General features: G+C 39.6%; 1 protein-coding gene across 1 annotated transcript; it reads left to right on the plus strand.

Moving 5' to 3' along the window:
- The first annotated feature begins 14,853 nt into the window (after positions 1-14,853).
- Positions 14,854-104,494, plus strand: MUSK (muscle associated receptor tyrosine kinase). The gene is made up of 15 exons (XM_077910926.1): positions 14,854-15,188; positions 24,363-24,489; positions 28,966-29,117; positions 34,357-34,484; positions 35,991-36,132; positions 62,122-62,246; positions 72,286-72,445; positions 82,414-82,420; positions 88,297-88,560; positions 93,578-93,753; positions 94,416-94,439; positions 100,179-100,380; positions 100,898-101,089; positions 102,263-102,411; positions 103,713-104,494. Exons 1-15 carry the CDS (start codon positions 15,110-15,112, stop codon positions 104,492-104,494), a joined length of 2,709 nt encoding a protein of 902 aa, XP_077767052.1. The 5' UTR covers positions 14,854-15,109.
- Positions 104,495-139,359: the final 34,865 nt, after the last annotated feature.

Consider the following 139,359-nt stretch of genomic DNA (forward strand, 5'->3'; position numbering starts at 1 on the left):
ATGCATCAGAAGAACTGATATTGCTAAAATGTCCATAGTACCCAAAGTGATCTATAGATTCAGTGTAATCTCCATCAAATTCCAAGGGCATTTTTCACATAAACAGAAGAAACAGTTCTAAAATTTGTCTGGAACCACAGAAGACATCAAAAAGCTAAAAACCTTGAAACAGGGGATCCCTGGGTGGCTCAGTGGTTCGGTGCCTGCCTTTGGCCCAGGGCGTGATCCTGGAGTCCCGGGATCGAGTCCTGCATCGGGCTCCCGGCATGGAGCCTGCTTCTCCCTCTGCCTGTGTCTCTGCCTCTCTCTCTCTATCTGTGTCTATCATAAATAAATAAATCTTTAAAAAAAAAAACCTTGAAACAAACTAAATTAACAGGAGAAAATTTAGCAGTGTATATAATACTTAAAGTTCTTAATGTATAAATATCTTATAAATTAAATAAGAAACAGACAAATATCCTAGGGGGAAAACAAACCAGGAACAAACTCATAAAATTTACAAGAGAAGAAGTATTAATGGTAAATACACATATTTCATGAGGTTACTTTCACAATAAAATAACATGAAATACCTTTTTTACCCATCAAATTACCATGAAGAGTTCAGAAATGAGAATGTTGTGACAGAGGGCACATAGGCAAAAATATCCGGAAGGAAATTTGAAAATACATACCAAGGGCCTCATAAATATTCACATGCTTTGACTCAGCAATTCCATTTCTATAATGATCCATAATTAAAGCATCATATGAAATAGAATGATGAGGTGCTGACATTTTATTCCTAATAGAAATTGGAAACTAAAACAGGTGAATGGTTACACAGATAATGTGTCTGTACATTAAAATCAAGGTTGTAATTATCAGTGTTGATAGAAAGAACATGAAACCATATGCTGTGTGCTTCAGATTTTATTTAACATGCATTTTCTATATATTTAACACGAAACAAGTTGGGATATAAATGTACAAACATGGTGATACTGTTGGTTTTCTAAGTCTGAGCTTGACTATGAAATGACTGGCTGTTGTTTTTATTCTCAGTATTTTATGACTGTGTTCTTCTAGTGAATGGCTAAAATCAGAAAAAGACTTTTCAGAAGAAAATGTCAGAGAACAAAGACTGCCTAAAAATCACATCAGTTTATTGCAGCTCTCAAATACTTCCTAATCAACCACTGTCTTATTAGACTATTGCCAAAGAGACATCTCAGAAACTTTACTTTGCTCATGTGGATAGACTATGTCTCCTTGAGTATGTATTTGAAATAATGCAGAAAGGCCTGTACTCACAACTCAAAATCTCTAGGACTTCCCTGGTCAGCACAGTTCAGTCCAGCCTTGGCCCTGGGCTAACCTAAAGCAACCCTAAACTCTGGTCCACAGGCCACACACACCCAGGCTTTGAGAAAGAGCCAGAGGCACTGTTGGTTTGCCTACCCTAATCCTATGATTACCAGAACATTACAAAAATAAGACTTATCTGTGGGTTTATATTTTTTATTAAATTAAGTCTCCTGAGAGCATCATGGTTATGCATAAACCGCATTTATTAATCCTGGCATAGCTCAAAGAGATTACTGCAAAAATAGACTATGAATAAATTGACAACGTCATCCTTATGCAGTGTGCAGTGTAATTTTCCTAGTGTTATTTTGTGCTGCTGAGCCGCTGAGCTGCTGAGGGCCTAAATGAAGGATTCTCTTTCCCGGAGGTAGTATAGTTTTCAAAACTGGAAAATTCCTTTCCACACAGTGTTGACATGAATACACACTTCCTGAGCCCTTATTCGTCTAGCATGGTCACTTTAAGTGTGCTGCACTATTTATAGAAGATGCGAGAAGACGCATCTAGCATCTAGAATTCAGTCAAGATGGCTGAATTCAGGAATATAAAGAAGCATGTTCATAATCTATGTGTGCAACTAGCAATTATTAGCTAGGGAAGATGAAGGGCAGCTTGACTGCATTCATTTTCTGATCTTTCAAACGCATGGCCAAAAAGAGGGCTAGTTTGGGAAGCAATTTGCAAAGCTACTTTAAATAGGGTTTTAGCAGCTCAAATACATTACGCTTCAGATTTCTGAAATGAGGATTCCACAAATCAAATTAAGTCAAACTGAAATTTAATAGGTGCATCGATCTCCTAAGGATGAGTCACGGGAAATATGGTCTGCAGTCTTGGGTTTTTGTCCCCACGTTAGCCATTAACTTGGTAAATTTGAAATATTCCTCCTGTCAAGGTCACCAGCAACCACCATGCGGCCAGATCGGATGGCCACTTCCCATTCCTAAACTCTCTCGTCCTCTCGGCAACCTTTGACCAGGTTGACCACTCCCATCTTCTTAACGAACTTCCTCTCTTTCCCCCAAGAATGCACAGGCCTGGATCTCTTCCAGCTTCTCGGGCAGTTGTTTCTCACTCTCTTCTGCCCTATTAACTTGCTCTTCTTCAAAACAGCCTCTTAGAGCCGACATTACTAAGAGCTCAAGGCCCTGGGCCTCACTTTTACTCCATCTGTATGCACCCCTGACAATCTGTGCCTTCTCATGATTACACACCTATGTGCTGAAAACTCCCCAGTTTATACTCAAGCCCAAACTTCTGAGCTGCAGACCTGTATCAGTCCTAATACTTAGCAGACATTTTTATTTGGATGTCACATGAATGTCTCTGACTTCACAGCATCTAAATCAAAAATCATGATTAAGAACATTTTCCTCCCTAAACCAGTTTTTAATTTGGTCTTCAGCATCTTAATACATGACACCATGTCCATCTGGGAATTCTCTCCCCAAACCTCAACATCATTTCTGTTCCTCCTTCTGCTTCACCAAGTCCTGTTGTTCTGAAACCCCTGATAGGAGCGGCAATCTTTTTAGAATCTAATCTCAGAAGTGACATACCATTGCTTCTGCTGTGTTCTGGTCATTAGAAGTGAGTCCTTTAATCCAGTCCACACTCAAAGAAAGAGGATTCCACCATTGGGGGCCATCTTGGGGGCTGCCTCTACCACTCCAGCACTGTCAGGGCAGCCTTGGCGAGGCTTGCTCTGACCCTTCTGCAGTGCTCTGAACCCTGCCAAGAGCTTCTCTCCTTACACCACCACATGGCCTACTGGAAGCAGTTGTCGATGTTTCCTTTGGACTCCAGTGTCTGGCCCGGTGCCTAGCCATGACCTGCTGAACTGAACTGAATTGTGCATCTCCCAGTCAGGGTCAGAATATATAAACAGTACTGGGACTCAACCGAGAAATGAAGCTCCTAAGACGGGATGTTTCCTTTGGAGGTGATCTCACAAGGTCCTAAAAACAAATCTAACATATTTGAGGAATATGTGGTAGGAATCTGGAACACTCCAGTTATAATGAAGAAGTGGAAAGGAGACAAGCAGTGAGAAAGGAGGATGAATCTGTCATCCTGGCAGGAGCTTACATAATGGTTTTCAGTCTTCTGGGTCTCTTCGTAATATCGTGGGAAACTCTGAATGAGGTTTGTGATAGAAGGAAGCAGAAAAGATGAGGCTACAGAAGGGAAGTTTGCTGGGTACTCAGGTACCAGCTTTATCATAAGAAGAACCAAGGAAGGAAGGACATTTGCTTACCACCACCCTCAGGTTCCCAAATGGCAAAGGCCAAAGAAGGCCCAAATCAAATCTGCTCTTTTCCTGTACACAGAATGTGCCTGGCATTTCTGCTCACCCTTTCCCCCCGCTAATTTAGCTGGGTAAGTAACACAGACGACCCTTCTTCTCTACCAAAGCACAGACTTCAAGTGTGCAGCGCTCCACAGCTCTAGCTCTGCTTTCCCTCCAACATTTGGTGGGCCTCCAAACCATCACTTCCCCAAGCTAAAAAAATGCAGTTCTGCATGATATAACACTCCACATGCTACTATGAAGGGGGGGGGGGGCGGTAACTAAGAGACTAAACCAAGGAAATCTCTCTAATGCTTCACCCCTGCTGTCAAGAGCAACCACTAGCAAGGCCTTAAATTCTTAGGGAGAAAGGAGGATATGGTTCCATTTATTCCCATTATAACCCGGTTATAATGCATCAGGAATTCTGCTAGGTATAGGAATCACAGGCATAATGGACCCAAAATTCACCCGTCAACAGGCTCACCTTCTTGTGGAGAGACAGAGCCAAGAGCGGGTTAAGAATTCCCCCCATCCAGGGTCCTATGGGTTAAAAGAGAGGGGGGCACAGAGTCTGGGCTCTCAGTGAGCACAGAGGACGTCCAACCTGGACAGGGGTACCAAATGGAACTTCTCAGGGAAGGAAGAACCAAGTGGAATCTTGAAGGACAAGCCATGATTGGCTGAAAATAAACGGGAGCAACATTCCAGCAGAAGGGAAACAATGCGGAGAGGCATGGAGATCAGAAAGAGCATGTCAGTGATTTCAGGGCACTAGAAGTTACTCCTCAGACAAGGAGTGTGAGGAAGGCAAGAGGAGGAAGGAGAGAGGAAAGGGTGACCAAGGATTGCCACACCAGGGAGTGTGGCGGTTACCCCAAAAGCAGCAGGAAGTCATAAAACATCCCAAGCTGGGGAATGACGTGGCCACATTTATATATAGAAGGAGCTCTCTCTCACACATTAGTGTAGAGACCTTATTGGCAGGGGGACCCATTCCCTGCTGCTGTCATAAATAGACAGTAAATTAATGAGAGCTACAAAGTGAGGTGTGGGGGCAGTTGAGGAAGGACAATTCAGAAAGAATGTAAACTTGCTAAGCCTCAGATAAATACAGGGTTAAGGAAAAAGAAGGGGGTCAGGGATGATTTGCAGCTTAATGGTTTAAGAAGCTGAGTAGAAGATGGTGGTATTCACTGAAACAAGAGATAAAGGAACTCCCAGATTTTAGGAAGATGATGAGTTTAGCATTGAGCATACTGATGTTATAGGTACTTAGGACCAATTTCCCCAGGTACTAGGATCTTGGGTTCATTTAAATTAAGACAGACTCTTTGGCCAGTAGAAATTTAGACTCTAGGTCTTGAGAGTTTTGGAAAAAAAAGTTTGAATTTCATCAGCTCTGAAACTGTAATACCTTCCCTAAGCTGTCTCCCAGTACTCCCCACAATAACATCCCTCTTTTATATAGGGCTGGGGTGGTCAGGAAACAAACAACGGAGACCACCATAGCTGAGGATACAGCTAGCTATGTTGGGTTAGCTCTTCTCTCATACTATCTGACCCCCGGGGGCACTTGAATGTTCAGAGTCACTTGTTACAGGTCAACTTAGAGCCGTGTCAACTTGAAAAAGTTCTGAATTTATATACAAGTTGTATATAGTCAGTAATAGCCTGTGATAGCCAGTCACAACTCTGAAGTACTTGTTTTCATAGAACTCACCAATTAAGAAAAAGCTCATATTCTCCAACTTTCACACGGCTACCTTCATTTACAGGCGCTTGGAGCCAGGTCCAAGGATCTGGAGGTATGTTGGTTTCCAGATACATTTTAGCTCAATGAGAGCACTGGCCTTTAAAAATGCAGTGATGGGGAGAGAAAGCAAAGTTTGAAGGTTTTCTGTCCTCTCTGATCTCATGGTTAATTGTAGTTGAACGTTAGATATTTTTAAGATTAATAAGATCAACATTAAATGTCTTTAAGATTCTATCTCAACTGTTGAGTTTCAGTTGCTTGTGAGATAGCCATACAGGTGACTAGAGATACACGTATTTCCAAAAGAGACTTAATTCAGAGCTACAGGTGCAGGAGTTATACATACTTAGATGCTGTCTAATGCTGTAAAATGTTTGAAACCACTCTTCAAGTATTGTATAGCCAAAAGAGGTGTGCCAAGGACTTAACTTGGGAAAAATCAACATTTTAAATTCTGCATGGGGGAGCAAAGTGGGGGAGGGGTAGTGAAAGAGACAATAACAACAAAATAACAAGAAAACCAGGAGAGAACTCTATCAAGAAAAGCCAAGTGAAAAAGAACTTTAAGTAAAAAGAATAGCTAATACTGCGACACATTGAGGAAAATTCAAGTAAGGTACATCCTGAGTTATCTATCAGCTTAGGAAGTTGGGTTATCTTTTATTTCATTTTGATATTTAAGTTTTGGCAATATGTTTTCCCAGGCAGATTTTAAAACTTTACGTAGTCAAATGGAGTCATCCTTATATGACTTCCAGGTTTTGTATCATATCAAAGGCTTTTTCCATGATACATGTATGTATGTATGTATGTATGTATGTATGTATATATTATGAATTTATTCACTTACTTATATTTTAGAAGTATATACATATTTCCTACAAGTAAGTGTGTGTGTACATGTGTGTGCACGTATCACATAACTTGAGAGAAAAGCCTAACTTGGGGAAAAAGAAGTGTTTTTGGAAGGATACTCAGTAGTTTATGGAATACTTGGGAATACCGGAGAGCCAGGCAGGAACCAAGGCAGTCAGGTGGCAAGTACCAAGGCCAAGATCTCAGCACAGGAACAGCCTGGTCAGGGTGACACAGCTCCGCTGCTGAATGCTGGGCACAGTCACTGGCACTGCCATCGCCGGACACTGGATACTGCTGAGGCACTGCCATGACTGCATGCTGCTCTTGGCACCACCACCACCGAACACTTCATGCCACCATCCCTGGAACGAATTCTAACCACCTCCTTCTTTGTGTCACTCACTCCAAATTCAAAGTCCCAGCAAAGGCGTCCCATTGTCTGAGCTTAGGTCACTTCTTATCCATATCTAGCCATCGGGGCTCACGAGAGTAAGTGTTCACTTCTCTTGGCTTATACAGAGAGAGCTGGGGCCTGCCTCCTCCCCAGACTCACACACACACATCAGAAGAGGTTCAAATACTGAGATTTTTTTTTATAATAAATTTATTTTTTATTGGTGTTCAATTTACTAACATACAGAATAACACCCAGTGCTCATGCCGTCAAGTGCCCCCCTCAGTGCCCATCACCCATTCACCCCCACCCCCTGCCCTCCTCCCCTTCCACCACCCCTAGTTCATTTCCCAGAGTTAGGAGTCTTTATGTCAAATACTGAGATTAAAGAACAAAACCAAAGATTAAAAAACCTCTTCGCTGTAGAGGATAAGGCCTTCCTTATAAAGATGCTTTATGTGGTCAAAAAATGACACCTACAGTTGCCATAATTTTTTATATGTAAAAACTTCAGTCAAAACACGAATGGAATAATATCATTGTCCACTTGAGTCTTTACGTACGTTCTTTTCTTTTTTAGTTAGCAATAATCATGCCTCGTGGACTGACGGGCTACAATTCTGCTAGTGCGCTACGTACGCTACAAATTCTTTTTTTAAGCCTTTATTTTTTAGGATAGTTTCAAGTTCACAACAATATTGAGAAGGAGGTACAGAGGTTTCCCATAGTCTCCCTGTCCCGACATGTGCTCACCTGCCCCATCCATTATCAACATCTCTCACCAGGGTAGTAAGTTTTTTGGCAAAGATGAACTTGTATTGCCCCATCACAACCACCCAAAGGTCCATAGCTTCCCTTAGGAACTATGGGAATACTCTTGGTGTTGTATTCTCCGTGTGTTTGAACAAATGTGTAAAGACACATATCCATCATTATTATACATCAAGAATATTTTTACTGCCCTAAAAATCATCTGTACTCTGCCCATTCAGCTCTTTCCCTCCCCTCCTACTGTCCCCAGAAAGCGTCGATCTTTTTATTGTCTCCATAGTTTTGCCTTTTCTAGAATGCCAGATAGTTGGAATCATAGGGTATGCAGCCTTTTCAGATTGGCTTCTTTCACTCAGTGATATGCATTGAAGATTTCTCCACGTCTTTTCATGGCGTGACAGCTCATTTCTTTTTAGTGCTGAATAACAGCCCGTTGTCTGGATGGGCCACAGTTTATTTATCCACTCACCTACTGAAGAACAGCTTGGTTGCTTCTAAGTTATGGCGATTATAAATAAAGCTGCTATAAACGGCTGTGTACAGGTTTTTGTGTGAACATGTTTTCAACTCCTTTGGGTAAATACCAAGAAGCACGATTGCTGGATCATATGGTAGGAGGACGTTTAGCTTTGTAGGAGATGCCAGGCTATCTTCCAAAACAGCTGAATCCTTGGCATTGCCACCAGCAATGGGGGAGAGTTCCTACTGCTTCGCATCCTCACCAGCGTCATAGATTCTGGCCATCCTAATAGGGGTGTGGTGGGGGAATTTTTAAAAGTAAAAAAAGTCCCCCTGGCAGCAGCATTAAGGTTCTGATCAGCCCATGGCTGCAGATGGAGGCAAGGTGGGCGAAGCCTGCAAGCTTTCTCTAGTACACGGCTGATGAACCCAGCATCCCCGGGAGGCAGGTGGAGGGCTTCTTCCCTCTGTGCTATTTAAGCCACATGTGTGAACTTCGGGGTCCTTGAGCTGTAGCCACATCTGAGTTTTCCATTGGGGTTTTCAGACTAAGGGTGGGCCTGGATGAACCAGGAAGAGATGCCGAGATCATAATGGTGATCACCAGGTTAGAGGTCTCAGAGAATAGTTTTGCCCCGTAGTACAGAAAATCCCGACAGACAGACCCATACTTGAAAAGCCCCCGACACACACACGCACACAGTACCAAAGATGAACTTCAGAGGGGCCCGGGGTGATATGACAGAGAAGCAGCATGGTCAGTCTCTGGGAGCAAGAAGAGAGGTGGGTTAAGGTGGGATATGCTGACTGAAAAGGTAATTGTTGCAGACAAATGGGAGTCCTGGCCTGCTCCCCTTCTGTGTCTGACTTGTGCTCTGGGAAAAGTCAGAACCCTCTAAAGAGACCAGTTGGGGTAGCCTTCCATTCGTCCTCCAGATCTACTTGTCCCCTGCTCTGTGCCTTTGGAAACCGACTTCTATGAACTCTACCAATGGCTGGCCCTCTGGTTTCCTACTGGTGAGAATCTGCCAGAAATCAAAAGCACTCCATGAGCTGGCCAGATCCCTAAACCAAAGGTCTCGGTTCCAAATAGGAAGCTCTCCTTCAACACATTCACCACTGTCTCTAGATTCCTGTAAGTGGCTTTTGCCGCCCTTTGACCCTCAGGCCTAGAGATGGCAAAGAGCACTTGTTAGTGCTTGACCATCTCCACGCTAATTCTGGTGGTTTCCCAACACCGTACACCGTACACAGAACTCCCTCTATTCTATTTGAGTAGGCCATCTATTTCACTTGGAGACCCAGAAAACAGCCCAAGACATAAATTAATAAATTTTAAAGGGTATACATTGACCATTTTAGTAGACAATTTTTCCTTTTGGAAGTTCCTGCTAGCATATAATTAAATATCCCACCGCCTACATTCATTCACAATTTTTCTTCCACCCATCCCCATCTCCTCGCTTGCCCACCCCCAATGGGTTCTCCAGGTCTCCACACTCCAGCAGCCCGACTCCACTCAATTTTTCAAGTTGAATATCTGGTATTCATTTTCACTTTATTCTTTCCATATTTGATCTGCCCTTTTCTCTGTATCCACCTACCTTATTGTCCCTCATGTGTAGTAATAGTAGCCTCAGAGCTGCTCTCCACTCTGAGAACTGAACTTAACTGCACATAAGCAAAATGGGTCCAGGTCATGGGCTGTGTTCCCAAGATGAAGCCCTGAATTGGCTTAAAGCTACTCACATCACTCAATTTCTCCCTTTCCAGTTATTGCTTCTTCCCTTGTCCACACTCCTACCTTCTCTGTGCTGTCGGTGTCATCACCTGTTTATTGACTGTGTCTATTCTCAATACATCCACTTGCTCCCTAGCATCACATTTCCTTCTCTCTTCTGGAATGCTGCTCCCCTGGACTGACATATCACTAATAAATACCCTTTCCTCCCCCCAGCCCCCAAAATAAATCTAACCATTCAACATCTGCCATCTGCGAAGCTGAGAAGTGCTGGAGAAAAAAAAATCACACCAGGACATATGATATCAGCATAACTTTATAGTGAAAACCTCAACTGTGTGCTCTCTTATTTTCCAGAATAACTGTTTTAAATCTTCTTCAACCTCACCTGCCACATCACAGAGATAGTAGAAGTCAATCAGATGAGGGCTCAGTAAACTCTGCCATTCTCACCTACAAAAGTGTCTACTTATCCTTTCATCACCATCTTCTATTACAAGATCCGAAGCTCAGGACTCCAGAGCCTTCCACCTTCTTGGAGACCTTGAACTATCTATTATCTCTCCTTTTTCTGTGTCTTTAATCTCTTTCTCTCTACAGGATCGTTCACAGGATATCTTCAAAATAAATAAAGAATAATTTCCAGGAGCATCTGGCTGGTTGAGTCAGTAGAGCATGTGACTCTTGATCTAAGGGTTGAAAGTTCAGGCCCCATGTTGGGCGCAGAGTCAACCAAAAAAGAAAAAAAAAAATAGAATAAATTCTGTCTCTGTCCAACCTCTCCCTCCAGCTGCTGCTTAGCTTTCTCCTCCCTTCATGGTCACCCTTCTTGAGAGAATCCTACTCACACCTGGGACTGTCCTTCCCCAAGAGCATAAACCACTTCTATGTTGCTAAGTTCAGTGGAAACCTTTCAGTTCCTTCTTATTGAACCTCTCAGCAGCACTCAACATAGTCCATGCTCTCCTTCTGCAAACGCTCTCTTCCCTCTCCTTCTCTTCTGTGACACTCTACTTTATTAGTATATATCTTTCTACCTACCGAGCTGTTTTATGTTAATCTCCATTTCTCACTCTTTATCTTGCATTTACTTTGAAAGGTTGGAATGTCCCATGGCTCAGCTCTAGGGCTTCCTCTCCTTCCACACACCTCCCCACCCCGGCAAATCTGCTTCATTTCTGTAGCTTTCCCTGCAATCCACATTCCCACAGCATTGTACCACTCTTGGGATGAAGCTCTTAAGGAGACATGCAAGACCCTGAGTGATGTCTCCTATCTGCCTCTGAAGCTTTTGCCCTCACTTCCTGCACTCCCAACAAACTGACTTTTTTCATTTCCATCACAGTACCGTGACCTTCGTACCCCTGGCCATTTGCACATTCTTCTCCCACAGCTTGTTACAGTCATCCCCATACCTCTCGAGTTTGGCTGTCTGACTTTTAGTCATTCTGCAGGGCCGAGCCTCAGTGGCACTTTCTCAGGGAAGCATTTCTTGCTTGTCCAATTAAGACAGGCTCATTTTCTTTTCAGGTTCAGTTCTGGTTTTTCTTTTAAGATTTTATGTATTCATGAGTGACACACAGAACGAGGCAGAGACAGAGGCAGAGGGACAAGCAGGCTCCCTGCATGGAGCCCGATGTGGGACTCAATCCAGGACCCTGGGATCATGACCTGAGCCAAAGGCAGACACTCAACCACTGAGCCACCCAGATGCCCCATCAGGCTCAGTTTTTATATAATTTTACAGTATAGTGTATCTCTCCAGATTATAATTTATTTATTTCTAATTGTTTACTATTCATTCCCTCACCAGACATTAAGTTCCATTGCCTGTTGCTGAACATCCCACATATAGTAGGTATTCAATATAATTCATTAATTCACTGAGCAAATATCTTCTTTCAAGAGTCCTTTCCAATTTTATAAGGTGTAGCCCTCCTGATGCATCTCTAATCGCTATCTTGACAGTTAATGGGAGATCCCATTCATTTTTAAAAGTACAACCCCACTCTATCTCTTTGACTCCCCAGGAGTTTTCTGGAAAGGGTAATCCGTGTGGCATTCATGATCCACTGCCTGCTGACCAGTGAGGCAGGGAATTCGGTCATTGCCCTTGGTGATCATTAGAAGGGGCTCTTTGCAAGCTTCACCAGATGTATGAGAGCCTGGTGCAGACCAGAAGTGCTAAGGTGGTGATGTGCTGACTCCGGCAGGAATGGGGCTAGTTTCATCAGCTGCTGTGCACCTGAATGCTGATGTCTAGATGAGGCTCAGAACGATGCTACTTGCTCTTTGAGCCTCCTTTCCAGGAGTTTGGGCCAGCTTTTGAGATGAAGAAGCAGACAGCAGAGGTGGTGAGGCAAGCTTCATCGGTGATAGACTGTCTTTTGTAAATAGGAAGACTGGCCATCAGCCCCACGTACTCTCCTCATGCCCTGAGGAAGCCTGAAAGAGTGGTACCCAGTCTCACTTTCTGTGGCTGAACAAGCCTACTATTGTAAGGAATAGATCTGCTGGCATTGTAGGATGGAAGGCCATTTTGTATCAGGGTTATAAGAAACTGCTGCAAGGAGTATAATTGGCTGGCAGCCCCTGGCTGCCACACTTTGGAAACGGCTGCAATGGGCTTCACTCAGCCAATAGCTGGTTCATTTTATGCCAGCACTCTCCCTCAAGTCCTAGCTTGAATTTTCCCTCGAGTTTTGTCTCCCCTTAGCACTGCATGTACTGGGGTTGCCTTCAGACACAGGTCGTGGTGGAATTTGATGTAGGAGGTAATTTCCTAGGGTGACTGGTCTAGAGGGTGCAGTTCTATATTTTAGGGGAAAGAGGATGAAGAGTGCTCCCTCAAAAGTCCTCTTTCTGGGTATCTGAAGAACAAAGGCCCATGAGGGAGGCTCACCTTGGACTTCCCTTCATTGATGGCTGGTAGTGATTTAGCTCACAAATCAAAGCCAACCAAATTTCTAGAATCCTGTGCTTTTCTTGGTGTTATTTATGGAAATGACAGGTAGCCACACTGTTCATCCTGCTGATTCCTAAATTTCATATGAAATATGCACTCATCCTACTAACATTCAAGTTTCCCATGAAATACACAGCACTCACAGGATATTCTCAACAGAAACCTAATCGAATCTATATCTCTTCGGGGTGTTTGGGTGGCTCAGTAGGTTGAGCATCTGCCTTTGGCTCAGGTCACGCTTCCAGAGTCCCAATATCGAGCCCCACATCGGTCTCCTTGCTCAGCAGGGAGCCTGCTTCTCCCTCTCCTTCTGCCTGCCACTCTGCCTGCTTGTGCTCTCTCTCAGTCAAATAAATAAATAAAATCCTTTTTAAAAATCTATATCTCTTGGGATCCCTGGGTGGCGCAGTGGTTTAGCGCCTGCCTTTGGCCCAGGGTGCGATCTTGGAGAACCGGGATCGATTCCCACGTCGGGCTCCCGGTGCATGGAGCCTGCTTCTCCCTCTGCCTATGTCTCTGCCTCTCTCTCTCTCTCTCTCTGTGTGACTATCATAAATAAATAAAAATAAAAAAAAATAAAAATCTATATCTCTTCTATTACTTTAGGATTATTTTGCTTGCAGTTTGACTCAAACTCATATTTGCCAAGCCCCCCCAAAAAAGATGAATTTATTCATTTAAATAACAAAGAAGTCCAGTAGATAGATGTAGCTTTGCACATTATTTCTTATTAATGGAGCATAAAAGCTTCCAACAGCCCCAGCTTACCTGGTCTTCACAGGTGCTGATCTTAAGAAGGAAGAACTTATTTTACACTAGGACTGGTAAACTACAAGACCTTGGACTGGCCAGTATAAGCTATAAGCCCATTTCTGAATCAATCACTATGGTTAGGTAGTAGAGGCGTTTCACTTGCAATACATATAACCGACAAATGACATAATTTTTTTATATTGAGCATACATTAAAAACTCCTATTAATAAGAAAAAAGACAAATGACCTAGGAGGAATATAGACAAAAGCCACAGAAGAGGAAAACAAGGAACAATAAAAATATGAAAAATTCTCACCACCAATAGTATTTGGTGAAATAAATGTAAATTAAAATGATGAAATACCAGTTTACTCTCTTCAAATGTAGGAAATCAGAGGCAAATGATGATGAGAGTGTGGGGAAATGGGGCCCCTCCTACACTGCTGGGGAGTAAATATACCATCATATATCCATAATTCATGCCTATGTTGTCAATAGATATAATGGAGAGTGTAGTACGTGTTAGCATGGTAAAGCCTCTAAGACATTGTTCAGTGGGAAAAGGCAATTCGCACAGTGGAATGTTTTGGAAGCTGTGGAGGTACACCTTCAGGAGACCTTGCTGCGAATGTGACGGGCTGACAGCCCACAGCTGTCAACTCCATGGACTCATAAGCCCAATGAATGAGGAGACATTAACACAAGGCAAAAAATCTTAAAACAGTGAAGGAAGAACAATGATAGAGATGTGTATGATACACACACATACACGCACACACACACGTATTATGTACATGTGTGTGCCCAGAGGAGGCAAATCCAATGCCACTTGGGATACAGGAAGAAGATAGGGGACTTTTAGTCTGGGATGGCTCCCAGGAGGAGCTAATGATCAAGCTGAGATAGATGTTAACTGTGCAGAGAGGAGGAAAGCATTGCAAGCAGCAGAACAGCTTGAGCAATTCATGGAGAGAAGAGAGCTGCACCTCGGGAACTTACGACAGGTTTCTAATAGAGGCTTGGACTGTAAGAGGTGAGGCGAAGGAGATGGGCAGCATCGGGCGAGGCCTCCTTGGTCGAATTAGAAAAGTCTGAGTAGGTTTATGTGGTGAGGAGCCACGGGAAGCTCTTGAGCAGGAGGGTTCATCTGAGAAGAGGTTAGAGGATAGCAAGCCCTAGGCGAGGACAGACAGGATGCTATCGCCATCGTGCCGAGAAGGTGAATGTCTGGAAAGGAGCCTGGGATCGCCTTAGATGAGTCGGCATCAATGGAGGGGAAGAAATCCAGGAATACGGAGTTGGTACCATGTGTAGGAATGGGGAGCGGGCTGGAAGTAGGCGGTGGGGTGAGACATGGGGAGGAGCCCAATTAGATAGACCCAGGTTCTGGCAGAAGGGCGGAGAGGTGGGGAACTGAATCAGATCAGGAAGCCTACACCTCAGGGAACACGGTGATGGTTGCAAAGGCATCTGGTATTGTCCTTCTGCCACTGTCTTAAAAGGGATTCTAAAGGGATTTTCTTTCCCTTGTTCCTCCAGCACTACACTTGCATTACTGGCCTAAGTGGATACTCACCAGCTGGCCGTGTCCATCACTACAGCCAAGTCGGAGAATTCCTGATTATACTTAGAGCCTGTGGAGCTGCTGACACAAACAGTCATTAGCAGACAACCCTTTTGTATCAAAGTATGCTTTAAAATGTAAACTGTGGGCGCATTTTCCTTGCATTGTCCAGAAGGAACTTTCTCCTGCCTGAGCCTGGATTAATCATGAGAGAGCTGGTCAACATTCCACTGGTACATATCCTTACTTTGGTTGCCTTCAGTGGGACTGAGAAACTTCCAAAAGGTTTGTTTCAGGAATCTTGTCTTCATGTTGCCTTGTCACAGTTCTAAGTGCATGTGTGTGTGTGCGTGTGTGTGCTCTGATCACGACTGCTTTGTGTTCTGGGGGCCTGAGTTCTACTTGGTGAAGTAGGGGTGCAATGTACGGAGAGGGAGAAAACTGTATAAATAAGCATCTGATTGATGGTCTCATTTCTACCGGTATCCCTCCCCCGCTTAAGTTCCGCAATACAAAGTTGAGCTGCACAGTGTGCATGAGGAGCTCTGGCTTGGAGGGAAACGTCAGCAGGTAGACTGCAAGTTATCAAGGTCCGTGCTGTTTATGTGTGTGTCAAACTTCAGGGTGGTCTAAACGGATGATGAAAACCTTTTCACGTTGGGGTTGCCGGGAATATAATCAACCCTACTCCCAGATGTCCACAGTGTTTGCTTCTGAACCAAAATCATTTCTATTTTCAGTTTCAGTTTTGCAAAATTTTTAGTATTTTAGGTCCTAAAAACCAGAATTACAGAGGGACTCGCACGATTTGCCTATATAATCAAAGGCTGAAGACAATGAGCTCTCAATAACGTTGAGGTTGGAGGCATGATTGGGCTTGGCAAGAGACTGTGAAAGTTTTTTTTCAGAGCCTTTGGAATGTACCGGAAATAACACCACCTCAGGGAAAGAAAGGAACTTAAGAAACTGACAGACACCTGTTGCCGCAGCAAGAATGTCCACAGTGATATGGTTTCTGGCCAGTGTATTATGAAACTGAGGCTGGTGTATTTCAAATCAGGAAGAAAGACAGGAAAATATGTGAATTGTAAAGTGACTGAGGGCTTCTTTGAAATGTTTTTAAAGATCCAAGTAAGATGGAATGATATCAATTAAAGAGTCTTCAGATTAAATGTAGTAGAGTAAAAAAGAGTTCTGTGTTTCATGACACTTGGAATTAATTATTTTCCCTTTACGTTACCTTCCCAAAGAACCAAACATGTTTGTGTTGTGTAGATAAGTGAAGGTAGTGTCTGTATGTAGGTGGGCAATGTAGCTGGAGATATTGTGGTTCACTAGAATTTCGGGAGTCACACGGGCAAGGCTGCTAATAAGATACAGCTTTCCTCACAAACAATCTGATTTCACAGTTTTATGTTGTTTTGTTTTCCTTTTCTATCTTACATTGGGCAGAGTGATATCTTCAGATGTACTTAAACGTTTAATTGCCAATTAATACTTTAGGGTATCTCCAGATAAAGAAGAATCTAGATCTTTTCAAACAGCTAATAATAGACAGAAAGACTTAACATTGGCTTCAGATTATTTTAATACTTCCTGGTCATACAACGGATGTCCGGGAAGATGGCACCTGAATGTTCACACTTATGGATTATGAGAAGTCTTATTTGCGCTATTCTAAACTACTAAGTTACATAAAAACAACATGGTTAAATGCTAAAATTTACTAAAATTCAATTTACTAAATTGCATAAAGAGCAAAACAATTGATTTTGATGGTTAACATCAGGATTCGGTGCATTAGAAAAAAACCCCAAAACCCACCCCTCTATATAAACAACTTCTAATTTATATTCTAGAAAGAAATGATTTATAGTTCCCAAACTTTATAGGTAAGGCCCTTAATTCAAATGCACACTATCTCTCTTTTGAAAAATTCAAAATATGGTGACATAAGGATAATAAAGCCAAACATCTTGGCTTTTAAATAAAATGATCAGATTGTCAATCCAACTTTGTTTGTTTACTGCTATAATTTCTTATAAAATGAAAATTTTAAAAGAATATTTTTGCCCAGTCCACTCTATTTATGGTAAAATATAAGCTAGTATGAACTTAACACCAACCTTAGCCAAGAACGCCAGGCCTAGTAGAATAAACATCCATTAAACTACACACACCAGCTCTGAGAATAGACATTTTCATAAAAACACAGTCCCTTAGAGTTCATGGAATATATCAGCACAAAACCCCCCAAAATATGCTATTATTTTAATACTACTAAAAGTAATAAAGATGTTCTACACAAACTATCTCATAGTTATTTTCTCTGTTCTTGACAGAGAATAAAAAGAATTTTTTAGATGAATACCTTTGTCCTAAGTCCTTTATCATGAACGGATCAAGGAATCTCCACAATACTGTGTTATGAAATAGACTGACAGATTTTAAATAGTGCAAGAATATTTAGTGGATTCTTTTCTAACTGTCCACATATCATTTCCTCAATAAAATTAATTGTAGCTATTAATTGTAGCATTAATAGTTTGTTGTTTTCATTTTAGTTTGAGATTCCTAATGTTCAAAGACAAGGGGAAAAGACACTCGTTCTGACTCATTATGACTAGTGATACTTTCAGCGATGAGCTCAATATCATAACCCATAAGTAGGAGAGATTTACAAACCTTCATATATGAAAGTAACCAACGTTTCATTGAATACGCATCCAAACCACACACTTCCATAGTATTTAGTGCTTTATCAAGGAGTATGAAGTCTGCAGTGGGAGTTAAAATCTGTAGCAGTATAGGAGTTCAGGTAAGCAGCACTAAGTTTGTTTAATACGTACAAAGAACTCCTGTCCAAACTCCACTTTCTAAATTATTCCATTTACCCCCATCCCTAGAAGTTTCTGAGTCTAAGTGATTTCTCTTCAGATATATTTGAGTAACTTCCTCTTCTAAATCGTACGTATACAAAGATAGGATTCACAGATTCAACATATGACTAAGTCAGAGCAGGCACAGCTGTCATTGAAATCCGGGACACCGAGTCCTGGATGAATATTGACGTGCATTGAAAGAGCAACTCATTGCGTGTTTGGGGAAACACAGTTGCTTTAAATATTATTGACCTTAAAGAACAGAAAAAAGGAGCAGAAGTGTCAAGATTTCTGTCACATTTCCAGAGCAGGAGGCAACGTCTCAGTGAAATAGGACTTAAGGTGTGGGGGAAAGGGACAAGAGAGGGGTGAGGACCGGCCCCAAAGGATGTGGCCCTATTCAGGAAAGTCAGCAAAGGAGCAGACCAGAGAATGCAGAAGAACAACATGGGTTGTGCTGAGGACCCAGCTGGGGTTTGGGAGTGAGACTTTGTCGTGGCCTTGATTTACACCACCATTTCACTGCATCTAACAATACCATTAGCACATAGGGGCAGCAAGGACAGCTGGCTGGATTAGTTCAAGGTTGGTGCTTCCCAGGGTCAGTGCAGCTAAAGGACTAGAGGGTATGGGAGCTGAGATTATATGGCAGCATGCCGGGCAGTCAAGGCTGAATAGCGAAGGCAGTGAAGTGAGGACATTTAAAGCCTGGAAGAGAATGTTAAGATCGAGTTCCTTTTCCTAGTCTCTAATGTCTTTCCGTGTGTCTTTAGGGACAGCACATGGTCTCCGTTAGCCTCTGTTTCCTTGTAAAACGAAGAAGTGCACACTCGTGCTCAACGTATAATGCTATGTACTGTGCTAAGGACTGTCAATGATTGGGGAAATACATGTTCACTCTTGGGTAACATGCCCATTTTAGATGGGTCTCTATGAGACCATGTCTTAACCCAAATGAATTCCCTCAGGAGAGGCAATTTCAGAGATTCTAACAGGCTACCAGCCTATGCCCCACACCAGTCTCGAAGGCAAAGACCAAAAGTGTGTTCTGTAACAAAGAATGAATGATACAGCATTAATAAGTGATTGAGATTATCGATGAAGTTTACAAACTCCAAAGGCATCATAATCAAAGAACTTACATTTTATTATATCAACAGGAGAGTGAATGTGTCAGTTTCTAAGCTAAGCCAAATGATGAGCAATACTGAATATCCTCTTTCTTTGGGGAATCTGAAAAAATTTCTAGCACCAGAGTGTTTTTTCATACTGAAAAAACAATACTGTATTTATGATATTAGGAAAAAAACATGAATACATCCCAAGTCTGAGCTCTAATTTTATTAAAACAGAAAGAAGCAAATACACTTGGCTTCTTGGTTTTTTCAGTCATTTGGTCGTGTTAATCAACAACTATTCAATCAGAAGCTAGCACGTCAATGGCCATGCGGTAGAGCCCATAAAAGGGTAATGTCATGTCCTTCAAGTTAAGCTACTCTTTGGGTACAGGAAGTGTTGCGCTCATTTTCATGTATTTGTTATTCATGTGGTCCTTGGATTGAGGGAAGAAATAGTGCCCTAGTTTAAACAAACTCCAGCTGAGATGAAAGCTGGATAAGAGAATGAAAGTAAACATGAGACAATCTGCTGAGTCAACAGATATCATTAAATACAACAATGTGATTTTGTCACGATTTGAAAGTGGATTTGTTTGGATAATTTTCAAAATTTGAAAGATAGGCAAAGTGAACTTAACCAACTATATCCTGCCTATATAAGTTAATATTAATGTAAACCTTATTCTTCCCCTCTGTCTGTAACTAGTATTATGTTGAAGACATGGAATAGCTTAGAGTTAAAAGAGAAACTTTAAACCAAACTTCACTTTGACATTCAGTTCTAACACTTCATACTTTCATTATGTTTAGACAAGTTATTTAACCATTCTTAGCCTCCATTCCTTATCTGCGAGTGAGAATATAGTATCTGCCTTTATGTTTGTTGTGGTAAATGAGATAATGAATAAAAAGTATAATGCATGGCCCATGGCAGGTTCTTAATTTTGGATGCTAAAATTATTTTTTTTAATATTTTATTTATTTATTCATGAGAAACACAGAGAGAGAAAGGCAGATACACAGGCAGAGGGAAAAGCAGGTTCCCCACAGGAAGCCTGATGTGGGACTCGATCCCAAGACTCCGGGATCATGCCCTGACCCGTAGGTATATGCTCAACCACTAAGCCACCCAGGCCTCCCTAAAATTATTTTTAAAAAGAGTCAAACATGACACAAGACTGCCGTGCCACTGTACATGATGGGAAGGTGTTAATCTAATAAATTTCTTCATAACACCTCATGTATGTCTCCGTAAGCATCAGGACATTGTAACATTACTTCCTTCATCCTAACTGGTCTCTCAACAGTTTGTAAAAATATTAATAGTATGTCTGTTACCTCTGTCACTTTGAAAGTATCAAGTGAGAAGCTGATGAATCAAGTTTATTTTCTTGTAATAGATGGCCATGAAGAATGATTTTGAAAATACAAAATATAGAAAAGCTTAAAATAGAAAAAGTCATCCTGACTTCCAAGACTTTTAACATGTTGGTATATTTTTTTCCATTTTTTCCTAGGTATCATAAAAAACTGTTTATAAAATTCTGCTACCTGCCATTTCTACTCAACATGAATGCATGAGCATATTCTATATTATCTATACTCTTTAACATACCACTTACAGTGACTGTGTAAATAATGTCCTGTTTAGATAAGAGTTGCTGATACATGTTTAATATCCACCTCTCTGATACAAAAAAAAAGGCCCTCATTTGTTGTATTTGTTGTATTTGTTGATTTCTGTACTGTAAATACTCCAACCACACCCAATTTCAAGCTAACGATGAATACTGAATTGAGAAGAGATGGGCAGTAGCATGCCTTTATATACTATTTCTACTGCACAGATACATTGACTGTAAATTACTCCAAGAGTGTAGATAACAGTAAAATATAGTAAAATAATTAGGAAGTAATAAATTTTGAGGATTAATACTCTTTGACATGATTTATTTAATTATTATTATTTTATTTTAATTTGTTAACTTGGGTCTTGTTAACACACAATGTTAGTGTTAGGTTCTGGTGTACAACACAGTGATTCAACTTTTCTATACGTTATGCTACAAGTGGAGCCACCAACTGTCACCTAAATTTATATAATTTAATTTTTACTAGTGGCTCTATTTAACAACTGTCTCACAAAATTCTTGAAAAATTAACACTTGGCTCTATCTAGCAAGCCAATACTAGCCAGCACTAGCAGAGCACAGTCAGAAAGCAGAACCGTATGCTGGAACTTCGTTCCACTGCAGCACAATTAGTACAATTTAGTACAATTAATCTGTTTTGCACAGTGAAAGTCATCTATGTGCCTTTCCACCTTGAGATTATTTCCTTGGGATAGATTCCCAGAAGTAAATATTAATAATAAGTTTGCAAGTCATCCAGAAACCAGCAGAACAACTGAGCTGTTCAGGCTCCCTTTTCTAAATTACCAAGTCAAATAACACACAGTGTTCCATATGGGCAAAGGTCAATTTTAAATGCTTCGCCTATATTCGTTTAATGAGTCCTCCTGACAAGCCTCTGTCGTGGTTTTATTATCATCTCCATCTACAGCTGACAATGCCGAGACACTAGCTGGGTGAGTTGGTGGATTGGGAAGTGATGGAACAAAGATTTAAACTCAAGCCCTGTGCTAGCACCTTCCACTGTCCGGCTGCTTAATGGTCCTTCCTTTCAAACAATGGAAGCATTCAGTATTATTAATTCAGCTTTGGGCCCATCATCATCCGCATCCCACAAGCTTAATACAATATCACTGTTTTTATTTCTTAACATCTCTATTCCTATAGAACTCGTAGCTTATTTTATCCATGGGAGCCTTAACACCTATGTAGAAAAGCTGTTATTTCACCTACAAATTCTGCTTTTTTATTTCAGCTATTCTCTTTCAACCTTTTAAAAAGTATATGCCTTTCATAAAGGCCTCAGAAACACAGTTCATTTAAACATCACATCAGTCAATGTGCCCATGTTAGGGATAGAAGAAGGTGTAAGACATGGTCCCTGGCTCCAAGTTCAAGGTTTTTTATAATTGAGTAATGGGAAAAAGACATAAACCAATCATCCTAACAGCGTCTGTGTGACAAGTGCTGTAAGAATGACATTTACAGCATGAGCTAAGGTTAAGGAAAAGGGCATTTGGCTCTGTCTAGCAAGTCTGGAAAATTGAGAGGAGATGCTGCTTTAACTGGATCTTAAGAAAAGAACAACATTAAAGAGGAAGATGTGGGCTAAGTGGGATGCTCCCAAAGGTACCATGTTCCCTTATTCTCAGCCCACAAATGTGTCTCTAAGTTTACTGAAAAAATAAGGTTCATTTAGACAGCGGATGCATGTTTCATGGCCAATGTGCCAGTTTGTTCCAGGTGTTTCATGAGGCTATCACCCTCTACCCTGCATCTAAAATATGGTTCACACTACTTACTTGGCCGTCCTGTGTGCCTTGCATTTTAACAAAAGCAAACATATAAATTTATTATCCAAGTCAGGTACTTGCAGAGTACAGAAAGCACTAGTAATAATTATGTCAGGATAGCAGGCACAACTATTATAGCTGATCATTTTATGTATCTACCCATCCTCATTATCTAGATTGTAGCAGAGATGGGTTTTACACATCTTGTTCCTTCTAGTCAACCTGGTGCTTGCTACATGGAAAACAGTAAATAGATCTCTGATAAATAATAACAATATAGTAATGATGATAATTATTATATTTTTAAAGATTTTATTTATTTATTCATGAGAGACACAGAGAGAGAGAGAGAGAGAGAGAGAGAGAGGCAGAGGGAGGAATAGGCTCCATGCAGGGAGCCTGACGTGGGACTCGATCCCAGGTCTCCAGGATCACACCCTGGGTTGAAGGCGGTGCTAAACCGCTGAGCCACCCGGGCTGCCTGATAATTATTTTAAATAAGATTATGCAACGCGGTAGATTTCTGGACTCACCCAAATACAAGTGTGGGCACTGGCCCACACCATCCAGCCCGTGAGATGCCCAGGACCCCACCTTGTTTGCTTCGGTGTATTCATAGGTTTCCTTAAGCATTAAAGAAGGGTGTATCCTACTACCAATAACTTCTCATCCTTCTTAAATTCTTTATCCTTCAAACTTTTATAATCCAAGTGACCCTCATTTCATGGGGGGGGGGGGGAGGAGGAAAAAAGTCACCGTGTCACAGCTTGTCCTCTTGTTGTCTTTCTTTTTGTAGAATAAACAAATACACACGCATGCGCACATAGAGGTACATACACACACAAACAAAACAATAACAAAACACAAAAACAAAAAACAAAACCAGCTTTGGGATATAACTCCCATACCACGCACTTCACCCATTTAAAGTATACAATTCACAGAGCTGTGCATTTATCATCAAAATCAAGCTTAGGAAATGTTCATTACACCTAAAAGAAATCCTGTGTCCTTTAGCCATTGATCACCCCCGATCCCTCCACCCTCTGTCCCAGTCCTAGGCAGTAACTAATGCATTTTCTGACTACAGATTGGCCCATGTGGGCATTTCACATAAATGGGATCATACAATATATTGTGCTTGTGATTGGCTTCTTTCACTTAGCTTATTATTTCCAAGGTCTATCCATGTTGTGGTATGTATTGGTACTTCATTCCTTTTTATTGTCAAATAATATTCCATTGTGTAGATATATCAATTTTGTTGACCCTTTAATCTTTTTTTGACACTTGGGTTGCTTCGACCATTTAGCTATTATGAATAACACTGCTATGAACGCAGTTGTGTAAGTATCTGAGGCCCTCCTATAATAGTTTGGGGTACATACCCAGCAGTAGAACTGTTGGATCATATGGTAATCCTAGGCTTAATTTTTTTGAGGTACTACCATACTGTTTTCAACGGCGGCTGCACCATTTCACATTCCCACTAGCAATGCACAAGGGTTCTAATTTTTCCACATCCTCGCCAAGATTTGTTGTGAATGTGGAGTGGATCTAATTGTGGTTTTGGTTTGCATTTCCTTAATGGCTAATGATATTGAGCATCTTTTCACATGCTTGTGTCTCCAACACAAATGAAATTCATATAAAATTTTTGAAGAAATGTCTGCTTGGATCCTTGCCCATTTGTTATTTGGGTTTTTTTTTTCTTTTTTATGTATTGAGTCTTTTTCTCATCTACTCACATGCAGATCTGATTCCTTTGTAAATCTGGGTAAGCTTAAACTGTAAAGTCTTTCGTTTGCAGGAGCCCCCTTTTCAAAGCACTCAGTGGGCTCTAGCACTGTGTCCATATGGACGTATATTATTATGAAATTTGGAAAAAATTGTTTTTAAACAATTGTTAAGACCTCTTTCCTTTCTGATTCCCTGAAGTCACACTTCCCTTCACATTGATTTGTGTTGGGTGGCCACAGAGGATTAGTGAACAGTATTCTAGAAGGTTCTCATCTGATTTCTCTTTTTCTTGTAGCTCCTGTCATCACTACTCCTCTAGAAACAGTGGATGCCTTAGTTGAAGAAGTGGCTACGTTCATGTGTGCAGTGGAATCCTATCCCCAGCCTGAAATTTCCTGGACCAGAAATAAAATTCTCATTAAGTAAGTGTTCTGCCTTTTTTCTGGTAAGAATGCCCACTGCTGCCTTGCAATTTAACTGTGTCACAAATGTAATCACAGCTCTTTGGAGTATAAAAGCTCAGCTTCTAGAATATGAAAAATGCCAAATCCCTCATTTTATAAATGTAAGATCTGAATATCAGTGAGGTTAAGAGAATTTCCCAAGGCAAAACAGAGATTTAATTGACTTGGAGACATCAGGGTTATTTCATGGACCCTGGGTTAGGACCCAGAGGAAATTTCAAGTAATTAGGAAACATCATGACATCCTAGGTCTGGGGGCATACGGCACATGTCTCAGGACATGCTGGGGAATTAATAGGGACCAGATTTATCTCCTCTATTTCTACTATCCCAATAAAGTCTGTTGTCTAGAAACCTGACCTCTAGGTCACCATAATTTTGTCTTTTGAGCGTCAGAAGGGCCTCCTGATGTATAATGAGGCAGCCTCTCAAACAGATAAAATTCCCATTTGACATGAAAAGGTCATGCTATCTTTTCCTCATTTACAGTAGTTATCTGATCAAAAATACTCTTTAAAACATCTGTAATGAAGGCAACCACTGGCTTCCCAGCAGGCAATATAGCTTGCATTAGGGCTGGAGTCCTTAAACTGGGATCCAAAGACAGAGGTCTGTGAACTTGCATGCAGAAAAATTATGCCATTATTTGCACCAAACGTTAATGAAATTTAGTGTTTCCTTCTATTATACATGTTGTAATGTGGGAAATCACCCTGTGCCATGGTCACCTTCAGGTTGTCTACCAGGCAAGTTATTCCAAAACTAGAATAGGAAGGCTCAAAATAAGGTGCTTGAAATAGTTTATCAAATCCATTTAAAATATATAGATAGAAATAAGGGGAGAGAAACGGGATAAGTTAATGTACTTAGGAACCTTGGTTCACCTCATGTTTATATGTCCAGTCTCTCTTGTGCCTCAGACATCCCCGCTGCAGTGTTCTTACAAGGACCCGCGTGGTGGCTGAGCCCACAGACAGAAGGTACCTGAAGCTAATAACATATACTTTCTCTATTGGACAGATGCAAGCACACCTGGCCATGACTCTAGCTTGCCAAATAGCCAGTTGAACAGCCATGGATTTTAAGGGTTTTTCTTGGGTAGAGTGATGGGGTCATCCATAAAGGGACAATTTTTTTTTTTTGAGAGAGAGAGAGAAAGCGAGCAAGCAGGGAGGGGAAGAGGGAGAGAGAGAGAATCTCAAGCAGGTCCCATGCCCAGATGCAGAGCCTGACGTGGGGCTCACTCCCACAACCCCAAGATCATGACCTGAGCTGAAATCAAGAATCAGATGCCCAACTGACTGAGCCACCCAGGCACCCCAAGGGACATTTTATGTCACCAATGGGTGGTTGATTTAGGGACGACAGAGCTGTCAGTCTAGAGGCGGCATGATTATAGACTTGCCTTTCCATCCCTTTCCACTTGAAGCGATACTATTCTCTGTTCCAACATATTTTTGATTTATTACATCAATCTTTGGCAGGCTGCTATTTTATTTACTGCCTATATTCAACACACCTTATCAGCTCTTCCTGTGTTTCACAACTCACTCTCCAGTCTCCATTCAACACGAGTCATTGTGCCAATATCTCCTAAGCTATTGGCTTTATAATTTATATGCTTGATATTCATGAGTTTTCTCTTTTATATGTCTTTGTCTTCTATAACAAGATAAATAAAATAATCTCTTTAAATAATACAGAAAAACTTCATTGTAAATATGGACCATGAATAACAGTGGTCATTAAAGAACCTGTGAAGTTATCACAGAAGTTAGATAGCTCTGTATTACATTACAGTTGTTGCATATATCTTGACATATTTATACTCTTCCCTACTTTGAAATTATAATAGTTGTTAGATACTCAACATTCAGTATTCAAAGGTCAATGTTCAAAGACTACTCTCCCCATCACAGCCCTCCAACTAGTCTGGGAAGGAAGTTTGATGCCTGTATTGTAAATTGCTTTGAAAAATATGGCCCTATGTCCTCTCATGGTTTATCTCTCAATATTATAAGGAGATGAAGAAATGAACAGTGAGAGAGTTTTTAATTACACAAAGAAAAATCATTATAAGTCTACCTCAGAAAACCATAAATATAAGCTCAGCTAACTTGGCTTGTAACACTATGAATAAAATCACTTAATACATTTGAATCTTCCCTTTGTTATAAGGTAAAAATATTACAAATAAATAAGCAAGTGGAGCTATAGGTTTGATTAGTTAGTTGTTAGTCAAAGGATCTGTGAAATAGGAAAAAATGACATTTAGACAACATATTTGAGTGCTCTCTGAGGAATAATGAATAACTGGACACAGGAGAAACCTGACAAGCACTAGCTCAGCCTGGTGATAAAGGTCAATATCAACAGTGAGAAATGACATCGATAGCGTATCCTTTTTATGATGTGATGTGACACTCTGTTTTTGTGATCTTCTTCCCCAAAGCCACAAACCCACTTTTATTGTAATAAAAACATAAGGCAAATTCCAATAGAGGGACCTCCTACAAAATACTTAACAAGGACTCCTCAAAACTGTCAAGGTTATCAAACACAAGGAAAGTCCTAGAAATTATCACAGCCAAAAAGAGCCTAAGAAGATATGACAAATAAACGTAGTGTCCTGGATGAGACTATGGAACAGACAAAGACATCAGATAAAAACTAAACAAATCTGAATAAACAAAGAGTTATATAAACTAGTTAATACTATATCAATATTGGCTCATTAATTTAACAAACGTACTGCACTAATCCAAGATGTTCACAACAGGGGAGACTGGATGAGGGAGGTATAGAGAAAGTACTATCTTTTCAATTTTTCTACAAATCTAAAACTGTTCTAAAAAAAAATTCTGGTTTAAAAATTACTAATATTTGAGTGTTCCTCACAACCCATAAGCAATTTAGCAACAATGATGCAACAGCTTCTAAGTCTTGAAAATTTTCTATTTCACAGGGTGGTTGGACTCTTAGTCCACAAGTCCATCTGCAAAATATTCCAATGTTCATATTTTTCCATGAACACTTAAACCTGGTAAAACAAAACAAAATACAACAGAATTACGTGAGAGTGAGTATCGTGGCTTGCCACAGTTATTTATTGTGATTTAGTAAACTACCCAGTGACTCCATTATTCTTAGTTACATTTGACCAAAATTTTTCCTCTTCAGGATCGGTGTATGATGGTAGTCACCTGTTGAGATTAGAACATCAAGAATCCACTTCCTTTTCCATTTTTCTTTTCACATGAGTTCCTTGTTTCTACTGTAACATATTACCAAAAACTTAGTGGCCTAAAACAATACAGATTCATTATCTTACAGATTGGGGGGGTCAGAAGTCTGAAATAGGTCTCCCTGGGCTAAAATCAAGGTATTGACAGGGCTGTATTCTTTCTGGTGGCACCAAAGAAATTCTTGCCTTTCCCAACTTAGAGAGGGCTACCTGCCTTCCTTGCTCCTTCCTCCACTTTCTATCACTTTGCCCTCTGCCACCACTGTGTCATCTCCTCTCATTTTTCAGCTTCCTTCTACCATCTTTTAATGGCTGTCATGATTACATTGGACCAATCTGGATAAGCTGTGATACTCTATTTTAAGATCCTTGGTATCTGTAAAATCCCTTTTGCCACATAAGATAACATATTCACAGGTTCTGGAGATTAATACGTGGATTTTGGGGGGGGGGACATGTTTCGGCCTAATGCACATTTTGCATAAAGAATCTAAAAAAAAACAAAAACAAAAAAAAGAATCTTAATTTGGTCCTAAAACCCACTTTTATGTTGATGCTTCCCCTCAAATCTGTTTCCCTAATTCCCTTTTCAACTGATGGCATGTAATTTAATGAGATAATGTATATAAAACATCTGCTTCTACAGTTTGAAGCTGTTCTGCTTCCTTATATATTACAAAAAAAAAAAAAACAGAACTATGCTTGACACTGGTTAGGCACTCAACAAATATTTGTTTAATAAATGAATACTCAGATAATTGTTAGTTGCTTCCAAAAATATTTAATTCTCCCTGCTGGTCACACATTTACGTGTGTGTGTTCATTCCCTGGCTGTTACTTTGCAATAATTATGGGGAGAAGACTCATATATCTTGTTAATCATAGACTTTCCTGAGTAAACTTCATGTTTGGTCTAATCGACAGACATCACCTTTTGAAAGCATTTTGGAGAGACTCAGTGATGCTTTGATTATTGGAGCATAGGGAAGATTAGAATGCATTGTTAGCATTATATTGCCAACTAAGGTTACTCTAGAATTCTGAACTCATTCAACTTTCCTTTTGCTTTTGATCAGCTTCCTCCATTGACAAGTCATCTTTTTTGATCAGTTTACCACAGCTGGAAAAAAAAAAAAAAAAAAAGATCACACTGGGGTTCCTAACCTGCCATTGCTGTCTGTGACCTGCAGGCTCTTTGATACCCGGTACAGCATTCGAGAGAACGGACAGCTCCTCACCATCCTGAGTGTGGAAGACAGTGACGATGGCATCTACTGCTGCACCGCCAACAACGGCGTGGGGGGCGCCGCGGAGAGCTGCGGGGCTCTGCAAGTGAAGATGAGTGAGTGGGAGAGGGCCTCTGCTCGTGATGTTAAAAGGCTGGCTTGGTGCACCCTGGAGCAGGCAGTAAATAGGGCCTCCCGCACACCTGGAGGCTTAGCAGCCGGCTGAGTTCAAGTTCAAAACACAACCTTGCCGCAGTGAATTCTACACCTTGTATTCCTGTCCTCAACCACAGGCAAGCCCCTTAGTTCTCTAGCTTCTCCTGTTTTCTGGCCTGTCCACAGCTCCTTGTCTGCTGCCCCCTTGCCCTCTTGTCACCAGGGAATTTTCCTCTAAAATCTTCTCCCTGTACCTTTAAAACAGTTCCCTTACGACCAGGTGTGCTTTTTATCTCCAACCTCTTTGCAGACACTTCTGCTCTTTTGCCTTATTTGAAACTTGATGTTCTTGGATGACTTTTCAAACTTGAGTGGTTTATCTTCTTTATTGGAGGCTGCTTATTTTCCCCCCACTTTTCCTGTCTACAAGGCTAGCAAGGACTCCTCACCCCCCTTTCGGTCATTATTGCTGTGCAAAGCCTTTCCTCTCATGAGGGCATGTGCCATTCTACCATTCTCTTTCTATTCAAGTCACCTCCCCATTTTTAAGTCCCTCCCCCCTCATGCACACACACATATACAATATCTGCCAAAGACTTTGATTCCAGACTCATTATCTTTCTATCCAACCTAAGTCCAGGCACCATCCTAATGGATTATAACAACCATGAAATAGCCTCTACGCATTTCAACCTTTCAACTCCTGACCTCCACAAGTTCAGTGATATTTGCCTTTTTATCAGCCAACCCCATCAACGACCTTGTCACCCCTAGGAAATGGTCTGTGTTTAAAATCTTAAGCTCCGGGATCCCTGGGTGGTGCAGCAGTTTAGCACCTGCCTTTGGCCCAGGGCGCGATCCTGGAGACCCGGGATCGAATCCCACATCGGGCTCCCGGTGCGTGGAGCCTGCTTCTCCCTCTGCCTGTGTCTCTGCCTCTCTCTCTCTCTCTCTCTGTGACTATCATAAATAAATAAAAATTAAAAAAAAAATAAAATAAAATCTTAAGCTCCAGGATGTCATACTCTGAACATGGGCACTTCTATTTCTAGCTCTGTCCCATGAAGAAAACACTTTCCCACACTCATGATGTGCCTCCAGAGAGAAGGCTCTTAACTCCATCTGTCTCTTTCTCAGCTAAGAACAGAGTCCAGCTCTCTTGCTCCCCTACTCCCACCACACGGCCATCACCAGCATGCTCACGTTCTCCTGCCCTGACTCCCCTGCTCTCCCTTCCACTGACCCCCCAAGTCAAGACTTACTCAGTTCTTGGTCCACTTGGTTTTCTCTCCTACCTGGTGTTCTATCATCAAGCACTCTTACCAGTACCCTGAAATCTCATGACCTCCTGTGCTTAGAAGCACTATCTGCTTCCAAACTGTCCACCTGGTAATAATGCAATCTTTATTTTCTTCTGACACCAGGCTGCTGATGGCAAAAATCACATCAAAATCCATGTGGGTGCCATACCAATCAGCAGGGGCCAGTTCTACCTGGGAATTTTATTGCAAGCTTTGTGGTTATTCCTGATTGTCCTCACTGTTTATCTTTTATCTTTCTACTTTGTTGTCATTGTTTTACTGAAGGGAGTCATTTGCTGCTTCTTTTCAAAGCGTGAGCATGTGATCACATAAAATCTGAGGATGTATCTTCTGAATCATTGCATCGCTGGAAGTCTTTACTTTGCCTTTACTCCTAGATAACAATTTGTCTAGGTACAGATGAGAGTTTAAAAAGGCTCTTCCCTTAGCTTGTATTAAATAACTATTCATCTCACATGGCATTCCATGATTCAGCTGAGAAATCTTTTTCTTATTCCTGTAGGTAAGCCTAGTGTTTTTCTTAAAAATTATAGTACTTTCTCTTCATTTCTGGAATTCATAAATTTCTCAAACTCCCAAGAATATGTTAGGTGGGTTTTCTTTTATTATTCCTACTTAGTTTTAGGTGGGCCTTTTGAATTTAAAACCAACCTTTTTTTTTTTTTAATGAGATATACTCTTTTCTATTTCTCTTCTCTTCATTTTATCTCGTTCTTAAACTTTTAACAAATATTAGATCTCTTTCTTTTTCCATTTTTCATGACCTCAATATTTTCTCCTCATATTTTCTAGCTATCTATCCTGATATTCTTCCTTCTTGGAGATTTTTAAAATTTTTCCTTCCCTATCGCGAACTCACTCTTCAATATGACCATTCTATTTTTCTGCCCTTATACTGAGTACTTTGATCTTAAAAACCCATATTTTTAATTCCTGGGAATTACTTCTCTGCTCCTTTTTTTCCCCAGAGCAAACTCTGTGTGTTATATGATGCAGTATTTGCTCAAGTCCCTGTAAGGATATCACTATTGCATTTTTAAAATATAGTCTTCCTTTCCTTGCTTTATTTCTGTTTTCTCCATGATTAAGTTTTGGATTTCTTTTGTTTTGTCTTTTTTCATGTTCGTGTTTTTTTTTTCTCAATCATCTACTAATCTTTTATTTTTGATCACACTTATAAATGAAGTTGTAGATTCATTAGAATAGGAATGTTGAGGGGCTAATGGGGCATTGTGGGGAAGTTGATCTGGAGGTTTTGTGAGAAGGGGGTAGGGACATACCGACAAGAAAGCTTTCTTTTAGCATGTGGGGCAGTGAGGAAATCAAGTAAGGAAACTGGGATGCGCTCCTTGGCTAAATAATAAAGGCTTGATTCTGAAGGCAGAGCACATTTAAGTATTTCACTATTTTGTGGTTCTATCTTTCCTTTGAACATTTCTCATATTCTCTGTGGTACTAAATTTTCTTTATTATGGATTTATCCTAAATATTCTTCTCTTCTTTTCTCCACCTTCTCCTTAGGAAAGCTCACACAGTCATGTGGGTATATACTGGTATGGCCATCCCAGTTGCTAACATTTTAGAATGCTCCCACACCGCTTGGTAGAGACCTTCTTCCTGAGATCCCTAAGACCCTGGCCTCCATCACTACTCCAGTTACCCTAGGATCTCTCCCAGGAGCTCCCTCCTCCAAGTTCCTTTTGGTCCATCAACTAAGGGTTTCATGCTGGCATAGCACGATGCTTCTAGCATCCTGCTATAACATGATAAACAGCTCACATTAGCCAATGCTTGTGGCTCCACCTGAAGAGTGTTCCATTACAGTGGGGAATCCATGACTCAACATCAATGCTTAACTCATTCCCAGCTCACTTTATATTCAAGTTCCCATAAGAATTCTCTTCCCTCTCATCCAAAAGATGACCAAGGCTTCTATTTCACTGAAAAAGATGGGAGTTATTTGCTTTGAACAAAGGTTATCTTGGCAGAGGGATGAGTTCAAGGAACCCAAGGGAAGGAATAGGTAATGCTCTTTGACTAGGTCATAGGAATATCAATTCTTAAGCTAAGCTTTTGCCAGCAGTCATATGATAACCCAACCCACAATTGAGGTGCCTGGCCATCATCTAAATGTAGGTGTTCACTGATGTTGATTAGGAAAGTTATGAGCTTTAAGAAGGCAGGCCAAGTAACTAAGTTGATATTTTCCTATAACATGTTTAAAGCCTGTCATGGGGCAGCCTGGGTGGCTCAGTGGTTTAGCGTCACTTTTGGCCCAGGGCATGATCCTGGAGACCTGGGATCAAGTCCCGCATCCGGCTCCCTGCATGGAGCCTGCTTCTCCCTCTGCCTGTGTCTCTGCCTCTCCCTCTCTTTGTGTCTCTCATGAATAAATAAATAAAATCTTTTTAAAAAGCCTGTCTTGTAATTTTGCCATAATCCAAGATCATACCAACTCTAAATGGCAATAAATGCCTAGATTAAACATCAAAAGACCATGCAGTCTTTGCAAATACCATTTCCAACCACCACTAACTCCTAGAAACACAATTAAAACAGGAGGGAAAAGTGCTTATGAAATAAGCTTTTTTTTTTTCATGCTTTTCTCCATCAAAGTAACACACTGATTATATAGCATATGACCTGAGGGAAATAAAATGTATCCATTTCTCAGTAGTCTCTCCTGAAAAGACAGTCCTCTGTTTTATATCTGTAACATGAGATCACTAAGGAAATGAATGTAGTTTTCATTATTATGAATGTTTCTAGTAAAATAATAGGCATCCTGAACTTGTCAATTCTTCTACACATTAGATTTAATAACTTGTTCTGAAAGTTTACTATCAGAGAATAAACAGTAGGTGGCATAAATTATTTCTTCTGATAGAATTAATTTAAGAGAGTTTCACAGAACAGTAAATTTAAAAGTTTGCCTCACAGAGTACAGTTACTCTAAATTGTATGACCAAATTTCTCCAATTACTAATATAATAATGTCGAGTTTGGGGGATCCCTGGGTGGCTCAGTGGTTCAGCACCTGCCTTCAGCCCAGGGCATGATCCTGGAGTCCCAGGATCGAGTCCCACGTCAGGCTCCCAACATGGAGCCTGCTTCTCCCTCTGCCTGTGTCTCTGCCTCTCTCTCTGTGTCTATCATGAATAAATTTTAAAAAAATCTTAAAAAAATAATGTCGAGTTTACTTTCTACAAATATACCTAATTCTTAATCACTAAAATTAAGAGTCAAAGTTAGATGAAACTAAAGGGAGAGGGAAAGCAAAATTCAGAATTATATTAAAAGTAGATAAAAAAACTAATAAAAAATAAAAATAGATTAGAAATGTCCCTTCAAATGTTTTCGTGTTTGTTGGTATGAATTGAATACTGTTGAGTTGTTAAGGTAACAGTTTATTTTAATCAACTTTTTATTAACTATCTTTTTTTTTTATTTTTTATTTATTCATGATAGTCACACAGAGAGAGACAGAGAGGCAGAGACACAGGCAGAGGGAGAAGCAGGCTCCATGCACCGGGAGCCCGATATGGGATTCGATCCCGGGTCTCCAGGATCACGCCCCGGGGCCAAAGGTAGGCGCCAAACCGCTGCGCCACCCAGGGATCCCTATTAACTATCTTTTAAAGTGAAGAATACTAGGACTTCAAACTCCTAATATGTTTCATGAATTTGTGGTTTTCAAATAAGATATGAATAAAACAGATAACCAAAACTTTGAAAAATGGTTTTTGTTTGATATCCCCTCAAAACCTGTCTTAGCATTTGGCATATCTTATAATGTAACAAACTATTCTTAGAGTGGATATTTAGACTTAATGCAGCCATATTGCCTTTTTAATTTTGAATTTTTGTTTCCCTTTAGAGCCGAAAATAACTCGTCCTCCCATAAACGTAAAAATAATAGAAGGATTAAAGGCAGTTCTCCCGTGTACTACAATGGGCAATCCTAAACCATCAGTGTCGTGGATTAAGGGGGACAGTGCTCTCAGGGTAAGTGATTATTATGAAAACATGTCTATACAACTAGTTTTCAAATACAACAAATCTTTGCAAAGTGAGTTACATGAACAAATTTCTAACATGAAAAATTTTCCCAAATATAACATTTTAACCAACCTTAAATATTCCTGTTCCCATACACACAAACCGTAGGGCATTCCAGTTGGGACTGGTTAGAGAGAGAGAAAAAAAAAAAGAGAGATGGGAACCAGTAGTTCTTTTTAGGGATGAAAAAGGAAGCAAAACAAAAGCAAAGCTAGAATGTTTCTTTGTTGATCAGTTGGTTAGTGGAATTATTTTATTTTTTTAACATTGAAACTTTGAGACACAGGAGATGAAAAAGATGAAACTAAAATCCAGGTTTTAGACCCTACAAACAGTTTCTGGGAGGAGAGTTGACAAAAGAGGTTTGCTTTTCTTTCTTTCTTTCTTTTTTTTTTTTTAACATTTTATTTATTTATTTGAGAGAGAGAAAGAGCAAGTGCAAGCAGAGAGAGGGGTGGAGGGAGAGGGAGAAACAGGCCCCCTGCTGAGCAGGGAGCCTGGCATAGGCCTCCATCCCAGGATCCTGGGATCATGACCTGAGCCAAAGGCAGGTGCTTAACCCACTAAGTCACCCAGGTGCCCAGAGAAAGGAGGTTTGGAAGAAAAGTAATGAGAACCTCTGGAGTGAAGTTACAGCACAGACATCAAGACTGGTGAAACTCTCCCTAGCAGAGTTTATCTCAGTCACAGAGCAGCCAAATTAAAAATCTATTATGTACATGCTTTTAATGCTTTTGTATCTCATACCTACATTTACTGGTAAATGATTACACTACATCATTGTTGTCACCTACTAAGTGTAAACTCAGGGAGGTTTTTCATTTTACTATGCTGAGAATATTCCACAGAGAAAATGTAGGTGTTGATACACGTCAATTAACTGAAATGAAGTATAATATCAATTAGCTTTATTTAAAATAAAACAAAAATGTTAAATTGTTTATGGTAATTATATAATTTCTGACTTTCCTTTTGTTATAAATATTGGTGGATTTCCTAAAATTAAAAATGCAGGAATTTTTGTATAATACTGAATTTAGAGTACTCAAAGGGAAAGCAATTGTGATGTTTTAACTTCCAACACCAAATTTATGTATTATTGGTAGAAATTTCTAATTTTTCAAAAGACATATATCCCCCTAAGGATACCATATAGAATGTTTTAACTCAAACAGACATGGATGTGACTTTTAGGAAATCAAATAAACGTTTGGTGTCCTCATGTGATGAAAGAAAATGAAAATAAACTCTTACAGAATCATTATTAAAATTAATTTAGGTAATCTTATACTGTCTCATTTAATATTGTGTATTATACCATCTAAATGCCAAATAAGTGTTCCAATGATATTTTTGATGATAGCAGCAATGATGATGACCTGATAAAGTAAGGCAAGTGATTTCTTGATAAAGCCATGGACATTTTAAAATTCCTGTCCCTATCCCTGGCAGGAAAATTCCCGCATCGCAGTTCTTGAATCTGGGAGTTTAAGGATTCATAATGTGCAAAAGGAAGATGCAGGACATTATCGATGCGTGGCAAAAAACAGCCTCGGGACGGCATATTCCAAATTGGTGAAGCTGGAAGTTGAGGGTAAGGAGTTGCATTCCTTCCCATTATGGTGCTATTGGAAGGGCCTCACATTCTACTGTGAAGGCTGGATATTAATTTGCAAAGGCAGAGATGTGGGTAGACCAGTTCCCTCAACTGTTCCCAGATACTAAACCATAAGGTCAAAACTCTGAAAAGAAAAACTGAAAAGAGAAAGAGGCGTTTGCTACTATAATAGCTTATATTCCATCTATTGCCCACAATCACTGGCAATTTTGACAAACCCAGACTAAATTCAGACTAAAATACTAAAACAAGAGGATATCAGTTCAGAACTTATGTCTGGTTTGCACAATTCTCTCTTGCTTATAAATTTGAAAACCCTCATTTTACCTTTTTCAGCATATGGACATGACTTTTAAAAAGAGCAAAAGAAAAAAAAAGTAACTTTTCAGATTGTATTCCACCACACAGGGTTGAAAAAAATAAAATACTCAAAATGTATAACTAAAAATGCTCCTACTTCTCTGACTTACATTGCCAAAGTATTTTTTCATTCTTTAAAATGTTCTTTTAAAGCCAACCAATTCGGCAATTAGTTGTAAAGGTCTTCACTGAGAAATCAGAATCCAGATAGGACTAGGTGTTGTACCCATTTGATTGTCAGATCCTTCTTGACCTAAAATTACATCACATTTTGCTTAAAAATAGAAACTACCAGCATGCCTGTGCTCAGTGAGCAAACTGGGTACAAAACTCTTCCCAGCTCTTCCTGTAATATGCTGTAGAATTAATCTCTGGCTCCCAGTTTTCTCATCTGAAAAGTGGGGTTTTTTATGAGTATTCAGTGAGGTAAGGTGTTGATATTATCTAGCTGAGTGGCTGGCCCTTTGTAAACACTCAATAAATGTTGACTATAAGAATCATCACCTGTTTTTCTGATTTTCTCTTTTCTGGTTGATAAAATATTTGGGCTTTCTTACACTGGCCCATATTATAGTTCAATTGAGATTTCAGGAGTTCCCCATAGCTTACTTTGATTCCATCCTACTCGCTTAAGCCCATATCTCTTCCTTCTCAGTCATACAGTGTTTTATTAGCTTCTTTTAGATTATTTTTATTTCCTAGCTAGGCCTTCCTCTCACAGTATTAATAATCTCATATCCCACATCTGCTTCTAATTGAGGTAACATCTTTATTACATCATTACATTGTTCATAAATCTCTACTAACTCCTCATGGAAAAGAATGAGGCTGATGGGAATAATGGCTGTCAGATGTAAAATATATATATATTTTCAGCATAGTTGCTATAATTTAGTATCTTCTACATTAGCAATGGCATTTAAAACTCAGTATGCAATAACCAGTTGATGTGACATATTCAGGGAAAAATAAACATAAAAACACAATCACACATTTAGACACTGACTAGCTGCCTGGATTCAGTGTTTCCTTGAGCTATACATGGAATAATACATAATGAATGTTATCCATTTGTATATAATATCATAAAGATTTTCCTCTTCAAGATTTAAATATAAGACCTATGTATTATAATATAGAATGCAGATTGATTAGGTCCCTATCCACATAGATGCTGAAATTATTTGCTTTAACACTGTCCCAGAGAAAATGAACACAAATCACAATTAGTTGGAGTCCAGTTACAGTTTTGTTTAGGCTTGTCATTTAATTCTGTGTCCCACCTATCACACCTATATCACACCTATCTATATCACACATGAATACAGTCTTCTTTCCTCTTAACACTAAACTGGTCATGCTCATTGCTTTAACAGTTAACGTAGAGAGAGGTTTTATTAAACTTGCTAGTATCAAGAGCTCATAATATTTAAAGTTACTCTAACAATAGGTAGGATGGCCATTATAGCACACATCTATTTCTACTCCATTTTAGTCCCTATTAAAGCAGCCAATATTTGTGAAAATTTGTGACACGCTTAGCATGGTGGCTGGTACATAATAAACATTTAATAAATGGCATCAAGTATAATTATTGCTATTATAGCATAAAAATTGTAGCAAATCTGTGTGGCTTGTCTTGAAGTTCTGAAAGATTGGCTTCCACTTAAAGAAATAGTTAAGGCATTTTCACAAGATATAATGCAGACATGATCTATTTAAAGGAAGGACCAAGTTAACCGACAATTCAGAACAGGTGAAAAACCAACTGAAAAGCAACTGGCACAATTCCGAATGTGTCTGTAAATATCTACTAACTGGGCAATAATGAGGGCTGAAGATAAAGCTGTGCCATAGTCACTGAGGCAGATGAGTATTTGTTATATATTGTGTCCGTCACTCTGAAAATTAGCTTGAGCAAATTAGAATGAGAACTCCATAATGTCATTCAGTGCTGGGCTACACATCCTGCACATGATCGTCATGGAACAGTTGTATAAAATCTTTAAAAACTAAAATAAAATCTTTAAAAGTGGGGAGGCGCCTAACTGTGTCAGTTAGTTAAGTGGCTGACTTCAGCTCAGGTCCTGATCTCGGGGTCCCGAGATCGAGTCCTACGTCTGGCTCCATGTTCAGCAGGGAGTCTGCTTCTCCCCTTCCTTCACCTTCTCCCGCTGCCTCTCCCCACTTCTCATGCCTGTGCTTTCTCCCCCCTCCTCTCAAATAGATAACTGAAATATTAAAAAAAGAAAAAGTAAAGTTGTTTGCCATTTCTAGCTTCTAAAAAAGGAGAGGCATACTAATTGTAGATCTGGTAGCGTGTTTTCGCTAAATCTTAGCTGCCGTAACAAACATGGAACAGTCTTCAACACAAAAGTTAAGCTCCCTCTAGAGACTGCCATCCTCAGGCTGCTGGATCTTTGGAGTGGCAACAGGAAGATATTCTGCTTTTCTGTCTTAACTTAAATGGTTCAAACAGTGACATATAAAATTACTAATGAAACCTTCTAACTCAAGCATAGCCAAACATGGATGTCCTTCCAAAAGGATGAGCAATGGCTAACATTTTTAAATGCTGTTTACATGGATCATTTTATTGAAACCTCACTAACAGTCAGTGAGGAACATCCTATCATGGCACCATAATAAGAAACTAAGGAACAGAGAGGACAACTAACTTAGGTGTCTAAGAGATTGAATAATGCTAAATACTGTGTGTTCTATTAAAGAACAGATGATCACATGTGACATTGCCAAGAGTAGTGACGGGAGGGGAAGCCAAGATTCTATAAATGACAGAGAATGGGAGCTGACAAAAAGAGACAGTGGGTGTCAGCAAATTTTTAGATAAATTTGGTAGAGAAAAGGGAAAAGTCAAGAAAGTGAGCAGTAGCTGGAGGTATATGGTATAGAGGTAAGGTTGCTTTGCAAGATTTCTCTTGTAACAAGATTAAAATGTTAAACAATAGTGAAAATGTTAAAATATGAATGAGAAGAGGCTCAGAGAAAAGGATATTTGAACATAAAAGAGAAGTAGGATGTTCAAGGGAATGTCATGCTTGAGAAAGCCAAAACAGTGTATTCAGGGGACAAGTAGAGTGATATATCCTATACAGAGGGTGACCATTTGTCCCAGTTTGCCCAGGATAGTTCTGGTTTACACCTGTTGTCCTGGAATAATTATTAATAGAGTCCTCCTTGTACCTTCGAAAGTATCCAGGCTTCCATGATAAATTATATGATCACTGTACTTAGGAAGAAGGAACTTCCTTCCTTGTAATAGGAAGGAGAAAGGGGAGGTATATTCTAGTATAAACGAGTTAATGAGCTTGGTAGATGGAATTTGAGAAAGCTCTGTTGGTTTCTATTTCCTTTGGGAAGTAGAAAGTAAGTTTATCTTCTGAAAATACTTCTGTAAAGGGAGGTAGAGGGCTGTGGAAGAGTGGAAAGGTTTTAAAATAGCTGTGGGGAATGGGAGAGATGACTCACAAGGGGAACTAGGATTGCTAGGTAACATTAAAGCTTTCATAGAGAATGGGACTGTGAATATGAATAACATCAATGTGCTTCATCGCAGAAAAAGTAGAAGTTCAGAAAAAGTAGAATGCCAAGTCCAAAGGCAAGATACATGCATTGTAGTTTGCCAGGAAGGAAAACAGGGAAGAGGATTTGAGAATAATTGCAAAAGAATGGTTGAAACAATTAATCAATATTTGTACCAAATATACAAATGTAGGATTAAACACTTATAGCTCCCACAAAATGACAGACAAGATAACATGAACATCTTCCTACTACAAACACCCAGAATTGCTGCGTTAGTCATACAACCCACAGAATAAAATTATATTTCCAGAGGCCATGAATAAATAGGAATTGAAAAAACAGCAGTAAGCTCATGAACTGGTTCTGTATTGTCCTGGAGGTAACGGCACAAGTGTCCATCCATCTCTGTAACTTAGAATACCAGTATTAAGACTCTTAAGCAGATGGGAGACAATGTCTTGAGCCCCTGTTAAGGAACGTTAGCATTGAGAACTTTCTATAAAGCTGAGAATCATAGAAGTGAAAAGATGGACCAGAAAAATTCCATCTGATGGTACAGAAAGACAATGCAGAGGCTTGTCTCTTCATGAATTCTAGGTGTGAGAAAGAAGAAAACAAGTTTTCCTAGGAATGAATCTATATTCAATGCTCAGGATGATATCTCATGTAGGTTTGATATTAAATTCACACTGCCAGTACAGTCTGGGGCTCTCAAGCTAGAGAAATTAACATAAAAGTTGACCGCCAACAATTTAACAACAAAAAAGCTTTTAAAAATACCTTACCTTACCTTACCTTACAGGATTTTCATGATAAAGTCTCAACCTCAGAGGATTCAACCTCAACACTGAGGATGAATTCACAATGCAAAATTATAACACCCATAGGAAACAAACTGCCATTAGTGAGAGTTAGCTGATATATTTATACAAAGGGATCAAAACCCAGGAAATTCAACTAACACAATATAATAGAGACTTGAAAATAAATATGTTTAAACTAATTAAAGACATAAAAGGAGAAAAAAAAGAAAAATACATTAGAAGAAGAAAGGCAGTTCTGATAAATAATCGAATAATTTTGACAAATGAAAGACATGACTATAATTAAAATTCAATGGATGAATAAGGATATGTTAGAGATACTAGAAGTCATCTCCTCAGAATTCAGTGCAGAGAGATGGGAAAGATAAAATTGAATTAAAGAAATAATTAAGGATGTGCATTACAAAAAGAAAGAATAGAGAAAATATGAGAGACTATACTCAGAAGCTTAATGACTGAGAACTTGCCAAAATTAATGAAAGACTTCAATCTTCAAGAACTAGATACACGAGTCTCAATCAGTAAAAACGAAGGGGAAGGACATAAATAGTTTTACACCCAGATTCACCATAATAAACACCACAGAGGTGATCTTAAATCATTGAAGAGAAAAGAGATTACTTATAAAGGACAACAACTAGGGTGATAGCAACAAAGAAAATCAAGACTTTCAACAATTCCTATTATTTGGTATAGTCTAGTGGAGGTGTTTTCCTTTGTTCTTTGCATAAAACAAAATAAAATAAATTTGCACCAAAAGAACACTGATAAAAGTATGTGAAAAAAATCCCATGCAGCTATTAAGAATGAGATCAATCTATATCCTTTAACTTTTACAATTACACACCATATATGTGATTTGGGTCTGTTTTCCATCAATGAGCCTCAGTTTCATCATCTCTAAGAAAGAGGTTAAAAAAAACTAGCACCTACCTCTTAGGTTGTTGCAATGATTACATGAATTAATACAGGTACAGAGCAAACACTATATAATTATTTGCTGTATTATTATTCATTTAATAAGTACCTATGAAGTACTGACTTTGTACAAGGTTCTGTTCTATCTTGCTAGAAATATTAATTCATTAGAAATATCAGTGTGTTCACAAGTGAAAAAGAATGAAAGAATTTTTTTTAAGAATTAAAGAATTATTTAAAGAATTAAGTAATTAAAGAATAGTATGTTTTATATATTCAATATTAGAATGTATAAATTAAATGCTAATAGTCATCATCTCTCCATGTAGAATTACATAGGAGGTTAACACCTATCATACATTTTACATAGCTCTATACTTTATGAATTTTTATAGAGACTTTCATAATTAGAAAGAATACATGTATTTATGTTTTAGAAAAAACATCATTTCTTCCAAACATTATACTACTTTGATAAAGTGACATCAATCTTTCTGTTCATTGGTTTGACATACTATTTTTGCAGTTCTTCTGCTCTAGAACAAACTAAGGGATGAGAAGGTTTTGTCAAAGGCAACTGGTTCCGATGTTGATTAGATATTCACAACATTTAGCCATTGGCTGAAGAACTGAGGTTGAGGGTGAGGTCCTGAAGAACAGAACATGAAACATGCCAGTTCCTTAGGGAAGGAATCAATCCATAAAGACAGAAAGTTCGAGGCCTACAGGAGGAAGGGAGCCCCTAGGATGGAATGGGAAGTAAAAGAGTTAAGAGGGCAGCATCTGCTAGTGGATTCTCCCTCTATTTGACTCTTCTTTCTTACTTATGGACAGACCTGGAATCTATGATTCCTTAGTGGCTCAGAGGATCCAACACTAAAATTCAATTTGGGTTCTGATTTCTCAGTGAGCATTTTCTACATGGGGTTGGGTGCTATTGACTCAAGGTAAACACAGGTAAGTTCCCATGGGAAAGTGAAGCCCTACTCCTAGGTGGGGACTATACAGGTATACTAATTTAACATTGGTGGGAAAGTATCTATGGCTTCCCAAATTCCACGGTCACTTGAAATGCAGAAAAGAGTTGTCCATCTCATAACTGTGGAGGCTCTTCCTTGGGAAAGTTCAGCCCCTATCTCATGTACCTCTGTGACAATGGCCTTTAGGATAGGTTTCATGGCAGGATGTGATGAGGGCAAGAGAAATCTCCATATCATATTCCATAGATTCTATAATGTTCATTTTTAAATATTTTACCATTTCTGAGGTGAATCCCAGAGACATTCTTTTCTTACAATCACCATTGGCTCACTTTTTTTCTTTGCTGTGTATTTTAGTATCTCTGAAATTGAGATTTGTCTTACTGATCTTAAAGGCAATCACACTTGGTTTGTGGTTTCTACCCTCAAGCTGAGACCATTCCTTAGTTCCTTAGCCGTCTCCAAATACAAGAATGAATATATAATGATAAAACAAAAATAAAGCAATCATATGGGCTCATAAAGATTTCCTAATATTTAACTAGAAATATTCCTTCCTCTTGAGATGATTTTTTTAAATCAGTTCCTCACAGAGATGAAAGCATAATTTTCAGTGGCATGATTCCATGTAGTACCCCCAACCTCACCACCACCAATTATATTTGCTGCTTATTTGTTTTGTTAGGTTGAAAACACAGACTTAGAGACTCTTCAGTGCCCTCTAGAAGGTATTTTAAGTCAAGAGATAATCTTGTCTGTTTCTCCAATCTGCCTCATGTTCTACTTTAGTTATGGAGTGTATCCAAAGAATGATCCATACGGTCTCTCTTATGTATCTTTACTGAAATGGTTTTCTCCAACTACTCTAAAGGCCAGGAAGTCAGACACTCAGGGGCACAGGGATGTGGCAAAGGAATGGGATGATGTGGATAGCAGGGCTGGAGTTTTTAAGGAGGGGCTGCATCATAGAGGCTTTAGATAACCTCTGAAGTACAAGATTCTGATTTTTTACTTTCCTGTTTCTGATCAGAGGAATATTCTCCCTTTAAAAAATCATGTTGAGGAATCCCTGGGTGGCTCAGCGGTTTAACGCCTGCCTTCAGCCCAGGGAATGATCCTGGAGACCCAGGATCGAGTCCCACATCAGGCTCCCTGCATGGAGCCTGCTTCTCCTTCTGCCTGTGTCTCTACCTCTCTCTCTCTCTCTCTGTGTGTCTCTCATGAATAAATAAATAAATCTTTAAAAAAACATGTTGAAAAACACTACACCACAGAAACTGAAGACTTTTTTTTAATTTTTAATTTTTTATTTTTTATTTATTTATGATAGTCACAGAGAGAGAGAGAGAGAGTCAGAGACACAGGCAGAGGGAGAAGCAGGCTCCATGCACCGGGAGCCCGACGTGGGATTCGATCCCGGGTCTCCAGGATCGCGCCCTGGGCCAAAGGCAGGCGCTAAACCACTGCGCCACCCAGGGATCCCCAAGACTTTTAATATGATATATATAATGTAATTCTTTTTTTTATAGCTGGAGCGGAGAGGTCATTGTTGAGTTTTTAAATCATTGGAAAAGATCTACTTAAAAAATTAGAAATATCTCATTTTCTTACATCCTTACATATTTCCCTTACACTCTTTGACTTAACTATTATGAAATGATATATTTGGAACTGAGTGTCAATTTTATTACATTCTGTGAATTTCACATTCAGACAAATTCTGCTTTGTATATAGAAACTGGTTGAGTGTAGAATACTTGAAACTCCATTCAAAATAGATGCACATTGGAATGTACTGGGTGCCCTGTCCAGTGCATTTTCTGTTATTACCTTCTTTACCCTTGGAAGTTTAAACCATGGAGGAGAAGATTAGACAGAAGAAGAGCTGGAACCAGGGGAGGGTTCTCTGTCAGCAATCACTAGTGGGAAGACGTGGCTTAGCACCAGGGCAAAGCTGTAGATGAGAGCCCTTGAAGCAGAACAAGACCAAGAACAGAACCCTTTGAGGTATAAGGTTATTGTAGGCTTCCCAAATATTTAAACAATACCTCATTTGCAGGAGGCCTCAAAAAAGCAGAACCCTGTCTCGGGCCTTTTGAGAGAGGCATTTTGGGGAGTGAGGAGGGAAGGTGAGCCACCTGGTGAATGTAAGTGGCCTCAGTGCATGAGCTTCTATGACTTGTCAAGGCCCTTGAGTGTTGTCAGTCTGTTTTTCTGCAGTCTGAAAGGCTTTTCCATGTATCCTTAGGGCTGACTTGGTTGATCAAAACCTTTTTCTGGAAGATTTTTTATAGATATATGCAGTATATCAGACAACAATTGAATCCCCAAAGATAAAAACAAATCATTATATATACACACATATATATACACACACATTTTATATATATACATTATATATGTATATATACACATAAACATATTTACATACATAAACACACACACACACACAATGTCCCAGAGGCAAATATCAGTAGATCTAACTATAAGAGATCAGCCCTGTTTTCAAAACTGTTAGACTTCTGGCTGCCCTCTTCCCTAGAGATCAGATTTCCTTATTGCATCTAGAAAAGTGGAAGCGATCATATAATGTTTACACAACATTTGATTTGCTTTTTCCTTTGTTTATGCCACAGCTCTTAATATGACAAATGCCACAGAGAGAGGTATTTAAAACCCAACGTGTGCTGTGCTCTCAGTGATTGCAGTTTTAATAAAATTTGCGGTGGTCCTGTTCCCGGCATCAATTCTACTTGCTTGATGCCACTAACAGGTTTGATTTGCTGTTATGAGTACATTGTGTATCTAAAAACCAAACCAAAGAAAAAGGCATAAGCCTTCGGTATCCCTGGGGGCTATGTGGGGGGGGGGGAATTAAACCTGCATGATTAATAAGGTGCATGCTCTAAAAGAAGAGTACTATCCACTGATTTCAACTTTAAGGGCTGTTATGTTGCATTCCCATCTAAAAAGTTCCATAGCGCCTTCAAGAAACAATGGTACAGTGGTCCTTTAGTTGAAGAGTTGTCACTAAAGTTGTCTAAGGAAAGAAAAAGATATATAATGATTATTGCCCCCAAAATATAACTACCTCAAGTTAAAAAACAGGTATGCCCTCTTCAATTGCAGGTTTAAAGAAAAAAAGCTATGCCTCAAAGATTTGTCTTAAATTGTTTAATAATGTGGACATTATATTATTTGAAGTGAAAAGTTACTGTGACCCAAAATATGCATACTCTAATTAGAGTAAGCTTTGATTTTCATTTTTTAGGTATTAAAATGAGATGCACCAGTTCAAGCATACATACACAAAAAAGGAAACATTCTTTCTCTTTAATGCATTGATTCACAGAGACTCCTCTTACACTGTGCAGGATGGAACACCATGCCTTCCTTCGTTGGCCTTGATTTCAAAATATAACAACTTTGAATCATGTAAGGATATAATCGAAAGCTATTAGACTGCTGTGGCAATATGGAATTCAAATGCTATTACTTAAATTATTCCTTTCAGGAATCAAAAATATGACTTTCAAATTGTAATTAGTATGTTCACTGCCATGAATGATAAACTAGGCAAGACATGATTTTTAGAGGGAACTTAACGTACTGGCTAATAACATGGGCTCCTGAGTCTAGAGTAAACTCCTGAGTTCAGATCCTGGCTCTACCACTTGCGTAATGTCAGGTAGGTCACTTAGTCTCTTTGTGCCTCAGTTTCCCCACCTGTACAATGAGATTAATAATGCTCTGCGTCTCATCTCTTATAAAAAGGATAAACTGGGGCAGCCTGGGTAGCTCAGCGGTTTAGCACCGCCTTCAGCCCAGGTTGTGATCCTGGAGTCCCCGGGATTGAATCCCACGTCGGGTTCCCTGCAATGGAGCCTGCTTCTCCCTCTGCCCATGTCTCTGCCTCTCTCGCACGCGCTCTGTGTTTCTCATGAATAAATAAATAAAATCTTTAGAAAAAAAAAAAAAGGATAAACTGGGACGCCTGCATGGCTCAGTGGTTGAGCATCTGCCTTGGGCTCAGGGAGTGATCCTGGAGTCCTGGGATCGAGTCCCACATCAGGCTCCCTGCATGGAGCCTGCTTCTCCCTCTGCCTAGGTCTCTGCCTCTCTCTCTCTCTCTCTCTCTCTGTGTGTCTTTCATGAGTAAATAAATAAAATCTTTAAAAAGACTTTTTAAAAAAATTAAAAGGATAAACGAAGATAACATATTTAAAGCTCTTACAGGACTGTACAGTCATTCAGATAACAGTTACCAGTATTAGTTCTAGGACTAATGTAATGTCTGTGCAGCAGAAGCAATGATTTAAAAACACTTGCAGAGAGAGAATCACAGCTCTTTATTCCGTGTGTCATCTTTATCTTTGAGGTAGAAGCAATCGAGTTCAATGACAAAAAAAAAGTATATGTTTCTTTAAAAGAGAGTTGATTTTTATTAACTTTGGTTCCATCAGAAGAGTAATCATAGGTTTTCAATCTGAAATTGCAATTCTATCCCTCATTCTACAGAACAGGAAATTTGAGACTAGAAAAGACGGCGCTTTGTCCAAGTTAGCAAGGAGCTCAGAATTCTCAGTTCCCAGGCCAGGACATCTTCCATTACCCCGTTCTTGAGTTTTCCCTTTCTCTGTGTTTATGTTTCATAGGCCAGCACGCTGCAGAGCTCACATGCTTTAGCATCAGATAGATCTGGGTGCTAATCCTGACCCTGCCACTTGCTAGTTATGTAAGGTCGGATATTTTAACTCAACCTTTGCAAGTTATTTCCTCATTTGTGAAATGGGGGTGGTATTACTTAGAGCGTAGATTTTTTGAAATGGACTAAGCCTGCATATATACCGTGTCTACATGGAGGCTCCTTGATAAAGACTGGTTGTTGTTGCCTGTTGTTTACATTATTTACATTCTACCCAAGAGAATAGCGTTGGTTAAGGCTCTCAGATTTCATAAATAGAATGTCAACATTACCAACTGCTCCTCTTGTTTCCAAAGAACATAAATCTATCCTCAATCAACAATGCTTTATACCTGCATGCTTGGTACTTGTTAGAGATTATAACTTTGGTTTGGCCCCACTGGCACAAGTCAGTGGGGGAGAAAGCTGATCTAAGAAGCTGTATGAAGATGTGCCTTTACTGGCAAACTGGAAGGGGGCTATTTAGAGTCAACCTGTACAAAAAATATGGCATACACAATAGGAAATCAAACGAACCTTAGTGCACATCCTGAACTTACTACATATTTTACTCACTACAGAAATAGCCCTTTGCCTAAAAATCTTGTTGAAAATGTCAATCATTCCATCACTCACTGCATTAAGGTAAATCATAAGTGAGAAATTGCTTTAAAAATCTAGCGCCTATGGGTGGTGGGAAGGTGATCTCTCCTGAAAAAGTGGCCTTTTGTTTCCCTTCTTATAGCAAGAATGGTGTGCTTTATTTTTACTTTGTTTTTTTGCCCTACCTGGCATGTATTTCAGAATCCAAGTCATAGTATCTATTACACTAAACCAACCAGAAGTCTCCTTTTCCCTGATACTAATGGGTTTGTTATTTCATTTAATTTGCTGTCACATCATTGATTATATTCACTTCAAAACTTCTTTGGAAAGAGATGGAAATAACAAAGTTGATGGATTAATATAATTCTTCCTCCAAGGCGGTGATTCTCAAACTTCAATGCACATTAAAAGCCTCTGCAAATCTTATTAAAAGTTATAGCTCTAGGATGCATTCCTCATAGATTCAGATCTGATAGGTCTGTGTTAGGGCCTTTTAACAACTTCCCAAATGACTTTTACCTGAGTAGACTACGAACCCACACATTTAGAAACATTGACTTGAGGATTTCTACTTGGAAGGTCTTTATTCCAGGCAAAGCTTAAACATTTAAGGAAAAAGTTAGCTTATCCATAATTCGTAGGTTAAAAATTAGAAGAAGCTTCAAATTTATTCACTTGTTGAGTGCCTACTGCATTTCATAGAATGAGGTTATTCCCAAGGATACAGAGATAAAAAACATGACTTATTTCTTGAAAAGTTTTCAATTCAGTGAGGAAAGTAAGATGAGCATGCAACAAGTAATTATAAAAATTAAAGTTCAATTATTTGCAATGATAGAAGTTTGTGTAGGATACACACAACAGGACAGGGGATATGGTGGGAGATCAGGGAAAGCTTCAGAGACGTGAGGTCCAACAAGGCTTTGATTGATGAACAGCAGCCCCTGTTACAGATCATATCACAGTGATTGGGTGGGAGGAGCAGATTTATCATGAGAGCTCAGGTTGCTATGGAGTCAGGGAGTAAAAGACGGACTAGAGATTATGAGACAGTATCTATTCGGGTGCCCTAAAAACCAGAATGGGCTGCAATTTGACTCACAGACTAACACTGAGATTATAACATGTGGTATTCTTTCTTAGACATAGTTTTCAAATGTCATCTCGTTCACATGGGGACCTACAGTTTGGAGTCCTGTGGTCCTATCTGGGCATCTGGAACTCCATCTCAAAGACCACAGCCATGTTCTCAGGCCAAGCCACTTGAGACAATCAGGGTACTATGGTGCCACTTATGCCTAAGGTTATGGCTCCTGTTTCTTTTTCCAGCTAAAATTTCTGGTGAGCTAAAATAACAATAATAATAATATTTTAAAAACAAAAAACATTCTTGGGGCACCTGGGTGGGTCAGTGGTTAAGCATCTGTCTTTGGCTCAGGTCGTGATCCCAGGGTCCCACACTGGGCTCCCCGCAGGGAGCCTGCTTCTCCCTCTGCCTATGTTGCTACCTCTCTCTGTGTGTCTCTCATGAATAAATAAATAAAATATTTAAAAATAAATAAATTCTTATTTTTCATAAACCTTACTTTCTTTGATTGCTGTCACAGCTCAAGTATCTTTATTTTCATGAGATTAGGTCCAAAATGTTATTTAAAAGTAAATTAAGATTTTGATAAATGTACTATATTTATATAATATGTTAGCATTAGAGGAACTTGGGTGAAGGGTACTTGGAGACCCTCTATATTATCTTTGCAACTCTTCTGGAACCCTAAAGTTATCTCAAAATTAAAACCTTCAAAAAGGTTAACCAAAAAAGGCTTCTGTCCTGGCAATTAAGCAGCTTCACATCTCTTCCCATTAAAACCAAAATATACACTGTTTTAAAGAAGGAGAAACATGAATCACAACTGAAGTCCAATTTCTTCATTGGCTTATGCTTAAACTTCTAATACATTTTCAGAATCATTTCAACAAAAATATTCTTAACCGTTGTTCTCTCTACATCTAGTACTGAACTAAAACCAAGTTAACTTTGTGTGGCTCTTATCTGATTTACTTGATAAACACTTCTTGCGCGTAGTCATTATTCACCATCCATATTTACAAGCTAGGAAAATGTTATTATCTCAAAGGCCACAGAAACGTTCCCAGCCCAAGCCACTTTAGAGAATCGTGATGACACGGAGCCAGGCCAGCCTTACTTTGAAGATGCGAAGGAAGGCTGTTTGTGAGGGTGCTGTGTATATTTTCTAAAGGAGCTTGCATTCTGATTCCTTCAGAGATGGAGCCACAGTGGATAAACCTCATGCATTGCTCTGCTTCAAAGGAAGCAGAAATGTAAACAGTGGCAGCACACTAGGGTCGGGTTTCTTTGCTTTAGCTACCAAGAAGTCAGCAAAGAAAATCCAGGTATTTACTTAAGTTTATTATTATTATTGTCACATGCTCTTCTTTTTTTTTTAATTTTTATTTATTTATGATAGTCACACACACACACACACACACACACACACACACACACACACACAGAGGCAGAGACATAGGCAGAGGGATAAGCAGGCTCCATGCACCGGGAGCCCGATGTGGGACTTGATCCCGGGTCTCCAGGATCGCGCCCTGGGCCAAAGGCAGGCACTAAACCGCTGCGCCACCCAGGGATCCCGTCACATGCTCTTCTGATGATTGGAAAACAAAAGGAGAATGTATTCAGAAACAGAGTACCACAGAGTCTCAATATGATTACTTTTCAACAATCCTCTAAGCCAATTCTTTTCAAGTAAATAATAAAACAACTAAAATGACTCTTTTTTTGCTGCCTGTGGTGCTTATCTTCTACTAGGCATTTCCAACGCATTAATATTTTTTGAAAATTTTATTTATTTATTCATGAGAGACACACAGAGAGGCAGAGACATAGGCAGAGGGAGAAGCAGGCTCCCTGCAGGGAGCCCGATGTGGGACTCGATCCCAGACCCTGGGATCACGACCTGAGCCAAAGGCAGGCGCTCAACCGCTGAGCCACTGAGGCATCCCTTTTTTTAAAAAAAGATTTTATTTATTCAATGCAATAACTCTTAAAATACAATGCTAGATGAGACAAATGTAGCCTATTTAAGAATGGATTCTAATAATCTAGCACCCATGTTTTAATAATAAGGTCTGAACAATGGACTTCTCTTTCTACAGAATGCTGCCTCTCTTCTCAGATAAGTGAGGAATGGACTTAAGGACTTAAGTACGCTTTCAACACCTACAAAAGGGGTACTCAGCACGATCAATATCTGGAATGTAGCTTGCTAAGGCAGACTGAAATTTAAAAATAAAATAAACCCACTCTCTTCAAAGGCAGTTGGAGAAACAGCTTTCATCAGTCAGGAAGATACCATGCGCTAGAAATAGCTCTGAAAAAAAAAATAAATGAAAGAAAGAAAGAGCTAGAAGATCTGGCTTCAAAATTAGCCTCCAGTCCTTTCTAGCTGTGTGTTAGTTGCTATATTAACTGCTTTGTGCAAATCATTTAAAAATGAAAAAGTCCTAGAATGGTGTTCTGACAGTACCAGATGATCAGAGATTTCTTTAATGTTTTGCCTACAAAGAAAATTATAAACAATGCCAACCTACAAAGAGCAAGAATGTGCAAGAACAGCTTCCATTGAGACTTTGGCCTAGGTGGCCAGATCTCTGTTATCTTCTTGGCTCTCCTAACTCTTGCAGTCTGAAGAATGGGAGAGATCCCACAGTTATGCCTGTTTTCTCTTCTAGTCTGTTTCTTTCTCTCCACAAAATCTACGTGACCTACATGGTCTTCCTAAATAAGTTCATTTCAGCCAGGGAACTTTGATGGCTTTCCCTCTTCCTACATGATAGATTTCCCCTTCCAAATTTTTTCTCCAATCAACTAATACAGTGAATTGAGTAGGAAAAACTTAATTTATCTTTCTTAGAGTCAAAGCATATTCTCACACACACACACAAACACTCACATTCAAAATTGAAGAGCAAGTATAAAAACAAGTGGTAGGTATTCATGATTCTCAATGGAATATGACCTCACTGTATTTTTATATAAATGCACATAAAAATGTATGCAAATTTCTAGTCATAGAAGTAGAATATTAGAGTCTTACTATTCTGTGACTTTGTGAGACTCTCTATGTGTGTGTCAGTTTTAGTTCTGGGGTAAATTAAGATAAGAAGGTAAGGTAAGAAAGTTCAAAAGTGAGCAATCAGCATGGTAAACTGGGGCTATAGCAAGCTTGGAAAAATGAAAATATTTGAAGGCCTTCTTTTTTTTGTCCAGTGGTTAGGAGTAGAAACTAAGCCTTGTGGGTATTAATTCTAAGGAGACTGATTTTGGTTTGATTTAAAATATATTCCTTTTTTTAAACAGTATTTTAAATAGGTTGCTATGATAGTACTGAGTTCCCCATAAATCAAAGTATTCAAGAAAACGATACAGATACCATTTAACTCGGATGTTGATTATATCTCAGAATACTCCAACAGAGATTATCTCTTTTAAATGTCTTATTGAGCAATTCCAGGACAGTAGAAAAGGAAAATGAATTGCTACCCAACTCCTTTTTGAAGTATCTTCTTTTTTCTATAAGAGACTGTGCCAAACTTTAGGGGTTAAAGGAAACATAACAAAAGTAAATATGCTATACTGCTCCCTGCCTCCACCCCCTCAACAGAGATTCCACATCAGTTTGGAAGATGAGACTGATGCATAACACATAGAGCAATTAAATGGGAATAAAGACCATAGAGCCAAATATTTAAAAGTTGATAGGTGGTAAAACAGTAAGTTCTGAAGTCAAGAGGGATCATAGGCTAAGCAAGCAGGATACGTGGAAAAAACTAGAACTATAGACTGACTCAGAATGACCAATAATCTAATACACCGAATGGGTGTACTAAAGTTTAAATAGGTTTTGCAGATTATTCTTGCATCATTTTCTCTAATTTAAAGTAATCTTAATTGTGTGTGTATGTGGTATACATGTGTATAAATCTATAAGCAACTGTAAATACATATGTACAGAGCTGTATATCTGCACTTGTGCCTAGAAAGAAACTTTGAGAGTCTCTATATGAAGATATAATTTCTGGTAGAACTTTGACCCTCCTCCTAGGAAAATGGCAGATCTTGGACAATCTCTCATCTCTCGAGTCAGTTCTGTAGATCTGCAGTGGAGAAAATGGGTGCATTCTTTCAAAACTTCACATTGCTCCCAATTCCAAAGAAATCAAGCAAAATGAACAGCAGTAATAACAATAGTTACAAAGTGAAAGGTAGCAAAGGGAAGTCAGCACGGTCTTCATGGTACACTCTCAAGGGTGGTCCAGTCAAAGACCACTGGAGCAAAAGTAAAAGGAGACTCAGAATGTACCTGCACTTGCTCCAGAACCCAAAAAAGAATATAGTAAGAGAAAAAACAAAAATTATAATTTTTTTTTAAAAAACGAAGAAATAGGATTCTCAAAATGTATGGAGGCCTTTTAACTTGGGTGGAAAAAATTGGGGCAACGACAGCAGCCAGGGAATGAAGACACTTAATATTCCCATAGGAGTCCCATACCCATCTCAGTCACTCATAGATAGTTACTTGGCTGATGGAAAACAAAAATAGTAAGATCTGGAAATAAGTACAACTGCGTTAGGGAGCTAGGAAAACATGCCCAGCCTAAAGGCGTCCAAATGCAATTTTTCATTTGGGCTAATCTGGTCCAAACATGGACCTCCGTGTTATTTTTCCTGATTAATGTCTGTGTTGGAAACCAGGGAACTCGGCAGTTTCAAGTGTCCACATGACCAGTTTTCAGTATGAAAAATACCAGGCACTGTTGGGGGTGTTGTAAAAAATGATTTTCTTTGTGTAGGTACATTTCTAACTCTCCTTTTAACCATAAATGTATTCAAATATAACAACTTTCATGTAGTCTTTGACCTTCAAAAAATAAAACAGGAATGTGCCACGGACTTGGTTGGTGGAGATAGGGAACATTTAGTCAGTACAATTTAAAAGGGAAATTATAAGTTCGCTTACATTTAAGAGGGTTGAGCATTAAGTGCAAAATGAGGATTTCTTACTATGAAGCACCTTAGAAGGGGGAATTGATGTCTGGAGGGGCATTTCTGGCTCTGACCCTGCAGCAAGGCTCTGAATCTCAGATTCCTCGTCTGGAAAATGGGCTGAATAATATCAGTTATGTTTAATCACAGGTATATGATCAGGGTTAAAGGAGATAATGTGTGCAAATATCCATAACCTGGGAAGAACTATGCAAATACATCCTTAGCATTCAAAGTCGTTAACAATAGCATAGTTATTTTATACTTATAAACAAATGCTACAGTCAGCTTGTCTAAATTGACATAAATAAACTTTCAGGAAAGAGAAACAGAGCTCCATGTGGGATCTACATCTGATACAGTTATTATATTAAACATTTTGGAACAATCAATTTGATGGTTGTCTCTTTTCTAGGATTTAAAAAAAATCACAAATTCTCGATTCTGCACACACCGCATAGACATTTTTACATTTTCCTTTGGAGCCTGCTTCACTGGTAGTTTCCTGTAAGATAGTGATTTGCTCCTCTCTGCTCTGGGAGCAGCCTTAGGGAGTGGGTACAGAGGAGAGAATCTCTGTTGGTGGTAGGCTCTGTTCTGCAGAAACCCCCTAATCCTCTGTTTACCACAACATGAGTCTATTGCCATAGAAATGATAGTTGAGATCCCAGAGTCAACCTCACTGACTTCACAGCAGGACCTTGTAAAAGGAGAAGCCATGCTAACAAAGGGAAAACACAATTTATCAGAATAGTAGGCAGCCTGTTGCCTTGAAAGAAAGGGGGATTGTCAACATTCAAATAAAAATGCATGAATGAGCTATGCTGTTGGGTATGCTGTAGTTGATTATCTGTGTCGTACTGCCCGACTAAAAGTAGTCATTTGAAATTTTATGTCATTTAATAGTTTGCTTGAAGAGGTCAGGAATTTCCCTTGATTGCACTTGTTTCTTATTGAAATAAGAAACAAGCAGATTCTAATTAATCTTGTTGTGCAACTGATGTTTCTGTGGTCAAAGATTTTCCCTTTTCATGATGTGTTGTTTTTGTTTGTATGTTTGTTGTGTGTGTTGTATGTGTTTTGTCTTGTTTCTATTAATAGAAGAAAGTGAACCTGAGCAAGATACTAAAGGTATTTTTTTTCTTTCTGCCCTTCTTTTTAAATATATGGTTCTATTCAATTGTTTATTTTTTGCTGACCTTATAGACAATTCTAGGTGCCTATTTTTTTATTTTTATTTATTTTATTTTATTTTATTTTATTTTATTTTATTTTATTTTATTTTATTTTATTTTATTTTATTTTATTATTTTTAGGAAATAACAAATGATGGACCAGGAATATTGTCAGCATTTGACTGAGTGTTATTAGATAGGCTGCTTTGTTTTATAATGTATTTATTGACCACTTACTTTTATTAAGTAAACTCTGAAAATGCAAACAAAATGACATAAATCAGCTTGAGACTATAAATCTCACACTGGTTGTAACAGAAAGTTACCTTTTGACTGAAAGCCTTTTTGGCGGAAGGGGATGTAGTGGGAAGGGAAGGTGTTACAAGTTTTGGAGAAATGTAAAAATGTCAAGATGCCAGCTTAGGTTCTTATTGTTATTATTCCAAGAAGACAAGTATTATGAAACTGCTTGAAACAAAACCAAATCAATCAAATTTAAATTAATTTTAATTGTAGATATATACATCTATTTAGTGGAATATGTTTAGAAGAAAGTAGATGGATTTGTTTGGGGGGAAAAATTCTACTTTGTAGAATAAGAGTTTTTCTTCCAAGTGAGCACCTTCTATCTTGATTAAGATTCAAGCTTTGTGTTGTTCTAACCTAAACTTTTATGTATTTTGGATAAGATTCACAAGTTCTCATATGATACCATTTGGCTCTACAAATAAACTTTAGGCTGATAGTAATTGAAACAGCACCTCCTTAGGATCTCAAATAAGGTATTTGAAATGCTTTTCTATTTCCAAACATCAGGCTGTATACAATCAAACTTAGATAAAATCATTTCACCTGCTCCTGTGTGATTCTTTTTTTTTTTTTTTTTTTTGTTTTGTTTTTATTTGCTTTCACTTCATTTCCAGCAGTCACTGCTGGTTAGAATCAAGTAACCTTTAAAAAATCTCCTTAAGGCACACTAGAATTAAATGAAGAAAGGGAAAAAATGACAGAAAATAAAATCCATGTGAGCTCATTGTGTCCTTTGAAATAATTGCTCAGGAACAGAATTTATAAGGGATTTAAGTATTCCTCTGGTCCTACCAAGAAAGGAGAAGCAATTCATCTCAAGCCAAACTGCTTGTGCATTTCGAGACTTCATTTGGGTCCCCTGCCCTAGACTTTCCATTGCACCATCAGGGCAATTTCAGACTGAGTAATAGCTCTATCTCCCTATTACAAATTCAAATTATACCTTAAAATGACAATCAGTAATAAGATTTATTATGTAACTGAAAGTGCTTTGGAAAATGGAAAGAGAAAGGGAAGGAGGGAGGGGTGAATGAGAATGAGAACATAATATGGTTATGTTTTTATATAGGATTTTGGAATCACTGGCTGCTTACGCCCAGTTTTGAAAGTATGATTCTCAATCTGCAGTTAGTGCTGTAGATTTACCCACAAGAAATTAAAGCCCCAAACTCATGAATGAATACCACAACAGAAAATCCAGGGATAAACAGATCACCTATGTCTATTTCCCATGATGCAGATGAACAGTAATTTGCTTGCCCCCACAAGAAAGCAAGTGGGATAGGGCTTACAGCAAATTGGAGAATAATGGATAAGACTATAGAAAGAAGAGTTGCACCGTGTTTTTTCTTAAAATCCATACCAAAACAGTTGTAAACATCCTCTAAATTACTAAGTAATGCTGTACCTCTTCTATTAAGCAACTAGTTTAGGTAACAAAAACACTTTTATACTGTTTTTGGATGCAAATAAAATGCAAGATAGGGATATTCAGTGGATATTTTACTTGATATGAAATATACCACATTACTTTTAAAATGGATGACCTAGAGTGCATTGTCAGTTTGGGGCTACCACCAAAATAATGGGAGTGTATTACTGCATGACATCTAAGTTTATTATTACCAGCGCATTATTATCCATGAAAGTCAGCATTCGTTTTTAATTGCAACTGGCCTTACTGTTTTTCAACGTTTGATAAATACGGTGGAATTTTTTCATCCCTCCTTCACCTCTTCTGCTTGAAGCTAGTAACAAATACAGATGGGTATAAAAATATCAGTTTTATTGCTGATAAAGCTGGATTGAAAAATAAAACTTTCTACTTTTCCATCCAAGAATTAGACTAACATCTGTCTCCTCATCCTTCTCAGCCCCTCCCCGCTCTTTAACCTTTCACCCTAAGTTGTAAGACAGAGAAGCCCTGAGCTGGGATGGTTACTGCACCTTAACCCCATACCCTTCTTGTTTGAGGGTAGCTGGGAGACTGATGGTCCCATGGGAGCTGTGATACTCATAACAGACAAGTCCCTTTCTCCAATATCACCAAGCAGAAGAGTCATTCATTCATTGATTCATTCACTGACTCAACAAATATTTATTGAATGGCTGCTATGTACCATGCAGAGCTCTATCTACTTATCAATTGGCCTGTGTTAGTGAACAAAGCAAGCTCTGCCCTTATGGTGCTTACATTCCAGAGGAGGAGACTGCCAACAAACAAACAAGTCAATAGTTATGACCTGGTGATAAGTGCTATGAAGAAACACAAACAAGGGTAAGGGACTGTGTTGAGAAACATTTTGATAAGGAGACATCTGTGACCTTCTTTGGGGGTGGGGAGGGGGAAACCGGCAGGAAGGGTGGAAGACATCTTTCAATACTGGAAAAAGGGGACAAGTTCTATTTTATCTTTTGGCAAGAATGTGGGTGCGCAAAAAACAGCTTCCCTTTTATTCCTGGCCTTTTTCTCCTCTTAACCCACTAGACTTAACAATGCATGTGGAGAAGCGGGAGCTGGTTAATTGAATAAAGAGCACTGAGGGGACACAAGCTACCCACATGGGGTCAGCAAGGAGCTCCCTCAGCATCCCAGCTCCCACTTTGGGGAAGTGAAACCCATGGGTTCACTGTGATTGAAGGCGTAGTTTCAACACACCCACAGAAAGGAAATGGAATCACAAGATTTATTATTTACAAATCCCAGAAGCCAGGGTCTCAGGAACATCCTGTGAGCCCAGGGAAGGGCAGTCCTCTGACCCAGGTCACAGAGAAGAGAGTGGGACAGCAAGAAGCTATACTTACAAGGTTATTGGGACAGAAGATACTCACTTTTTTAGGGCTTCCCTCTAAGTGATCATTTTAAAAGGTGCCCAGGAAAAGCAAAGTGGGGATTTATGACAGACATCTGAAACTCAAGTCCCTATCTAAATGTCTAGATTCTGGGTGTGGTAAGGTTATCATATTTTAGAATGCTGAGGCAGCAACTCAGGAAAACAAAGTTGTTTTTTTCAAAAGTTGTTTTTCTCAACACACAATGAAATATACCCTGGCTCAGAGGAGGGTATATCTATCTGCTCTTTTGGAGGAGGAGACCAGAAGTTTATCAGCACCATCACACCTTCATGAAGCCACTGAAAATGCCAATCCCGCTCTTTTTTGTACCATCCTGTGCCCCACTGGACCCCCTAGAAGGTTCTGATATGGGACAGAGCATTATATTAAGTAAATTCACTACAAGGCCATGTTGACTCTATCTTATTTACCATCTCACATTATGCTTAGCTATGTTGTGCAATATAGATCATCAAAAGTTTGCAGTGAGCCCAAATGATATTCTAAATAATATAATACCAGCCAAAAGTAAAAAAAAAAAAAAAAAAAGCTGTAAATTAGAACAAAATAAATCCTCCCTTATTACTGCATTTCCAGGAAGAATTTACAGTCCCTAAGTGAAAACTTTTGTCTCTATAAATTAAAGCAGAAGTATCTAGATTTCATTCTTATCCATCTTTTTATTTTGCTCTTTAGCCAGACGGCTCTCATTCAGGTTCAAGGGTACAGAGTTACCTGCAGTAGCTGCTGGTTACACTTTTCTAGTACCTATGGGATTGAGATAATCCCACTCTCAATCTCTCAAGGATCCTGCTTTTTTTCAGAATCTGAGAGGTAATTCGATCCATAAAATGATGAATACAGTAGTTTCACACTCAAAAAATGTAAGACACACAAGCATAACCTCAACCCCAAAAAGCTATTTCAACCAAATGATGAACATGGACTCAGATATGTTGTACAATCTATGTCTCTACTATTATAGTCAGAAAACATTAGAAAAGGAGCAAATATCGGAGAGCACCCTTGCTAGGATGCCTTCTTTGGGGGTAGGAAGGGGGAAACTGGCAGGAAGGGTGGAAGACATCTTTCAATACTGGAAAAAGGGGAAAGTTCTATTTTATCTTTTGGCAAGAATGTGGGTGCGCAAAAAACAGCTTCCCTTTTATTCCTGGCCTTTTCCCCCTCTTAACCCACTAGACTTAACAATGCAGTGGATGCCAGCCAGTCTGTTGTCAAGAGTACACAACCTGTGAGTTTGGACTGAGTTGGGAGAAATCTCCCATCGGGTGGTCAGATGGGTCACCGTGTGTCACTGCGGTACATCTGGAAGAAGTGTGCACTGCCTCCAAGCTGGCTGGTCTTGAGAAATTTAGTATTTCCAGGGAGGACAGCCTGTCACTTAATCTTGATTGACACTTGATCCTTCCGAGTCATTCATTATGCAACTTTTTAATTTCCTATTTCACCTTGGAGTCCTGCTTTTCTGGAACTTCAGTAGAGGTACAGACTTCACGCCTTCTTTTAAGGTGACATGTTTATCCCTGACTACCAGGACTGGCTCCATAACCTGTGGGCCAGGTGCAAATGACAATGATTTTAATCCAAAAATCGCTAGTAAGTTCAAGACACAGACAGCAGATAATTAAACCAAGCATGGGGCACTCGTAGCAACGTGCCCCATGAAACCCCACAGGGTCACTCACTTTTCCAGCCAACTCTGCTGATCACTATGGCTACTGCCACTCATTGTGCTATGGAATCTTTCAGGCTCTATAACTCACCTGGTAGGGAAAATTTTCCCCACATTTCGTTTCAATTTAGGATTATCCCTCATAGAATTTTGATCTAAAACTATGGTAGATATTTCTGAGGCTTTTAGGATTGCTGCCTCTGCCAAATGTTCCTCCTCAGAGCCTTACTTGCCTTCAGTTTCAGAGTTTTCTAAAACTTGATACTATTTGAATGGCAGAAGAAGTGTAGGTCTCATCACATGTTCTCTGGAGCTGTGGAGTAGGCTCCACAGCAATATTTTAAAATGTTATTGTAAGATTTCCAATCTTACAGAAAAGTAGGTACAGTAATATAGTGAACTCCCATGTTCCCATTACCCACCAGCAACAACGATCAACAGTCTACTGATTTTGTTTCTTTGATTCTACTGCTATTTTATTGCTGTTGGTTTCTTTTAAAGCAAATCCCAGACATAGATTCAATCAACCAATACGTACCTTAGTGTAGGGATTTTTTAAAAAAATACAATTGCATTATCATTTTTATTATTCCACCCATCCGCAATTAGCACTAATTTCTTAGTACCATTTACTATCAGGACTGCACAGTTTTAATCCAATTATCTCAAAATATCTTTCTTCATCTAATCTATTGAGTAAGAATCCAAATAACATCCACACATTGCATATGAGTTTATGCCTCCTAAGTCTTTTTGACTCTATAATATTTCTCTTTTTCTTTATCCCCTGATACAAGTTATTTATTGAGAAAATTATAATTTGTCCTATTGAATTGTCTATATTCTGAATTTGAATGAGTTGTATCCCTGTAACGTTGCTTAACATGTTCCTTAACCTCTATGTTTTGTCAGATGGGAATTAGACTACAGGATTTATTAAAAGCAGTCTCAGTTTTGTTTCAGGGGTCAGATTCAGCTGTATTTTAAACATTTGATGCCTTTTTTAACCACCTGTTCCCTTAAAGATGGAGCCTTCCTTGCTTTTCCTTTCTTCTGGCTTTTGTGCCTAACATTGTATTTCTAACATGCTCTTCTAGATTCCATCTCTTACAGTCCTCAATATCAAAAAGTTGGGAGTTGAATTAATCTGAACCTGCAAATCTAAAATTAGAATCTGCAAAAAGGATTCAGTTGTCAAATCATATCTTCCTCGGATGTTCTCTTCATTAATCAGTAGGGATTCAGTCTCAGAATAGAATATTAATGATCTATTCTCCTGCTCACACTTGGCCTAAAATATTTCTTTCTTTTTTGGCACAATGTGCTCATTTCATTCTCTAAAACATTTGACAAATTTTGTGTGTCCTCCCACTGTGATATAGTTGAAGATATAAATCATTCATTAATTATTTAATTAATTCAATTAAATACTATTACTTTGGTCAGGCACTCTTCTGAACAAACTAGGTTTTTGGTTGCTGAAAACTCACAATCTACAGAGGGGGAGAAGGGCAGACAATAGACAAATAAAAAATAACTTATGATAGTGGTAAGATATGTAAAGGCAATAAAACAGGATGACGAAAAAGTGAATGGAAGCAGGCTATACCTTATGTTGGGTGGTCAAGGAAGGCCTTTCTGAGGAAATTCCACTTAACCAGAGACTGGATGATACAATGAATGTGCCACATGAAGATCTGGGATGAGTGCTCTAGGCCGAGGGAAAGCATAGACAAGCTCCTAAAGAAGGAAGAAGCTTGGACAGTGGTGAGAAACGTAGAGTTATAGCATTAAGTGGCTTAGAAGCCACAGTATGGCATTTGGTCTTACCTTAATATAGAGGGAACATAGAAGGAGTTTACACAGGAGAACACAATTTGATCTGCATTTTTAAAAGACCACTCCAGTTTGAGCATTCCCTTTAGGAGTCACTCACCACTTCTGTTTTCCTAACAGTTTTTGCCAGAATCCTGAGGGCTCCTGAATCCCACAATGTCACATTTGGCTCCTTTGTGACCCTGCGCTGTACAGCAACAGGCATCCCTGTGCCCACCATCAGCTGGATTGAAAACGGAAATGCTGTGAGTGCCATCTGTACGGGGACTTGTCTGGGGAAGACTCAGTGGAGAGGAATTTCAGGATAGACCACATAAGTGTGAAGTTGCCTTGATCTCTGTTACTGATCCCACCTGCACCTCCATTTTTCAAAGTCTTTCAGGATTTTCATCCTAGAAGTCATTGCCCTAAAAATTATACTCCATGGGTTTGCCTCTTTCCTTGTATCGTAGAGTAGAAAAATCAAAAAAAAAAATTTATGCTTTTATATAAAAGTGAAGAGGTAAAATTCCTTCCCACACAGGTAAAATAATTTTCACAAAACTCATCAGCATAAAAATTAGTTCACTGGAACTAGAGGTACTTTGATGAAAAACAATCCAGAATTAGAACCCGTAACTGTCAGTTTAATATCCTTTAATTCATTTTTATACTGATAATAATAACATATATTAAGTGATACTGTGTACCAGGCTCTGTTCTAAGCACTTTACATATAAATGTTCATTTACTCATTCTACAAATATCTACTGAGAATCTCCCAGGTATCAGGCAATATTTTAGACATTATGGATACAGGAACAAATAAAACAAGTAAACTAAGTCAGTCAGAGAAAGACAAATACCCTATTATTTCACTCATATGTGGAATTTAAGAAACAAAACAGATGAACATAGGGAAAGGAAAGGAAAAATAAAATAAGATAAAAATTGAGAGGGAGGCATATCATAAGAGACAGTGAACTCTAGGAAACAAACTGAGGGTTGCTGGAGGGGAGATGGGGGCAGGAAGGGACAAGAGGGTGAAGGGTATTAAGGAGGGCACTAGATGTAACAATCACTGAGCATATATGCAACTGGTGAATCACTAAATTCTACCTCTGAAACTAATAAAATAAAAAAATAAAGTCATATTTTCAAAAAGAAAAACTAAAAAAAAAAAAAAAAAGTGAAGTTCCCTGCCTCAAAGAGCTTACATTATGACAGGGAAAGACAAACAAAATAAAACAAATAGCAGAATATTCTATGCAGACAGTATCGAATACTATGGAGAAAAATAATGCAGGAAAATGAGACAGAATATGCAACCTTAGGAGAAAGATTCCATTTTCAATAGAGTGGTCAAGGAAGCCTCATTTAGATGAAGACATTTGAGCTAAGATGTGAAGACTGAGGATGAGACTATGTCAATAATCATGGGAAGAAAACTGGGGAGAGTCAGATAAACTTGCAGAAAGTATGTCAAAGGAGGGATCCCTGGGTGGCGCAGCGGTTTGGCGCCTGCCTTTGGCCCAGGGCGCGATCCTGGAGACCCGGGATCGAATCCCACGTCGGGCTCCCAGTGCATGGAGCCTGCTTCTCCCTCTGCCTATGTCTCTGCCTCTCTCTCTCTCTCTCTCTCTCTCTCTCTGTGACTATCATAAATAAATAAAAAATAAACAAATATATTAAAAAAAAGAAAGTATGTCAAAGGAATAGCAAGTAGTCAATGTGACTGGAGGTGAGTGAGCAAAGAGGAAAGAAATAAGGGGTGTAATTTAGGAATCATGGATCATATAAGCTCATGTAGGGCATTGAAAGAACTTTGGCTTTTGAGTGAGATGGGATGCCATTTTAGGTGTCTTTCTGTTACCTGCTTTCCTGCTGACTCTTGTTCATTGTGCTTTGTTTCCTTGTGTGCCTAGTTATCTTTGACTAAGTGCTGTTCACTATTTAGGGGGGAGGAAGCCAGGAGTTAATTTGAAGTCTAGATAAAGGTACCTTTCTCCAGAAAGAATTTTTTGTTTATTTCTGCCAAGGACCGGAAGCAACTACTTATCTTGGACCATCTTAAACCTAATTCAAGGTTTGAGGCTTCTTGGTTATCCCAGATAATTATCCCAGCCTGCAATTCTACATGGGCTATTTCACTTGTAGTTATTATTGACACCTCCCTGATACTTGATTCTTTGAGACATTAGTTTCTTGTATCTCTTATTAGACTCCTAACCCTTATGAAACCCAGAGTTTTGATTTCTCTCTCCTCACTCCTCAAAGGAAACACATTTTTCTGGGTTGGAAAAATGTCTTAAGGAGAATGAAAGTTTCTAAGTTTGTTATATTTTTAAAAGTATCTTTCCAGAATTTTAATTTTTTTCAGTGTGAGAGCTGGTTTGATAACCCAGCTTACCAATATCGGAAATAAGAATCTATCATGAATTATCATAATTATATTTTATAGATTTTAATCACTTCATGTTTGGTTTGCATTCAGTCTCTAGTTTCTGATATTCTTTATGAGGTTAAAGATATTTATTTTAATCTTAATCTAACAAATGTTTTTAACATAAATATGTTGTAAACTCAATGAAATGCCTTGTCATTATTTTAACTTTGTGATGAACATGTCATTTTTCACTTTAAATTGGAAAGTTTTTTCATTCTTTAAACACATTGCTCTTTTTTTGTTTGTTTAATTGTGTGGTTTCAAATTTGCTGTAATTTCTTTAGGATTATTGCATATATTTTCAAAAATGGAAATAGCCTAGTTTTTAAGAACTCTCCTGCTCAGGTTTTGTTAACAATATTATGCCAGCCCTACAGAATCAATTGGTAAATTGATGTATTTTCTTTCGACACAGAATTTAAAGGGAAGAACTTGAGATGCAAATCACTCTTAAACTCAGGGACATTTTCCTCTATTGTATCCTTAACAATTGTTTTTCTCTTCTCTACATTTTATCTCTGCAGAGCATAAGATTAGAAAGAATGTAGTTGTAATAGAAATTCATTAGACTTCTAGTAAATAAATTTATTTTAAACCCACAATCTTTCTAATCTTTATGCTCTGCATATTTTTGTGGAGAGATACATAATCTGTCAACTTTTTCTCAGGCTCTAGTGCTTAACATAAATGTCCCCCACAAACACCCATGAAAGAGGCTCTAGCCCATAGATAGATGCCTCAGTCTAGTGCTATATGCACTCCTAATAGTTCATAACGTTCTTCCACTACTCTACTCACTCTCTCAAAGTCTGCTCCTACTTACAGCCTTGTTATCTGAACTCTGGAATTTTCCATGACTTTATAGGGAGATGTATCCATTCTCCTCTCAGTGAAATTTAGGTTTCAGCGACTTGGTTGATACTAATTTTTCTGTGAAGCCAGTCACATCTCTTTGTATCTTCCAGAAATTGCTGAGTATTTCTGGCCCTTTGATTATGATACCCTTCTGCCCTTCTATAGATTTATTTTTCTTAATTTTAGGCTTGATTTATCTTTTGGGATTTGGGGGTAGAAAAAGGAGAGTTAAACATATGGGCTGAGATTATCTTTGTAAATCGGGTGCTGAGCAAGCATGACTTGCAAGTAATATGACCTCATTTAATATCTTCTTTTTTCTTCGAAGTTTCTTCAGCCGGGTAAGTTCTTTTCTCACCATAAAGTCCTGCCCCAAGCAGGTTCTGTGACTTTCCCAGTTGCTTTTAGGTGATTTTACATTACTAACACCATCCCAATTTAGTAATTCTAAGTACCTAACCCTAAGTAATGACCAAAGTTTCCAACTGCAATTCACAAATGGGAACTTTCTCTTTCTCCCTTTCTTTCCTTTCCTTTCCTTTCAGATTTAAAAAAAAAAAAAAAAAAAAAAAAAAAAAAAAAACCTCCCCACTCAACATGGGGCTCAAACTCACTACCCTGAGATCAATTATTGCACACTCTACAGAGACAGAGCCAGCCTCCCTTTCTTAAAACTACAGATTGCATGCCACCTGCCTTCCACAACAGTCCTGCGGTTGGCTTCTTCTCTCACACTCATTCACTCTTCCTCCACTTCCTAACTGCTATTTAAGACTCCTACAGGTTTAGGGTTGGAAGAAGGGAGGAGCAGTAATTGAAATGGAAAAGTTCTAATTTAACTGACACTGTTTTCCACCACTGTTCCAGACAAGTATTTAAAATGACTCTTTCCATCATGGACACATTCATGATTCTTCAGAAATCAAGGCCTATTCAAGATGACCTTAGTGACTCCTTTTCCTCAGAGCAGCCATCTTCCTCTTAGCTTCCAATTTGTTAGTTGATGAGAAGTCTTTCTGTTGGGATCCCATCAATGTCTCAAAAATACCTTTGGGGAAGATTGAAAATAATTCCAAACCAGATCTTCTATAAAACCTGTATATCCACAGTGATCCAGATCACTGAGCAGAGCTGCCCCTCTTTGCTCCTTCCGTTGGAGCTGCTAGGCAGCCTGGCTCTGCCCTTCAGACTTTACAGGTGGGTATCAGATACATCTCTGCTGTGTCAACAAATTGCAAGTGTGTCAGAGTCCCCAAGACCACCTTCAAATTTGATGATTCACTAGAAGGATTCAGAGAACTCAGAAAAGCCATTATTCTTATGGTTATTGTTTATTACAGTGAAAGGACACAGACTAAACTCAGTACTGGGCAATCAGTTGTTCTCTCCATGTGGAGTCCCATGGAGAGCTCCTAATTCTCCCAGCAATGATGTCAACATGTATGGTGTCTTGTAAGGAAGCTCAGCCAGCCATGGTGTCCAGAGTTTTTCCTGAGGGTCAGTTACAAAAGCATGGAGGTTTCACATGACTGACCTTAGTTAGCCTCTGACCTTTCCAAAGGTCAAACTGATACAGTATAGCCTAGAGTCCCTGCTGAACAAATAGAGCTATTCACCATAATTTGCACTGTAACACAAACTATCTGGCATGGCTCATGGTCTCAGATATACAAAGACCCTCTTATGAGGCAGGATTTTCCAAGGGATGAGAGGTTATCTCTTAGAAGCAAGTCAAAGGCCAGTCCTTTCTTTCAAATGTTCAGGGTCTGAGCATCTTGAGTCTACTTTAACGTTAACCCTTTACTACACGGCAGGGGACATATGCCAACCCTTCAGGTGGTCCTACTGAAGATCCTCTTTCATACCTTAAGGAGATGGGGTGCTTTTTGAACCAGTCCCTTGGGTGGAGTGAGGATGGTTCTCACTACAACTCAAACCTTGATGAATCATCTAAGGGATTCTCAATTATTTTCATTTTTCATGTCCTCCAGTATGGTCTCTCTCCAACTTTTTGGGATCTTGGTTGCAAGGTCCACATGTTGTCATATTACAATATATTAACATTTAAAAGCATTTTAAAGTCAAAGGAACGTTGTAAATGAGGAGAAAAAAAGAAACAGAAGGAAAGAAAGGAAGGAAGGGAAAGTGCAGTCTGAGACAAGACATGGGAAAGGAAGGAGGGCAAGGAGAGAAGTGTGTGGGAAACAAAGCACATCCCTGTGTGAAATTCTGGTGGATGTTGTTAACACCAGGAAAAAGATGCCAAATTCTAAGCCCACCTCAACTAATGAAGAGTGTTATTCTGCAATAGCAGCCACTTTAGGGCTTAAATTCATTTATTATTTTTGTTTTCACTATTATTTTTGCTAAAGGGGTCTTTTTCCTGATACATGCACAAAACTGTTTTCGCAAAAATTATGTTTAAAACTAATTTAGCTTGTCTAAATTGCCTACTATCCATCTCTTCAAAATATAGTCAGTAAGGAAAATAATGTCACTCTATAAGCTTGCTACTTGAGGTATGATAAATAAGAACAGGTGAAGGGTTAGCAGACATAAGCAAGAAATGACTCTCTTCAGCAAATATAATTGTAGGGAAGCTCACTCACCTCTCAGACACTGATTTTCTCATGTTTGTAATGACAGAAGTGTCAGGTGGCTGGAGAAAATGATCCCTAATATGACATCAGGGGTACGTTCTCCAATGCTGTTAAGTTACAATCAAGAAACTAGTAGTTCCTATTCTTCTCTAGCTCTCTAATTAAACTTCAAGTGTCATTTAAAATTCAAATCTTATTTGGCAGTTGGTTTTGTGGCTCTCCTGTGGAAGCTGCTGGTGTTGTCTTTGGCCTCTCAAGGTAGTGTAAAGTTATGTCCTAAGAAAGCAGGTGGACTGATGATAGGACTTTACTGATTTGACTTCCTCTGTGAAAACAGGAATAAAGAAAATGGAAAGACACATGCTTTTAAAAAAAATTCAATGTTTTCAGAGGCTCACATGAGTGTAGAACTGGAAGATGCAGGATTAGTCTCTGTTGGAGTTGAGAAGTAATAAAAAAAAGTCAGATAATTTGAATTAGTTTTGGTCTTATTGGGAGCCCAACTTAATCTTTCAAGATGTGATTCGCAAAAAGCAGGAAGTAAAATAGACCCATTGCTTCAGATTCTAAAAGAGGAACTAATAGTGACTTTCTTTCAGGAAGAAAGCAAAAGTACATCTGTGGTTCTCATGGCCAGAGAGAGGGTTGCTCTTACAGCCAACTTTTGTTCATGGTGCTACTACCCACGTCCAAATAGAAACTGAGATGATCTTGCTTGTGCTGACACAAATTACAGGAAATGGAGGCAATCTCAGGCATTTAATAACCAAGCAGCAAACCAGAAAAGTCTATTGAGAACAGGGAAGGGCCCACAGCCCTGGTATTATTTTGGGTGGACTGAACAAACATGAATGCAGAGCTGGGAGCTAATTGGCACAGAATAAAACAGAGTTTGAACTGTAGCTCTTCACTAACTACAAATCAGTGATAATTTCACTAACACACTAGTCAGAATAATGGGAATTCTAAAGGATGTGGCGGCTCCTTTCCTCCCTGCCTCTATGAATCCATCAATAACCTGAAACCCTGAGCAGTTAGAAGAGAAAGGCTAGCCATGTGTCCCAAAGCAATCAAGAATTATTTTGTTTTCTTCCTACGGAAATGTCATTCATTTCTCATGAAAATTTGTAGTCTGAGATGAATTTCAGAATAAGTAGTAATATTCCTTTCGTTTCATAATATTGAAAGTAGTAGTTTCATGTGGATAGAACAGAGATTACTTTTCTAAAAGAAAATAAACTTGTATTTTGATGACCAGGTTTATGTCAAGTTACATTGATGATATCTCCATTATTTTGGCATTCAAATAAAAAATGTAGAATTACATGTCTCTCTTGTTTTTCCAATAAATACACTTCCTAAAATATTTTAAAAGTTGAATCACTTTAATTTGCTAAAAGAATTTCATAAAACAATGAAATTATCTGTGTCGGAGATTGTGCTTTTGAATTTTCTTAAAGAGAGGCTTTTATTTTATACACATTTTTTAAGAGGTAGTATTTTGGGTTCAAAGTATATGAAGTCTGGAGTTATCTTATTAGCTGTGTAAATGAAAATAATTACATATATCAACTGGGATATATTATGTGGAATATTGTAGCAGCCAGACTGAAAGAGGTCACTATGGTGATGTTGATCAGAAACAATATGGAAAATTTTCTCAGTCTGTTATCCCTTTTTTAGGATGTGTAGACAGACATTATTATATCTCCCTAAACATGGACCTTTCTGGGCCATACCCTACAGCTCCATGAGGTATTCTCAGCAAGCTGGAACTACATGTAAGACCAAGCCATCGAAGCCAGAATACCTTTCAGAGGTCTTCCTGCACCAAGGTCAAGTCATGAAGTTATGACATTATCCATAACTTCGAGGAAATTCTCTCAAACCAGCATCATTAATGTATTGATGATATATAAAAATATTCCACAGGTCAATACTAGTTTGCTGCTTTCAAAAAGCTTTGCCACACATTATCTCAAGTGTAAACATATTTGCATATGCATATTTATGATCAAGTTTCCTATTTGACTGCCTCTTCATGAGGTCACTGTCTCAGAAAGAGAACCCCACATACAGAGCAGAGACCTGTTTATCCAGCTCCTTCAGGTCAGTATGTCTGAGTGACTTGGAGAAAATTACATATTTACTGTAAATACCAGCTATCGTCATCTCAATTAAGTACTCAGTTTTGCCTCAGCAAACCTTGCTCAAAACTCAGTAATAATTGGAAACTTAGGGACAAAAAAGAGATCAGAATGGAGGGCAAAGGGTTGTTTTTATTTTGAGGCCATCAAAAAATACTTAACGGTTGGTCAGGATGATCCATGAAGAAAGAAAAACAAATTCAAACTATGACTAACAAGGCTTGCTGTGCATGAGTCACAAACTGAATCAGGCAAAGCCTCTGGAAACAGGAGGAAAAGCCTTTAGGAGCCACATCATAACCGAGCAATGAGCCTTGTAACCTGTTGGTCTCCTTGCTGAACTATTTCCATACCTGGCTGAAGTCCAGGAGAAGAGAGGCCAGCCAGTTTAAAACTCATCCTCTTTCCCACCAAGAATGTTCTCAGGGACCTTGAGGAGGAGTTTAAGGAATGACTTTCTTAGGTGTGAACATGAAAATAGTGCTAGTTCAGTCAACTCTGGGGGATGACTCGTTCCCAACTTGTCTCCAAGGCCTGTGCGCTGACCTCCTTTCTGAAGGGGGGATTAACCTCGTGAAGGAGCGGGGGCGGGGGGGAAGTAATTGTTCTGGAGATTTCACTTCTACAAACTGGGAAGGGGTTATATTTATAAATGAAATACCCCAATAGCATAAAGCGTGTTGATTGAGCACAGACGTTTGAGGCCTGTAGCCTTTTTCTCCATTGTTGCTCTGTTGCTAAAATTCAGAGAGCAAAATTATATTTCAAGTTACTCCATCTTCTCTATCTAACTTGGAGATTCAAATCCATAAGACGTTGTGCTTCCGCTAAATATGATAATGATGCATCCTATCTTAATTCCCAACTGAGTCTGTCTCTTAAAGATATTTTTTTCTCTGCCTTGTCAATTTCTCACAAAGTTCTAGCTATTTATCCGGGGAATCTGCCATAAGACTTGATCTGACTTAAATTGATGCTCACCTGGAATTTTTATCATAAGGATTGAATCCAGTAGTACAGAGAAGGAATACAAAGACAAAGAAGCTAATTGGACCAACTTCCCTGCTTAATAACTACAGAGAGAGCTTGGATCCAAAGCCAGCCAGCCACCTGGCAGCAAAAAAAGGAAGCTGGTTTCCCCTCCCCCTTGTTAGTCTAACTGTTGAAACAGGCAAAATAGCAAAATAACTGGTTCTAATTTTCTTATTTCCAGCCCTGTTCCCTACCATGGGACAAAGAGAGAGAGCTTTCAAGGCCACTCCTCCGAGATGAGGCCAAGGTGAATCATGGCCTGATTCCTTGGTTGTCTTTCCATTCAAATTTCCCTCAGAGACAGAACATAAAGACTCCTAACTAAACTGGCATCTTCCCCTCATACAAACAGTGACGATTAAAGAATAATTATCATAACAAGGGTACAGATTCTAACTCTGCAACCTCATAGAAAGTGCTGGGCAACTGTCTTTCTCACAGAGCTGAAAAGGTGATGACTAATGAGCACTTACATATATTAACCCGCCAGTTGGGGACCAATACTGCATTGATATCCTGGCGCTTCAAAGACATTTGCTTTTCTGATTTAAATAGTATGGCATGGTGTATGTCATGCCTCGGAAACAGAATTGGTTTTTATAACCTTTTCATAACCATCTATCTATCTGGTGTGCATTTGTGGGGAACTGAATAGGAGTTAACAATTATGTAATGCTCACAAGTCTGTGGGTCGACAGGGTGGTTTTGCTGATCTGGGCCATGATTTCATGATCTTGGCTGATCTAGTTTCTAAGACTGGCACATTGACTGGGGGCTAGTTGATCTAGAATGGCCTCGCTTGTATATCTAGTGGTTGTTCTTGGCTCTCAGCTGGGGCAGTGCAGAAAACTGGGCCATGTGTGCCTCCTCCTCTAGCAGGCTAGCTCTGGGTTGGTCATAGGAGGTCATGGGTTCCAAGAGCAACAAGAAAGTAAGCCACAATGTGCAAGAATTTTACGAGTCTGTTTCTGATTTTCTCCTACAAGTACAAGGCCAAGTTTAGATTCAAAGCACAGAGAGAGATGCTACCTCTTGGGGGAAGAGCTACAAAGCTACATTACAAGGTCACAGGCATAGAGAAAGAAAAGGTTTTGGCTATTTTTGCGATCTACCACATGTCTTTTGATCATAATTTTGATGCTGTCTCTTCCAAGTCAACTGATGCAGTATATCAGGAAGTCCTTGACCTAATTTTATCTGTTTTTTTTACCCTCTACTCCATCAGGTTTCTTCTGGGTCCATTCAAGAAAGTGTGAAAGATCGAGTGATTGACTCAAGACTGCAGCTGTTCATTACTAAGCCAGGACTCTTCACATGCATAGCTACTAATAAGCATGGAGAGAAATTCAGCACCGCAAAGGCTGCAGCCACCATCAGCATAGCAGGTAGGATGGATTTTCGTAATCATATTGCTCCAAGAGGAGAGAGTTGGCACTATTCCGTATCTCATTTGGGGCAAAATCTTTTTTCTTTTATTTCTTACTTCAGTCCCCTCTGGGCAGTTTCTTTCTCCTTGGAGGGCACTCCAGAGGTTGATCTAGATAATTGATCTTGAGTGATTTATTGCCTCAGAAATGAAATCCTCCGATAACTGTCCACATGATGGGTAACAAGCGTCCAGGAGTTCATTTCTCTTCCATCTCATTTCTTTTCTTTCCCTCCCTTTCTTCTTCTTTATTACCTTCCTCCTGCCTTTCTTCCTTTTTTTCTGTTTTGCCTTTTCTTTTCTTTCCTTCCTCTCTCTTTCTTTCCTCTTCATCTCTCTCTCTCTTTTTTTTTTTTTTCTTTTGTGGGGCTAATCACACTTTTCAGGGCTCTCAAAGAGTAACTTGGCAGATCCTTCACACGGTTGTGCCAATTTCTGCATGGCTATTTCTTGAGGGCATTTTTACTTATGAGTATTTGATCTACTTTGTGGTCTTTCCCTTTCCTGTTTCATGAAAGTGATAGCAGGACTTACAGGTGTTTTCAAGGAAAAGAGCTGACATACAGATTTCTAGGATATTTTGTTGAGTTATAAAGGTTTATTTTTAAAATGTAAATGCCCCAAAGGCTCCTGAGAACATTTGTGGAATTCCTAAAGATGGAAATAATCCCTGTATCAGGAAATGCCAGGCATGTTATACTCCTAATGTGTCTACTTCCCAAGGGTCAGCAGAGATGCTTGGCCTCACATGTAAGGCAAGCACTGCTAGAACCTGTGCTCAAAGCCAGCTCTCCAGATCCTGCTATTTCTTATTACCATGGCACTTCTTTGATCTTCCATGATGGGGAAATTCCTGGTAATGTTTGTGATTTTAATATGACATGAATAGAGACCACAGAGAGATATACAGGGAGCGCTGGACAAGGCTGGCCTTCTAAAGCATGCCTAGGAAGGAAGGAGAAAATTCTAAAACCAAGGATTCCTTCTGCCTTCCTCTCCAGAGTAAAATCTGCTTATAGCACCTTGAGCTAGAATATCAATTATTCTAGAATTTCCACTGATGGGAAATCATTTCTCCTAGAGAATGATGAGAATTCTAAAAATGAATTTGACTCAATTTAACAAACAATAATAAAACAATTATTGCTTATACAGTATCTTGTTGTTTGTAAAATATTCTTATTTATTAAGCATTTATTAAACACTAGATTCAGGCCATCATTATGTAGACTAAAGGATGCAAACTTAAGTAACAAATGGGATAATTAACAATGGAGTCCCTGCCTTTTGGGGACTCTCAATCTAGAAAGGAAGTCAGCCAGCCATATATATTACGATGCAGACTAGGTTCTACTGCAGAAGCACAGACAAAGAAAACAGCAAATTGGTTGGCAAAGCTTAGAGCATGATGGAGACTGGGAGCAAGATAGAGAATGGGAAGAAAGGCTTGAAATGTGGGCTCTCGGGATCCCTGGGTGGCGCAGTGGTTTGGCACCTGCCTTTGGCCCAGGGTGCAATCCTGGAGACCCGCGATCAAATCCCACGTCAGGCTCCTGGTGCATGGAGCCTGCTTCTCCCTCTGCCTATGTCTCTGCCTTTCTCTCTCTGTGACTATCATAAATAAATAAATTAATTAATTAATTAAAAAAAAAAAAAGAAATGTGGGCTCTGGCCAGGTTATGAATAGCCTGAATAGGTTGATGTATTCTTCAATTACTGGGAAGTCATCTAATTATTTTAGAGGAGATTAGTAATATCAGAGATACCATTGACAAATTAACAGATGTTGGGTGTAAAATATTGGGAGATATGGCACACAGTCAGGAGGCTATTCAAAGGATCTAGAAAAGTAATGAAGGTCTGAAAGACAACTGCAATAATTGGTACAGAGAGAAGAGGAGAGATACAGAAGACCTATTAGGATAAAAAATGATAGGATTTGAGGGGTGCCTAGGTGGCTCTGTCAGTTAAATAACCAACTCTTGATTTTAGCTCAGGTCACGATCTCAGTGTTGTAAGATTGAGCCCTGTGGGATCTCAGGGTTGTGGGATTCTCTCTTTCTCTCTCCTCCCTCTGCCCCTTCCCCCTCTTCTCTCTCCCCTAAAAACAAACAAACAAACAAACCCAAGAGGATTTGAATGTGCTAGAATGTAGCAGTGTAGTAGAACGAGTTAATAGTGTAGTAGATGTAAGAGCTTAAGAAAGGTGTCTAGGACAAATAGTAATTTATAAAACAAAACAAAATAAAAATATAAGAACATGAGGAGGTCCAGGAGATTAAAAAAATAATTAAAATTATAATGCCTTTGAATAACCTGGAATTAGTCTCAATATCTTATGTTTTATTTGATATTTGATCAAGAACCAACATTAAGTAAATAAATAAATAAATAAATAGCAATTTACAGTACCTATCCTCTATCCATCCATTTATATCATGTGCATGTGTGGAGGGGGGGGAGGGAGGGAGAGAGAGAGAGAAAGAGAGAAATATTTACATATGAATACTCAAATCCAAGAAAATAAACTGATTTAATCTACTTTAACCTATGCCTTTTCAGGGTGAAAGAGAAAAATTAGTGTTGCTAATCTTAAGAGCATTTCATTTGAGGTAATTAATTCAGTCATTCACATATTAATTCTCTGCTGGGGCTCTTCCTAGATGGCGGGGGGGAAAAGGGACTTGGAACCAGGCAGTAGTGCCCCTCTGGAACAAACCTCTACCCCATTCTCTAGTGAAGTCTATAGCTGGAGATCTTGGGATCTCATCTCTTGGCTTTGTTAGGATGTAGAAGACCCTCTCCCCTCTGGCTGGCTCAGCACCATTGAAGCTCCTCCTGTAACAGCACAGTCCTCTCCATCTTTGTCACATCCTTCATCAAGCCCCTCTCTAGAGTCTACTTTCCAACCTTTGCAACTAGGTCACCCTGTCTCTCCCTATGAAGGCAGGCCTGTTGAGTTCTAATTCAGCTCCTTCTTTATCCCTGTGGGGCCTAAAGTAACTTCTGGATCACTTGCATGTTATACAAAATCCAAGAGAGATTTAGACCTATTGACCCAGTTCCGTTGTCTACCCAACCATGTCATGCTACCATTTTTACACTAATGTGGCCATTTTATATCAGAGTAAGGGATGCCTAATAAGGTTCCTTGCTTCTAGAGTTCCAAATAAGAAGTAGAGAAAAGTCCCCCTGCTTTGGCTTTTTCCTTTATTTATATCTCTCTTCGAGGATTTTGGTCTACAGCAAGGACTCTATAAAATGTATATCTGAATTCTTAATTCCTCTACCTTCCTCCTTTCCATAACACACCAAGCTGGAGACAATCCCTTTAGCACAGCAACTTTCAGGGTCTACCATCTTAAGTACAAAGATGAGTATGAAGGCAGTACTATGGAAATAAGTAAGGAGAACTAATATAATGGGTATATCTTCATCACACCAAGGCAGACTCATTGCACAGACATGATCTTTAAGATGCTAAAATGACTACAAAGCATGATTACTGCCATATTGTATACAGCAACTTCACCCCTTCATCCCTGACCTGGCTGATCCAACTCTATTAACAAATGGAATATACCTGATGAGAGCCTGATCCGACTGCATTAATAAATGGAATATACCAACAGAGAAGGCTAAAATACTAAAACACTAATGGTGTCTTCTGGTGGTAGAAAGAACCTTCAGTTGTGGCAAGCAGCATAGAAGATAAATGGAGAAATGGTCTTGGGCATCAATGCTGAGAGAAGACCAGAGTGAGGACGGAGGTAATCAGCAATGGTAGCCTAGGGGAGAACAGCAGTAGCATTTGTATGGGGAAAAAGATGGTAGAAGCAATGCATGGACTGGTATATAGCGGCAGAGGACTTGAAATCTCTTGCAGCAGCAGAGTTGAATGCAGATGAGGAGCAGTGACCTCAGTAAGTGTAATGGTCATGTTGACTGGAACCAGCAATGACTTGACTTTAGCCAATGGGCCTGGCAGTGCACGTTTAGCAAGTGTTAGGTGCTGTATGTTAACCAATAAGTGTGAATCCTTCTGCACAGGGAAAAAAAATGTTACTAAGAGGAGTAAAGAGAGACTCCCTTAAGGAGCTAATTCATAAAAAGCTACAGTATCCTTTTGTTCATCCCCTAATCTGCTTTTCCTGTTGTATCTCATGGACTATGAGGCCTGAAGCTCCTCTACTTTTCCTAAAATTTCCCCAGGCAGATCTAATGAGAGTGTCTCATGAGTGCAGTGGAATAAGACCTCTGAACCCCATAAGACATCTGCCATTTTCTCTTCCTCTCCTTGACCCCATTCTTTTCCATTAAATCTACTAGATGCCTCAAAATGTTCGCAGTGTTATCAATGAGGAAACTGCCTCCCAATCCTGAGGTGCTCCCTTAGGTAATATTCCAGGAAAGTGAAGCCACATTGGTAAAAATAAGATCCATGGAGCCACTTAATTCAGAATCATTTTAAAGAACCATGGTCTTATGCTCCCCAGACCTCCCAGAGCTTGAATGTGGCATCCGCTTTCTCCAGTCCTGCTTTCAGCCCCTTTCTCCTTTGGCCTCTGATGGCCTCAGAGGTCCAGAGTTTTGAGTCAGGCGTGGTGACTCCTCTTGACATTCTGGCAATGCTTCCTTACCCCAAACTCTCCTTTCTCTCATTTCAGCCATTCCCATCCTCCCCTAGTGTTCTGTAGTCAACAGCCTCCTTTGTCACATTCTCTGTTTCCCTTTGAAGCTTTTCCTCCATCGGTTTATTTACTCATCCCAGCAGGAAAACTGGAAATGGAAAAATCTTGTCTAGTGTTTAGGATTATCTCTAATGATATTTCTAGTGTTTGAAGGAATATAAAAAATAAAGATCAGTCTTCATTTTCCCACAACTCTTCAATGTGTATGCCCCAATCCTTATGCATTGTTTGAGAAATGTGATATACTTCTTTCTGACTCATTTACATTTGCTGTTAGTCATCAAAAGGAGTCAGGAAAATTTTGGAACCTCTCCCTATGAACCAGGAAGTTGCATTTCCTTCCAGCCACAACCTTGAAAGGCTCAAGTTGCAATTTAAAATCACCAGGATGCTGGGTATTTGGCCAGGTGCCTTCTCTTTGTCATTAGAACCCTCGGCTCTGTGACAGAGACCAACAAGACAGCCCACGATCCCTATACTGAGCACAACTCTGAAAGAGCCAGATGCCACCAAATAGGCACTGATACTAAATCTACCAAACATTTAAAGAATTATACCAATTCTTCTCAAACTCTTCCAAAAACTGAACAGGGGGGAACATTCCCAAACTCATTTTATGAGGCCAGCATTACTCTGATATCAAAGCCAGATAAAGACATGACAAGAAAAGAAAACCACTTTCCCTGATGAACACTGATGCAAAAATTCTCAACAAAATTTTAGCAAGTCAAATTCAACATCATATAAAAGAGGACTTATCATGATCAAGTGGGATTGATCCCTGGGATGCAAGGATGGTTCAACATACACAGATAAATGTGATACACCACATTAACAGAATGAAAGATAAAAATCACATGATCACCTCAATAGATGCAGAAAAGCATTTGAAAAAATGCAATATCCTTTCACGATAAAAATGCTCAACAAACTGGGTTTAGAAGGAACATTCCTCAACACAATAAAAGCTATATATGACCAACCCACAGCCAACATTATACTCAATGGTGATCTTCCTGTAAGATCAGGAACAAGAAAAGGATGCCTACTCTCACTACTCCTATTTTTTTTTGAAGGTTTCAAATGTACTTTATTTCTTAAATCATGCCATATTTTAGTGGGTGGGTGCACAGTGCTTTCACTTGGCATCAATTATGAGTTGGTTTTGAAACAATTCATTATTACACCAGCTGGGATTACTGATCCCTCCATTCCTTTGGAGTGACTCTGCCAACAGGGGGCCAACAGAGTGCCTACTCTCACTACTCCTATTCAACATAGTACTAGAAGTCCTAGCCAGAGCAATTAGGCAATAAAAAGAAATAAAAGCCATCCAAATTGAAAAGGAAGAAGTAAAATTGTCTGTTTGCAGATGATATGATCTTTATATAGGAAAATCCTAAAGACTCTACCAAAAAAAACATTAGAATGAATCAACAAAACCAGTAAAGTTGCAGCATACAAAATCAACATGCAGAAATCAGTTGTATTTTTATACACTAACAACAAAACATTGGAAAAAGAAATAAAGAAAACCATTCCACTTACAATAGCATCAAAAATAATAAGATACTTAGGAATAAGTTTCACTGTGAAGGTAAAAGATCTGTATGCTGAAAACAAAAAGATTTTGATGAAAGAAATTGAAGACACAAATAAATGAAAAGATACCATGTTTCATGGATCACAAGAATTAATATTGCTAAAATTCCCGTATCACTCAAAGCAAGCTACGGATTCAATGCAATACCTATTAATATTTCCATGGCATTTTTCATAGAAATAGAGCAAACCATCTTAAAATGTGTATGGGACCACAAAAATTGTGAACAACCAAAGCAATCCTGAGAATGAAGAATAAAGCTAGAGACATCACACTTCCTGATTTCAAACTATATTATAAAACTATAAGTAAGAATCAAAATAGTATGGAATTGGCATGAAAACAGATTCATACACCAATGAAACTGGATCGAGTCCCTCATGAGGCTCCCCGTGGGCAGCCTGCTTCTTCCTCTGCCTGTGTCTCTACCTCTCTGTGTCTCTCATGAATAAAAAAATAAAATATTAAAAAAAGAAACCATCAACAAAATGGAAAGGTTTCCTATGAAATGGGGGAAAGATAGTCTCAAATCACATATCTGAGAAGGAGTTAATATCCAAAATATATAAAGAGCTCATACAACTCAACAGCAAAAAAGCAACCTAGTGTTTTCAGAAAAACAAACAGAGAATCTGAGCAGACATTTTTCCAAAGAAGACATAAACAGATGGCCAGCAGGCACATGAAAAGATGCTCAACATCACTAATTATCAGGCAAATCAAAACCACAATGAGATACTACCTTACACATGTTTGAATGACTATCAAAAAAAAAAAAAAAAAGACGAGTTAAGTGTGATGCAGAGAAAATAAGATCCTTGTGCACTGTGGTGGGGATGTAAATTGGTTCAGCCACTATGGAAAACAGTATGGAAGTTTCTCAAGAAATTAAAAACAAAAAAAAAAAAAAAAAGAAATTAAAAACAGAGGTACTATATGATCCAGCAATTCCACTTCTGGATATTTAGCCAAAGGAAATGAAAACAGGATATTGAAGAAGTATCTACATCATCATGTTTGTTGCAGCATTATTCACAATTTGTCAAAACAGCAGATAAGTTATAAGATATGGAAACAACCTAACTTTCTGTCGATAAACAAAAGGATAAATATGTGATATATGTATTTATAAAATATCTCAACGTATATCTCATAGTGCCTCATGTATACATACAATGTGATATCATTCAACCATGATGAAGAAGGAAATCTGGCCATTTGTACATGGATGAAACTTGAGGGCATTATAGTATGTGAGAGAAGTCAGAGAAAGACAGAGATGTATGTTATCACTTCTACGTGGTATCTGAAAAGTCTTACTCATAGAAAGAGTACAGTGGTCGTTACCCCGAGCTGGGTGGTAGGGGAAATGAAGAGATGTTGGTCAAAGGGTACGAACTTCCAGTTATATGAGGAATAAGTTCCGGGAATCTTTGCACATATGATAATTATACTGTACTATACTTGAAAGTTGCCATGAGAATAGATCTTAAATGTTCTCACCACAAAAAAGAAATGGTAATTATGTGACATGATGGAGGTGTTAGCTAATGCTAAGGTGGTAATTATTTTGCATTATATAAGTGTATACCTTAAACTTACACAACGTTATAATTAGATCTGAGTAAAACTGGCCAAAAACAACAACAACAACAACAACAACAACAAAAAACAGACAAAGGGATTCAGTAGAGGAAAAGTTTGTATTTCCTATTCTTGGTGGCATTAATAGTCCTTCCTGGAAGGCTGAGGTTCAGAGACCCGTCTATCCTTACCCAGTCTTACCAGTACAGGAATGAGCTGTGTTCCCATCCTTCTTCTAACGTAAGCCACTCCTCACTCTACCAACACCCCCAACATCTGCAATACTCCTTCTTCGGACTGATCTCAGGATCTGGGGCTTCCAGTCGCTAAATTCAAAATTCAAATGAATATATGTAGCATAACCAAAAATGGGCGTAGGGAGAAATCTGATGTGATAGCATGGGAGTTCCCCACCCCTCCAATGGACCATGTATTTATATTACACGTATTTAAGTGTTGACATTTCACACTTTATCAAAAAAAGAGAGAGAGAGAGAGAAGTTTGAATTCTATTTTCACAATCGATATAGCTGATTGAATGTACTACCCTGTTTCATGGCCCCTCTCATGTCTGATAGTCACACTCCTTCCAGTGTCTTTCCAGTGTTCTTCCCAATTATGAGACACAGGGGATGAGGTGGGGGGGCTGGATCAGAAGCACACGACCACCTTTGCCACTCAGTGCTTCAGCCAGGAGATGTAGCGTGCTCTTACCAACAAACCAGACACCGTCCCCTGGTGTTTCATGGCGGCTTTATCTAGTTTCAAATTGATTAAAGGTATTTGTTTTTGTTTTAAATGAAAGGGAAAAGAATAAATGAGTAACAGCCAGTAGCCACACTAAATTGCTACCAGCTGTTCTGCAGTTAGGCAGAAGAGGCAAGCATTCTTTTCACAATCAGGCAGCTTTCTCACATTAAAGTTACTGTGTGTTTTAGAAGACAGCCAAGGTTTTACTGACTTTTCCAGATACTTTTAAGGACACTACACGTATTGATGACTGCTGGAAATTTCTGGAATCTTAAAAAATCTTGTTTTGAGATCAAAGCACTTGCTTATAATGGCAACATTCTTGGACCTTCCCCTGCTCCCCACTCTCCCTCCAAAAGGAAATGCGACTGGAGGAATTTCTGTACGAAACACATGGAAGCCCTCTGATTCTCTTACTATTCTTGACACATCCAAGCACCCTTAAATTAGTTTCCTTTATCTTTCCTTCCTCATCCTTGAAATAGAAGCCTATCTAAGCTTATTATCTCCTCCCAAATACTGTGGCTGGGTTCTCTTTGGCATTGGCAAGATCTTCAGGGCCTTGGGTCCTCCTTTCACAGCTTAAATTGAGGGCTCTTTCATATGCATAACCTTGGCCTCCCGGTATTTCAGCAGGGTTCTCAGCTCAGCTGCTATTAGAACCTGCCTTTGCCCCTCCAAATTACCATTTTCTCTAGAAGAATTTCCTGATGTCTCCTTTTCCTTTTTCTAAAGATCTTATTTATTCATTCATGAGACAGAGAGAGAGGCAGAGACATAGGCAGAAGCAGACTTCCTATGGGGAGCCCGATGTGGAACTCCAGCCCAGGACCCCAAGATCATGACCTGAGCCAAAGGCAGATGTTCAACCACCGAGCCACCCAGGTGCCCCCTGATGTCTCCTTTACTATCTGTACGGTGGTAGAACTGTCTTGTGGCTTGGGTCCTGTAGGTGCTTTATAGAGGTTGGTTTCTCATCTTTAGGCTTGTTTTTGTAATACTGAGTCCCTTGGTGGCTAATGGAGGGGAATTTGGAGTGATGACTCTGCCTGGGCTGATGATGCCATGGTGGTGGACCCAGAGTGAAAAGAATATAGCTCCTGGGACTCTCAGTTTTCTCTTAATTTCCTCCAAATCTGCCTGTTAATGCAGTGTCTGGCCTAATTGAAGAGAACTTTCCAGAAACTTAGTGCTATCAAAGCTATCTCTTGCAAATCTTAAGATCAAAATATACTAACTTTTGTTTCTTTTCCCCCTTTTCATGTGATTTCCTGTGGGAACTTCCTTTCCTGTTAATAGAATGGAGGTAAGATATATCACTGTCACATCGAGGTTTTGTTGTGTTTTTTGTTTGACCTGCTATTATTGCTATTTGCTAAGTACTGTAAAACTTTCAGAATCCTTCTAATTTCTAATCCTTTTAATACTCTTATGAGATGATAATGAAAATGAAGATAGGTAACAACTATTACATATTTAGTGTTTATCAGACACCGTGCTAAGAGCTTTACATGCATTATTTAGATTTATCCTCAGGACATCCCTATGAAACAGATACTACTATTATCCTGATTGTACAGAAAAGAAACTAAGAGAATTTCTTTGAGCTGGAGAGTTCCAGTGACTTGCACAAACATTAAGTGATAGACTTAGAAATTACTATTCTTATTTTTTAAAGAATACCTTTTTTTAAAGATTTTTTTTTTATTTATCCATGAGAGACACAGAGAGAGAGGCAGAGACACAGGCAGAGGGAGAAGCAGGACCCTGGGATCACAACCTGAAAGACAGATGCCCAACCACTGAGCCACCCAGGCATCCCTGGACTTGGAAATTAAACCCAGACCTGACTCCCCAATTCTCCCTCATAGCTTTATCTTGCAGATAAGAAAGTGTGACCTTGTAATATAACATTTTGCAATGTACAGTGTTTTATTTTCAGGAAAATTGACTTTCATAAAAATTCTATGAAGCTTCATAACTGTTTTTTATCTAATTTTACAAATAACAAAACTAAGATTCAGAATGATTAATTAATAATAGTAATAATAATAACAGCTAAGTTCTGTGGTACATTTACGATCACCACTTTTCTCATATTAACATTACAGTGACTTTATGGGGCCAGACCTATTATGATCCCTCTTTTTTAATATGAGGAACCTGATGCAATAGGAGTTGCCCAGACCACATAGCTTGTAAACCATAAACCCTCAATCTGAGCTCAGGTAGACAGACTCAAGAACTTAGGTTTGATAACTACCACACTAACCCAGATAGCATGATAACTCAGCAGGACCAAGAATTCCAACTACTGATTCTAATTCCGTGGAATTATTATATTCTTAATAATGCTTATTAAAATCATGCTAAATAAAAATGCAGGATACAAAAATGCTTTTACAGAATAATTCTAAATAAACTGTATATATAACCATATGTGTATACACTATATTTAGTATATATGACACTGTATATATTATGCTTACATATAGACTGATTTAACTGACATGTGCACAAATATATACAGTGTTTATATATTTGGCTAATATAATTTTCAAATTTTTGAAATTAAAATTTTCTTCTTTACATCATTTTTTACATCTTTATTTTACACAAAAACTAGGTGCTAATTTTAGTCAGAAGAACTACAACAGGTGTTTTTCAAAGGAAACCATATCCATTTTAGAAAAATGACATTTGATCTATGTCTTAGAGTAGGGGTTAGCAAACCCTTTTTCTGTAAAGGGCCAGATAGTAAATAGATTTGGCTTCGTGGCCATACAGTCTCTGTTGCAACTGCTCAGCTCTGCTGTTGCAGGACTAGAGCAACCACAGACACTTCATAAATGCTTGAACGTGGCTCTGTTCCAATAAAATGTTACTTATGGACACTGACATTTAAATTTCATATAATTTTCACTTCTTTTGATTTTTTTCAATCCCTTAAAAATGTAAACACCATTCTTAGCTCATGTGCAGTATAAAAAAACAGGCAGAGGGCCTGTGGATTATATTTGCTGCCCACTGCCTTAGAAAACGAACCATCTACAAAGACACTAGGCATGAAAGAATAAAATAATTCCAGTTTGCTCTAGAGAATGGAAGTGGGGTAGAACCCTGTCATCACACTTGTTGAGAAAGTACAGTTGCTGTAGGCAGTTGCTATATAAGGAAAGTTCCTTTATCCACAGGTGGTATGTTCCAAGACCCACGGTAGATACCTGAAACCCTGGGTGGTACTGAACTCTACATATATTATGGTTTTTTCCTATATATCCATATCTATGATAAACGTTTTTTAAAAGATTTTATTTATTTATTCATTCATGATAGACAGAGAGAGAGAGAGAGAGGCAGAGGGCAGAGAAGCAGGCTCCATGCCGGGAGCCTGATGCGGGACTCGATTCCGGAACTCTAGGATCACGCCCTGGGCCAAAGGCAGGTGCTGAACCACAGAGACACCCAGGGATCCCTTATGAAAAAGTTTAATTTATAAATTAGGCATAGTAAGAGACTGACGACAGTAATAATGCAATAGAACGATGATAGTGATATACTGTAATAAAGTTATGAATGTGGTCTCTCAAAATATCCTACTGTACTGTACTCACCCCTCTTGTCATGATTTGAGATGATCAAATGCTAATGAGATGACACAAAACGAGGTGAGTGATAAGACAGTGTGAGGCTACCTGTGATCTTCTGATGCTACGTCAGGAGGCGCATCTGCCTCTGGACTGTGGTTGACTGAGAACAACTGACACGAGAGAGAGGGAAACCATGGATAAGGAGGAAATTCTGTGCCAGGAGACAGGAATAGCTCTCAGGTGTGCCACCTCTCAGGAGGTTGGGGAAAGATGTGGGAGTTTCCACTGGAGGAGTGGGATTGCTTTAACCCAAACTAGCCTCAGCTGGTCTTCTAGATAAGTCCTTGTTTCTATGGGACAGCTCATAGAAACTGCAAGATCACATTTAAAAATCCTCTATTGGGGGGCACCTGGGTGGCTCAGTGGTTGAGCGTCTGCCTTTGGCTCAGGTCGTGATCCTGGGGTCCTGGGATTGAGTCCCTGCAGGGAGCCTGCTTCTCCCTCTGCCTGTGTCTCTGCCTCTCTCTGTGTCTCTCATGAATAAATAAAGAAAATATTTAAAAAATAAAAAATAAAAATGCTTTATTGTATGTGGTTCATGTCTGTTAAAGCAGAGAGAAATAAAAGATATAGTGAGAATCCTTCAAATATTCAATTTGACCAAGGAGAGTTGTCTGTTACACGTTAGAGGGACTTGAGATCATATATCCATTGTTGCCTCTAAAGAGAAAAACTTTACAGAAAGGGAGGTCAGCCAGGTTTCATTTGTCAGGAGGCAAGAGAGGGACTGGCTCGATGCGCAATATGAACTAGCATTTTTGGAGCTTGTCCGGCAGACCATTCCAAAATAACCAGCATTCTGTGAACAGATCCCTGTGACCTCTGCCCCACTGTTTCGAAGGACCAACAGGACCAGCTGCTTCTGGTGTTGCTCCAATGGCGGTTCCAAGAGCTATGAGCAGAGGAACAGAACTTCAGTTGGACAGGTCTCATTCAAAAGATAGCAAAAGACATCAGTGGAAATTCTTTGCATTCATCTTGTCTCCCCTATTTTTGCTGTGACCCTCGTTTAAATTTTTTAAGGGATAGGGTTAGGAGGATGAGGCACAATGCCCTTACATGCCTCCATGTCTTGCCTCTAAAATTTGACCAGTCCAAAAAAAAAAATTAGAGGTGTATAAATCTGCAAAAGTGGAGAGGAAAGGGAAGTGGTTTAAACTCTGAAAGTGTGACTGGGCAGTCTGTATACATGTATATGTGTGTGCGTGTATATATGCGTGTGTGTATGTAATACGTATGTATTTGATCCTGTATCTCCTTTACCTTGTAGAGCTGATCTTAGCATAGCTACATTTCCAAAGCTAAGTCTTTTAAGGCTCCTAGGAACATCACAGAGGCATAGAAAATTAGTAAGAACCATACACTTTATGTTTTATGTCTTTCCTCAGCATGCAGAGGGTTTCCCCAGGCTACTTCTCTGCAGGCTGGCAGAAAGAACCAAAATTATAAGGTCTCATTTCTATTCAAAACCAATTCTGCTTTTTTTTTCTTTTCTTTTTTTACATTATACAGCTAATAAATAAATGAGGACCCAATACTAGCAGGCCAAAGATTGTTGTTGTTTCAAAGATTTTTCCCGGGCTCCTATTAAGAAAGGCAGTAGACATACACAGAGAGGGACTGATTATTAATTGTCAATAATCCTTATTTTTGAGGCTATTTTTATTAATTTTTCTTCTGTCTACGTTTTCTGGATTTTCTTTTTTGCTTGTATAATTAAAGGAACGATCACGAATGCTGTTTGATTTTAATAATACTTATGAAAAAATAAAGACAGAGTCAGCTGATGGTTGATACATGAGAGCAGAACCTGAGTAATTCTCAGCTCAGAGGCACTTGGGGAAATAGTTAACTTACATGATGCGGTTTTTGTGTTAAGTGAAAAGAATCCTACCTGCTTTTATCTATCCCCCTTTTATATTAATATGTGAGACCATTAAGTAAACCAGTTTGAAGTACTTCTTGTTATTAGGTATTATTCTTCAGTTTCTTAAAGCACAACATTCTTACCTCTCTTGAACTTTCTTAATACTATCACAGACCAGGTTTCCCTGAGAAGCTGGAAAACTATTTTTCTGGGTGTTTGCTCAACCCTACCTGGCCCAAGTTTTCATGAGAGCTTTGTTTTTTCTTATTCAAGTCCTTCATTTTAAAAAATGAACTACAAACTATAAGTAATACAATAAGATCTGTTTTGGCTAACAGTAAAAGGCTAGTCTGAATTAGAGAAAGAGTCTATATTATAAAACATCATTTCAAAGTCTGGTATTTCTTGGAAGTTCATGGATTCACTGGAATGAGCTGTATGTTGTTTAACAGATTTGCTTTGAACACCAGTCAGTCATGGTTTCTAATTCAGATATCAATTGTTCGAATTTAAATGGAGTCTCTTCACAATTTAAAAATTTCCCACAAATTCCAATTTGTTTAATTTTCTTACCTTATAAGTCCTTTATATAAAGATAATGAAATGTGAAATTCCAACAACTGTACAAATGTACGTAAGAATACAACTTAGTTTTTTTGTCATTGTTAACAATATAGATCTGATGGAAGGCATAAGAATATGTTGAGACCATCACAGTGCCTACACATAATTAGTGCTCAATAAATATTTGTCAGGTGAGCATAGGAGTTATTATAATTCCCAGCATTCCATTAGGGGACAGTGGATATGTGCAGAGAGTACCAGCAGTATTTTCCATTCTCCCTCTCATTCTCCTCAGTTGCTATAGCCGATAAGCTTTTAATCTTATTTTTGTGCTAGCACCATGCAATTTAGGTTTCTTCCTCATATAGTATCCATTAACACATAATCTGAGTTGAGATTAATTACTAACATCACTCAACAGATTAGGACCTCAGCACTCTGAGGGACCAGATGACTTGCCCCAAGCCATGTGATGAGAAAACAGCAAAACTGAAGATCTGTTTTGCTCCTCTGAGAGCCTGATCCCAAGCCTCCTCCTCCCTATGTGGCTTTCTTTTTAGTCTTTAATGAAATGCTGGGAAGATGTGTGAGTGAGAGAATCTGGGTATGGAAGGTATCGCAAAGATGTATGTGTTCTACAAAATTCAGGAACTTAACTATCACAACATATAAATAAACTACATCCACCAGGACTGTTATGCTCAGTCATTTGTTAATCGTCACCGTGCGTATGTTCTTTAGATGTATTTTACTTGCTGACATCAGCCCCATTCGTAAGGAGCAAATGAAGTGGCTTAACCAAGGATAGTTAAATTCTATTTATAATGTGAAATGATAAAAAATACTCCAATCTATCCAGTCCTTGATTGTTCTCAAAGCTTTCCACATCCCTTAACCCATATGATGATCCTTCTAATAACTCTCCAGAGTAGCTGGAGGGTGACAGAATTATAGCTGGAAAGCTGGGAAGATTATAGCACAATCTTCTCCTATTTCTGTGACAACACAGAGGTGGAAATCGAAAAAATAAAAAAAATACAAGCTAGACTGAATGCTAAGGAATAGCATGGGATGGAGAACGCTGTTCATTTCTTGTTTCAGTAAGCTACAGAAAGACAACAAAGGCTACTGCGCCCAGTACAGAGGGGAGGTATGTAATGCTGTCCTGGCCAAAGACGCTCTTGTTTTCTTCAACAACTCCTACGCAGACCCTGAGGAGGCCCAAGAACTGCTGGTTCACACCGCCTGGAATGAACTGAAGGCAGTGAGCCCATTTTGCCGGCCGGCTGCTGAGGCTTTGCTGTGTAATCACATCTTCCAAGGCTGCAACCCTGGGGTAGTGCCCACGCCTACACCTATTTGCAGGTAAAATAAAAGAAGAAACAGATGGGAAAATTCTCTTGAAGGCAAACAGGAAGAGCTTTTCAAAAGAGGTTGTCATGTGCTACGATAAAGGCAAAAGGTGGCTTTTGTCCAAAACAGAAAGTAATTAATTGGACAGAATTCCTACCATGTAAATCACTGATGACATCCTATAATCCGAGGGCTCTGAGCTTCTAGAAAATGTCATAAAAGCTATCATACTCTACTCTACTTGTTATTGTTTGCATTATCATATTCATAAATATTCTAGCTTTCTAGGAAATTTTTTAAAAATCCTTAAAAAAAAAAAAAGGCCTAAACAAACATGGACCTCAATAGTAAGCAAAAATAGAGAAAAGGCCCATTTCAAATGTTTTAGCACTATCTGCCCATGATTATGAGACCCTGGTGAGCATTTCAGAATATTACTTTCTATAATATGCATATTATTTTAAGATACATTCCACCTGATGTTCTAATTTAAATACTAACATTCTTTCTCACGGTGGTAGTGGTGATGGTGGTAGTAAATAGTGATTTCCTTAAAACCCCCATACTCTTTAAACATGGAAATTCATAAATCAACGTTTGATAGAACTATTTTGCCTTTATTTACTTCTTATGTAGGAAAGACAGGAATCAAACTGGCTTTTGAGCCAAATAGAACAAAGTTGAAATACTATTTGTACTGCTTTCTAGATACATGTGATCTTGGCTAACCTTCAGTTTCCTCATCTGCAAAACAGAGAGGATTAAAGGATAAATTGTTCCCGTGGAATATGTTAGAAACCAGACAGATACTGTTTTCTTCTGAAGAAAACACATGAAATCTACCAGCACAGCACATTTCCACCTCTGTTTTGATAAAACCAGAAACTATTTAAATATTGATATAATTGTAGGGCAGTGAGGTCATTAAAACAGAATGCTCTATTCCTCAACACACTGCAAATTTTGAGGGTTTGGAGAAATTGTAAGAGGAATATAGTTTGTTTGTTCCTTCACCCAAGAAGATTATATTTTTATCACACAGGACATCTAAGTATCTCTTGAGAAGCAACCAGAATTAAAATTGATCGCAACTTTGTATACTAGCACAAAATAAATTTACTGAGTAACTTTCCAACATGTATATCCCTAGGCCAGTTTACATGCAAGAGCCACAGATGTTGTTTTTAAGATTGAGAATAATTTACCTCTTTTGGTCTTTTTAGGGAAAAAAATCCCTTTCAATGAGATTTCAAATTTATTAGAATAGTATAATCTCCTAAATCTTTAAGTCAATGGTAGCATAAAGAGATTTCTTTCCTAATTCCAATTGTTATTTCAATAGTACTTGTTATCTGAAAATTGTTTCTATTTTTTTAAATCCTTGTGGTTGAACATTTCATTCACAATGAAAATATATAGTCTAAAATTTTAGTCTAAAATATAGTCAGAAAATATAGTCTAAAAATTTTCACGTTAATATCATATTGAGGTCTTCTTTTGTCTGACATATAATTGTAAAATAAATTAGACACTTAAAAAAAGACTCTCTACTTTTAAGCTACAAAATTCAAATTTATTATGTAGATATTACTATAAACAGTAATTAAATTGTCCAATGCTTTCTGCCCCTAAGGAAGTTTCATCTATTTGATTCAATAATTTGGTAGTGATACAGTAAACCTTTTCACAGGAAGTGTTTATTCTAAGGATGCTTCCTTCCAGTTCTGGCATCTTCTGCTTTTTGCACCAACAGCATTCAACTAAAATTGAACTTATTGTTAATAACTAGTAAGTCTGCTCTTCAGAGATTCTCATTTTATGCTTCCTTGCTGTTTTGGTAATGGCTTTTATGATAGCTTTTGTTTGCCTTATCCTTCCAAGGGGTTCAAAGGTGTTCAACCAATTTGCATTTCTAGTTATTTCTAGTTTTTTTGTGAGATTTTTAAAAGCATTTTATTATTCATGGTTTTCTTCTCTGTCGTCGTCTTCTTCTTCTTCTTCTTCTTCTTCTTCTTCTTCTTCTTCTTCTTCTTCTTTTGGTTTCAGGAGTAGAATTCTATGATTCATTATTTACATACAACACTCATCACAAGTGCCCTCCTTAATCCCCATCACGGATCTAGCCCATCCCCCACCCACCTCCCTCCATCACCCCTCAGTTTGTTCTCGATCTTTTTAAGAGATTCTTATGGTTTGTTTCCCTTTTTATTTCCCCCCTCCCATATGTTCACCTGTTTCTTAAATTCCACATACACTCATGGTTTTCTAATCATAAATAGTAATTAAATAATTTGTGCAACTTTCCATGAATGACAAAGAATTTCTTTTATTCAACAAATATTTATTGAGCTTCTACTGGTCTCCAAGCACTATGCTAGGGCATTTGTTCATGAGGCTTACATTCTAGCAGAAGAAGAAAATGAGCAAGAGATATAATAAATAAATAACTTCTATATTACCTTAGGAGGTCTCTTGTATCATCAGAAAAGAAAAAATGAACACTAGGTTAAGGGAGATCAGGAGTGCCAAGGATGGCAGATAAGTTGTGATTTTAAAAACATGGTGTTGAAGGTAGGCCTAATTAAGTATAATTTGACTGAATACACTTGATCTTTAAATTTTATCTGGAATTGTAAATCAGGTTAGTATTATTCAACTGTTTTCTCTGCCAATGTTCAATTTTTAGACCATTATTTTAGCTTTTATATTTGATAACATAATCATATATACAACTACCTGATACAGACCTCTTATGTATCCTTGATGCTCACTTTCATTCATATCATAGAAAATCTTTGTTTTTATTAAATTCATCTCTTGTTCAGCTAGAGTAAGTATTTTTTTTAGAAGATTGTATGTAAAAAACTCTTTACCATAATCTTGTGTGTTTGTGTTTTTCTTTTGTGTGGGGGGGTGGTTTTAACTATTTAAGTCTTGTGTTACATTCAGTTTTCCTCAAAATCTTATGCCCTCTTAATTGTTTTTTGGCTGTGTTGCCATGAAGAACATATAGAGCAATCCCGAATCTTGTTCCTTTATAGGGAATATTTTTCTCTTGCCAAATGGTAGGGGGATTTTTTTTTAATCTTTGAGATTCAAATATTTGTGAAATTCATCTGGGAGTAATTCTATTTTAATTATTTTCTTTCTTATCAATAATATAATGTGCCTTAATGATCAGGTTTACATCCTATCTGTCCTAAGAATGTTTTCTTTTAGTATATCTTCGAGTATTTTCTTTTTCCTTTTTTTTTTTTTTTTTTACATGTTCTAGTTTTCTTATTGGGAAACATTATCTGTACTCTGGATTTCTTGCTGGCTCTTCCTCCTCAGCTGTCTCCGCACACAACAGTTTCACTGTTCCTTCTTTCTCTCTGCATTCAGTTCAGACTTGCCAAATTCTCCTCTGTTATTTGTCCAATGTCTTGCAGTCCATTTCCTTACAAATTTTAATGACAATTTTAAGTCGTTTGGTGTCACTTTCACTTCTTTGTGGTCTTTATTTTCTTCGGTTACTACTATGTTCAAGTTAACTTGGTCTTCAGTTTATTTTCCATTTCATCCTTATTTTTTTTCCTTGTGAAAAACTCTTCTATAGAGATCATCTTTAATACATGTCAATGAAACAAAGCAAAACAAATAAAAATTTTTCTAATGTGTTCTTCTGTTTAGAGCAAAAAAAATAACTCTCCAGGATATTGGCTTCCTCCACGTAATGTGGGCTACAGAATTTTTTTCACCTGCCACGAATTATTTTTGCCCAGTTTAACAGTGCTGTCTGAATGCAGAAAGTTGTGTTTGTGTGACCCACAGGTGGGACCCAGCATAAGGAACAGCAAACTAAGCAATGCTCCTCTGGTTCTTCAAGTTCTCAGAAGCCTGGAAAGCCTCATTGCTCTCCTTTCCATTACAGACACTTCAAGAATTCTAAATCCTATTGTTGTTCCCAGGACCTCATTGTATCCCATCACATTCATATGCACGGCCCTTTCATTCCACACATGTTCAGTTGGTGCACATTGACAGGTGGTTGCCCAGAAAAGTGGCAGTGTAGGCATGAGTATTTTTAAAAGACACCATTGTGACATATATATGTATATGTATACACACATATACATATACACACGCACACATAATTTCCTCCTCTCTGAATCCTGTAGATACTGAAGGGGCAATATTGTTAGTAACTCTAATTTCTTTAATAATCTTTCCTTTTATTTTTAATCCCAAACATCTTAATTTGGAGTTAACCAGGTTTCTCCGATGTAGTCTATCCTATTTTCTATAGGATGAGCTTAAACAAAATATACAAAAAATATACACAAAATTCTAATTAGTCCAACTAGTCTTTCTTCAGCCTCTTCACTCATAATAAAACACATGGATGAACATAACATTTCATATTTAAATAGATTAAATTACTCTGGCTTTTTCAGATGGAAGCACACACAACAATGGGATAGCGGCAGCTTCCCCAAGGCTTAGGTGGGTAAGGACCCAAAAGCCCTCCTGTAACCTGCCAGAAAGGTGGCGCTCTTCTGTTCTGGTGGACAACACATGGAGAGGCACCAACTGTGCCCTTCAGTCCTTTGCCCAGTAGCCTTGAGATTATAGGGAAATCTCTCAGGCTGGAAACTGATTGACGATGATCTATGACTTTTATTACGTGTGTTTCTTAAACTCTATATAATTTGTTTCTGTCACTCTGATTTATTTTAACATGAATTTGAGAGAATGCATACTAGGGATGCCTAATCTGTTACTTTTTGAACTTCAAAATTCTTTTCCCCCAGGAACATGAACTAGGCTTTCAAAACAAAACACGATAGCATTTCATCTCAGGGATAATATGCTATATTTCATAAAGTCGCACGTTATTTACAATGAAAGGATCCTTTCAAAAACACTTTTGCAAGAACAGACAATGTACTCTAATGATGTTTTGAAAATACAGAATCTAGGCTCTGCCACAAATTTGGCCTTAATATGCTATGATTCATCAAGTTTCGTTCTCCATAAAATATTTTAGAGAGTACTGCCTGGCAGTAAAGGAGCTTTTCTGTGCAAAAGAATGGCTGGCAATGGAAGAAAAGGCTCACAGAGGACTCTACCGATCTGGGATGCACCTGCTCTCCGTGCCAGAATGCAACAAGCTCCCCAGCATGCACTGGGACCCCACGGCCTGCACCAGACTGCCATATTTAGGTAACAGAGTTCTCTCAAGACTTCAGAGGTTAAAACAAATATACTATTTTGAAGAAACTAAGTTGTGAACTTAAATCTCCTAATATTTCTAGGCATTTCTAAATTATTTTTTTGAGTTCTGCCCTTTTTAGATACCTAATCACAGAATCCTACCACCTATCCTAATTGCACAAATTAGCATTAGGGTTTAATTTCATTTGTTCAAAAAGAAATTAAGGAGCACTTTTAACTGCTGCTTAAGATCTTATTTCATAAGGGGATCTGATGAGAGCTTGTAACATCTTTTGGAATGTGCAGAGAACTGGCTAAGAAACCTCCTATTATGTCAGATGAGTGGAATAAAAGAATAAAGTCCCCCGCCGACAAAGCAGATTTCCAAGCATGCAAAAATAAGCCACATGGTTGAAAATGCTGATCTCACAAAACAAAGCTGAGTTGCTGCATGTTGTTTAATGAACTTCATTTGTAAGGAACTATGTTGTTAGCCCTAACAGCTGGTTTAACTTCAATGACACAATCCTTTCTCATTCGAATGCAAAGAATGTTTTCTGGTTGTATATTGAAAAACTGAAAGAGAACTTGCATTTCTTAGCACTCTCTCACAGAATATGTGAGGTATCTGGATGCTCATTTAAAACAAATTTTTATCCTTTCCCCCTCAGATTATAAAAAAGAAAACTTAACAAGTAAGTAATTTTGTTTGTGCCCTTCAACCCTTATGTGTATGTAATTGGATTCGTGCATGCGTATTTACACTCCTACTTCATGATGTCCAGAACAGAATGTACGGCCCCTCTCAAAGGTTTTTTGCTATGCTTACTGGCGTAAAACGTGAGGAAGATCATCAGAGATCTCAGCTTACAGCTTCTAATTAGGCCATGAAGAGCACCATATTTACTGAACGAAACAAATATCCATTATCCCAAGGTTATAAGTTGTTTTCATGGCTACAAAATCAGCCAAACTGAAAATGTCCCCTTTTGATTTCACATTTTTGTTTTTATATCATTTAATTATTTACAGATGAAAACAAATTTTATTTCTTCATTGAACCAATTTGTGATCTTCACTTGTGACAACAGATCTTTCTTTTGGAAGATGGGTGCTTTTAAGATAGCTAATTTCCAGTAGAAAGTTTACAGGGTCAAATCAAACGGTTTTATAAGCAGGTGCCTCAAAATCCCTAGAAAAGAATTCAAGAAGGTTGCTTCCAAAGAGACATCCTAGACACAAAGTTGGATGAGATAATGCTTTAACCTACCAGAATGGAGAAATTCAGAATGAAATTAGGAAACCTTTCATTTCAATTAACTTCCTCTGATTTGAGTGTTCTAAGGCTTAAATCATAATCATTTCCTGTGATCTATCTTATGGGCCTAATTGCCTCAGCACCTGGATAAGAGCCAGGTCTTGATTTTACCAGCTTCCTTCAAGGACTAAGACTTACAGTATTAAAAAGAAAGAATGCTACTGGTCCCACTTGAATGGCTCAGTGTTAATAAACAAGAGAGGTATGGAAACCCTAAAAATCTATTATTTCAGAAGCCTGTCAAATTGTTATTTCCAAATTGAAGGAATGAAAAAGAAATGGTTCAATTCTTTGTCATATAAGCAGCTAAAGTTTAGTTTGATTAGACTTCTAACTGGTGACTGTGGTCTTTGTTATCCTTTGATTGTTTACTCATTCATCCATTCAAGCATTCATTGGGGGGGTCTCCTGTGGAGAACGTCAGTCCTACATTAGACAGGAACAGGAACACACACACACACACACACACACACACACACACCAATTTCTGCCTTGTATACTGATTCTAAAACATGTGAGCAGCATAAATCAGCTACAATAAGCCAGTTTCCTGCCCTCAAAAACCTAGTTTTATGCTATCTTTGGTACCTGTAAGAAAATGAACAGCAAATGTCGTCAACGGATCATTGCACCTGACCATGTCATGGGGAATGTCTAAAAGTGTGCTCCCTGGTTAAATGCAATTATTATTGAAGAAGTTGGCTTGAGTTTTTCAGATAGGCTAATATGTTAAGCAAAGAAGGCATGGAGTGTATAAAGCCCTCAAGTATTTCCTAAAGAGTTTCTTGATTTCTGAGTAAACTCTAAAAGATATTACCAGGTCGCTTTGAAGGGTGATAGAAAAATTTTTTTCTTTTTTTGCTTGAACGTACACAGTAGAATTTCAGTAGTTTTCACTTTTATAACTTTTTTGGAAGTGAAATATCTTTTTGAGCTTGTAATGCCTTCATGCTATTTGTCTCTTTAGCAGGCATTTCACTATTCCTGAATTCAGTAGGGCTGTATATACTTTATGCTTGTCCTCAGACGTGTTTGTGGGTGACACAGTCTCTGTATCCCAGATCTTCAGATTAGCTTTCTTTCACCTGTATAGTTGAAAGCTCTGTTAGCTGGATACATTCATGAAAGACATTTCTCCTCTTTCAGGAATCTATAGATGTGACTTCACTCTTTTCTAGCTTCTAGTTTTGAAAATGACTGGTCATCTACTATAAGCTGGATTGCTTTCTCCTATAAGCAATTCGTGGCTTCTGTTTAGAAGGAAACTGAGGTTTTTCTCTTTATATCCCTGTCACCTGCATGGTGGAAATCCTATAAAATGGTGTGTTACTGAACACCTATTTCCAACTCTGCATTCAGGACTTTGAAATCAGTTGTGGAAGTCAGGCTGCAGGCAGACGATCTTTCTAAAGCAAAAAGCAGATCGTGCTACTCCAATGACGCTAATCCATCCGATGATTCTCTCCATTTACTGCACGGCAAAGTCCAAATTACCTCCCATGGCATGTAAGGCCTTTTATGACCCAGGCCTGATATCTGCAGCCTTGTCCATACACACTCCCCAAGTCAGCACTGAAACCTGTAGTTGCACTTTCAGGAAAGCACTACAACTGTTTGAGTTGGACCCTGATAAACGCTGGTCCTTCTTTATGAAATACTACCTCCCTTCCCACCCCCAAACTCCCACTCCACCCACACACTTACACCTTCAACTGGTTATTCCCGATTCATCCCTTACATTTAACTTAAAATTATTTACTCTAAAAACCTACCTAGTAAGCCTTGACCTGGGCCCCAGGATGTTCACAAGCATATCAGTCTTCTAACACTTCTTACATTCTATGATAATTATGGGCTTCCTAATTGTTTCCCAGCGAAATACTTTAACACAAAGACTTGTCATGTCTACCACAGTATCCTTGATACCCAACACCAATATGAACTTAACGAATATATTAATGTATGGATGAATGAGTGAATAAAAATTCCCCTGGCAATCAAATGGAAAGGGTAGAGATAAAACTGATGACAGAAGAAAAAGACAAAAAGAAGGAGATCCAGATTGATCATTTGAGTTTAAAGAGATAGCCGATGTCGCTCTAGGGAAGGCCACAGCAAACAGATCAGAAGCAATAAACAAGGAATAACAAAGCTATCCAGAAAGGAAGATATCATTAAATTCATAAAACAAAATTATTATTCAAACAATGCCAATTTTTTTGCATTTTGAAAATAAATCTTACTAAGTCATCATGGATTATTCCCTAAATATGTCTGATTTTTTTTTTAAAAAAAGATTTATTTGTTTGGGGGAGGGGGTGGAGACAGAGAGGGAGAGAGAGAGAGAGAGAATCCCAAGCAGACCTCCCACTGAGCATGGAGCCCAACACGGGGCTCAATCTCATGATCTGAGCCACAACCTTGAGTCAGAAACTTAACCAACTGAGTCACCCAGGTGCCGCAGGTCTGATATTTTTGATTAAAATATTACCCTTATATTTACTAATGAGATTATACTACCAATTTCACAAATTACATTATATTCCCTCACGGGTAAATATGGTTTGAACTGCCCTGCAAAATCCAGATATAAAAACAGTCACCTCTTCCTGTCTTTCAATGATTGCTCCTACTTTATTATTAGCAGGAAGTTCAGCTTTCCAATTTAAGCCCCCCACCCCACCCATCTTGGATTGATTAAAAAAAAAAAAAAAAAAAAAAAAAAAACCTTCAGATGACTCAGTCCAAAGAAAGTCCGTTCAGCTTTCAAGCCAAACGTAAAGGAACCTGGGAAGTCAAAGTCCACCGTTGCTGTGATACCTGATGAGATGTGCTATTATTACTGCTGTATGAATGCACTGCTGTGCTTTTCTTCCAGTTTCAGTGCCTGAGATGATGGTCTTCCAGCAGTGACCAAACTTGGTCTCCATGGGCTCTGAAACCACATGCTACCCACTGGTGCTCAGGCCACAGAAACTGTGTCCACCCCTACATTAAGAAGTCATATATGGGCACCCCCTGAAATGTCTGCTTTTACAAGTGTCCCATTTCAAATAGTTTTAGGCATCTACTGCAATACAAGTTTTCTTTTGACTTTGTGATCTGTTACTATTCATATATTTCCTTTTTTTAAAATATATTTCCTTATATCAACCACATAATTCTTTTACTATGTTGTAGCCAGTTGGTAACATTTCATATAGGATTTTTGAAACCTACGTTCCTTAACTAGGTATGCGCTTTTCTTTTGTGCTAATATTGCCAGGTTGTATTATTAATATTATAACTTTCTAAAATAGTTTGGTAGATATTTTCTCACATTTTCTCATTTCTCATATTGGAACATTTTATAAAATCTGGAAATTTTATCTCTTCTCGAGACCAAAAGAATGTATCCATAATTCTGTAAGAGTGACTTTTAAATTTCCTGGTTGACTACCTTCAGATTTTCTGATTTTTCAAATTTGGTAATAGGGCCCTATCATTTTTCTAAAGATTAAAAAAATGTAACTGCATAATTACGTTACTGCATTTTTATTTCGATCTGTCATAACTCTTTTACCATTCCTAATTTCGTATGTTTGTGCCTTTCTTGTCTTTTAAAAATTAAAATTCCACTGATTAGACCACTTTATAAATATAAGATCAACTATTGACCTATTTTTAAAATCTAGCATTTGTGGTATGTGTAATTCTAACTTATTAATTTCTGCTTGTTCATGGCTGTTACTTTCTCATCTATTTTTCTGTTCTCTGTAGTTTTGTTTCTTTTTCGAAGTCTTGAGTTAAATGTCTAGCTCATTCACTTTCATCCTTTTTATCTAATGAAAAGAGATAATTCTACGAGTTTACCACTGAGCACGGCTTTGGCCAAAGTTCATATACTCTATCAGAAGGTCGTTTTCTAATCTGTCACTATGGCTACTTTTTACTCTTTGAGTGAAAAGCTATTGAATTTCTTCTTTTTTTTTTTGATGTCCTGTTGGATTTTACTTAGTCTACTGTTAATTGCATTTTAGTCAAAGAATAAATCAGTGTAATTTCTGCTTTTGAAATTAGAGATTTCCTTCCATGCCATGACAAAAGATCGTGTCTGCCAATATTCCACAAATATTTGAAAACAGGGTTTATTCCCTCTGTGTAGGGTTCAAAGTACACTGTCTGCTATTAGAACATTCTTGTCAATTATATTATCAAGGTACTCTGTATCCATGCTTTTGTCTTTACTCAGTCAATTAAAAGAATATAAAATATAAATTAATAAGGTTGTTTTAATAGGTATACAGTGGACTTTGCACTCTACAGAGTGATATGAACATGGCATCTTTTGGTTTCCAGGGTAATGAAGATTTTACCTTGTTTTCATATTGCAGTGACCTTTTTAATAGGACTTTGGCGGGAGTTCAATTTTTATTTTTACTTTATTTTTGTTTTCTTAAAGATTTTATCTATCTCTTCATGAGAGACCAAGAGAGAGCGAGGCAGAGACACAGGCAGAGGGAGAAGCAGGCTCCCCGTGGGGAGCCCGATGTGGAACTCAATCCCAGGACCCCGGGATCACGACCTGAGCCAAAGGCAGACGCTCAACCACTGAGTCACCTAGGCACCTCAGGGGTTCAATTTTTAGACGAACCAACTTCTCATTTGTGTCCTAATATTTCCACTCTTCATCTTTTCTATTATTTTTGTTTTGTTTGTAAATCAACAGTAAATGTGTAAAAAGCTCAGCTTTAGACAATCCTGTCTCCAAATGGAATTTCATGAAATTATTTAATAACTTCATAATGTCTGTAACTGTTGTCAGGTCATAAACAACATGATACAGTGTAAAGATCACTAGCCCAGGATCTGCATTTGTCTTGGAAAGGAATAGTTCCTTTCTCTGGGCCTCATCCTTAAACTTCTGTAAGTTGCTTTTACTTACAACTGGATCTCTGGGTTCTTACACTTGGACTTTATAGATATATAGCCAGGGAGAACCTGACACATGAAACCATATTCTTAAAATTAAATTCAGTTGACTAAATTTGCTTGAGTTCAGCGAAGATTGCTTGAATGCAAAGATTGCTTCTTGAAAGTTTAAGAATGAATGAAAAGAACTCTGGTTTACTTACAGCATTCCCACCCATGACGTCCTCAAAGCCGAGTGTGGACATTCCAGACTTGCCTTCCTCTTCTTCCTCCTCCTTCTCTGTCTCACCTACGTACTCCATGACTGTAATAATCTCCATCATGTCCAGCTCTGCTATATTTGTACTTCTTACTGTAACTACTTTTTATTGCTGCCGAAGACGAAAACAATGGAAAAATAAGAAAAGGTGAGATTCTCATTTAAGCTGACCACATGTAGTAAGTAGCATTTTAAAACCTACAAATTGAATATTGGGGACAGGAGGAGGAATTTTTAGAACACTGCTCATCTCTTTATGACATCAGTTACCATGCTTTAAGATTAAGTGCCCCACCACAATCTTTAAAAATATCAATAACAAAAAAAAAATATCAATAACTTTTTGCCTGGATCACATGTCCTAAAGTTAATTTTTCACAGCAGATAACATCTAAACAGTAATTTGGAAGAATATGGCTATTCCTGTTCCCAGCTGCCCCCACCTCTTGGTCCTACTGCCATGCTAGATTGGATAGGAACAAAATTCCTAAGAAAAGGTGACTTCTGATTCCCAGATCAAATGAAATATCTCTTGCTCTAAAACTGAAGGGTCTTTGGCTGCCTTAGAATAATTTGTTTTGTTTCCTCCTAACATCGTACCCCTGTAAAACCCAAGCCTGAGTACAAAGATCCCACCTGATTGGTCTTCCCTGTCTTACCTACAGAGAATCGGCAGCAGTAACCCTCACTACTCTTCCTTCTGAGCTCTTGCTAGACAGACTTCATCCCAACCCCATGTACCAGAGGATGCCACTCCTTCTGAATCCCAAATTGCTCAGCCTGGAGTACCCGAGGAATAACATCGAATATGTGAGAGATATTGGAGAGGGAGCATTTGGAAGGGTCTTTCAAGCAAGGTAAAGTTACCCATGTGAAAAATCTTTCCACCGAAATACGTATTATCTGAAAAGTTACCAGACCACTGCCTTGATGCCTATGCTGTATGTATGATAATTATTATCAAATAATTCTTCACATCATTAACCCCAGTTTACTGACCACTATACTTTGAATCTTAATAATTTTTCCTCCCTGATGAAAAATAGGGCTGGACAGAAGGAGAGAATCTTCGTTTGTGTAGTGTTCAAACTACATGCAATTAGCAAAGTTTAAGGAGATTCCTTTTTCAGAAAATAATTTTATCATACATTTTAATCATAATTTCTTGCTTTGTTTTTGGCAAATAATTGTAAATTTTACTTCTCTTCCATTTTCTATGCTATATTCTCCACTTTGTTTAAAATTTACTTTGAACTAGTATTTCTACTGAAGGATTCAGAGCCTGACATGTGTAGATAGGAAATAGATGTCCACAGAACGGCAAAACAGAAATGGGGGGAAAATAACACAAAAATGCCAGAAAACAAGGAGCTCAAGGAAAGAGTCATATAAGGGCCAATGCTAGCTAGCCTGTTTATTTCCTCTGTGTGAAGTGGAAGGAAATACCCTTTCTGCATGGATGTGGCTCACAGACACACAGTTGGGCCAGAGAACATGGACTTGGTTTTTAATCACCAACCGTCGCATTGTCCTGGTGTTCTTGGGCAGGACACAACCTTACCACCACTCGTAGTGGCCCTGGTACGGAGGTTACATGTAGGATTAATGAAAATCCTACACAAGTATTTCTGGGGAACCAAATAAATATATGCAAGGCATCATTTTAGGCTTCAGAAGGAAATAAAGATGAGTAAGCCATGGTCCCTGCCTTCGAGGAATTTAGATTCTGGCCAGAGATTAAGGGTTTAGGACAGTAATGATCATCTCATTGGGTCTGTGTACTTTAGAATTCCTGAAATGTACGAAGAATGCATTTTTAAAACCATCTGTGTTGAAAATAGCCCCACTGATTTTGATTCACTGGAATCAAGGAGTTTTAAGTACAATCTACTATTGGTATCTTTCTTTGATTCCGTGGCTTTGGGAAAGGCTGCACTAGTGGAGGGAATGTGTATGGATGTGGGTGGATTCATGTGGGCACGTATGATGTTCTTGATCTTTGATTTCTTTCTAAATAAATGTATCTCTAGGGCTCCGGGCTTACTTCCCTATGAACCTTTCACCATGGTGGCAGTGAAGATGCTCAAAGAAGAAGCCTCAGCAGACATGCAAGCTGACTTCCAGAGGGAGGCAGCCCTCATGGCAGAGTTTGATAACCCCAACATTGTGAAACTCTTAGGTATGGAACTAGAGGTGGCGAAATGTATTGCATCCCCAAAACAGAGTCTTTCCAAGTTCCCCTCCTTCCTCCCGCTCTTGTGCTTTTTCCCTTCACTTCTTCATCAGAAAGACACCTCTGTTCCTTCCCATGTAATATTTTCTGCACCGGGGAGTGGAACACTGCATGGAATAAGCTCAATTCAAAAATTTGGTTTTTTAAAAACTTCTCAGAAAAATATGCTGTCATTTCTTTAATCTTCTCTCTAGCATCTATACATACACTGATTGCCAAATCCCTGGAATTAAAAACCGACCCCCACACTTGATGCGATGAGCACCGGGTGTTATTCTATATGTTGGCAAATTGGACACCAATAAAAAATAAATTTAAAAATAAACAAAAACAAAAACAAAAAACCCAGCCCCCAGATCAATAGGCCAAGATAATTAGCATTCACTATTTCTCTTCCTTTTTGAACGGAGACTTCTAATTTTTGCCTGAAACAACGATAACAGATCTGATCATCTATTTTCCCAGCACCGTGAAATTGTGCCCAAACGATCTAATCTTTCAAGGTATCCCATTTCCCTCTCGAAGATAGCAACAATCTAAGATTTGCAAATAGCAAGAATTTAAGATTCTCGCGCCGGGATGTCCTCCTGGCACTAAATCCGAGGCTCTATTCATAATATTAACTTTTTTTTTTTTTTTTTTTTGTCTTTCTGGAACGAACATTGTAAATCCTAAATTTTGCAATGTTTTACCGAGTGCTTCACCTAAGATCCCGGATTGTTTGCCATGCTTTCCGCGTTTCAGACCGCATCTTCCTTATCACCCTTCTCTGCAGAAGTAGCAGAAACCCAGAGCATCGCAGGCTCAAGGCAGCCCCCCCCCTCCATTCACTAGATCGCTCCCCAAACCTTTCTTGAGCGCTGGCCAGTGCCAGACACCTGGGAGAGGAGAGGGGAGGGGATTTACAAAAGGATAAGACGCGATTTCTGCTTTCAAAGAGCTAACAGGTTGCAAGGACGGTCGTCACAGGCTGGCAGGGGGCAGGCCACCGAGAGGCGGGAAAGGCGGCGGGTGGTGGGGAGCGCAGGAGGGGGAGAGGCGAATGGGAGACGCCCCCCACACACACTCACCCACCCCGGGACAAACGGGGTGAGGGCCGGGCTGCGATGCTGTCAGCAGAAATCCGGGCGCCACCCCCCCGCCCAGCTGAGGGTTCCCGACCTGGCCAGGTGCGGTCGGGGGGCTCCGGCCGGAGGGCCCGCTGCCCCCCCGCGCCCCCAACGAGGCCGCGCTCTCTCGGGTTGCAGGCGTGTGCGCCGTCGGGAAGCCCATGTGCCTGCTCTTCGAGTACATGGCCTACGGCGACCTCAACGAGTTCCTCCGCAGCCGGTCCCCGCACGCGGCGCCGCGCAGCCCCGGGCCCCCGCCCGCCCCGGGCCGCCCCCCGCCGCCGCCGCCGCCGCCGCCGCTGTCGTGCGCGCAGCAGCTGGGCATCGCGCGGCAGGTGGCGGCCGGCATGGCCTACCTGGCCGAGCGCAAGTTCGTGCACCGCGACCTGGCCACGCGCAACTGCCTGGTGGGCGACGGCATGGTGGTCAAGATCGCCGACTTCGGCCTGTCCAGGAACATCTACTCGGCCGACTACTACAAGGCCAACGAAAACGACGCCATCCCCATCCGCTGGATGCCCCCCGAGTCCATCTTCTACAACCGCTACACCACCGAGTCGGACGTGTGGGCCTACGGCGTGGTGCTCTGGGAGATCTTCTCCTACGGCCTGCAGCCCTACTACGGCCTGGCGCACGAGGAGGTCATCCGCTACGTGCGCGCCGGCCGCACCCTGGCCCGGCCCGCCCGCTGCCCGCTCGAGCTCTACAACCTCATGCGCCTGTGCTGGAGCCCGCTGCCCGCCGACCGGCCCGGCTTCCCCGGCATCCACCGCATCCTGCAGCGCATGTGCGACGCGGCCGACGCCGCGGACCGGGCCCGGGGGGCGGAGGCCGAGGCTGAGGCCGAGGCCCAGGGGGGCGCGGGGGGCGCGGGGGGCGCGGGGGCCGGGGGGGCCGAGGGCGCCGAGGGGAGCGCCTGAGGCCGGGGGAGGGGGGCGCAGAAACTCGCAGAGCCCCGCAGCCCTGTCCCCCACCCCCACAGCCCTGCACCCCACACCCTACCCCTCCACCCCATCCCCATCACTCCACCCCCACATCCCTAGCCCTCCACCCCCACCCCTGTATCCCCCAACACCACCCCTACAACCCCACCCCACATCCCTAGCCCTCCACCCCCACATCCCTATCCCGCACCCCACCTTCGACACCACCCCTACAACCCCACCCCACATCCCACCCCCACCTACACATCCCTAGCCTTCCATCCCCACATCCCACCACCACCCCCATATTCACCACCACCACCTCATCCCCATCACTCCCCTCTACCACCCCATCCCTATCCTCCACCCCCGGATCTCCCAACACCACCCCTATATCCCCCCACCCCCATCCCACATCCCAGCCCTCCATCCCCACATCCCTGCCCCCCACCCCTGCATCCCCTGATACCACCCCTACAACCCCCCACCCCCACCCGCACAGCCCTACCCCTCCACCACCCCCATCCCTCCACCCCACATCCCCAACACCCCCATTCCTACCCTTCCATCCCCATCCCGTCCCCCATCCCCCCACTACTTCCCCCCACCCCTGGGGCCCCAGATGGGAAGCCACGTTAGCAGACACGCGAGCTCGCAGCCCCTGGTGTCCCCACGACGGCACAGGCGGCGCAGACCGCCCCGGGGACCCACCCGGGACCCACCCACCCAAAGTCAAGCTCGGAAAGGCAGACGGAGGGTGCGGTTCCGCCAAGCATGCCACGCCCCTGGGTCCCCGGAACTCCGGGCCGCAGACCCCTGGGTCCCCGACCTGCGGCGTCGGATCCAGAGCTTCGTGTTTCAGTTACCTCCTGGCCGTGGTGAGAGCCTGTGACTTTCCGGAGACCTGCAGGGACGGTGCAGCGCTGCGAAGGGAAAACCATTCATTGTCTCCCCACCTGAAGACGGGTGCTGGGGTCTAGTTTTCTTTTTTTTTTTTTTAATTGAATTTTAAAAACACACATTTATGCATAATTTTATATTTGTTTGCATTCTACAGAGTTGTGCTTATACCTTACAGATAGGGGGCTTCTAAGGAATAAAATGAGAAATCAGTAAGGCTATGTTCTTACTGTGATTCCAGTTTCCTTCCCTGTCTTGGTGCTGCTTCTCCTGTGGAAGATTTTCCTTCGTGTGCGCTTGTCATAAATTTAATCTGCTTCTTTTATTCCTACAGGTTTTCTGAAAAAAAAAAAAAAAGTTTCTGTCTCACTGATTTTTTTTTTCTTTGAAATTTTTATTGGTATCTTTTCCTTTGCTTTAATTTTATCTCTTTCCCTTTCCAGGACTTTTTGTCCTTTTCTGGTTATGTAACTTTTTTTTTCTTTTTACCTCATATATACAATGAGGAACCTGGCAGACATAACTTTTAGAGTAACATGTACACTGCTATGTATATATAATCTTTGCAGAGTAATACCATTTTCTTCTATACTTGCTTCTGAAGCTACGCATACCAAATTTGTCATCCATTAATTTATTGCCACAGTCTATTAAATCTCTTAATCCACAGTTTACGGGATGTCACAAGTCGGTCTTGTGGCTCCGAGTTATTTGAAGCTTGATGTTTTTGTGCATTCTGACATTTTCTACTGCTAGAAACCAATTCCATGCACAGTAGAGTTAATATAGTGTTGTTTTTTGACTTTTTGCAGGGCTATTAACCCAATCTTGTTACATTTTGATTCTTAAAAAAGAAAAAACAAAAAAACCTCTCTGGAACTCAGGTCCCTGGTGCATTATTTTTCAAAGGACCTCCACATGATATATCTTTTTCTAAGGTCAACGTGAATAATATGAATTTATTTCTGAAATGGCATGAACCCAAATTCTCCTGAAAAGCAAATAAACAGGGAAGGGAAAATTACAATCTACTGTAGACCAACTTACTTTAATTCAAAGTAATTGGGGGTTAGGACAATGGAGAAATGGTCTAAATTCCTAAAAGCAGATTTTCAACCGTCTGCTCCAAGAATCCACCTGAAATCTCCAAATGGGCCTTCATGCGACAATACCTCATCTTTGCTCGAAAACCTGCCATTTCTTGTTCCTAGCCCCTCCAGGCAACCAAGACAAAAACATAGGGATTACCCTGGACTTTGCCTTCTCCTTGCCCCCTGACATTCAATCCATTTCACTTTCTAAAACCCTCCTGCTCGTATCCTTTTGCTCTTGAGTCAATGGCCCATTAAACTCAGACTCTATCACAACCTTCCTTCCATTTAGGGCCCCAGCAGATTCCATGGCTTCGACAATATGAGGACATGCTTATTCACAGTTCCCATTCATCCAGAGAAAAGTCACAATTTAGGACTGAGACCCAGAGAGGTGCTTTAGATGAAAAGTCTTGATTGTAAGTCCACAATTAAGACAATCATGCAAAGGGCTCGTTGGAGAATAAGGTTGCAGCATGTGCCCAAGACAAAAGGCTGAGAGGCCAACAGAGCAGAAAAGCGAGAGAGGGCCAGGATCCCGCGTGGATCTTTCGTGTCGATATCCATGGCATACTGTATGTGGTTCACACGTGTGTGTCATAGAGGCTCTGCAAACTTCTAAAATGTCTTTAGGTTTCCCCAGCTGTGAAAGTTTTATTATATATATAAAAAAAGACACGTGGCTTGTGCTGCAGGAATCATGCTGCCCCTCACAGCCACGTGTCCATAGCCTTTCTACCATCTGCCAGTTTGAGCGCCTCTGGTTTTCTTCCTACCGCTGAAAAACTGCCCTTTACCTTTCCAGGCTCTTCCTCACAGCTTCCAGAGCCTCATGGATTCTCTGTGTGTTTTTTAGGCTCTGATAATCAAGATCACAAAGCAAATAAATCATAAAGATAGCAGGAAATTGAGTGAGTAAGCCAGTCAATAATATGGAAACCACTCAATCTTATTAAATACTTAGAGTAACTGAAAACTAAAACAAGCAGAAATCCCATTATAATATGGGAGGAAGAAAAATAATACTATCAGCCAGTATTGACTGACTGTTTACCGTATATACTCTGAGGCCTCTAAACAGATTAATTGTAATTGTACAATATCCCTGTGATGTCAGTACTATCGCTATGCCCATTTTTAGGTGAAGACACAGGCAAAGTGAGATTGTGTAATTGACCCAAGCACACAGAGCAATAGAGCCTAGTTCGTGACCAAAAGAGGCTGAGCTCGCAGTCACCATACTGTGATGCTTCCTATGAGTATAGACGGCACAAGGGAATCTAGATGGCTCTGTGGAGGGGGTTTGTAATCTCCATGTGACGTGCATCAAAGCACACACTATACGCCTTATGCTGTTAACTTCCTCTCTAAGTCTTGAACAGCAAACAACAGAAGAATATTCTGAAGTTGCAGATTTAACCAAAAAGGTAAAAATAAATGGCATGTTTATTTTTTTGTTGTTGTTGGTTCTAAGTACGTTTTCAAGTTATGTAAGGTTATTTCCTCCACAGTCACAGTAAGGTTCTGTATCTCAGGAACAGACCCATTACTTACCAGTACCATTTTCTTTGTTAAATATAGATCCTTCCCACTGTAAAATCACTGTATAAATTCACAAGGAGAGACGAGAGAAACACAGTACCATTGTTACCAGGTGCTGGAACAGGCACCAACAAGCCATTTTGGGTGGTTCAATATCAAATGTGACAAGAGCACCAGAGCGTTCCATGTGGCACCAAAAGAACACATTCCCTTGGTTTGTGATAAAGCAGAAAAAGAACACTTCTTTCCACATCGCAGTATTCTATAAACTGTTCCATGTCCTTAACTATTCTTCTAAAAGTCCAATTTAATTTCTGAATGATACTCCAATTTATGGCTATACCATAATGTAGTGAATTTAGTTTTGAACATTTGAGTTTTTTCTAATTTTCACTATTATGAACAATATTGTAATGGTCATCCTCATTTGCACATGTCCATAATTAACTCTTCATGGAAATTCTGAGAAAGGGAATGTCTAGGCCAAATGGCATGCATGGCATTAAGGCTTCTGTTAATGTATTATCATGTTATCTAGAAATATTGTTCCTATCTGCGTTGTACAAGTGATCTCATAGCCCTAAACATTTGCTGTCACAGAGAATTCTCTAATTTTTAGAAGACTTGTCTATTTGGTGATAGAAAAAGATTATCTCATTTTGATTTTATTTTTTAAATTACTAGTGAGGTTGAATTTTTCTTGCTCCTAGGTCATTTATGGTTTTTATTTTGGAAATCATCTATAGCCCGTTTTTCTGCTGTGTTGTTCATTTTTCTGACTTGCAAGAGTCATTTTATGAAAGGAATATTAAACCTTTGTCATACTTTAAACAAAAGGGAAAATATATGCATACTTGTACCTTAAAATAGCATTTACTTTTTGTATTGCAAAAGCAATACTTGTTTTTTTTCAATACTTGCTATTTTAAACAAAAAATAATAAGCAATATACACTATAATATACAATGTACAATAGAGAAAATGAAAAAAATACCAACCAGTGGTAACTAATTAACATCATGATAAATACTGTTCCAATTTTTTTCAGATAGGTGCATAGGTAGGTAGGTAAAAAGATAAATGATAGCTAGATAGATATGTAGGAATAGAGAATCATTTTTAAATTAAAACAAGATCATACTATTATTTTGAGCTTTGGTTTTTCACTGAATGTATCATAAACATCTTCCATTTCAACAAGTATTCATGTGCAACATCACTTTTGATGGCTGAATAATATTCTATCATATGGACCTATAATATTTAATTATTATTCCATTGTTGGACATCTATTTTTATTTTTCATTATAAATACAATATTTTAATTATTAATCTTATTGCTAAATTTTGTGAATATTTATCTCAAGTGATTAGCTCTAACTTCTAGAGGTATAATTTCTAGATCAAAGGAGATATATGTATATACTTTTAATGCTTTTTAATATATTGACAAATTATCTTCCAGAACTGTTTTATCAATATATACATCTTCCAACTAGATGAGAAAGTGAGCCTGTTTCTTTCAAATTGTCCAGTATTAAGCAATTTAATAGTTGCCAGTATAATAGCTTAAAATCTTTATTTTGTAGCTGATGCTTACATTTCTTTAAATGAAATAAGGTTGAATATTTTTTTATTGTTTTGGGGACAATTGATTTACTCTGTGACTTGCTTCCTATTATTTTTCTATTGGGTATATCTTTCTTATTGCTTTGTAAAAGCACTTTATATATTAAGGAGTTTAATTTTGTCATACATGTTTCAACCACTCGTATCACATCAAAAATATATACCTCTATTTGTCTTTTACTATAAGAATTTATTAACTGGGAAAGAATGTTGAATTTTCCATCTATTGGGATGATTATGGCTTTTTCCTTCATTGGTCTGTTAATAAGTAGAAATGTATGAATTGATTTCCAAATGTTAAAATATCTCTATGTTCTGGGAATAAACTCTCTTTGGATGTGTCACATCAATCTTTTAATTTACTACCAAGCCTGTTTTGTTGACATTTATTTGCATCAGTATTTATAAGCTCATAAAATTAAATGTTTATCATTTTCTTCCTTGTTAGAATTTGGTATCAGCATTACGATAGTTTCAAAAACTTACGAGTTTCTTCCTCTATGATCCTGGTTAATTTTAAGATAATGGTTACTTAGTAATAACAATACACACACCTATTTTCTAAGAACACTCCTAAGAAGGGTACAAATAAAAATAAAAGATCCCCTCTTCTGATTTATCTGTAGTCCTGGCCTAAGTGCAAACAACTTTACCCATTTCTGGTTTCAGTTCTTTTAGTGATTATCACTGCAGAATAAATATGCTTACCTTCTAACAAATAAGCTTTCTGAATCGATCAGTCGGAAAAGGAATGCAGTATCTCCCTTCATAAAAGATGGCCAGTTCAAAACACCTTTACTCAAACTCAAGTTTCTGAGATATGTTGATTAACTTATTATCAGTTATATTATTTTCATTTTACTTTTAAAAATACACTTAAAGATCCACCACTGATTCTGGACTATGTAAGAAACAGCTCCCACACTTCCACTGCCTTTTCCTTTCCTTCTGCACGCGGTCAGCTGTGCACCTGTTTCTATGCAGTCCAGTGTCTATGATATTTGCATTTGGGTCTGCAACAAATTAAGATTTAGCATTGAAAATAGGTTGATTCTAATCATGAAAACAATAAAAGCAATATCTACAATAATGTGATTATGTGTAAATATGTGTTGCCAAAGAAATAATGATATTCAATTATTTTAATTTTATATTTCAATATCCATTAATTCTTCCATTTCCTCTATCTACTGGATAAAATATTTAAATATCACAAAATTTTATGTGCTCTTTTGTTCTTTATATTATTTTTTTTTCCTCCTTTCTTCTAGCCTCTCCTCTCTCTCGTGGTTTTGCTTTCCACAAATGTCTGGTGATCATTGATTGAACACACATAATTACAAGTGGAGAGTTATTCTGATTCATATTGGTAGCAAGAGTGGGCTTCCTCTGCAGATCTCTTGGTCTGTTTATGCAGCAGGCCTCTCTTTAATGGGGTGACCCCCTATAGGCTCTGAGGATGTGGCTCGTGGGGAGGCCACAAGCAGGCCGAGTTACAGCTCCCACACTTGCCAATGTAAGTGATGAAAAGCCTCTACTCTGAGGAGAGAATATTTCAGTATATTTCATTTCTGGGGCCAGCTGGTTTCCCTTTACCCCTTTTATCCCCTGTGAGAGTCTAAGCTTCTTCCCATATTCTACTGTGCCTCTCTACCTAGATTCAAAACTCACACCAAGGGCTTCTCCCAGGCAAATCTTCCAATCTACTCAGAGAGCATTTCATGGGGCTCCAGGGCTCCAGCTGGTGGTGAAGCCTCTCAGTCCACCTGTTCTGTATGCAAGCCTCTCGCTCACCACCCTGATTGACAACCCACAGCCCATCCTTGCTCGCTGTATCTGCTGACTCAGAGCCTGGAGTCTTTACTCTAGTGATCTCACTTCCCACCTCCCCTGACAGCTGGCTCAACTGTACTGCACGCTGCGGTTTACTGTTTCCTGTGCTGTGTTATTTATGAATTAAGAATATGAGATACCTTCCCGCCTACCAAATATTTGTCAAAGTGATGGCACTTAGGTTGGTTTCAGCAGGTGCCTGCAGCTGTATTCTTATTCATGTACATTTACTGTCACATCAGTGATATTTGGGGATGAACGAAAAGGGTTCAGGTCTACCATTGCGATCAAGAAGCCTTTCTGGAATGAGGTTAATAGCTCAGAAATCACCTGCTCCTCCTTCATCTTCTTTGTTGGATTTTTCTTTCCTCCCTCTTTGCCCAGCCTCTGAATATTGGAACATGCCACAGCCCGATCCTTGGGCAGCATCTCTCCCTCATCTGTACTCTCCCCTAGTGATCTCATCCAGCCCTCACATGCGAGGCTATAAATACCACAATATGTTGAAATTTTTATCTTTAGTTCCATCCTCTCTCCCCAGCTTCATACTCCTATTTCTAACTACTTGTTATAAATGAGCTTTAAATCCTTAGTGTCCCTCCCTCCCTGCTCTGTCTCTGGGCTTGATCTAGGATCAAAGCTGAAAACTGCTCCACGGTCTATGATACTGCCTTTCGTGTCAGGGAGGAGTCTCAGAGGCCCTCCAGAATGAGTGCACACTCGGTGTCCCAGTGCTGAGGATCTCAAGAGGGCAGACCTGGCCTGTTTTAATGATCTCCAACATCCTCACCTGTTCCCATTACGGCTGGCAGAAATGCACCAGTTTCTTTTTTTCTTTTTTTTTAATTTTTATTTATGATAGTCACACACACATGCAGAGAGAGAGAGAGAGAGAGGGGCAGAGACACAGGCAGAGGGATAAGCAGGCTCCATGCACCGGGAGCCCGATGTGGGATTCGATCCCAGGTCTCCAGGATCGCGCCCTGGGCCAAAGGCAGGCGCCAAACCGCTGCGCCACCCAGGGATCCCTGCACCAGTTTCTTGTATGAACCTGTCACCCAAAAAAAAAAAAAAAAAAAAAAAAAAAGAACCTGTCACCCTCTCTGATTTGCAGCACCGATGTGCAGCTTTCCTTTTTAAGTGGTGTGTGTGTCGGTCTGTGGGGATTCAGGAGAAGACCACTTGACACTGTACTCAATTCACCTTTTTTTTTTTTTTTTTTCCAATTCACCTCTCTTTAGCCACAGTCCACCTTCCTGTGGGAAGGATCTGCCTATGCTTAGCAACTCCCATCCTTACAGCAAATGTATTTCAGGCCACTATTCTTTTATTTCAGATTTACTCAAGTAGCACTCTTCCCAAGATGCACTGATAAACCTTAACTTTGGTACAGATCACTGTATTCATAAGTAGTTTTTGGTATATTATTTCAGTATATTATGTAATTATAAACAGAAAACATTAGCATCTGGATATTTGCCTTACCTTCTAAAAGATCATGTCATCTCAGTATAAAGCAAAACAAAGGTGAAGGAAAATGATTGCATGACTTCTAAACCTTTACATGCCTTTCTTCGTGAGTCCCTCCTAATTAAAAACTTCTAAGAGATTCACAGAGGCTGCATTTTTTCTTATAAGCTTCGGCATCATACCTGTAATTACACAAGTCACCATCATTACTCTTCTCTCAAACCACAGCCTCTGGAAAGTATATGCCATATTTAGAGTTGTGTCCTTAAGAAGAGGAACCACCTGCACTATCTAAGGTTATGTCAGAGAGATGTTAACCACAAAAAAACCCTGGACTTAGATAGACACTATCATTTTCTGGGTGTGCTCTTAACTATTTAGAGCTGTGATTAAAATTAGAAGTGTTGGCGTGACACCACTTTCTTTTTTAGCAATGTTAGCACCATGGTAGTGAGTATGATGCTCCTTATTTCAGTCGATGCTTTATGGAAGTATGGACCAAACATATGATTTGATGTCAACTCCATTTTTGCCACCTTGCTTTTTAAAATTATTAGGATGTGTTACATTTGAGGATCTTAAGAGAGTCCGTTAAATGTCATGTATTCACTCACTTTATCTTTATTCTTTTAAGACACTCATTGAGTCTCTTAATGATCTGGGAAGGAGACTCTCAAGATAATCCTGTCCTGTATCATTCTGTTCAGGTCACTTTGTTCATGGTAGCCTGAAAAAAAAAGAATCACCCCAATTTCAGTCTATTTCCCAAGTCTTTCGGAAAGGATAGGCAATGAAGAATAAAACCACTGAAGAAGCAAGACCTACAAAGGAGTGACATTGAAAGAGCAAAGAATCATGAGTAAATTCAGTTTCTAAGAAGGCAAAGGAGACAAGAAATGCATAAGAAGTCACAGTTTTTTTAAGATAATTTTTAATAATAAGCCTCTAATATTTTAAGGAAAACATACTTACCTCATGGCTGACAAATCTAGTTTCCAATTATGAGATCAGTTTTGCAAAGCTTTATGGAAACAATTTTTAATATTAAAGTACTTATGACAATTTTGGAAGGAAATATGTATTTACTCATCCAGTGTTAGAGAAATTTGGAGAAAATTCAGTTTTCCTGATGAAAGACCTCTTACTGCAGTAAATGTGAATTTATCTGGCACTTGCCCAGAACTTCTCATTACTAGGTAAATCATTGCATCTGCAACACAATCAGCAAGATGATTCCAAGGCACCACAGCTCTAAAGGAAGAATCATGTATCCTCTGCCGTGAATATTTTACACTTAGATGCTGCACTTGAAAAATCCACATGTATAGGGGGACCCAGGTGGCTCAGTCAGTTAAACATCCTTCTCCTGGTTTCAGCCCAGGTCCTGATCTCAGGGTCATGAGATCAAGCCCCACATCAGGCTCCACACTCATTGTGGAGTCTACTTGAGATTCTCTCTCCCTTTCCCCATCTTGTTCATGCTCTCTCAAATCTCTCTAAAATAAATAAATGAATATTTTTAAAAAAAATCTACACTTCTATTTTTCCTCCAAGATTGCCTTGTTATTTAGTAACTTGCCAGTGTTCCATTAATAATCAATTTGGAATATATTTTTATATTTTAAATATGAACATTCACAATATTTTAATGGCTGTATAATAAGCCATTGTATACATGTGACATAAGCATTATCTAGACAGTCGATAGAGTGGTGGGAGCCGTGGACCCAGGCACTAATTCAAATCCCAGCAACTGACTAAATCCCTCTGTGCTTCAGTTGTCCTCATTTAGAAAATGAGAATGATAATAACACTTCATTTAGGTTGTTGGAAGGATTAAATGGGTTAATATGTGGACAAAGGTTAGGAAATGCCTAATCCACAGTAACTCCTTCCCAGGGTTTTGCTATAAAATTGTCCAATTTTTACTGTGATATAGAAAGCTGCCATAAACCAGCCTATAGCTAGATCATTGCTCATCTCTTTTCCCTATTTCCTAAGGAAACAATAATAGAACTAAAATATTGGGTCAGACTCAATAAAAATTTTTAGGAATTTTAATGTATATTGTAAAATTACTCTCCAGATATTTTGCAACAGTTTATACAACCAATAGCACTGTGTGAAAGTATCCATTTCTCATACTCTGGCTAGCTGAGACTGCCATCAAATTTTAATATTTAGCCTGTTTGGTAAGGGAGAAAATTTGTGTCCTTGCTTTGATTTTTTTAAAAAATTCCCAGAGATATCATGGATTTTTTCACATATTTAAAAAAAATTTTTTTTGTCATTTTGTGAATTGTCAAGTATATTCCCTAATTTCTTTCCCACTGATTGTCCTTCATCTGTTCAGTTCTGGTTTTTTGGAATCCCTCTAAGAATGCATGTCACCAGATGGCCCTTCATATTCAGTATCTTTACTATCACTATATTAATTTTATATAATTTCCCTCTGAGTTGGAATAAATGCCTTAATTGATTTTCTAATGCATTACATCATTTATCTAAAGGATCCAATCCATTTTTTACTGTTTCCATTGCATTCATTTTTATTTAATTATTTTAATAGGTAATATAGTCACTTGAGTCAAAATCCAAAGGTTATAAAAATCTTTACAGCAGACTTCCACTTCCAGGAAGACAGAGTAGATGTGCTCTTCCCTGTACCTCCCACTAAATACCTCTAAAACTCATGAACATCGTGTACAAAACCAACATAAAGAGATTATAAAGGAGAGAAGAAGGCAGATCAGCTGAGACAGACCCAAGGTCTAGGGGGGCCTAGTTTTGCTTTTTGCTACAAATAACTCAGACTTGGAGCTGAAAAAGTTGGCAGCCCAGAAACACTAATGGACATACACCAAAAAACAAAACAAAACAAAAAACCAAAATCCCTAAATAAAGCCTGTTCTTTTTATTAGCCAAAGGACCAGGAAAAGGGCAGCCTAGCAAGACAGAAAATGTTTAAACAAAAACTGTTCTACTTCAGCCAAACACCGCAGCAAAACTGACCTCACCCCTCCCCAGGCCAGCAAAACCCAAGTGGAGGCCCGAACTTGCACCTTCACCGGTTCATAAGGAGGCAATCCCGCCCAGTCCAAGTGATGTCAGAAAAGTCTGAGTTGCTGGGAGCTAAGGCTTTCATCCCCACTGGGTTCTAAATGTATGTAGAGGAAGTAGGAAGGGAATTATACTATAAACAGGGGAGGCTAGACAGATGGAGGAGGTGGCAAAGCTTCTACACTTCATTTGATCTGGTGGGTGGTTGGCACCAAGAGACTCTAAGTTGCATACATACAATGTCATACCTAGAGCAACGAGAGCGAAGCTATACGAAGAGATATACTTAAGAACATTGTAAGAAAAAATAAAAAGTCATAATTAAAACTTAAAAAAGAATGTTATAGATAAATCAAAATGGGATTTTAGAAATTGTTCAGTTAGGGAAGTCAGGAAAAAGAAAACAGAAACAAACAAAAAAACCAACAAACGGAAAGCAACAAATGGCGCGGAAGACTTGAGCCCTAACATATTAATAACTACACGAAGTGTTATTTTTTTTTTTTTTTTATTGCACGAAGTGTTATTATTGTGGAATCTTAAATGTTCTGATGAGCTTCCAGTTCAAGATGAGAGAGGGAGCTTGCTTCCCCACCCGGGCCTCAGATTTTGATACATTTCTGGAAGCCAGAAAGTAGATGGAGTCACGTGGACAGAATATAGAACAGAGCAAACAAGAGAATGACACAGCGGAAGTAGAAAGCAGTTTTCTTGGCTAAACCCTTGAGAAGCTAAACAGAGACTATTCCCTGAGATCTACTAACTGAAATGTTACCAGCTGGCAGGAGGGGGACTCCACACCCTACGGATGGCGATTGTGCGATTGGCAGGACCTGGGCCTTCTCAGTGACTATTTTGACCCCCACACCTAATAACCGATCTCCTTTTCAGCCATTCTTTCTTCCAACCCATCTATGAAAGTCTTATTCATTTAGCCAATGGTCACTGACTAGCTACTAAATGCTGGGCACCGTTGTAGCTATGGAGAAACCAGAGTGAAGAAGACGGACAAGGTCTGGGATGTGCTGGATTTTGAGTTCCGGTGGAGAGCAAGCAAAAGCATGAAAACAAAGATTTAAACAAGATAACTTCAAATAGCAATGGGCGCTGTGAGGCCAAGACGTTGCACAAACTAGTGTATTTGCTTCCACTTGCTCACCAGAAAGAAACTCATTAGCAATTCTGCTGCTACCATACCAAGGGCTGTCCATGCTGTGCCCACCCCCAAGGGACAGGGTGCTTGCTGCTGTCACTGAGGGACCTGAGCCCAGGATCCCATCCCTAGAGGATGCACTCCAAGGTCACTGTTTGAAGTCAGGTTTCCTGGTAGCCAAGCCTGAGGTGAGGATGCCTGTGCCAGTGATTTGTTGAGGGAGTGTTCTTCGGGGAAGTCCTTAGGGAGGGAGGGAAGCAGGATTGGGCAAAGTGGTGGTTTCAGCTAAAGTGTAGCTCAGCTTGACCTCACTGGGAGTTCTTGAGCATGAATTATATCACACAGGTTGTCTTACCCGGAGGAAAAAGAGACTGAACTGGTAATGCCTGTGGTCTGGCCAGCCTCTGGCAAGGGGTCAGGGCAGGGGCAGTGGGGAGGGGGTTGTAGCAGGTAACTTTTCAGTCAGCACCATTTAAGACAGTTCCTGTCATTGGAGGACGGTCCCCTAGAGAAGGGTGTTGGGTTGCAGCTGGGGATGGATTTCTGGGCCTGGGAAAGAGGAGGTGAGTGGAGCTTTAAAGCATCTACTATACCACTATCATCTTCAGCTCTGCCATTCTGGGTTAAAGGAGTCCACAGACTTCTGTGGGTTGAAGGCCTTTTTCTAACTGCTTCTTGAACAGTCTTCCATCATGAGCCATCAACCCAGATTCACCTACTCCTAGCTTACAAAAAAAAAAAAAAAAAATCCTCAAAGTTTCTAACTTGTAGCTAATAACCTTCCTCAGTTTCCATTGCTAATACAGAGTTCCCTCTCACTGGATTTTTTTTCAATGGATTCCATCAAAATATGGAACAGGGGAAGGCATGAAGGGGCTAAACGGTATGCTGAAATCACTGTCTTGAATTCAACATCTGAGTTCCTTGACTCTCTGAAATTTTCAGCTTCAAAACATTCCTCATTATCGGGTGTATTTCTTGTGGCTGCAATCCACATCAGAACCATGGTACATCAGCATTTTATGTGGACCACCTCCCATAGGACTGCTAGCAGATATGGCATAAATTCTGGTAACAGCATCCATCGTTTTTGGTTGGTCCAGGACCCTGCCTTCTTTTTTTTTTTTTTTTTTTTGGTCAAAGCAACAGCTGAACTTCAAGGAAAGAACAGATTCTCCAAATTCAATCTGAGCTGCCTACCAAAGAAATGAGATGGAAACCCCATGTTCCATCTTTTCTCTAGATGACACTAACAGCACACATTTATACATTTTTTTTCATTAATTAAATCTTCCTCCCTGCAGGAAAGCTACTACTGATTCCTGGTCAGGGGGGGGCTGTACATTTTCCCAGGCTTTTGGAGCCCTCAAAGTGTCACAAATGCTGAGAAGAGACAAGGAAAGAGGAAGGAGAAGAGGCAGGGAGACAATCTTCTGTCTTCTTTACTATTTACAAATCATAACATGTCCCTGATTTCTGTCATGGGTGCAGGCTGGGTTCTCAGCACTTATGAAATCAAGTTTTTCCCATAGCTCTGATGAAGAATATTCCTGGAGGTCTATGCCTCCAATGTGCTGGAAATGAGAAAGGGAAATTATCCCATTGGAAATTTGGTAAACCATAATTCTTCCCGTTGTCAAGGATTTCACATCTTTGCTCACACTTGGGAAAGTTCTCAAAGCTGATCTGGATAGGGTGGGGGGAGCCAATCTGACAATGTTTCACAAACACCACAAAAGGACTTGCTCAGCAAGGAAAATTCTAAGCTTGCCATTGTAATGTAATGTAATCTATCAACTGGCACCAGTGAGTCTCACTCATCATGAATAATCCATAGCACAGACCAGTACCAACAATAGACCTGGGCAGGAAGGGGCCCTGACTTAGGCCCCACAATTAAGAGGCCCTCACTCTGGTCCTTCTCCAGCAATAACTCTATTTATGTGATGAGAGGTCTCAAGGAGCCACAGAGACATGCCTACCTAGGGCCTGTCCAGCTCCTCGTAAACCATGTTAGAGTAGCAGGTACCCTAGAATTTCAGCACTGTCACGGACCTTTCCTGAGTCCCTCTACCCCAGAGTGGACTGTTCTGGTATGCATACCTCTCTGCTGGGGGGCCGTTGGTCAAGGGGCACTGCAAAAGCATCTGTGGCAAAGGAAACAAAGCCCTTAAAACTGGGAACAAGATCGAGAGGGAAACTATCTTAAATATTTCTAAGTTTTCCAGCAGCAAAATGAAAATAAGAAGTAATATTTCAATAAACCACCATGTGGGCAGTATTTGAGTTGTTATACATTTCGCATTATTTGCATATTTTAAATTGCAATATAAAAAATTCATCGTATATGTGCCTCTCTTTCCTTGAGATGAATTTCGACTAGCAGCAACAGGAGATATCGCTTGCAGGGCCTGGCTTAGTTAAGCAAATGTAGAATGAGGTCATTCATTTCAAGGCTGAAAGGCAAAGGAGAACCTCTTGCCACTAGATGGAGTTTGCTTTTCCCAGAGACACCTTAATACATATACCCTGAAGTGGGCCAGACTAATTTCCAGAAAGCCAATGGTTTCCTGGAGGAAATTCAACTCCTGATGCTGAGATTCAAAGTTAGAGAACTTGTCAGAATGGATTGTGCTGGTCTGACCAAGTTCTGCTCACAAAGAATAGCACAGCCCCACAAAAGCACTAACCAGAAGAAAGGGGAAGCGTGTGGGATGTGCCGGAGCTCAACACAGGGGTATGAAACGCGGTAGGGGAGAGGCTGGTTCTTTAACAGCATGAGGGTGAAGTGACAAGCACCTCTGGACCAGTGACCCATGCCAAGGCTTGTCGGTCTAAACCCACAGCACAGGGATGCATGTGGACTAGCAAAGACATCACTGCAACAGGGGACAAGCGGAATCAGATGTCTGACAGCGACAATTACAGCAGTAGGTCTGATGGACTGATTCATCCAGTTCCCGGATTCCTCTGGAAGGTTACGGCAGAGCCGGTCTCCTTTGACTGAGGTCCTTCCTTGGACAATTGAGGATATAGAAGGAGAGAACTCAAGAGGAAGACTTTGTGAGTGTTTAAATTGGCAACTGGAAAAATAAGAAACATGAACACATTTGTATCTCAGTCTGGAGAAATAGGTCATTCAATACGCTATCAGAGTCACGGATTTATCCACACCATAGTACAGAGGAGATGGAAGCTTTTTTACTGCTTCTTCATGTATTCCCACCTGCTGCATAGAGAGGAAACCTATGTTTTTGTGGACCACAATAAACTTGGTCCCCTAACTTTATTTTATTTATTTATTTATTTATTTATTTATTTATTTATTTATTTATTTATGTGAGATGGGGGGGCGGGCAGAGACATGGGCAGAGGGAGAAGCAGGCTCCATTCAAGGAGCCCAACGTGGGACTCGATCCCGGGACTCCCGGACCATGCCCTGGACCGAAGGCAGATGCCAAACCACGGAGCCACCCAGGGATCCCCAGTCCCCTAACATTATTTAAACAGTCCTTTAGGAACTCCATCATCTCATCTGAAATTCTCTGGCTCTCAGATGGATTCACTCATCTTCGGTCCCTTTCCAGGATGGGATCTGGGTAAGCAGCAAAGCATTCTGGCTTCATGGAAGTAAGTAAAGGGAGCCCAAGGTTACATACAGTGTCCCTAGATCCTTACTGGTCCCTACAGAAGAAAGCTTTTCTGTGGGTCTCCTGCACTGATGACCTCTGAGACACACACAACTGGTTACATACTAGTATATACAACTGAGACCATGGTGTAAGCTACATGGCCTCATCCCAGACTTTCTACCTTATACCAGTTGTAAACCAAAAACAAAACAACAACAAAACCCTCAACTGAAATAAAAGAGTTCAATTGGAAATAGTTCAAATATTGGAAAATACTGAGGGTGTGAGATTATCCGCATCCGTGTTACAATGAGAATGTACGTATATAAAGGATTAATTAGTGTCCTGTATGTTCTTTTTTTTCCTCAGTGTGTACTGGTTCATTGGAGTTAATAAATTCCAAACCAAGCCAAAATGTTTCCTATTTAAGTTCTAGGAATTGTAATCATATGCCTTTCATGATTCAGTGGGCAAACAAAATTCCAGCCAGAGATAAATTGCCAGTGTTCTGGGCGAAAGAAAGGCACACTATTATGAACACCATTAGCACCATTTACAAGGACATTGTAAGCAGTCAGGATTTTCTTCTCATTTCCCCAAGCCAAAAAAAAAAAAAAGGCTCCCACCAACACTTCAAGGCAAAGAGATGAAAGAATTGGTCATCCTCCCTAAGTCTTAAATCTTAAAGCTGGGGGTAAGTAACTAGAGGTTTGTGCTGTTGGATAACCTCTGGCTGCTGACCAGGGTGCAGGGTGGGCAAGCTGCCTGAAGTACTTGTGAGCCCAGAATCTCTTGGGCAGAATCATTGGCGTGAGAACAGTGTATCTTCAGGAAATTTCTTTGCTGGGGCAGGTGGCTTGGTTGGGAGGAAGGAGAGGAGGGGGAGGGAGAGGCCAAAGGGTTTACTTTACTTGAGATTTTTTTTCAGCAGAGAGATTTCAAAATAATCGTTATTCATGTCTAAATGTGTCTTCCCCAGACAGATTAAAGACATTTCCAAGAGCCATAGAGCAGTTTTAAGGGAAAGACTGTTCAGTTTAAATTAGATTAAGCCTGAAACTGCTTTGCATGATCTGGCCCTGGAACAACTAGCACCAAAAGGCAACTGAGAGTGGGCTTTATGAGAATGTGCCTTTTGAAAAGAAATCCTTAAAATTAATATCTATTTTTTTGTCACAAAGGAAAAATTGAGCCACAAAGTGCTATAAATGATAGAAAATGGACAATGGTAATATAAATCAGTTTGCTTATATCCCTTAACTTGAGGATTTCATGTTTGGATATCTTAATTTGGGAAGGGTTTATGGTGAGGTGGTAAAGGTTTAGGTGAGCTTCCAGTTCAAGACAAAAGAGGAAACACGTGTGTCTCTCTCACTATCCAGGGCCTCAGTGGACAAGAGATTTGATAAACTTCTGGAAGATAGAAAGGAGACAGCATCATGTTGACAGATAACATGAGAGACAAGAGAATGACACAGTGAGGATAGAAGCCACTCGCCTTGGCTAACCCCTTGAGAGGCTCTGGCCAGGCAGAGGCAGGTACAAAGAAAGGGACAGAAAAATAGAAGTCTCTTTCTGCCAAGGCAACAGCTGCTCCTCTCAGCCATTTGCTCCTTCCCCAGATGCCTGGCCATGCAGAAGGATGGGTGGCACCAGCATGGAGCCTCCAACAAAAACTAGAGGCTATTCTCTAAAATAGCCACATCTAAATATGGATAGAATCAAGGTTGCCCCTGTGGATACTGATACCGCAGAGTAAAGTGATCCTCATTTAGGTATTTGCCTGCTTTTATTCTCTAAATTAAAGTCTGCCAAGTACACCCAAACTGCCAGCAGCTCTCCCATGCAGGGGAGAGGCCAGTTGGAAGAAAGACGGATTGGAAAAGCTCACAGCTGTACCATCTGTTAATCAACCCAATCCTTCACAAGAGGGAACAGAGATCCAGGCATCAGCAGACATCTGAGACAAATCACAGCACTGGTGAGAGGGACCAAGATGAGCATATTCTAAAAAAATAATGACCCCTAAGGAAAAACCAAAACAAAAAAAAGCCACATTTCACAGAACCAAGAAAATCTAGGGGAAAAAAAATATTCCAATTTGTATCCTCCAAGAAGTTTAAGAAGATCCCAAGAGACTGCATCCAAAACTAGAAGAGCAGGTGGCTGTGCACATGGAGAGCAAAACAGCAAGTTTTTAAAAATGTGACTATCTTGGCTAAAAGAGAAAAGTTAAAGACAATATGGTTGACTGACTACAGTAATGAACCCATTTTTTATTTCACCTCTGACTTTATCCATCTCCTCCGCTCTTTAACAGTGTGGTACCTCCCCTCTTGGTCTCTGGGTTTGTCCACGCAAATTCCTTCACCAGTATTGCTAGCAAATGTGGCAAAATCTGGAAAAACGTGTTCCCTTCCTTCCACTTCCACCATCGCCTGAACCAGGATTCTGGAAGTACCTGGAGGAGAGCACCAGCCGGCAGCGTGCCAGCCCTGAGACACACTGTGGGGCCCAGGAGACATCAAAATTGCCTATTAGGGATCCCTGGGTGGCGCAGCGGTTTGGCGCCTGCCTTTGGCCCAGGGCGCGATCCTGGAGACCCGGGATCGAATCCCACGTCGGGCTCCCGGTGCATGGAGCCTGCTTCTCCCTCTGCCTGTGTCTCTGCCTCTCTCTCTCTCTCTCTCTGTGACTATCATAAAAAAAAAAAAATTGCCTATTAGCGTCTCAGCTAATGCTTCCCCTCAGGGAGGCTTCCCTTAACCCCCCCATCTAAGGAGCCCCTCCTTAGCAGTTAGAGCCACCCCCCTTTATCCACGGGAGATGCATTCCAAGGACCCCCGTGGATGTTTGAACTGGGGATTGTACTGATCCCTACAAATAGTGTTTTTCCTAAACATACATGCCTATGATAAAGCTGAATTTATAAAATAGGTGCAGTAAGGGATTGACAACAACAACTAATAATAAAACAGAACAATTATAACAATATGCTTGTAGTAAAAGTTATGTGAATGCGTTCTCTCTCCCTCAAAATATCTTAGTGTCCTGTACTCACCTTTCCTAGGTGATGTGAGATGACATGCGCAGGAGAAGGGACCAAGGGAGGTGAACGATGCAGGTGTCCTGACGTACAGTTAGGCTGCTATTGGCCATCTGATGATTCATCAGAAGCAGGTGTATCTGCTTCCCAGCCCCAGCTGACGTGGTAACTAAAACTGCTGAAAGGGAACCCACAGATAAGGGCGGGACCCCTGTACCTCATTAGGTTTATCCTGCCTTCACAGCACCCATCACTACTAAACCATCACGTCTACATCTTTGCATTCATGGTGATGGTCTGTTCTCTCCACTTGAATGTAAATGCCACCAGACTAGTTGTCCATCATAGTCCATCAAAGTCACTTGTGTTTCTCAGGCATCTACAACAATGCCTTGCACTCAGCAGGACAGCGGTAAGTATTGGTTGAGTAAGTTTTAAAAATGAATGAATGGGTTGGCAGAATGAATGAATGAATGAACTGGAAAGAAGACTGGTTATTAGGAGTGATCATTAAAATATTTACCAACTGATGTGACCCAGGCACTGAGAGATTAGAAAGGTTGCCATCCAAGGAAGGCCTCCCTCTTGCTAGATGAGTAACACTTCAGTTAGTGCATCTGGGGAAGACCCGGAGGATCCTGGAAGTATTTTAATTTTTTAACAACTGGGTTGGCCCCTGGTGCCTACCATTTGAGGACCACTCTGCCGGTTAGGACAACCATGCAATGGGCAATAGTAACAGAGTCCCGTAAACTGGACAAATCCAGCAAGGGACTCATTTTTGAGTGCTCAGTAGTACCACTTTAGTGCCCCCACACCACACATTGCTATGGTTGGACTTCATATCTGTGCATCCACGACTCTGTAAAAAGAGCTTGAATGTCAAACTCTCAGGCATCCTTCTGGCTTCATGGGATTGAAGTCATTTAAGGAAAAAGAATGAGATCACTTACACTTCTTAAAAACTCCGGGACTCTCTGAGCTTCCCACCAGCCCCACTCACATTTCTCTGAAGTCAGTGAGGCACCACTTCTGCTTGCCAACAAAGAGCTGCCCTCTCTTATTTCCCAATGCCCCCCTCCACCGCCCCCCAGGCTTGGCCAAAATAATCTTTCCCAGACAGGGACATTCAGAAGGAATAGAAGTCTCCAGAAATGGGAGGAAGGGGTAGGGGCGGGGGGAATCCCACAGAAAAGGCCCTGGCAGTGCTTAGTTAATGAATTCCACATTTGGCTAGGAACCAGCAGCTGACACACATATGAGACGATCAGGAGAGAATGTGTACTGGAGAGTTCACCAAAACAAAAACAAAAAAAAAAAATTTTTTTTTAATTTCAGGCTATGGAGAAGAACACCAGTTGAAAGAATAAAGTAGTTAATTTTCCCTACAAAATAATCTGTTCACTACAGATGGCAAGTTAACGACTGACCAAACTAATCGACGTCATAAAATTTCACTTGTTTGGTTGAAAAAAGGAGGCCTGCTAATCAGAGCCAATGTTTAAAGAGAGAAATGAGTTTATTTCTCTACATGGCCTTTTAGTGAACAAATAAGGGTAAGTACTAATAGTCCTCTGGAAAACCTATTGAGAATGCATGAGAACAGTTTTAATGACTTCAAATTGTTCTATCCAGTTGCTTCTAGCATACATAAAAATAGATTATTATCATGGTATTAAGTGTCCGGTCTGGTTTCTCAGAGATATTTTCCCCCATACATGTTAACATTTAAGACATCAGCCCATGCCATGATATGGTGATTAAAACCACAAATAAGTTGGACATCAATTAATGAATTTTTCCATTTTTAGAAAAACAGAAGCATTATCCCAGAAAGGCATGAAAGAGTTGCAAGTACACAGCTCTTAACCCTGCCTCCTGCTGCCAAGGAGCTGTTAAATATTTGTAAATAGAAAGCAACCATAGAAGAAAGGCTTTCGAATTAATGAGTTTCTCAGGAAACGTCCAACTTGAAAGATATTCTTTTCCCTGCCTAAAGCTGAAAAAGTCTCCAAACCCTCTCCCACTATAGTTTCGGGAATTTTTTAAATGGTTTTCCAGAACCACTAATAATTCAAGAGGTGACTAACAGGATATATCCCAGTGACATGGTGTCCAGAGAAGACCAGCGTGGTAGTGATCACTCCACATTCAGAGTTTCACCTAATAATAAGAACTGGTAACTAACCATAGAGACATATCATAGATAAGCCTATGGAGAGAAAGGGGAATGGAGTAAGGTTAGTTTTAAAAAAGTACTACTCTTCATTCTATAGTTTGGATGACTCATTGTTTTATAAACTCCCAAGCTGAGTCACTTCATTATCATAAGCCAAGAAAGATGAAATGAGAGACTAGGCTGGCTTGCGTCCTTACTATCTTAGGGCAGAGACTGGCAGCCCCAAACCAGAATGATGCCTGAACAGGTCCTATTTCTCTTTCAAGTAGACCCCACACCAAAACTGGCACAAAGTCACTTACACGCTTACACAAATTATAGAGAGGGCCAGTAATTTTTGAGAGTCAATGTGCAATAAAAAAATTATTTAAAAAATCCCTTATCTCCATGATGAAGTAGGAATTCAGGCAGTTTATCTAGTGATACAATGTCAGATATAGCTTATTACTAAGGCAGTTGGAACAAAGCTTAAGACCAAGGTCAGACCGAAAAAGACAGAATGGTGAAACATCAATGTTGAGTAAAAGATGAGGACAGAGTCTAAAATTAAGAGGTCAGTACACCAAGTGGCCATTGAGGAAGCTTAAACACCATGGGCAAAGAGGCACATTCAAGATCAAGGACATAGAATTTGGAGAAGTGGATAGGTGTCAGAAGCGCCACACAGTACCTCTGAGAGCCCAACTCCATGGCAAGAACAAACATGAATTACAAGCAAGTACAGGTAAGAAGAAGAAGAGATGCATGGAGCGGGGGGCAACAGGGGAGTCAAGACCTGAGTCCTTAATGCCCCATGTATCCTGGTTCTTACACTGTTTTGGGTTTTTTAAAGATTTTATTTATCTATTTGAGAAAGAGAGCACAAGTGGGAAGGATAGGGAGAAGCAGGATCCCCGCTGAGCAGGGAGCCCCATGTGGGGCTCTATCCCAGGACCCTGAGATCATGACCTGAGCCAAAGGCAGCTGCTTAAATGACTGAGACCAGGCACCCCAAGTTCTTATGCTGTTTTAAGGCCCAACTGCAACTCTACCTTCAAACTGCCTGTGATGATGCCATAGTCTTAAAAAAAAAAAAAAAAAAAAAAAGGATGAAGTTTCTTATAAGTCAATTCAAGTTGCTGCCTGTTACTTACAACAGAGGAATTTAATTAACATAGCACATGTGCATTATAAAGATCTCGAAGTATATTGCCAAGTTGTTCTCCTGTGAGTTCGTAGGGACTCATTTATACAACAACAGGGTCTTGTTTTTCTCCACTCCTATTAACTCTGGATATTTCCATTCTTCCAAATCTTTACAGATTCTCTTTCATGTTCTAATGGCTGGCATAGTCAGAAATAGCTTCTGAACACCATGGCTTTGCCACAAAAATATAGAAGGAATGGATAGCAGGAAAAGACGCAGAGAACAAGTGCTCCCATTGATATAAATTTGTGTTCTCTTCCATTGGGAAGATCATGAGATCATCTGCGGCTAAATACAGGGTAGTAAGATCATGCCAAGCAAGGGAATCTTGGAAAGAATGGCAGAAGCGTGGGTGAATGTGTGCTGCATCACAGTCTGGGAGGAATCAAACACAGAACACACCTCTTGATCTCAAGAAAACTGCCCAACCCATAAGGATTTCTTCTTCTCATGATCCCACCCAGATGATCCTTCAAAAGCATACCTAATCCACCATACTGTACTAATGATAACTGCACAATAAGGCAAGATGTAGTATAACTATTAGAAAGGAGGAAGCACCATCATTTTATAGATAAAACCAATAGCCTGAGTATGAGTAACTGAAGATTATAAGAATTTATGAAAGAGTTCAGGAAGGTAGTTAAAAATTAAACATGTACAAATCAATATATTCCAGATAAAGCTAGCTAAAATCTACAATGCACATTATATCACTCTCAACCACAAACAATAGAAAATATCTGGGGACTGTCATGAAAATAAATCTGTAAGATCAATATCAAGAGCAGCCACAACAAAAAGCTGGATATAAGGACTGCTTAAGGGGAGAGACATAGGTTTCAAGATGGGACTATTTAATACTCTAAGATGTAAGTTATCTCCTGAATTCAATCAAAATTCAATGAAGATATATTTAGAACTTAGCAAAAACACTCATCTGGAAGAAAAATTCACGAGGTTTATAAAATGTTGGACTCAGGGGCACTTATCCAAAAACATTAAAGATTATCCTCAAGCAGTAATCAAAAAAGGGTGGCATTGGTCATAGAATAGAATAGGAAAAAAAAATCAAATAAAAATAACAATGTGAGGCAGAGACACATGTGACCTGCCCACTGCCCTGGGTGTCCTAGAATCCTGCTATAGCCACAGATCAATAAAGACAGGAGACTAGGAAAAAATTTAAAAAAAAATTTTTTTTAAACAGACAAAAATATATATGAGTATTTGGCTTATGATAAAGGTTACATTTTAAATCAGTGGGAAGAGAATGGATTAATTAATGAACTATACTTGGGAAAAAATAAAGTTAGAACCATTATGCATCTATCACATTCAGTTGCAAAAACCCAGTATCTTCTCCAACTAGTTGAAGCAGAAAGGAATTTATTGCATAGTACTAAGTTGCTTACAGAATCACTAAGAGGACTGGAAAAAAATAGGCTATCGGCTGAATTTCCAGGAATGACTCCAAATTGGTGGTCCAAATTGCTGAGTTGTTTCTACAGTTGCTGGATCTACATACTGCTTTCACTAATTTCTGTATCACTGAAATGGAGGTTATATACTCCATCTCTCTCCCCATTCAACTTACTGGCAAAGTAAAGTCTTTTTTTTTTTTTTTCCCCCCAAAGTCAAGTCTTGCATCATTACACTCAGTTCACAAAATCTAAATCACATCAGTAATGTTCTTTACCCGACTGTGTGGGAGCTGCAGGTTTTAGCTTTCCTGCATGTGCAACGCAAGAAGGTACATTAGATCAGTTCACACAAACCAAAATAACCCTCAGATAAATTATACATAGAGAGCTGAATTAGAGTAAAACAAAAATATCAATATTTGTAAGTATTCAGACTAATTTTAAATTATAGTCACATTTTGCGAATTATCCTTACATATTGGGTTATATGCATTAATAGATATATTACATGTAATATACATATTTAATTTATAATACATAATGAAACACATATGTACACATATTTATCTGGGACAGAGAGAGAGAATGAGCCAGAAGCAAAAAGACTATGTCAAAATGATAGCAATGACTCTCTCAGAACAATGGAATTGTGAGTTCATCTTATTTCTTTCTTCTTGCTTATAATTTCTTAAATGGATGAATAATAACATAATATCTCCTTTATTACAAGAGAAGGTTAATTTTAGAAAAAAAAACCCGAAAACAACTATAATTCAGAATAAAGATTTTCAAAATCCTAAGTAAAATATTTACTAACAAATATTTTAAATAAAAGTTAACCCTTCCTGGGAATTTTCTCCAAGATACTGTTCTTAGTGCTTTAATTGTATTGATATTCAGGTATTCTTTATAACATCCCAAGAGGTAAATAACCATTGTTATTTTCATTTTACACCGGGGAAACCTAAGATGCAGGAAAGGTTAAGTGACAATGCCTGAGGTGGCGCAGCGGGGAGGTGGAGTTGCTGGGAAAGGCAATCCTACTAGAGAACCCAAGCTCTCACTTGCAACACAAAATATTGTTATAATTATTAATATTATCAGCTAACGTAAACTGGGTATCAACGTACCATACAATTCAGCCATTTAAAATGTATTATTCAGGGAATCCTGGGTGGCCCAGTTGGTTAAGCATCTGACTCTTGATTTCACCTCAGGTCATGATCTTGGGGTGGTGAGATCAAGCCCAGCATCAGGCGCCTCACTCAGTGGGGAGTCTGGTTAGGATTTTCTCTCTCTCCCTCCCTCTGCTCCTTCCTGCCATTCATTCATTCATTCTCTCTCTCTCTCTCTCTCTCTCTCTCTCATTCAAAATAAGTAAATAGATCTTTTAAAAAACAAAATGTACTACTCTATGGCTTTTTAGTATATTCACAGAGGTGTGTATCCATCACAATTAATTTTGGAACATTTTCATCACCCCAAAAAGAAATTCCACTCCTCCTAGCTGTCACCACCCACCCCTCCCTAGGCATCCTAGGCATCATACAAATACTTCACTGGCATAATCTATCTATCCTGATAATAGCCCTATAGGGTAGGGGCTCATATCCTCACTGTAAAGATGAGGAAACAGAGGCACAGGGAGGTTAAGAAATGTGTGTAAGTTTATACAACTAGTAAATAGGGGAACCGAGACTTAAGTTCAGGCAGTCTGCCTCCAAAACACTTCTCTTAACTACTGTGTTATCCCACCATCAACATGGTCTATCACAAAAAGGAAAACTTATGGGACACCTGGGTCGCTCAGTTGGTTAAATGTCTACTTTCGGCTCAGGTCATGATCTCAGGGTCCTGGGATCAAACCCTGTATCAGGCTCCCTGCTCAGGAGGGAGTCTGCTTCTCCTTCTATCCTCCCCCCCCACAACCCAGCTCATGCTCTCTCATGCTCTTGCAAGCACGCTCTCAAATAAATAAATAAAACTCTTTTGAAAAAAAATGAAAACGTATGGCCAAGTGAGAATTATTCCAGGAGTTTAAAAATGGTTCAATTTAAATAAATGTAGTAATTTGATATAGGTTTTTAATTATAGTTTTTAAAAAAATCATGTGTCGAAAGCATTCAGGAACATTCAATGTCTATTTCTAGAGGGAAAAAAAGGTAACAAAAAGACAGGTGAAAAGCCCTAAAGGATAGAAGGATGCTGACACACCTACCTCAAATAGCGATAGTACATGACAGGGACACAGATGAAAGCTTACCTGAAAAACAAAGACAAACACATGCCTATTGTTGCTACCCTAACCTGATTTTACTCTGGCACTTTCAACCCATGCAATAAGTCAGTAAAAAGGAAGGAAAAAAAAAAAAAGATTTAAAAAAACAAAAAAAGAAAATGCAAAGTAATTATTTCTCTGTAATAGAGTACATAAATAGGAAAATACTAGAAGATCAGCTTCAAATCATTTTCAGCAATACAACGTTCCAGTAATCTAATAAACTGATTGAGAGACTGTGAAAAATGGAACAAGATAAAGGTGTGAGGGAGGAGCCAGGGGAGGGGGTGAGAGCCCAAACCCGTCTCTGAAGCCCCACAGCCCCCATAAACTGGAAATCATTAAGTCTTGCTTCAGCTCCCAAGAATGCATACCCGTTAGGATTCTTTACATTCTTTTCCCTTGCCTATTTTGCCTGGAAAAATACTTGAAACCACAATGTTGGACAGATAGTTTATTTTTGTGTGTCAGTATTTTAACTGGCAGGAAAAAGGAGAGGACTTTTCATGGATCCTTAGGTTGCGGTGATTTGACACTTTATTACTTACAGGATTTATTGCCCACGTGGAAAAAGGAAGAACTTCCTCAAAAGGGAGGGTGGAAAAGCTAAGGACCAACATATTGTATCCCCTCCTTCCTTGACCGGGGCGTCAAAACCTCCAGTCGCATGGAATAAAAAGAAAGAGCCCCAGAGTCTTTTCATGTCCTTGAGGCTGTATGGAAATTACAGAGTGGACAGTCGCAGAGCATGGCCCAGGCTGCTGGGGTCACCGGGGACCAAGGCCGAAGGGGATCCTCAGTTTTGCGGATGCAGGAGCCCAAGTGTGTCTGCTCTACCAGGGCCTAAAGGGATATCTGAGAGCTGTAGCTTAACAAATTTACCAGGTACTTTTTTTCTACAACATTCTTTTATGCATCTTTACCCCCCTCCCACCCTCCAAGACTCTGGTGGTGAAGAAGTCCAGACATTAGTTTCTCTTTAGAATTGGATCAGTAGCTGAGAGGTACCAGAGGTAAACGGATGCGGGACAGAACCCCGGTCTGAACCCTGGATTACGCACGTAAGGACTGTGCCTGACCTTGGTTGAACCACGCAAACCATCATTCACCTGAAGTCAGCCTCCTCGATGTCGCCTTTAACCTGCTGGTCCCAAGTCCAATAGACCTTTTTTTATTAAAACCTCACTTAACCTCTTTATGGCTTTGGTGCCTGCTGATTACCCTTCTTCGTTGGGCTTGCAGAACACCACCCTTCTGGGTTTCCTCCCACCTGGCAGGTGGATGATTCTTCTCCTTATTCTTTAGCTCACTCCTTGCATCTAGGCTCTGACTTCAGTACTCAATTATTTGGTACTTCAGTTTTTTGGGTTTAAATCCCTTTCCCTGGGTGGCCTCATCCAAACCTAGAGTCAAGATCCAGACCTTTCTCCTGAGACCCAGAACTCTACACGGGCCCTCCCCTCTGGAACAAGCCATAGAGACCAAAGAGTGATAGACTCCAAACCGGGCTACACATCTATCTCACCCCACCCTCACCCCCACCCCAACCAGAAAACGAGCTCCTCGTGTGAACTTGATACTATTAGTCTGTGCATCACCCTTTGAGAAGCAAAGCTTCTTTTCAGTTCCAACAACTAGATCAAGTTTTGTGGATTCTTTTACCCCCCCTTTGTTCTCGCCTCTGCTGCTTTCATTTAAGATCTTATGACATCACCTTCCATGGCCTCTCTACTCTCTCTACTGGTCTCCCTGACACCTTTCTGGACCATACCAGTATTTCCTACATTCTTCTCCTGGAATGACCTTTATCAAAGACAAATCTGAGACTCTGGGCACTCCATGGCCCCAAATTGTGAAAGCTCCTTTGCTTTGTACGCAAGGCCCTTCGTGGCCTGGACTCATGCAATTTAAGGCCTTCATCTTCAGTCACCTTCCCCCATTCCTCAATCAATTACTTCCATTTTCCCCCCAATACATCCTGCTGCTCCATGTATCCTTGCCTTCCCCCTTCCCTTCTTTCTGCTGGCATGTCCTTCCAAACCCCTAAGCTTACTCCCCCTCGAGCATCCAAGGAGCAGTTCATTGGTCACTTTTACAGGAAGTCTTCCTTTATCCTCAGTGTGGCCAGGTGTATTAGTGGCCGCAATTCTGTGCCACTCCCTGCATTTCCGTTTTTGCCATGGCCTTATCCTGAGCAAAGTACACTCACCCACACTTTAACTTTGAGATTGGCCTTGTGCCTTGCTCTGGCCCCTAACACAGAAGCACAGAATGATAAGGTGCCAGTTCCAAGTTCCTTACATAAACTTCTGACATCACCATGAGGAGAACACATGATCCTCCCCCACCACTGCCGCCACCCACCCCCAGAAATAACATAAGACACTCACTGAGTACACCTTCTCCAGGGTTGAAGTTGATCCAGCTTTGACTAGCTCCCCCTTAGAAGACTCACAGGCATGTGGGATAAAGGCTTATTGGCTCAGTGGTTGCCTGGCAGGTGGCACCCTGTCGATAAAGGATGCAGCCAACGTGGGTTATTTGTCCCTTCTCTGCCCTCCCGTTGCATCCCTGCATGTTGCCACCCAGTTTCTCTCCAAGGCAAATGAGAAAGCAAAGCTGGCGTGTGTTCCTGCTGCTAATAATACTAAGCAGATCACAAACTTCAGTCATGGGGGGGGGGGGGGGGACTCTCCATTCTAATAAAGTCGTTTTTAATGGCAAGAACACTATTCCCAGCACTATTCCCCCAAATAAATAAAGCTAGAGCACTTTCCTTTAGGTTACTCTCTAACCAAAACAAGTTTACCCTTGACTTTTACAAGACTGATGCCGACACATTTATGTGAACCTTTTTGTACAGATGGCCATCATGTGAAGAAACAGGTTTTTCTGCCAGGAACAAGCTAACCTAAGTTATTTGAGGAGCCCAGCTCTCTTGAAGTCTGGAGGGGCTTTAAAAACTTTGAGAAAAAAAATACTTTTATGTTTCCAATGCTTTTATCTGAGGTTTTCTTTGTCACCAGCAAAGGTGCTGGGCATTGGGCCCTGTTGGGGTTTCAATATTCCAAAAGCTGAGGTCTTGTGAGGGTGGTGGTAGGTCAGAGATGTGTCTGTGAGAGCAGAAACCTGAAAGGCACGGTCTTGGGCTATGGTCTAAGTTCATCACTGAAACTGGATGACCAGGCAGGTAGAAAAACCCCTTTGTGACTCTGGAGAAAGGCAAGTTGGGTGCCCACGTCCTATATTCACGAAAAGTACCTCTGCACCTGCTCAGAGAGCTATGCGGGCCCCAGGCACAGGGGAGGCCCCTGCTGGCCCCAACATCTATTGTAAAATGTTTCCCGTGGTCGCACAGAAATTCTGTATTTCAAATATTTCTGTATTTCATAATTCTTTTGTGTTGTATCTCTCGACAAGCCTTGTGATACTTGTGCAGAGATATTAAAAGTGCTGATTGTGTGTATGACTTAGGCGTGTGGGACATGCTTCTGATAGGATGGCAACCGAAAAACAGAAAACAAAATTGTTAAAAAAAAATTTGTTTGCACTCCGTTCTTATAATACATGTTCCTAGAAAAGCCTGGGAAAAAAAAGACCTGCCAAAAATGGTGGTTAAGTGAAATTGAGTGATTTTTTGAAGTGTTTCTATTTTTTAAAATACTCAGTGTAGAAAGGGAGCTCTGAGACGAGGACAATAAATGTCTCGTATAAAATAACATCGACAAATAAAACCTGGAAGTTGAAAAAGAAAGGTTTCTCAGTGAGCACTGAACCAGAACAAAGCAGTACGTGAACCCCCCTGGTGTCTCCCCCAGAGAGATAATCCTATCTTGGGCTCCACTACTCATTCCAGTCTGCACGGCCCCTTCTCCAACTGGGCTGGAGATAAATGACTCACTCTTTGGCTCTCGGTTTCTAGACTCCACACAGACTACCGTCCTTCCAATACATTACAATTGAGAAAATTACTGTTTACTTCAATTATATGCCAGTTATATATTCATGCTTGGGTTTTCTGGATTAAACACGGGACGTACCTTGGTCTTTTGCTGAAGGCCTTGAAACAGTTCAGCAGCAGAGGTGTTCCACTTCTTTATGGAGTGTTTACATACATAAAATAGAAGGTTCATTTTCATTTCACCTTCAGAGGATAAATTCTGAGGCCTCATCTCCAAAGCCAAGGCCGCCTCTGCTTGATGGCCCCACACTCTACAGCCTGTTCCAGTGAGTGAAAGAAGCTGGTCCCAATCCTGTTTATAGTAACCCTTCCCGCGCTTGAGGTTAAAACTGCCCGCCCACCAGCTTTTATTCAAAGGAACTCACCTGCTCTGTTTGACTTTACCTCTGAACTTCTGTTGTCCAGGAAAGAAGTGAATTTTTTCTGGATACTTGTGAAAATCTCTCCACTTGACTATCTCCCCACTGGAATTTAGTTGAAGATTTCTAAAAAGGATTTGCGATGTTGGTGCAAATATCCCCAGCACTGCCTGTAACTGTAAAGCAAAAGGCAGGGTCGGGGGTGGGAGGAGGAAGCAAGTGAAGATGGGTTTTCTGTCATCAATTTATTGCATGAGGTGTCACAGGGGCACCTGGAGTGGCTCAGTCGGTTAAGCATCTGACTTTGGATCAGGTCATGATCTTGGGGTCCTGGCATCGAACCCTGCATCTGACTTCCTGCTCAGTAGGGAGTCTGCTGCTCCCTCTGACCCTTCCTCCCCACCCCTTCCCTGCTCATACACACACACACTCTCTCTCTCAAATAAATAATAAATAAAATTATTTAAAAAGATTTTATTTTTTTATTTATTCATGAGAGACAGACAGAGAGAGAGAGAGAGAGGCAGAGACACAGGCAGAGGGAGAAGCAGGCTCCATGCAGGGAGCCTGACATGGGACTCGATCCCAGGTCTCCAGAATCACACCCTGGGCTGAAGGCAGTGCTAAACCGCTGGGCCACCTGGGCTGCCCATAAAATCTTTTTAAAAATAAGAAATCACAAAGACATATAATGCTATGTAGTAAATATTAATACAGTTTCTTCCTACCATAGAGCCAGAGAGGCCAGAGTCAAATGTTCATGTGCTAAGGCTTGGAGACCCATTTTAAGAAAGAGCCAAAATTCTGAATTTTGGATTAAGAATAGGCAGTAATAGGGATATGGGAGCAAAGATGAAAGCTGTGACCATTATGAATCTTGGGCAGCAGTGCTTCTGGGTGATGTCACATTCAAAGACACGCAGTCAAAACAGCCAAAAATAATAATTTCTTTTGAAAAAAATCCATCTTAAACATGCAATTCAAAAACCATTAAATGGTACCCAATTTGAAACCCTTGTCTTCCCTCTGACTTACACGAAGAGCAGGTTTGTATCTTTTCCCCCCATCTCCTCCCCCTTCCTGCATCCTTTCACGGTTTCTAGGAGCAGTGGAGGCAGAGAAAAGTGCTCTCAGAGCAATGGAGGGGAATAACCAAGGCGGTAAAAGAGCTTTCTCATGTGGAAGGTGGGATGCTAAAACAATTTCCATAAATTAATCACTGTCGACTACGTCTCCCTGCCTCTCTGGTCAAAATTTGCCCCCCAACACATAGACACACACACACACACACACACACACACACACACCACATTCCTATGTTACATGGGGATCCCAGAAGCTCTTTTTATTTACAATCTAGATTCCCCCCTCTCTTCTACTGGGGTTATCTGAAGCCCTTGGATGTCTTTCAAGTCAGCAACTGTAGATCCCCTTTACTGAACTTAACTCTGACAGATGGACAAATTTCTTTCCTTTTTAAAGATTTTATTTATTTATTTGAGAAAGATGGGGGGGTACGAGCAGAGGCAAAGGGAGAGGGGGAAGCAGACTCCCCCCTGAACAAGGAGCCCAACATGGGGCTCCATCCCAGGACCCCGGGATCATGACCTGAGCCAAAGTCAGATGTTTTAACCAACTGAGTCAGCCAGGTACCCCTGGGTAGGAAAATTCCTGAGAAGCAAACACAATCAATTGAGAATTTAATCAAATGTCACCCCTGGAGCTCTGTCTCAGGTGTTTGGCATGGAAGTTGTATCTCTGGTAACAATCCTCCTGGTTGCAGACTACCAGCAGATGGCCCTCTTCCCCTCGACCTGAACAAAGGTGTCTCGACCCCAGCTGGGGTCTGTGACCAGAGGGGGAATGAGTCTTAGTGTGTGGACAGAGCCTCTCCGTGAGGAATGAGAGATGCAAATCAGAGTCAGAACTTGGCTGTCTTGGAGATTCCCACTGGAATCCACCAGGTGCGCTGCCTTTAAGGAGTGGTCGGTCATGTGTGCAGGCACACTTCAGTCCTCGCCTTAAGTTTTGAATGTCATGAAGAAATCCTGTGCCCCCAAAGCTTTAGATGTTGACTCTTTTCCTCCTTAACCCTATGCTTCACCAAAGTGAGATTCATACGAGGTCTTCAGAGTAACTATGAAGTGAATGTTGTGTCATAACTCCTGATTGTAAATTGAAACTGCATGAGTTCCAGAATCTCCATCCATTTACCATACCCAGAGAAAAGCTTGTTCACAGACCCCCCCTGTCAATGGTAACTGGTCAGGTTGAGCCTTACTGGGGACACCAAAAAGTAGCACAAGTATTGCTAGAAGGCTCAGATGAGCTCCAGTACTGATCAAGATGAAATAAATTTAATTTTTTTTAAATTATATTAAATTTTAAAAAGATATCAAAAGTACTTTGCCATAGAGAGGATCACTAGCTTAGTACTGAGCTCTTCTTAGAAAAACAGAGTTGACTAACATAGGAAAAGTATTTTTGAAAAATCACAGTGTGTATTGTCAGGGCAATTTAATTGACTTTAGGGATGCATAACACTTCCTTAGGGTGCTATGGGAAAACCTACAGTCAGAAAACAAAAAGGAGTTCCTGTGGGGGAAAAAAAGGTGATTTATGTAATTTTTTTAGAAGATTTTATTTATTCATGAGAGACACACAGAGAGAGGCAGAGACATAGGCAGAGGGAGAAGCAGGCTCCGTGCAGGGAGCCCGATGCAGGACTCGATCCCAGGACCCTGGGATCACATCCTGAGCAGAAGGCAGATGCTCAACCACTGAGCCACCAGATGCCCCTGATTTATGTAATTTAAAAATAAATAATAGAAGCCAAAAATAGTAGGATGAACATTGGACTGCTGAAAACAAGTTAGAACAGCACCCCAAGAATTCACTTGCATATTCAATAAATATTACCTAAGTCCCTCTTCTGTTGTCCATTCTCGCTCACATGAAGACATTGGGGACAAAACAAGAGGCAAACCAATCCCTGCTCACAATGGGCTTTCATTTTAGTGAGAATTATTCAAGAATTTGGAGCAAAAGAGACATTGATATAAATGATAAGATAATGGCCAGTAATATGTATAATCGATGAAGCTGATCCTACATCTTCATAATTAAGTCTTCCAGAAAGAGACCAGAGAGCAAATGAAAAAAAAAAAAAGGTAATAGAAAATCTTTTCTCTGAACTGACTGAGGTTTACATTGCAAGAACTCACTGAGTCCTGATGAGAAAAGTTAAAGAAGCATTGAATTATATTGATAGCAAATTTTAAGTATTTAAGTTTAAAAGCACTATTAGAGGTAACAAGGACCACTTTGCATTATGGTAGGAGATTTAATTCACTAGGAAAACAATTTTAAACATAAGTACTCCAAATAAAATAGCCTCAAAATATGTGAAGTAAAAATTCATAGATCCTCCAAGGAAAAAACAACAAATGGCACCATCAAAGTAGATCTCAGGATGTCTGTCTCAGTTGTTAACAGGAAAAACAGAAAAACAGCAAAATAACAACAGGTGCCAAAATGCAATCAGTATGCTTGATCTAATGGAAACATCCAATTTTGCTTCCAGCCATTACTAAATATTAGGTCTTCTCAAGCATGCAAGAGACGTTTAGGGGAAAAATACCGAGTTAGAGACTTCTGATTTCTGAATTCCAAGATTAAATGCTACACTCTGAGAATGTGCCAGACTGGCACCATTTATCACTCCTGCAACATTCAACACTAGAGACAATTGAGCAATGTTAAAAATTTCTTAAGAAAAAGATTATTACCCAAGAACTATATACTGGGCCAAAAAATGTTCATGTGAGAGGAAAACTGAAACATGTTTCCCCACATATAAGCAGTCACAAAATATGCTTTTTAGACAAAAAAAATCATGCATGGAGGCCGAAAGAAAAATGATTCTGGGGGGCCTGGATGGCTCAGTCGGTAAAGCATCTGGCATGGAGCCCCTCGCATGGAGCTCCCTGCTCAGTGGGGAGTCTGTTTCTCCCTCTGCTCTTCCCCCCTGCTCAGATCTCTCTCACTCTCTCTGTCAAATAAATAAAATCCTTTAAAAAAAAAAAAAAGAAAGAAAAATGATTCAGCATAAAGAGTAAA

The sequence above is a fragment of the Canis aureus genome, chromosome 10 (assembly GCF_053574225.1).
Source record: "Canis aureus isolate CA01 chromosome 10, VMU_Caureus_v.1.0, whole genome shotgun sequence".
In the NCBI taxonomy this organism is placed as follows: domain Eukaryota; kingdom Metazoa; phylum Chordata; class Mammalia; order Carnivora; family Canidae; genus Canis; species Canis aureus.

What these genes read in the sequence shown, in the direction of transcription:
- MUSK (XM_077910926.1), top strand. Translation starts at nt 15,110, where the DNA reads ATGAGAGAGCTGGTCAACATTCCACTGGTACATATCCTTACTTTGGTT. An exon ending in CAATGGAAAAATAAGAAAAG is followed by an intron (nt 100,381 to 100,897) that starts GTGAGATTCTCA and finishes TCTTACCTACAG; the next exon opens with AGAATCGGCAGCAGTAACCC. An exon ending in CAACATTGTGAAACTCTTAG is followed by an intron (nt 102,412 to 103,712) that starts GTATGGAACTAG and finishes CTCGGGTTGCAG; the next exon opens with GCGTGTGCGCCGTCGGGAAG.